The sequence below is a fragment of the Zalophus californianus genome, chromosome 8 (assembly GCF_009762305.2).
Source record: "Zalophus californianus isolate mZalCal1 chromosome 8, mZalCal1.pri.v2, whole genome shotgun sequence".
In the NCBI taxonomy this organism is placed as follows: Eukaryota; Metazoa; Chordata; class Mammalia; order Carnivora; family Otariidae; genus Zalophus; species Zalophus californianus.
The window spans coordinates 83,602,906-83,747,084 of record NC_045602.1 but is presented as its reverse complement, the minus strand read 5'-3'; positions in this window follow the sequence as shown (position 1 = coordinate 83,747,084).

Sequence of the window (144,179 nt, the reverse complement as noted above, 5' to 3'; positions counted from 1 at the left end):
CATTTCCTGGTTTCAATCAGGCTTTAGAAAGCCTTTGGCACCTGAACCAAGGAACGTACAACCCCAAACATTCACCCCCTACTGTGGCTTATTGGAATTTTATCTGCCTAAAGACTGGGCAAGTTTACCTCATTATTTCTCCACTCTCTTATTGGTCACAAAGTTTGTAGCCCTTGATACATCTTTTCATGGAGCCATTAAGTGAAACAGCCAGTAATGAGTATCTTCATAATGACTCATTTAGTTCCTTCCACTGGAAGGGACGCATATTACTTCTGCAACACTTCACCTACTCCATTCAAGAAACCAGCAGCCCTGGTTAGTTGCCATTACAAACTTAACTTCTCTTGAAATCACTGGTGCTACAAAATGTTCTTTTAACCTCCCATAATCTTGAGTTTTTAGATATGCCATATCTTGTCTATTATGAAATCAGTGAAATGGTTTAAGAGATCCCTGTGGTTTTCATACATTTATATTTATCCCAAACTCTTTCAACTGCCAATTGTTCATTAAAATAAAGTAAATTGGAATCATTCATAAGAAATAAAAGCACTTTAACACTACACCATGTCGATCTTACCAGGATATCTTTGTGAAAATAGCACACTTTAAAAGAATTCTAAATTTCTAAATTGATTGTTTAAAGACAAGCTTCCATTTATTCGGAAGTATGCTTACATTTCCTGGTAAATAGAGCCTAAATTACCACTCAGGCCCGGAAGATGGTCAAGACCATTTCACCATCACTGAGCACAAGTTATTCTGTAGAGAAGTGTTTTTGAGCGAACACAATCCAGGAAATACACTTTAAATAATTCAAAGTTGTATTTCTTGGCTTTGTATGTTTTTAATCGATATTAATGAATGATGGGTTTTGTAGTCTTAAAAGAAGTCATTAGATTATTTCACTAGGTAATCACTAAGCGTTAATAATTTAACCTTCTTACTGTACTTGAAATTCTGAGACCAAAACCAGAAGATGTTTGAATTTTTTTTAAAAGAATATTTTAGGCAGTCAACGGAAATTACTCTGGGAATTACAAATTAAATAAAAGCTTCCTAATTTCTGATTTATACATTTAACCAATTCCAAATCCTTTATACCTTTTCAGAATTATAACCACGGTCTCCCTCTTGTTCTCACAGACTCCAAATTCACCTTCTAAATTGCAAACTGAGCATCCACGTTCCCTGTTTAAAGAACCATCTTGACTCTGCATTGTCTACCCAGAAAAGCCCAAACTCTTGCAGCATCTCAGTCTTGTCAACCTTGATTTTTTTTTGAGCATTAGCTCTTTTTTTTCCCTTTGATTCTACAAACATAAAAGTTTACTGCATACCACTTGGAAAATATCAAAAACATAAAGATTAAAACAAAAAACCAACCAAACTTCATACCGAGCAACTTTCAATCCAATAAATACATCTGTCTTTTCGGTGTCCATCCTTTACCTGTAACAATTTCTGCCTGCAATGCCTTCCTCCTACTCAGCCTCTTTGAGACAGACTTTTGTACATTTTAAGATTCAGGTAACAGGTTGGTAATGCTTTCTGTGGCCCCCGATCCCTGGATGTAAAATCTCATCTGTTGTCATTATTTGTTTTAAATACTTGTTACTCCTTCCCTTAGGGTGGTGAGCTACTGTAAGGCAAGCGTGGTCACGCATTTTTATATCCTTGGCACTTAGCATCACGCCTCCATCAAGTAGGTTCAGTGAAACTTACTCATTTTCGATAAATGAATCGTATTCTCCCAGTCATCACAGAGTCCAGTCCACCCACAGCCATCCCTGCCCTGCGTGCCCTGACGGTGAGCAGGGAAAACTGTCTGGTACATAGATGCAGGTGAAAAAGAGCGGCGTGCTTCCCTCCAGCTGTCTCATGTCCCGATCTTGCTACTTATTTCAGGTTTTTCTGACAGAGTTTGAGTTTATAATACTCATCTAGTTATTGCATTATCTGTTTGAAAGAAGATCCTTACTATATGTTAGCTGTCTTTCTGCCATCGGGCCAATGGAAAAACTAGTTGTGCCGCCTGCTTTAAATTTTTACTAAGCCTCGGCTTCTATTTTTTTAAACTAAATTTTAGTAAGTTATCTGCTTACAAACCAGTGTGCCCCAGAAAGCACGTACGCTGCACCTCTTCTCTATACAGCCAGACGTGGCCAGTGCCCACTGCTGTGCCAGCTACAAATCTTCGTACCACCAAGTTGGAAGCTGGCCTATCTCACTTGGGGGTGTTACACTTGTGTTCCCCCGCAAGATTGGCTCCCCGAATTCAAAGAATTCTAGCGAATGAACGATTAGAAAGACATAATTTTAGGTGACAGCCATAGGCCTGCAGGAGAATAATCTGCTATTTGAACGGAACACTTTTTTTAAAAGAAAGATTTTATTTATTTGAGACAGAGAGTGAACACAAGTGGCTGGGGAGGGGATGGTGCAGAGGGAGAGGGGGAAGCAGACTGCCCATGGAGCCAGGAGCCTGATGCAGGGGGAGCTCCGTCCCAGGGCCACGAGATCATGACCTGAGCCGAAGGCAGATGCTGAACCCACTGAGCCAGGCGCCCCTACACTGAACACTTATCATGAGGAATACTATTGTGATGTGATTTGAATGGCAGTGGACTTAAAAAAAAAAAGGGAAGGGGAATCATTTGGGAAGCTTGAGGAAACACTTCTTGAATAGATTGGTTGTTTCAACTCTGCCTTGAAATAGTACCGTGGGCAAATCTTAGAGTGAAAAGGAAAAAAAAAGGTCTTGGGTAATGTGGGATCATTTATGTATCTTTTTACTAATAAATATGTTACAACATATTTTATTATATTATACAACGTATTTTAAGACTCTTACAAGAGTTTTAATGTATATAAGCAAGTTAGCATATAATTTAGTTGATGTGACATATTCTTTCTGGGGCCTCATATTCTTAGTTCTGTAGAGGGATGACACCCATGTGTGTGGTGGAGAAGAGTGTGGGGTAGCAGGGAATGCCACGAGTCAGGAGACCTGGGCGCAGGCACCGTCTCCCGGCCATGACCTATGCAATTTCCTGCAAATCATTCCACTGCTTTGTCCTTCGAATTCTTTGTTGGTGCCATATTTTCCCTGAGGATCCTTCCGGTCTTTACAACTGAATGAGTCTATATCCCAAATGGTTTTTATCGTCTTCCCCTAGCTATGGTTCTTTTTCTTAAGCTAATTTCACGTCTTTCTGTGCATTTCATTCCCGTCCTGAGTTTTTTTGAAAAGGGCCACCTTCGTTGGCGCTTCCAGCTGTGATGGAAGCCTTTGGACCCCCTTGGAGCCTTTGGGTTATGAGGATCCAGTGAGTCCATGAGCTGAAATGCATGATGGGACTCCAGAGAGTCCGGCGAGCACGTGTCTGTTGAAAGGAACCAGGAGCCTTTCTCAAGGCCCTCGACGATGGGGGGGCATCCCCCTGGGTGCCCAGCACAGAGCTTTCCGGGGCCCCTGTCAGTTGGTCGCGTGGTGCCCAGAGATATCCCAGGCAAGCTGTGTGCAGCGTAGGAAGAGCTTTAGGTATGGAACCGATTGTACCTTCAATACAGATGTGCAGAGCCTGGGAATTAGACAGCCTTTGAAAGAGACAAAGGCTATTGTGTACTTACGGCTTATTTTCCTCGAAGAGAAAAACTGAGTAAGCGGTTTCGACACATGGACTAAGGGTGCCTGTGTAACAGCTGCAATGACACAATGGACCCTAATAGCTTTTTCAGGTTTTTTTCATACTCTTTGCACACTGCAAGCCTTCCTCTTTCCCCAGAGGATTTGCTTACAAGCCACTACCCTGGGCAATATTCAGAGCCGGATATTTATCCGTTGAAATGTTAAGAGCCAGGCAACTTCTAAGGGCCCATCCCCTAAAGAAGGTACTTTGTTCTTCACATGGGTTTATTCCTCTGAACTCCAAATGCTACCATTGTATGAGATCACTTTCCAATTTGGTTGATGAAATAATTTGCAACAGTATCAGGTCTCTGGAGCCTGGTTTTGTCCACCCAGATATGTTCCCTGTGAGAGCTACAAAGGTGGGGCCTCGAGCAGGAGTGGCCACGTGGCTGTGATTATGTATGAATTAACACATCAGCATCACGAAACTCCGAGAAAAACACATTTTCCAGGTGTGTATTTGTGGCTCGTAAGTTTGTCAGTGGAATAGATGAAACAGTGACACATTCTCATCTCTCTCTGTGTGTGTGTTTGTTGGTTTGTTTGCTATGTATGGGATCCAGGGCCCTGAAAGACAGGTAGGGATGTGTGTATAGATGTTTATCATTTTTAAATAGAGTGTAAATTGAACATGCCATTTCTCCATCAGCCGTGATTTAAATGCTTGATGTTAGAATGCATTTCTCCACAAGTGATTGTCTTTGCAGCTTTGTTTATGCCGTCTCTCTGCTCTTTGTGCTGGTCGAGGGGGGGGAAAGGTGGGAGGCAGGAGAAGCAATTCCTAGTGTGCAATTAAGAACCACGGCATTCCGATGGCAACTTTCTTCTCCAGCAAATTCTTGTGACAAGCCACAGGAACAGGACATTAAATAGATCCATAACAAAGAGTTAAAAAGACATCAGGTCTTTTTGTTCTTCTATGGCAAAATAGCGACTTCAGCTTGTATTTCAAGATGCATCTTTGCTGTGTTGGTCTTAAGGACTTAAAAGTGAAGTTGAAATCAATCTCAGATGGATTATCTGTGTGATATAAACATGTGGGCATGAAATGTATGGAGAGTACATATGGCAGGCCCATCTGATATAAACAAGTGGGGATGAGAAATATACATCCATGACGTGATTGATTTGTTAACTGGGTATGTAAATGGAGCTGGAGGCCCATTTTCAAGCCTGACCTGCGATAAGCAAATGCATATAAATACACAATAAACCGAGATAACACAAGAATAACATCAATTAAAACAATTATAACAACTTCTAGTCATCATGAGGTATTGTTTCAGTTCCATCTTAAAACAGGAAAAGCTCCCAATTGTTCTTGAATTGACTGGTAACTGATTCCACATTTGTGGAGCCCTGACACAAGAGGGTTTTTGTCCCTCGTTTGTATTCACTGAGGACATATGAGTTCCAAAGCCCCAGAAGGGAAGTTATGTATGGCTCTCTGTTTGCCTGGGGCAGGTTGAAATGGTGCCTACCAATAAGATGCTCCCTTTATTTCGGGATCGCAAATACACAGTTGATATTTCCCTACCAAGCCGAAAGGGCAAAAGTCTAAGTCTTACCAGTTTTAATGACTGTCATGAAGTATACGGGTTAACCAATCTAAAACCCACAATTTATGCTGTAGTAAGTCAATTTGCGTTATTTGGGGGGTATAATTGAAGGGAACAGAATGCACAGTAACATATCTAAATGTACGAAGGCAAAAGAAATACCAGAAATCCATGCTCTCATGACACGAGATGATTCTGTTCACGTGCATGGGTGCATGTTTCGCCCCAAGGAGCAAGGTTATGCCCCATAGCCTGGACCCCCACGTTCGATATTTCCTGTACTTGCTTCTGGGTCTTTGTGCAGACTTTCCTTCTGAGTTAACACTTTCTCCACCATTACTTAAATGGTGGTTAAGGGGTGCCTGTGTAGCTCAGTCATTAAGCGTCTGCCTTCAGCTCAGGTCATGATCCCAGGATCCTGGTGTCGAGCCCCTTGTTGGGCTCCCCGCTCCCTGCTTCTCCTTCACCCACTCCCCCCCACTTGTGTTCCCTCTCTTGCTGTGTCTCTCTCTGTCAAATAAATAAATAAATAAACAAACAAATAAATAAATAAATAAAATCTTAAAAAAAAATAAATGGTGGTTAAAACATCTACTCTATAAAGCATCACTGATTCCCCCAGAAATCTCCTCTGCAGCAGAGACCTCTGCTGTGACTCTCATTACTTGATCTTGTTAATCCCAGGGGACACAGGAGTGTTTCTGGATCTGTCTCCCCAGAGGGGTGCAGACTTTGGCAGAGGAAAGAATCTTTTGTGTCATATCTGACCAGTTTGTCTCCGCATCAGGATAGGATCCACCTAGAAGGTTGTCAGCAATTGCATACTGAATGGCTTATGCCATTTTGGAATCCACAAATCTTTGCTTAGAATTTCAGACATATCTTAGATATCAATAGATTGTCATCATAGCAAAATAGGAAGTATTGCTACTTGGCAACAATGACTATTTATTATAAAAAAAACAGGGCTAATTAATTCTGATTTAGAATCTGCATGTCATCTCTTTCTTTGCCCATCTGGTACAATCTTGACCTCTAGGAGAATATTCTTGACCATGGGACCCAGGGATGTCCGCTGTCCTCTCAGCTTTCCTGGCTCTGTGGCTCTACAAGTCACCTCCCTTTCAACCGTCACTTTCTAGGGTAACCGGCTACAGTTGGTCATCTTCTTTCCCCAGGAGAAAACACATTCATGGATTTTTGACTCAAATGATCTAAGCGGTTGCCTTGAATTCTCATTTACTTTCTTTGTGAAGGCCTGATTGAGTGTCAATGACAAAGCTGTCTTGGGTATAAATCCTCTTACTCATAGTTTTGTTGCATTTGTGAAATAAGGAGCATTGGTATTTAAATTAAGCTTCTATATGAGACATGAATAAGTAATTTCTTTTGAAACCCATAGATATCCCAATGCAACCACATAAGGAGATAGTCTGACTTCTCACTCAGAATCAGATAGCCTTTTGATGCCACTATACTGATCCCCTGGTGTACACCAACCACGATGGTGAGTTGTAAGAAAAGCCCTTCTCCACTGTTTGTATAGATGCTTCAGATCAATACATGTCATAGCAAAGGGAGCCCCAACGGTCTCTTCACTTTTCTGAGTCTGTTTTTCCCTCGACAAAGCAAGGGGCTGGACCAGGGGATGATTGTGAAAGTTCTCTTCTGGCGCTAGAGATGGATATCTCTGCCTACCTGTGTGCAACCACAGGGCTTACAAACACATGCAGATTCTGCTTGGGTGAATATAATTCTTCTATTGGAATGGCACACTTCCTCCCTAGTAGGGAAAGTATGGCTTCAAGGCAATGGGTCCTGAGGTCCCTCACCAAAGATGTTTATTTTAAAAGGCAACATCCATTCAGATTTTGTCAACTGCCATCAAACAAATTGACCAGTTTTAAATGATGCTCAGCCATGGGGTCAGATGTGAGGGCACACATCCTGCTTCAATTCTACCAGCAGGGGAGCTGTAGTTCCTGTGGAATTCTGGAAGTCTGGTGTCACCTCTGTGATGATAGCTGTGGCTGGGTTCGCCTGGAAGCAAAGGTGGGGTCATGTTGAGTTGGGTGAAATATGAACAATTTCATAGGAAGACAGATTGGAAACAAGGCAGGGAGTGTAGGAGATGAAGCTAGACACACGGAGACAGGGCTTAAGGGAGCATACTTCGTTAAGAACCATGTTCTTCCCCCAGAGGTTGGAGAACTGTGGTCAGGTTTCCTTAGCCTGTGGCAGCGTGTGGGATGGATGGACCTAGACACATGCTGCTGGGTACCTGGCCAACGGTCTGGGCTTCAGAATACCTGCAATGGGGGTGGGGGAGGTGGACAGCCTGGGCAAAACGCAAAAGAGAAAAGCGTACCAATGTTACAGATCTCCAGGGAAGTTGGACGGAACTCGAATTTGTGCTGAGAATCACTATGGATAGTCAAAAGGTTTGAAGATTTTATTATGCAAAGCTGAAAAGGGAAAATATGTAATCATTTCTGTGAAAACGTTTGCCCAAACAAGGCTCCTTATTTGGAGTTCCAAGAAGAGTAGAGGATCCTCCCAAACTATCCCTTCATGATACAGAAATCTCTGTGGTCTAACAGAAGAGCAAGATGCAAATATTAAATCAAAGAGATTTAGCCATGAAACTTTACCAGAGACTGCATCTTCAGGTCACCTGGGGTAAAATGAAAAGCATCTCAGCTCTGGGTCTCTGGAAGTGGATGGGAGATGAGGAGTTGTGTGGGAATGATGTACAAGGAAGGACTCGCAGGAGAAACTGTAAGAGGGGGAGCACGGCAGGGCAGGGTACGAAGCCAAGCGAGGGAATTGTTTCAGGCAGTGGCAGCCTCAGTCTGAGCCCAGGGCGGCTCTGGAGTGTCCATTAAACTTGAGAGATGTCCTGACTTGAGGAAGGGAGGGAGCATTCATACCATCACTCTGGTCAGAAGAGTGGGAAGAGAGGTTCTCTGAAGAGAGGCCCAAGGTCCCTGTGCAAGCGTGAGAAGCAAAGTACCCTGGGGAAGGGTGGGGGGTGTGGATGGGGGCTGGCAGCTAGACAAGGGACTCTCACTGGAGCAGGAGAAGTGTCCCCACAAATCTTTCATCAACCAAGATTTGCGTCTAGCCTAGTGGGTACAATTCGGCGTCAGGAGTGTTTCTTTTCTTTTCTTTTTTTTTTTTTTTTTGGTCTCACTTTCTTAGTAGATGTAGGCACTTGAGCAAGGTACTTAAATTTTCTCACACATAAGAGCTCAGTTTTTACTTTTATAAACCAGGAGTAATGTTGCTGCTTTCCTTCTAGGGTAGTTGTGATAGGAAGTGCATACTACGCAGAGCTCAGTGTCTGGTCTTCTAAGTAGGTTAATAGATGTGAACAATAGTGAGAACTGAATTTCTTATGCTTAACTAGTCATCCCTGATGAAGCATTTAACCAGAAAGATGCACACAGTGTGGATAAGAAAACTACAAATAAACTTTGTCCTGATACTTGAGGGCAAACATATACTCAGGCTTTCTGAATTTAGATACCTCAGCTTCTTTTGATCTGAATTATTCGGGGAACCCATTCAAATTTCTGCCTTCATCCTGTTTTGCTTGGAAAATAAAAATGCTGCTGACATTATGATTCTTTCATGACACAAATTATAGAACTTCTCTGGGCCAAACTTTCTCATCTATAAATAAGATAATTTGACAAAATAGTCTCTAAGGTTTCCTCCCAAAGTTTAGTATGATTCTTTTTTTGGGGGGGGGGGCTTGCCATTTTAGAGTGAATTAATCATAGAAAAAAATTTTCTATTCTACAGAAGGTTTCAAACAAACTGCTAACCTTTACAATCCAAAAATATTATGCCAACCTATAAATTAGACTTCAACTAGACTAAGAAGAAAGGAACACGAACTATTTTGTTTAGGTGATTTTTGATGTCTTGTTATTTGGGGTTTTGAAAACAGTGTAAGGTGAGAGAGGAAGGGAGAGTTGTCTTTAAAAGGGCTCAAACAACTGTTATCTTTCTGAAGAAAACTTTCAGATGAGAGAAAAAGTTGCATGCCAAGTTTCGACTGGTGTGGAGAGAATGGTCAAAATGGCGAAACTCTTTACAACAGAGTGTTATTATGTTGAAGACACTCAATGACACTCTTGTATCTTGAGATACAAGATACAAGATATGTGGTCTTTGTATCAAACACAGATTCTGAGTTAGGGAGGCTCTCAGGCTAACATATCTTTATTCCCTTTAAAAGACACTTAAGAATAAATAACAAATGGGGTAATAAGATTAATCATTGAAATCATTCTAGAGAAGTTCAAGAAAATATGTAATTACATGTTAAATTATAATTGTGATGATTACAGAAACTTATTCTTGATCTTACTATAAAACTTAGTATTTTTGTGGTAGTTCATTTTACCTTTAAAAATGTCCACTCATGGAAGGATATGAGATGAATAAGAATGTCTTCATGGATTGAAATGCGAGGCTTGAAAACATGAAGATTAACCATCCATATCTACAGTTAGGATACTAAATGCATATTCTTGCTCTTATAGTAATTACACATATGTTGAGGTATATGTTTTTAAATAAGAAGTTTCAGAATATGAAAAAATTAAAATTATTGTAAAAGCTCAAAATGTGATTGTTTAATAAACTACTCCATAGTTTGCCTTCTTCCACAGTATGTTCCACACACAGCCTAGAGGATCAGTCTTATCTAGGTAAGCAGCCACTTTGATCATGAATATCAACTCTTCCTCCATAGATTCCAGTTAAGATAAGCAAAAAATTACAAAAACCAGATATGGGATGGGGAGGAAATCAATGCTACAGATTAAGGTGGTATTACAAATATTTTTAAAAATTCAAGTTAGGTATTATGCAGCTGGATTGTTTTTGAAGAAGACACTGATGGAAAACTCTCATTTGCCTTTCATGGAAAGAAGTGTGCTTCGACAAGATATAAGTAATGATCCTGTAAGAAATCTAATTGTGACAGTTTGGAGAGGCAAAAGTAGGTGACAAACAGGATGGGGAGTACATTACTCAGAGTCTGTTTTTCCAATTTTGAATAACAACATCTAAAATGAATATCAGGCATGGCTACATCAAGCAGCAGAGCAGTAGGTTTCACAAACATCCTTGATGCTTGGTGGAGTTAGTAGCAGGAACCCAAGGACAGAAATGTGTCTGAAAGTCATTTACTAGCACAATTAAAACAGGATCTATAACTTCAAAATTACTAGAAGAAAGCCGATCAAATAGATCATAGTTCACATTGCCAAAAACAGAAAAATAAAATAAAAGGAAAAAAATAAGAAGAAAACACCATAACAAGAAAAAGGGACCAAGCATATCACTTAATGATAATAGATGAAAATGAGTTAACATATTAATATCAGATGAAACATATTTGAAGGCAAATAAAGAAAAAAAAAGGCAAAACCAAGAGACAGTTTTTCTTTTAAAAATTAAGAATATAATCACCAAAGAAAATAATGTTCATGAAAGTTTACATGCAGAATTACATAGCATCAAACTATATAAAAATGTTAGAAACACAAAGGGCAATTGGCAGAAAATCCATAGAAGTGAAAGATTTTGACATACTTTTATGAATGCTTAACAGATAATAGGCAAAATATTAATGGATATATAAGATCTAGGTCAGGAAACCAATTTGATGTGATTAAATAAATACATTAATTATACTACACATTTTCAATATCTGTGGACAATTTAAATATAATTTTATCATTCACAAAGACAACCTCAAGATAATTCACAAAAAAGAAATTCTCTCATACATTCTCTGACATCAAGAAATAAAACTATAAGTTAATAACAAAAATATAAATAAATACTCATAAAATCATACATTTTTATAACAAAAAAGCACCAAAATAGTGCTTAATAAAGGAATAGGAGGAATTGTGGTTCTGGTGTATTTAATAAATAATTACAATAAAAACTGACCTATATTAAAATATATGGCATGAAGGCATGGTTTTAATTAGACATAAATTTGTAGTATAAATGCTTTTAATATTAACAAGAAAAAATAGAATAATATAATTTAATCATGCATGTTAAGGTCAAAAAAATAAAAGCAAAACAAAAACAAACTAGGAGTAAAAGAGAAAGAATCTGCTACTTTTAGAAAAGCAAATTTGATAAATAAATCTGACCTTTCTTAAAGAAAAATGTTATTTATAACCTCTAGCTAGTCTTTTAAAAAAACATGAGGAAACCCATATTCCCAGAATCACAGGGAATTAAATTTATGAAAAAATATAATGCACTGTTTTATACCAACAATTTTGAAAAATTTAATTAAATGGCCAGTTCTCCCACTGTTTTGAAATACAACTTTTGTGATATACAAAATATTTACATATTTTATGTTTTATTTCTGGAGTTTCATGCCATACCTTTAATCTGCCTGGCTAGTCAACAACCAGCACCATACTGTTTTAATTATTGCAGCTTTTTAAGACATGTAGTGGTAGGTAGGTCAAGTCCTCTTTCATTATTTTGCTATTTCTAAATTTTCTTAGCTATTCTTACCCCTTTTTCACTGTAGAATAACTTTGCTTGGTTACAAATTTCTTTGAAATCATAATAAGTATGTTATTTGGTATCAGAAATATTGTTATTTGCCATTATTTAGTCTTTTAATAAAAATCAGTATGTCCCACCACTCTTTTGTATTTTATCTTAGGTCAGTAAAAGTTTTAGGATTTAAAAAAATAAATATATTTACAAGTTTATTCTTAGGATTTCTTTTGCTACTGTGAATTTTATATTTTCTATTAGCTTTTTTCACTGTAGACAGCCATTTATTTACATATGTTTATATTGTAGCTTGTTGCAGAACTGAAATATCAATTACATTTTTTTCATTGGATTTCTAAGAAGCCAATCAAATGATCAGAATATAAGAAGAAAATCATATTTTCAAAACTTCTACTCCAGGTATGAGCTCCTTTATTTATTTTCTTGTCTTATTGCACTAGCTAGAAGTTTCAGAAAAAATTCAATATTAATAACAGTGATATGCATTCTTGTATTTCTATGACTTTAAGAGGATGTCTTTCTTTTCTTTTTTCTCTTTTAATTTATTTATTTGTCAGATTGAGAGAGAGAGAAAGAGAGCACACAAGCAGGGGGAGTGGCAAGCAGAGGGAGAGGGAGAAGCAGACTCCCTGCTGATGCGGGGTTCAATCCCAGGATCCTGAGATGATGACCTGAGCTGAAGACAAACACTTAACCAACTGAGCCACCCAGGCGTCCCTAAGGGGATGTTTTTCATGTTTTGCTGCAATGTCTGACTTTAATTGTTTTAAGATTTTCTTATTACGTTAGGAGTGCAAACTTTCAATTTCATTTTACTATGATATTTTTAAAAATTGAACTTTGATAGAGCAACCACTAAGGAAACTACTCAAAAACAGAAAATAAATCAAGATGGCATCCTGAGAAATGTACAACTATTCCATGGGAAGGAAAGAAAAGAGAAACACAGGAAAGAAAAACTGGGAAAGCAAACAATAACATTTCAGGCTTAAGGTTTATCCATAATTTCCTTAAAAGTAAATGATCTAAGTACACGAAGTAAAAGATAGAAATTGGTAGAGTAGTTTTTAAGAAGAAAGATCCAACAATATACTGTCTACAAGAAACTCAATTCAAATACAATATATGCAGGTTGAAAATAAAAGAATAAAAAAATGTAGCATGCAAACATTAATTTACTAAAAGCAAGAATGACTGCATTAATAAAACAAAGTGGACTTCAGAGCAAAGACCATTACTAGAGACAAAGATGGACATTATATAATGATAAAAGGATCAAGCCACAAGGCGCATGAGGATCCTAAAAATAGGTATGCACCAATAACATGAAGCCTCAAAATGTGTGAAGCAAAACTTATAGAGCTGAAAGGAGAAATAGAGAAATCAACATTTATAGCTGCAGATTTCAGCACTCTATTCTCAACAATTGATAGAACTAGTAGAGAGAATACCAGCAAGAAACGTAGAAGAATTGAACAACACAATCAATCAAAAGAAAAACATCAAGAATCCATAGAATAAGGGCACCTATCTGGGTCAGTTGGTAGAGAATGCAACTCTTTTTCCCCCCTTAAAATTTTATTTATTTATTTGGCAGAGAAAGACACAATGAGAGAGGAAACACAAGCAGAGGGAATGGGAGAGGGAGAAGCAGGCTTCCTACTGAGCAGGGAGCCCAATGTTGGGGCTTGATCCCAGGACCCTGGGATTATGACCTGAGCTGAAGGCAGATGCTTAACGACTGAGCCACCCAGTCGCCCCTGGGAGTATGCATCTTTTGATCTCAGGGTTTTCAGTTCAAGCCCCATGTTGGGTACACAACATTAAAAAAAGAGGAACCCAAAGAATGTTCAACAAGACAGATCACATCCTAGCACATAAAACAAATCTAAGAAATTTTTTTTTAAAATAATGAAATCATACAGAGTATGTTCTCCGACCACTATGTAATCAAACTGGGAAAGTGAACAGGAAAACCTCCAAACTCTTGGAAATTATAGAACATTCTTCAAATAAACCATGGGCAAAAGAGAAAATGTGAAAGGAAATTAAAAAATATACAGAACTCAATGAAATACAAATAGTTTGAAAATACAACTTATAAGATATGTGGGATACAGTTAAAACAGCACTGAGAGGAAAATTCATAGCACTAACTGCTTACAGTAGAAAACAGGAAAGGTCTCAAATTAATAATCTAAGTTTCTGTATGGAGAAATTAGAAAGCAAAGAGCAAAATAAACGTAGAACAAACAAAAAGAAGAAAATAATAAAATAAAAATAGACATCAATGAAATTAAAACAAAACAACAGATTAAAAAACAATGAAACAAAAAGTGTGTTCTTTCAGGAAATTAAGAAAATTAATAAATCTTTAGCAAGACTGACAAAAATAAAAAGAGAAAAGACAAACATCACTAATATCAGGAAAGAAACAGGATATTACTACAGATTCTTTAGCCATTAAAAGGAACAAAGGGAATACTATATAGTACTTTATGTTCATAATTTCAACAACTTAGAACAATGAACTAATTCTTCAAAACTACAAATTACCAAAACTAGACCAAGATAAAATAGATAACCTGAATAGTCATAAACCATTGTAGAATTTGAATTTGTAGATAAAAATTTTCCAAAGAGAAAATCTAGAAGCCCAGGTGGTTTCAATGGAGAATTGTACCAAACATTTAAAGAAGCAATACCAATTATACACAATCATTTTTGGGAAAGTAGAATAAGAAGGAACATTTTACAACTTATTTATGAGATTAGTATCAATATCTGAAATCAGTACTAGTTAAAAAGAAGACAAAGTAAAAGTACAGACATGTATCTCTCATGGGCTTAGTCATAAAAATCTCCAACAAGACTTTAGCAAATTGAATCCAGAAATGTATAGAATAAATTATATACCAGAACAAATTATACACCATGTACAAGTGGGATTTTTTCCCCAAGTATGCAAGGTTAGTTCAACATTTGAAAATCAATGTAAACCACCATATCAATAAGCTAAAAGGAAAAATGATGTGATTATATCAATTAATGCAGAGAAATCACTTGACAAATTCCAATAATCATTCATAGTGAAAACGCTCAGAAAAATAAGAACAAAGGAAACTTCTCCAGTGCGCGTCTATCATAATACTTAATGGTGAAATACTGAATTCTTCCCCTAAGATCATAAAGAAAAATGTCTGTCTTCATCACTTATATTCAAAATAGTACTGAAAAGTCTTCCACAGCAATAAGAAATAATGAACATGCATATCTAAAAGAAAAAAAAAACTATTCCTATTTGTAGTTGACATTACAATTTTATAATCTACATAGAAAATCCCAGGACATCACAACAATATCTCCTAGAACTAATACATGATTTCAGGGGCACCTGGATGGCTCAGTCTATTAAACATTTGACTCTTGATTTCAGCTCAGGTCATGATCTCATCATGAGATCAAGCCCAGCATAGGCTTCTCGTTGGACATGGAGACTGCTTAAGATTCTCTCCTTTCCTCTGCCCCTCCCCCACTCGTTAACTCCTATATAAATTTAAATGTAGTAAAAGTGTAAAACTTTTAGAAGAAAACACAGGAGAAAATCTTCAGGATCGAGGGCTTGCCAAAGAGTTCTCAGATATGACACCAAAAACACAAATCATAAAAGAAGAAATTGATAAATTGGACTTCATCAAAAATAAAACTTTTGCTCTGCAAAAACCGTGTTAAGATAATGAAAAGACAAGCTACAGACTGGTAGAAAATATTTGCAAACAAACAATCCAATTAGAAAATGGGCAAAAGACATGAATAGACATTTCACAGAAGAGGATACACAGATGGCAAATAAGCACATGAAAAGATGTTCAATATCATTAGCCATTAGGGAAATGCAAATTAAAACCACAAGGAGATATTACTACACACCTAAAAGAATGGGTGAAATAATAAAAAAAAAATAGTGATATCACCAAATGCCAGTGAGGATGCAGAGAAACTGGAAAACTCATACATTGCTAGTGGGAACGTAAAATTAAAATGCATATGACTGTTGATTAGAAAACTAAACATATGCATACCATATGACCCAGCAATGGCACTCTTAAAAAAAAAAAGACATTTTGGGATAAATTGGACGATTTATCCGAGAGAAGGAAAACTTATGTTCACAGAAAAACCTGCACATAAATTTTTATAGCTGCTTTATTCATAGTAACCCCAAACTAGAAACAAATCATAAGTCCTTCAACAGGTGAATGGTTAAAGAAAGCAAAAAAACAAAAAGCAAAATTGTGGTACATCCATACCATGGAATAATGCTCAGCAATGAAATGGCACAAACTACCGATGCGTGTGATAACTCTGATGAATCTCACTGGCATTATGCCGCGTGAAAAAAAACCACTCTCAGAAAGGTCACATACCGTGTGATTCTATTTACATACCATTCTTGCAAATGAAATGACAAAATCATAGAAATAGAGAACAGATTAGTGTTTGCCATGGGAAGTGTCTGTGGCTATTAAAAGGTAGCATAAGGGATCCTTACGGTGGAACTCTTCTGTGTCTTGACTGTGGGAATAGTCGTATGAATCCACACTTGTGATAAAATTCCATAGCATTGTATTTGCACATGAATGAGTGTACATAAAACTGGTGAAATCTGAATAAGGTTAATAGATTTTGTCAATATAAATTTCTTGGTTGTGGTAATGGACTATAATTATGTAAGATGTGACACTGGGAAAACTGGGGATGTTATTTCTGTATTATTATTCTATGTCATTTCATACAACTGTGTGTGAATCTACAATCTCTCAAAATGAAAAATGTTTTTGTGGTAATAATATCATTTTCTCTGTTGATTTAAGATTAATAGAACTCCCATAATGAACCATCCATGACATTCTTGAATAAAGCCCAACTGGGTATGGCAATTTTTCTCTGTACTTCTCGATTTGATTGATTTGGTCTTCTAAAATGGTTTAGGACTTTTTTACATCCATAGGCACAATTGAGATTAAACTGTAGTTTTGTTTTTGAGTGTTGTAAGAGCTTTGAAAATGTAACCAGGAAACTTTCGGTCTTTTCCTCTGCTTTGGTTCAGTTTACATACCATGGAACTTCTTTGAAATTTTTGGAAGAATTCACCCCAACACTATTTAGACCTATAACATTTCATGAAGCTAAATCTTTGAAAATTATTCCAATGTCTTCCATTTTATTGTTATATTCAGTTTGTCAACCTTTTCAGCCAATCTTGTCATTTTTAATTTTCTTAGATTCTTCAATATTTCAAAATGTATTAGCATTGAATTTGTATTGATATTATATTACCATTTTTAGATCTCGTTTATGTAGTCATAGCTCATGTCTCAGATCTGCCTCATCCTAACCCAAACTTATGTATTCTTCTTGTGCTTTCAGTTTTATTTTTCCATGCAACCTTTAAAACCAACTGGAACCATTTTGGTGTAAGGAATCCCATAGAGTTCTAATTAATTACATTGCATATATGTATGTGTATACATATAAAATCTCACGGTCTATCACAATAAATTCCAACTGGATTAAAACATAGAATAGAAAAAAAAGATTGAAGAAATTTGAAAGTCCTGGAGAAAATGTAGTTTATCTGATCTCTGGTTGGAGAAGGCTTTTTTCAACATAAAAGCAAAAAAGAAAAAAAAATTGTTATGTTTAACTGAACCAAAAAGTTAAAAGAAAAATTCTATATATTAATTTATTTTTTTAAAGATTTTATTTATTTGAGAGAGAGAGAAGAGGAGTGGAGGGGAGGGGCAGAAGGAGAGGGAGAAGCAGAAACCCTGCTGAGCAGGGAGCCCGATGGAGGGCTGATCCCAGGACCTGAGTTGAAGGCAGATGTTAACTGACTGAGCCACTCTCGTGGCCCGAAAATTTGTTTTAAAACAAAGTAGACATTTCAATACATGGTGCAGGAACTATGGGATATCCATAACCAACAAGGTGAACTTTGACCTTATTACATGAAAAAATTAACTCATAGGCCTAAAAGCAAAACCTAAAAGTACAATTTCTACAAGAAAGCACAAGACAAAAATCTTTGTGCCTTTGCCTTATATAGAGACATTTTAGATAAAAAAGCAAAATCACTATTCATAAAAGAAAAAAAAACCCTATAAATCTAAACTGGACTTTACCAAAATTAAAAACTTCCTCTCTCCAAATTACACTATTACTGAAGAACAAGGACAAACCACATATTGGAGAAAATATTTTTAAAGCATTTTTCTGAAGAAAGACTTGTAGCTGGAATATAAAGAATTCCCAATGCTCAATAATAAAAAACAACAAACAAAAAATTCAATTAAAAATGGGCAAAATATTTGAATAGACACTTCACCACAGAAGATATATAGATGACAAATAAGCACATGAACAGATGCTCAACATCATTAATGATTAGGGAATGCAAATTAAAACCACAATGAGATACCAGTACATACATATTAGAACGGCTAAAATTAAAATTAAAAACACTGATCATCACATGTGTTGAGGGGGATGCGGAGGAGATAGAACACTCATACCCTGCTGGTAGAAATGAAAAATGGTACCAATGTTTGGACAGTAGTGGCATTCTCTCAAAAAAGTAAATACAGTCCTGCCATGTGATCCAACCATCTAACTGCTAGGTATTTATGAGATAAAACGACACGGGAACGTTAAGTCCATACAAAACCTTGTACACGAATGCTCATCCAGGTTTATTTGTTATAGCCCCAAACTGGAAATGACTGAAATATCATAAGGTGTTTCACAGATAAACAAAATGTAGTATATTCATACCAGGGGATAGTATTCAGCAATAAAAAATAATGAACTCTTGATATATGCAACAATATGGGTGGTCCCCAAATAATGTGGATTCGTGTTATATGTGTAATATTTAAATCATTCCTTCTGGTTGTTATGCTGCGAATACTTCTTAGATTCAACTTCCTAAGTGAACGAAATCAGAATTCCTCAGTTAGAATCCGTGTTTGAACCTGTACAGTTTGGCAATGCTCTACTTCTTATCAAGTTCTTTTTTTCTGATACCACTCTATGCCTCTGAACTACACTCCCCTTTCTGCTGCAAGTCACTCCCTAAATCTATTTTTCTGTCCAGGGACAATTCTACATTTTCTTTCTTAGCAAAGTAAGTATCTTGGTTTTAATGTCCTTCAAAGCAATATCTGTATAAACTCAAGCAGTTAAGAGTTTTTCCACCTGAAGTAACTTTTTGTGTATAAATATAAGTGCATTGCTTTAAGAATCTTGCTTGATTGGTGTTGGTTTATCCCTGTTGCTTCGATCTGCCTCTGTATTATTCTTTATTTGGCAAGCATTCAAAATATTCTTCCTATGTGCCAACCATTGCTCTGGGTTGTACAGATGCATAGTGGCGTAGAACATGGTCATATTTCGGAAGGTCTACTTGGGTTGAGAGAGAAGGGTAACATCAATGTCCAGAAACCTACAAAGAAGATGCACACAGGGGGTTCAGAATAGGCGTAGAGGGTTTCTCATCCTGAAGTGTTCTATTTTCTAACCTTTGAATGCTACAGGCAGTCAACACATGCCATTGGTCAAATATTCAGAAGTTGTTTCATAAATGGAATATAATACACATGGAAATAAAACAATGTATCTGAAATATAATTATTAAATATTAAAATATGTTTCAAAGATAGGACCAAAGCGACTTTAGTCTTTGAAAGTCCCCTATCGTTTTCATTGATTCCCTTGCAACATGGTACCTGGCTGAGATCTGATAAAGGAATTCTTAGATTTCTGGTTCTTGGAGCATGGTAGATTAGACAACGTGAATGCCCTCCTGGTACAAACACCAGAAAAGCTAGCTATAACTTAATGAGGATTCTTTCAATGCAGGTGACCTCTAAAGCGGAAACTCCCCAGGTGCCAGAAATCAAGAACAGTATCCTAAGTGGAGTGAGAACAACATAAGTAAACTGTCTGCATAGAACGCCAAAGAAATAAGAGTTTGTGACCAGAGTTGCAATTCAGACATTTTCAGAGATGGGAGTGTGTACCACCCACGGGCATCACTGAAGAAGGGCTACTTCAGGAATAGAAAAACTGAGCCCTACAGTAAGCAGGAGCAGTGCAGGAGAAAATTTACAAACACACAGATGAAAGCCATATATTGATAAAAGAATCATAAGGAAGACAGGTATTCAGCCTTATTATAAAGCCATAGTGACTAAATCATTGTGGTGCTCACGAGAGAATAAACAAATTGACACCTAACATAGAATCAGGAACTTAGGACCAGATATATATACGTGCATATGCGTGTGCGTGCATGTGTATACACACATGGGAGCAGAGTATAGTGACCTTGTATTAAGCTGGGATGACAAATAATGAGAGCTATAATGCACTTATCAATAAATGGTACAGGCACAACTGAGAGGTGGAGAGATTGAAAAGATTAGATTTTAACCTCACAATATTTTCTTTTTTTAAAAGATTTTTATTTATTTATTTCTTAGAGAGACAGAGAGAGAGAATGAACAGTAGGGAGGGGCAGATGGAGAGATGGGGGGAAGCAGACTCCCTGCTAAGCAGGGAGCCCGATGTGGGACTGGATCCCAGGACTGGAACTCATGACCTGAGCAGAAGTCAGCTGCTTAACTGACTGAGCCACGCATGCACCCCTACCTCACACTATTTTCACCAAAAATATATTATGGATGGCTAAGTGCTTTAAACATAAAAAATAAAGCTAAAAGCTTTAGAAGAAAATACAAGAGACTACCCTTTTGACATGGTGTTTAAGTATTTCTTAAATGACAGTGAGGAAGGACCTACTACAAGATTGGTCTCTACAAGACATTATAAAATAGTAGTTCAAAAGCCAAATTTAAACTAGCTAGATCATCATTAAAAAATTAGCATCCATAATATACGACAAATACCTTCAAGTAAAAAAATATATAAGACTTAAAAATAAGTAGGTAGAGAAAGAAAATTTACTGACAAGAATAAATTGAAAAAAGATGGTGGTGTGATTCAGTGGAAAGAACAAAGCTGCAAAATCAGGCCTCCCTGCAATTAAATGTCATAGTAACTGTGTCACCTCACCAGGACAGAATGGGACATCTAAGCCTGGGTGATTACTTCATCACATTGTTGTGAGGAAAACTATCATCATAATATTTTATTCATTCAACAAACACTTACTTAGCGCGTACCATGGAACAGGACAGAATTACTGTTGTTTCCCTTTATTTTAGAGACGAAGAAACTAAGGTACCAGGAAGCTAAGGAACTTGTCCAAAGTCTGACGACTAGTTAAATGTCAGAATTAGGACTCAAACCCCAACTGCTGACTTGGGCTTCAGAGACTACTCCAACATACCCTCTCTCAATTAAAAAACAATTATGTGTATGTATGTTTGTGTGTGTGTATGTTCTGTGTGTGTATATATGCACATATACGTATATACACATAACATGTACACACATATCTATGTATATAGCAGCAAGATTAGAGCAGGTTTGTGGAATAATTAGGATTTTTTTAAGTTAGAAGATTTGGATATTGGCCCTCGGAAAATGCTGTGTATTTTTAATCTGTGAGATGACTCAAAGTAATTTTGGGGTTGTAGTCCAAAATGATTCTATCAAAAAACATAGGAAAAAAATGTCTTGAAAATATTGTTATCTAATGGGAATCAGTAGGAGTTCAATTCTTAAGAGCAGATTTTTTTTTTGAAGAAAGGAAGTTGGCAATTTGCCTCATTAATTAAGTCGGAAAAAAATTCTCGTGCTGCAACAACCACCAGACCGCATAGTTTTAAGGCTTTTTCTTTTCGGTATAATGAACTAGTGTAGACAAAAATGTTCCTGTATACTAAAGGGTACACGTAAATGCCGGTTCGTGGTAGAGAAGAATAGATTTTCCAGCTCTGTCTTTCTCCCATGTGAGAGCAGGTCCATCTCTCTGATCTACCCCCTCAGACCACAAATGTCTTCAGACACCTGAATTCCTGTCCTCCACCTTCCTCAACCTGGGACCTAATTTTGGGTCTTTGTTTAGACTTTTAATATAACATTTCCATCAATCGTTAAAGCTCACAGATATTTAAGTTTTAGTGGCCTTTACCTTGATTAGTGGGATGATTATCATTTTTCCCCCTCCTGATCAAAGAAATAATAGTGTGAGCTGCTGGAGCCTATTCGCTCTGAAACAGTGCGGAAACATGGCTCGTTCAGGGAACAATGTCTTTGGAAAGTAAATAGAAAATGTCTGGGCCAGGCTTTTCCCTCGATGTAAACATAATCTCTCCCCTTTTCACCCAAGATGCCTGGATGCCAGGGACTTGGTGAACATTCCTGAGGTCACACGTCTCCTGCACGTCTCCATCCCCCTGGCTTCAGGATGAGGCTCTTGCTTGGGTGCAGGGTGCTCTGGGAAGGTGCAGTGGTGAGCTAGAGCGGCTTCTCCATGCTCACGGGAGGAACAGGATGGAAAACTGCTGACAGGAAGGCTGGCTAGAGACGCCGGGTGCTTCAAACTCAAGAGGACAAACCAAATCTGTATTGACAGCTCTCTCTGGAGCAGCTTTCGTTCTTCCTAATGACCTTGCAGGGCCACCGTGAGTGTGCAGATCGTGCCTCCAATGTGTCAACTTCACAGTTTGGGGAGGGCTGTTGGTCTACCAGCTAGCAGGACGTGGGCCATCATTGTATGTCATCTCCCCGCCCCCCTCCCAGGTGTGAGCAGGTGGGGGTAAAAAAATGGGACATAGCACAATTGTTACGAATATGTGTGCTGAGTCAGAAAGTCCTGGGTTTGCACACCCTTCCATCTCTTCTTGTGTGACGTGAGAAAGTTGTCTAACCTCGGCTGTGAAATAAGGGTAAGGGTAACTACCTCTAGTGTTCTCCCATATTGAGTGCCTGGTGCATAGTAAGTGCACGATAATAATAGTTGCCCTGAGTAGACAATTGTAAGAATGTCCTTTCCATGATGACATAAAGCACTCAAAAAAACCCCCATTCCTTTGATTATATATTCTAACATTTTAAAATACAATGTACTAAACTATGAACTTGCTGAAACCGCCATGTGATTAAAAAGGTAATTGGTCATCATCAGGGAATCAAAAAATTGCTAAACATACAGAGCTTGTAAAATTTAAACGTAGTGGTATTGGGAAATCACTAGAGAATACTGAAGAGGTAGCTAGTTATGGAGGATAGGATAGGCTTTATCCATGCAAAGACAATCTAATTCTTAAGTCAGTGTTAGTATTGGGATCCGTAATAATTCACGTTTTCTGGGCAAGTGACATTTATTGTACCTCCCGCCTTTTTTTTTACCCCCACCCCACAAAAAGGTGAGCTTCACAAACGAAGAAATGCTTACTGGGAAGAAAGTAATACAGAAGACCGAGGGTCTGAATAAATCGCCAATTGGGATCAACCAGTTACTTACATTCACAGATACAGTGTCTTGTGGTTAGAGAGAATCCATTATTCATGGGTTATTTATTGGAACAAAGTTTTGGCAGTGCAACCTTTCCTCATAACTGCCCAAATGAACTATTGTGCCATCTTTCCTCCCTAAAAATCACAATGCGAAAGGAAGGCATAGAAGGGACAGGTAAAGGTGAAGCCGATGTTCAACTAACATTTTTGTTTTAAAAGTAAAAAGAGCAGAGATTCCTGTAGCTTGTCTGAAAAGCTGGAGCTTGCAGCTCTCTGCCAACAGCCACAGCTGAAACTGACAAGGTCTGACATCTCCCTTGCTTTTCCTGCTCCCATTTTCTATGAAAATACTGTAGACACTGGATCAGGAAAGACAGTGGAGCCTTAAAATAATCAGTCTTTCAATTTGCCCCGTGTTAGTTTCCATAGGAAACAAAAGTGGGAGCCGTAGCCGGCAGCAAGCAACTGTCTTGTTAGAACCCTCCCTTGTCGATTCAGCTGTGGTTGTTGGCTGAAATCTGAAAGTGGCATTTTTCAAAAGGCCCTTTGGCTTCTGAGTCTATGGAGTTTTCACTTTGGAAAGCAATAAAAATGAATGGAAAGAAGTGAAAATTACTTCCAACACCAAGTTTTCATATACCTTAGGATACCATTTCTCATGCAAAAGGACTTTTCATTTCTCTGCCTTGTAGTTTATGTATGAGAACTGAAACGCATTTTATAAAAGCGAAAAAGATACATCAAAAATGAAACCGTGCATCTTTGGAAGGTTAAATCCTCGATTTTGGATGTGTGCTACCTTAACCGTCAACCTTATCGAGTGAAATTGCTTACATAAACATTCCATTTAGGGAGGTAGCTAGGTTTCCATTGGAACGCCATCCTTGGTTCCTTCATATTTTACAAACACATTCCAAGTTACAGATGCTGGACAGACCGCCACAGAAGAAAAGGAGAGAGCATTTATTAGAAAACACCCCCAGCCATGGAATTAAAAAAAATTTTTTTTTTAATATATTCACTCGGGAGAGAATATGATTCAAAACTTTACAGTTGAACAGGACCTCAAGGACTAATTCTTATACAAGTTTAAAATAAAGAAGCCTCAAAGCCATCATCCTCTTGTGGGGTGATGATTTCATTTGGGGAGAAAGCATTTCACGAACATTCATTGCTCTGAATTATAGCCCAGTGGTGTAGTCATTCTTAGATAAAAGTTTTATGAAAAATCTGTGAGGTTTGATAAATATCACACAAAAGTAACTCTAAATGATGTGTCGGCTTCTCTGCTGTGGTCATCAGATTTATATGTGCCCTTAAGAGGGGAAAAATCCGACTGTATTGTCAGAGGCAGAAAGAGTGGGAAAAGGAGGAAAAGATTGACTGTACATATTTACACAATGTGAGTGGAAAGCAGTGCATCAGATACACGCTTAAACCAAGGAGTAATCCACCAAATCCACCTAAGTACGTTATGTAATACATCTGTGAAAGCTGTGTACTTTCGCTTTCTCTTTGATTTTTCACCTTACAGCAGCAACAATAACAAGACCACAGCAAAAAGACGTGGCTCTGATTCTGCTTTTCACTTCAATGTCAAGGCACACTGTACTTTTTGCATTTAACCTTTTTTATTTTACTTTTGAATATTTATGCCTAAAAAATAATGTTCTTTAAACTTATTTCCCACTCCTATCACCTGGGGGCATTAGTGTTCACAGAGCTTGCTTTTTTTTTTTTTTTAAACCAAAGTAGAGACCATGTTTTTATATATATTTAGATATTTCTCTATTTGATTGCAAAATTTTCAGGCAATTTTTTTTTTTATAGCAAGCAAGGCTTGATGGGGAGCAAAACTAAATATCAGGATAGGCTTGTGTGAAAGATCCTGTAAGTTGGAAGTCAGAGATTTAGAAAGAACAAGACCATTCTGAAGGAAAATTTCTCTGCTTCAGTACATCAGGAGTCTGGTGTTCCTTTCAAGTGATGCTAAACAATTTGTATATAAGTAGGATTGTAATAATGGAAACACTGTTCAGCTTGCCTACTCTTCCTTCATAACTCATTAATGCCTGTGCTATTGGTTCTTTATGGGGCATCCATTAGGAGAGTACACTAATAATAGTTTAATCCCCCTACACCCAATTATATATCCCCCTGAACCAGTGTCTGCCTCCCTTTCTCTCTCTCCCTGTGAATTACGTCTAATAAAATAGAATATGCTAACAGAGAGGATTAAAAAGACAACAAACCTCTCCCTTCCCAACGTTAAAAATTACAAATAGGAACTGTAATGCAACAGAAATAGCCAGAGTAGGCCGGGATGGATAATGATGTAAGGGGGGGGGGTGGCACAGAGTACCAGCCCCTCGGCCCATGTCTTATCATTAATAACATCACACCCGACAAAAGGAAAGACACTGCCCGGTAGAGCAGACCTACATAAACACCCAAGATTTTATTAAACAACCTATTTTAGAACTTAAATCATTAAACGGCATCTCCGTGGGCTCTTCAGAAGGGCCGTCTGTGAGAAATAATGGATTGTCTGCAAACTTTTATCTTCTCTATTGCCACTAGAGTTGTGCTATTTAATTATTAAATTGTGGTATTAATGAAACATGCAATCCTGCAAAGGAAACTACTTTTATCATTGCACATGAAAGGCAAAAATTTAATATACTGAGTACACTGTATACACATTACAAATATATTTGCTTCCACCTTCCAAATAGCGAGCACCCCCATCATCCCCCCTCCCCTCCTTTACAGCTGCTCAATCTGCAAGAATGTGCAGAAGTAATTTATCTGAAATGGCCACTATTGTTCTTGATTCTGATTTGATTCCAAAAAAGCCAAATAATAGAAACCATTTTGAACATCTATTTTGTGCACCTGTTGTGCGGCATTATGATACTCTGCGATTTTCATTTACGTCACATCTCTTGACATGCCTTTGATACACCATGCTGCTTTGCTCAACAAAAATCCAGGATGCTGGAAACCAATGCCATCCGATTTTATTAACAAAATGGCCATGGTAAATGCTACTGCCTGAGAGCTCTGGAAGGAAATGGGTACATCAACCTAGCAGCTCGCCATTTAACTAACAGTAAGTGGATTGAGAATAGCCGAACATCCTGGAGGGACTCAATATACAAGATATTAATACCACTAATGATGGTGCTACTGAGGCAAAACAATAGGACCTCAGTAGTCTTATGTCCCCCCTTGTTCCTTTGGTCTTTGAATGCAATGTGAGGAGAGAATCCGAATAATTTTTTCAACTCCATTCCATGTGTGGGCTGGTTTCTTTGTGGATCAACTCCAGAAGGCATGGGATCCCACATTTGCTGTTTTTCAAGCCTGCAGCATCATCTTCATTTACATTTCAATATTATGGCTCCCACCCTTTCAAATACTTCCTTAGTAGCTTTTTACCTTAGCTTCCCTGGGTAATGACACCACGACCATGTGAACACTCACAGCAACCCAAACGGGTTGGCTGTGATACTTTGTGGGTAAGGGGGCCATAGGCTGCATTGTACTCACAGACACATAGATTTGGAAGTAATGAAATACCCAAGCTGCCTTGGCTGTCTGCCGTGTTTATCAGCACACTCTTCCATGCTGAGTGTGGTTGTGCGCATGCTTCTGTTGCCCAGGTATGTAACTGTGGCCATCTTTACTTATGTCAAACGACCGTAATGCCATTCACCGCATTAGGGTGAAAGTGTCAGGAGTTGGCGTGCTGCATAGGTAGTGTTTGTGAATCGTATAAAGTGACTCCACTCAACAATCTGAAGAAGATGGAAGCTGTCTGACTCACAGAATCATAGCATGAAAAGGGACCTCTAAGGTCAAACCCAGCTCTGTCCTAATGAAGGAATCAATCCCCACTTCAGCATCTTTGACAGATGGTCTTCCAGGTTCTGTGTGAACTTTCCCTTGAAGGGCAAATTCTGCTTAACAAAGCAGTCTGCTCTATTTGTAAACAGCCCTAATTGTTGGATAGTTTTCCTTTACATTGAGCTGAAATCTGGGCCTATCCAAGTAGAACTAGATAACGTGCGCGGAAAAGTCGATGCCAACCAGGGCCCCCTTCGTCCCTGTGGGCTCTCCTCAGTCACATGGGGCCCCAGGCTTGGTTTAACGCTCTGCTGCCATCGTCTTGAAATTCTTCATCATTTTTCACGTCCTAGTGGGCCCCACGAACTATGTAGTCGATCCTGCCCGTTGTGATTTCAGATGAGGGACTGGTAAGCACTCTTACACATCATGCTTTTGGGGGGCTTCTGATGTTATTTTATTTTGCTATCTATCTATCTATCTATCTATCCATCCATCCATCCGTCCATCCATCCATCCATCCATCCATCCATCTAACCATCCATCCATCCATCCATCCATCCATCCATCCATCCATCCATCTAACCATCCATCCATCCATCCATCCATCCATCCATCCATCCATCCATCTAACCATCCATCCATCCATCCATCCGTCCATCCATCCATCCATCCATCCATCTTGTCAGCACAATTATGTAATATTCTTTGGAATATTACATTTCCAAGTGTTTCCTCCCTCATGCCCCTTAATTCAGTGGGGTGCCAGGATGGGTAGGAATACAAACTTGACTAAAGCACAGTATCTGAACTTTAGCCTTAGTAAGCTTCTCTCTCCTTTGCTTTTGAAATACTAACTCAAATCCTCCCTGTCAACCAAAGGAGAAGGACATGTTTTGGCTAAGTTAAGTAGGGTCTAAGCTAACAGGTAGCACCGTCGGAACACTGGGTTTGAATGCTGATTCATGCTTCTTACTGATTCTGTGACTTTGAAAATGACACTTACCTCAAATGCCTTCCTTTCCTCCTCTGGCTTGCCTGCCTCCCAGGGCTGCAGCAGAGCTGGACTGGGAGGGCTGAGATGCCGAGTGAGCCTGGGGCTTTGCTGAACCTAGGCGCAGGGTTTCCCCAGGGGCCCAGCCTAGAACTATGTCCTTTCCATCCCACCCTGTTGCAGAGACCCTCCAGGAACATCTTGGGATTCCCCCATCAGACTATACCCTCACAGTGAATGCAGGCCCAGTGTGTGGTTTTTTGTTTTGTTTTGTTTTGTTTTGTTTTTGGTTTTGCCTGCAGTTCTTCAGGGACCTGTATCATCTGGGGCATATGGAAGGAATTCTGCAAGAAGGTTTCGAGGAAGAGTAAAACTACTAGAACCTTTTGAGATAGTGAGAAAATTGAGCATAAGTCATTATTGTAAGTCCTTATGGTTGGGTCATTTAAAGCATGAGCAGTAAAGCTGGAGCAATAGCAAGAGAGAGATAAAGCACACACGCTCCTGCTCCAGCCAGGACAGTGTGTGTAGTGTGGACGTGGGCACCACACGTGAGTAACTAGGAGAAGCCAGCAGGCCAAGAGTTTGGGATATAAATTATCTCCTGAAAAACAGAATCTAAACACTCTGCTGGTCAATAAAACGAAGAATATTGGGGTATCTTTAATCTCTATTCTCCATAAGGACACATCATTTTTATGAGATGTAAATATTCCACTCTCATTTGAAAGCCTACTTCAACAGGTATGATGGAAAATGCATTAAGGGATCACAATTTGTTAAAATCTATTATTATGGCCGAGTTTATTATTATATGTGAATTTTATTACAACTCTGCTTTTCTACTACCAGTTGGTTAAATAACATTCAGTTATAACTAAATTAAAAACTTTTTTGGTAATAAAAATTGAACATTTCTTAAAAGGTAAGTGAAAGTGCTTTGGAAAGATATTTACATATAAAGTATCATTATCTTAAAAGTAAATTGCAATGTTTGGATCTAAAAAAGAAAAAAATCCATTCCCTAAGTGAACATAAGAAGTGAGTATTTGGAGATTTTAATATTACATATACTGTTTTCAAGGTACATTTGAGTGACTTGGAAAGATTTTCAGGAGAGTCACACTTTTGGAGTGAAAACATTTTGGTGTTTATTTCAGGGGAATAACATTGCTCGGATTCCATATTTTGACCTTAAGATGTCCTAACTGGTGATCTGGGGACTTCTCAGGACAGGAGCACACACATTCCTTGGGAGGCTAGAACCTTCACCACAAAGCAATCCCTTTCATGAAAGCAAATCACTTGCTTCCTTATCCATAAAATGGAGTTTGTCAACTATCAAGGCCTCTTGTCAAGAATGGAAGAGAATAGAGAAAAAAAGTGGGCGTGGTGTTTCTGCACTTCCCCTCTAAGTTGGTATCTTCCTTAGGCTCATGATTTTTCAAAACTGCTGCAGGCCATGGCACCCTAGAAGGAGGCCACAGTCAACAGCACCATTCTCCATGTTGGCTGCAGTCTAGTGATTAGGACACGTTTGGCAATTGTTCAAGAACCTTGAGCTCACAACAGAGGACACAGGTCATTTCCAAATAGCATTCCCATTAAATAAGTGTCACACAGATCTGTTTCAAGCAGCAAGTTGAAGCAATAGATCTCATGTAAGTGTGTGAACTCTGAAACATCTCTTTGTGTATGATCACAAGTTTCTAAAGAAATTGTTTCCCACAAGGGAAAAAGAGATAATTTTTTTGGGGGGGGGATGTTCATTTTATGTGTGAAACCCAGTTGGTAGGAGTGAGATGTTTTCATTGATGTAGACTACAGTGATTTTGTAGTCAAATAAAACATTAAACTTTTAAAGACAGAAAGAATTTACCATGAGGAAGAAATGGGGATCTAGAACAGCATATGTCATATGGAAGATAACAGTTTTAATCTTTTAACCGTCTCCTTTCTTGCACAACAATTATCCGAAGGGAAATTGAAAGAAAAGCATTATAATCTTCTTCTCTTGCCCCAAATTACCTTCTCTGAAGAGCAAGGGATTACCTTGGTAGCCACTGTCTACTGGAAAGGTAAGAGGAACAATGAAAGAAGAGTAAGTCTGTTGACATTCTACTTGGTTCTACAGCAGAGGAGGCTGGCTGTTCTTAATACAGAGTTTCAGGGCACAGTTCTCTCTGCCCTCACCTTCCCATGGTGTTCAGCCTCCCCTGTCACCTCCAGCAAGCAGGGGATGTTCAGTACTGGATGCCTGATTGTGACATTCATGTCTCTGACTCTCACTGTCCATTCAGATCGGCAATTTATATAGAGATATACATAATCTCGTGCCTCACTTCTTTTGTGAAGGCTTTTGTAAAAGCCTGGGCATGTTTACTTAAGCCAGAACAGAGAGACATTCTGGGGGGGGGGGGACTAATCTAATACCACATGGATATAATATTTTTTAAAAATTTTATTATGATTGACAGAACCCTTATCAAAGTGTGTAAAACAAGATTTCATGAAAATCAGAAGATAGAACCACATCTTCTCTGATATATCCATTTCCAGAAATGTTCCCATTCAAGAAAAGAGCCTTTTCTGCAGTGGACCTCCGGGTACTGCCATGCGCTCCAAGGGCACAAAAGGGAATGCCCATTTTTCTCATGCCATTGCTCTTCCCTTCTTTCACCTGAAATCTGGTACAATGCTCAGTAATGGTTAATCCGATCTGTTCTCTCTCAATCTGTAGCTCTGTTTCTCATTTCCCATTCCCTCCATTTCTTTGTCTTTCTACAATGAGAGAACCTATATGCCCACAAGTGTCATGGTAGCCATATTATTAAGATGTCACTGGCCTGCTTGCTCCAATTATTACTTGATTGAAAAGCAGAGTGCCACATGACACAAGATACTGGTTTCTATGAATCTCAGAAAGATGTGAATTTTCTAGGTAGGAAACGAGTATCTTTGGGAAAGTCTTTCTTGCCAACGGAGCTTTCTTTCTTGGGGGGGGGCGTTCTGTGGAAGTGTTAAAAGGACTGTTCGAAGTGAAAAGCAGAAGAGATATTTTTAAAAGATTTCCCCGATCGCTTGGGCATGTTGGGTCTGTGTGGGACAGACGGGGGTCATTTTTCTTCCCTTCTCTCCCCAGGTGATGTGGAAGCTGGAGCCCATAAAGGCAACCAAGGTGAACTCGCTCATTCCACACAACAGGGTAGATCATTCACCACAGGGTGTCCTTGATAGTGCTCTGTCCACTCTAATTTTAAGCATCTAAGCAATGGGAGTCCTACCACTTCCCTTGGAAGATTACCCTACAGTCTAATAGGCCTCAACATTAAGAAGATTTTCAACTGGTAATCAACCTAAATTTCCCTTTTCTTAATTTCATCCCATTACCCCAAACTCTATCCCCTTGTTCCACGTAGCTCCTCACCCTCGTTAGTGTTTACACTCCCCAAATACTAGCAGCTAGCTGGCCAAGAAAAAAAAAAATCTCCTCTCAGTCATTACGTAGCTACCCCTCAAATAGTTACTTCTTGAAAAATATGTCTGTTCCCCTATATACTGTTCTCTTTAAAGGCATTCTTTAATATTAAAAGATTCAAGTATTTTTTAATAAGCAAAAAAAGTGTATACATATAAAACGCAGCAGTCTGTAATGAGCTAGAGGGGAATAAATACATTCTTAATGTGGGCGGGTGGTAATGGTATAGCTAAATTCACCTTCTTTTGCCCTTTACAACAGACACAGAACAAACCATTTTAAAACAATTGGTTGAAGACTTTTTCCTCAAAGCTGTCAATTTCTATACTAGTTTTTTCTTTTATAAGGCCATCCTTGCGTGTTATAGATTAAAAGAGTTTTTCCTGCTCTATGAAAACATTTGCTTGGTAATATATTACCTATCAATAATCATTATTTTAATAAAACCACTGACATCAATATGAATAATTTGTGTTACTGTATAGGGCCATAAAGTATTACAAGGTGGGAGCTATGTAAAAACCAAGCCTTAACTTAGGTCTCATTCATAACACTCACTGTTCTTTTTTATTTTTAGACCACTTTACCAGTTTGATTTACTGGTGAAGTGAAAAGACTATGCTTTAACAGTGAACTTTCAAAGTACTATGTTTCAAAAATCGAGATTTCTATTCCTTTTCCTCCAATGTTTCAAAACTCCCTCCCTGGTCTCTGTTTAGGATATAATTAGATCCCTATAGTAGTGGCTGGGTTCTGCCTCTAACCTTGAATGCTGTGATATTTCTTGATTCTTTTGACTTTTATCTTGAATTTTAAGCTAGTTTTCTGCTTATATTATGCTAACTGATACTTGTCTTACATGAATAAACAAGTCAACAGAACAGAAGGAATATTATATAACTTTTAGAAAGTTATTCTATGGACCATACCCTGGGACACTTAACTCTATAAGATGCATCCTCATGCTGTCAACTGTTGGCATTGTTAAGACATTTATGTGCCTTTCTAGAAAACTTCTGGTGGATATCATGAATATTTGTATCCATTGCCAGATTCAACAACTTTCAGTTTCAGCACATGGATGCAAGTCCAAGACTTAAGTAAGTGTTCACCATTTCTATACTTCCTTCCCTAGGTTACATGGTCCAGTGTCTAGGATGTTTCACTTATCTCCAAGAATTTCTTGTTCCCATATTTGCTGGCAGCATGTAAGTTGAAAAAAAAAAAAAAAACCCAGAAACTCTAGAAAACTTAAGTGGAAGGGGTGAATTCATTAAGATAGCACTGTGACATTTCAAGGCATTAAATGTAAAGACTTGACCAATCAGGTCGGCAGAAGGAGAAGAAAGGTGGCCAGTTTCTAGGTCTTCTGAAATGTGGTGTACAGTTGATGTGTCCTCTGCCCTGTAGACGTTAATGTCACTCAGATCCAACAGCCCTCAGCAAGCGGGCTTCTTGGTTTTAAATTTCATATTCTGGGGAAAGAGAATCTGACTTGATTTGCTCCCCCTTGTTGAGATGAGCCTATGAACTAGGTCAGGGACTTGGATTCAGGATATTTGCGGGGCAGCTAGGGACCCACTCTTGTGCATCAGGGATCCATCCCAGAGATGGAGAAATTGTTGTGAAAAATCCATACATAAATGAAGTCTAATCTTCTGGAGTCAACGTTATATTGCATGGCAGTTACTGAAGATGAATTTGACACATTGCAATCAGTATTTGTTCAACATTACATCCCCCTCTTTTTCTGAGATTGGCATATGAAGTTTCTAATATCTCCTTGGGTTATTGGTGGTAGGCATTTATGTGAAAATCGTGAATCTTTTAAGTGTAGCTGGTTGCAGAATTGGAGTCACAATACAACTTGTACATAAAGTGAAAATATAATTTATTTTCTTTCTTTTGGTTGCAGCTCATCGTGGCTTCTTCCTGAGCCCTCAATCAGTTGTGAGTGAGGGTAAGGGAGAGAAATTAATTAAATGTCCAATCAAGTTTTGAGCTGTCAGGCCTGATCATTTAAGCCGTCTTTCTTAATTGGTGTTCATTCTTCCACTTGGACAAAATGCCCATTCTCTTCTGTATGTGCCCTTTCGTGCTTCTTTCCCCCTAAGGTGACATTCTGCTGTATAGGGAAGGTGGGTGCAATTTATGAATTCTACCAGCCTTGAGAATAAAGTAGGAATTCTCAGATTCACATGGTAGCTTCGTATTTTCTTCTAGCCTTCTCCTTGCTGAGTCGACTGTGTGTCTGGTCTCTAGATGCCTGCTTGCATTCCTGGAAGCAGTACAGGGCTAGTGAACACATGATCCTTCATTTGGGCTTGGACAGAATGATGGAGGGCATGTAACTCCTCCTGGCCACATGACCTCACTTCAGCCCTGTTTCTGCCCAGAGAACTGCTTCCCTTCCATGTCCTCCATCCAGCTCGGGGGCCAGTGCCTCCTGTGGGGCTGTCTTGCCCTGTGACAGCAGCATCTGCCTCTTAGACAATCAGGAGTAGCCAGGGAAGCTCAACCACAGGGCCTCCTTCTGCGTGATCATGTGCCTAGGGCTACTGCCATTTTGGTGTGGGCTTTATAAGAGACATTAGGTCCATTCTTCAGTGTTTTGAGGACGAGCATCATATGGAACATGTCCAGTGCTGTACCTTTAACACTCAGGTCCTGTGTATTCTGGACATTCAAATTTCCTGGACACTTTCAGGAGATAAAAATATTGAGGTCTAAGATTATTTCCATGTGCATGAAAGTCACAGTGCACAGAGATTTTTCTGACCGTACAACTTTTGATTTCATAGGTCAAGTAGCAGTCTTCTCTCCAGTAGTAAATTTAGATTTCAAACTGTTCAGGGACTAATTTACTTGACTCTCTCCCCTAATCTGCTGCACTGTGGGGATTTTCCAAGGCTGCCTAAGTCTTAACAGAAAATCCAAGTGTTCATAGTTCTTGGTGGGGTTTTTAGATCTATAATGGCCTTTAAGATAATCACACACATCTAAATAGAGTATTTTTTTTTCAGATTAAGACCAGTATGGTAAATGGCCTCTCTATTAAATGTAACTATTTTTATAAAAACAACGTGAACTGTTTTATTCCAAATCTAGTAGGATGCTTTGAGAAATAACTCCAAAGGTATTTTTTTCAGTGGTACCTCCCCAGGGCCTAGTGTCTGGATTCTGACTTGTATTCTCTTTATTGTTTCTGGTTTTCGTTTACCACATCTACAGACATGTAAAATAAACTTTCCACACTGGGAAGTTGTTACAGAGTATACATAAATTGAACCTTTTTTCTTATTCTCCTCAGGACCTTTTCAGAGAATGCTCTGCTTTTCCTTCCCCTGTTCCTTTTGATGCTCCTCGAGCTAGATCTTCTTAGAACTCCTGGGTCCTCACCATTTGGGATTCTGTTTAGACCTATTTGAGCCTGTCATGTAATTTATTTCTTTGGACAAACATGCATGCCTTTTCAGGGGATTCACATGCCTGGCAAGACTGTGAGCCCCAGGTGGAGTGCCTGTGGCTTTCAGACCTCTTTCTTTCCTTCATGTGTGATGACTGCTAGGTGGTGCAGAGGCAGGCTGCAGCCAGCGAAGGGGCTTCCTGTTCTTCTCTTCCTGTGTTCAACCGGGATCATTCACTCACTCATTCATTCTCTCAAGAAAGATTCCTTGAGTACCCACTGTTTCCCAAGAGTTAGGAGGGGTAAACAGAAAACAGAAATCTGTCTTTGGCCACAATGTACATTTAGCCTCGGTCAGTGTTCTTTCTCTTAATTGTAGAAGGATCCAGATAATGAGATATGGAAGGTCAGATTGTGGTCATCACAAACATTAGCAAATAAAATATGTATAAGCTCAACTCACATGCCACGCACCATCATTACAGTCATTACCTTCAATATTTTTATCAAATTATTATATTAAGTGCTTGCAGACACACCGAGCTATCATGTTTATGGAACACATGAACTAAAACATGGAGGAAGAGAAACATGGCAGACACCAAAGACAGAGATGCATAGATTTATGTAAGGCAAATATTGGGTCTTCATTGAGGTCATTCCCAAATGACATGATATAATAATTTGTCTCCTGCAGGTGAAATCCAAGATGAACTCATGATTTAATAAAAATATAATAAGGTTGAATGCAAACTTTTGGTATATATGACATGTGTATGATAAACCAAATCATACTGTAGAATTTTGTCTGCTAGATGTATTTATTGATTTTTATCTTCAAAATAAGCTTTGTGACTCTTCTTAATAGCATAATTGCTTCAGTCTCTCTATTCTTCTCTGTATATATGTGTATAAATATATATATACACACATAAGGTAGATATATAGGCCTATGTATTTTTATGGTCACATAGATCCTTCATGAGTACATTGTTTTCCAAAACCAGTGTTTGTGTTGTAATTTTTAAAAAGGTATCTGATCTTGGCTAAATAACTGTATTAAAAAAAAAAAAAAGCCTGTGCAGCAACATAGCAGATTTACTTTTTAAGCAGTCATTTGGCTATCAAAAAGTCCCTATAATGCCAATAAGTGGCCCCTATGAGAACTTGTACAAATTAGACAAAATGCATATCTGGGCTTTTTAATATCATCAACTAACAAGCTCTAAAATAGTCAAGTGGCTCTGTTAGCAAGGGTAGAGCAAAAAGACTACCTATTGGGTAATACCGCAAAGTATCCATCTGTCAGTCCAAATCCTACCAGTGGTGCCCAATACTACCATTTTCCTCTTCCTGGTGTAAGACTGTGCCATCTTTATCAAACAACATCTTATGTTGTTTTCAGGCTACTATTTTTGCCACATCTTCTTTAACTAACTTTTACTTTATTCTTCAACCTGTTGTGTACATGGTAAGTAGGGGAGACCTCAATAAATTACCCAAGCTTTTGAAGAATCTCCTCTCCCGAGGATCTCAGCTAACAGGTACGCAGTGGTGAACTTAAAGATTTTGTGGTCAAAAGAAAATTTATTGTAATGACAAAACTCTCACCCACTGAATTTCAGAAATGACATCAAGAACTCACCACAGACCACTGGGATGGCTGAAACATGGATTTATGGAAGTTAATTTCTCACCTTCTACCAAGTTATGTGACTTATTTTGCTTCTAACTTCTGGGTGGGTGAGTGGATGGGATCCCTATGCTAGTTAGTACTTTTTAAATTATTATTATTCCTCTAAATCCTAGGTGGAATGACTTATGCTGAGCCCAGAGTCAGAGAGCAGTCACTCCCTGCCCTTCTCTTAAGCGATTTATTTTCATTTGCTGTCTATCCCTTCTTTACCAGTTTGCCATAATCTAATTTAGATTATTGATGTAAATCAGGGAAAAACTTCTTTTCCTTATGGGACCATACGAAGGGGTTCAGGGCAATGACAACTCCAAGGAGAAACTGGGCTTGGAAGAAGAGTTCCTGCCACTGTCAGCCTCCCTGGCACTTGACCACTGTATCCAGAGCTGCTTCTGAGAACATCACAGCAGGTTGTCCCCGATTGCCAATACATTCTCTGAAAGGTGGGACAAGTGTAAGAAGAACATTTGCCACAATACAGTTTCTAGCGAGATGATTCCAGATGAAGGTCGTCCCTTTAAAAAGCATCATATTTAGCAGCTCTTCAGCAAACATTACAATGCATTTTATAAAATACACCAAGATGGCAAAATAGTTCAATCCCATTGGAAGAGAGTCTTTATTTTATATTTTCCCCCTTCCTTAAAATGGGCAATTGCTTTTCTGCCAAATAGGCTCAAAAGGGCCATGAAAACTAAAGTCCTTCAAAGCTGTTAAACGCTTCCTCAAATTTACAATAAAATTCAGCATGACAAATCTTCCAGTAAACTCTCTGGAGCATCATCGTGGCACTTAAAACAATTTTTCTTTAAGTTAGTATTTTAGTATTCAACACCTTGAGAAACAGGAAAGGCAAATGTGGGCAAGGAGAGCAAAACAAAACAAAAACCAAAACAGAAAAAAAAAAGCCACTACCAACAAAGACAGTGAAAAAAAAAAATGCAAACAGCCACGCAAGCTATTAAACATATGCCAAAGTAAACAATCGGTGTGGGTTTGCCACGGCTCTGCCCTGCAGGTAGAAGACAGGCAGCACGGGGAGCAAATGGAAGGGGGGAAGAGAAAGACGAATGGAAGGGGAAAGAGAAAGCAGAGTGGAGGTGCCGCGGAGCCCGAGCAGGACGCAGGATGGCCTGATTGTGAGCCTCAAGACACACCATCAGCCATGCAAAACAGGACATACCTTTCTGGCTTGCTGGTTCTGTCGGCTGAGACAAAGCAGTCCTATTCACAGCAGGAGGCCAAATCAAAATGAAATTTTATTTAGTCTGCACTGTCCCCAGATTGGGTTTCAGAATGACTGCTTTAGGAGATAGCATGGATGTGGCTGATGCATGCTTTGCATATGAAACTGCAGTAGGAAAAGAAATCTACATAATCAAAAAAATCTGTGCTCTGTGTATGTGACAAAAACCCTGGACGCCAGTGATTTTACTGCAGAGTGTGTTTGCAGGCAGGCCCTTTTGGGGTGAAACGCATTTCAAAAAAAAATGTCTCATACAATATTAGCAACAAATAGTAAGAAATTTGTAATGCTCGATGAAAATATATAGATTCCTGCTTACAACTCTGCCACATCAAAATCAGTGTGATTTTTCAGTACGTTTATGAATGCATCAAAAATTTGTGGGCGATAACAGATTGAATTTTAAAACATGCATAGATTATTTTGAGGGGCTTATTCTGACAATTAGTATACCTCTGAACCTCCACAAAATAAATGCAAAGCTGAAGTCTGATGCAATAGTGAAATTAACACTGAGAGCCCCTTGGACTTTTCTCTGGGCAGACATTTAACTCATTCATATTTAAAGGCTATTTTTAAAAAACAGGGGAAATACCTTTCAAAATACAGTTTAACTATTGGAAATATTTTTAAAATCAAGAAAAGGGACTATAAAATGTATATAGAATGCACATCAGGGAATCTTTGAAAAAATAATATATGTGTGTGTGTGTGAGTGTGTGTGTGTTTGTGTGTGTGTGCACACACACATACAGATACACTATGTTCTTAATACAGGGTTATCACTGGTCTTGGCCAAGAAAGGGAAGTGCTATGCAAGGTACAGTGAAACAAGGGGGCAGAATAGAGCCTGTTGATAAATATATATTATTTCCCAAAGAAATATTTATCCCAGCTTGATTTTGATAGATCAGTTTCTTGAGGTTGGATGCTGTCAATCATTTTCTTTAAAGAGGACAAAAAAAAAAAACCCAAAAACAAATAAAAAGGAGATTGAAAGAAAGAAAACCTACCTGTATAAAATGGTAGCAAAAAAGACCAGGCAGGTTCTCCCACAGCACAGTGTTCTGAAAAACATGGACAGTCATCATTCTGTTTTACGAAGTATTCCTAAGGACAAGAGGAATATGAAATCTGCCCATTTGAGCTCTGAGGAGGTGGTCTTCAAGCCACAACCCAGAGCAGCACAAAAACTTCTCTCAATAATGAGATACAAATAGCTCAAATAATATGCTGCCACACAGCCCCAGCAGAAATCCCCAACTACGGAACTATGGACCGATCCCCCCCTTAGAGAAACAGTCAAAACTAATTCTGTGATTCAGGTTTGGACCTAATTTCTTAGAAAAGCTTTCCCCTGCTCTGGCTCAGATTGGCGACCTGTCAATAATAATATTTACAAATATAAAGGTCTCTTTAAATTGATAATTTTGCCTTCGGTAAGATGGCATCGTGTTCGGCTGTGCACGCCACCAGCATAATTAAAGCCTAAAATCCAAATAGAGCGAAGCATTTGCTTCTTTACGCTCCAGGACCACCGCATCCAGGTCTCCCCATAACAAGGGCACTGCAGTGGCTCTCTGTTGCTCTCCGGCAAGACCCTCTCTTGCTTTGGTTTTCTATTATATCATAATTATTCAGATAGTTATGAGGCGGGAGTTTTGCCTGCATATTATTTTTAGTGACAAGACACCCCTTTTCTGAGGAATGGAAAGATGTTAATTCTTAACAAATCCTATATCCCCCAAATTCAGTGCACCTGGCATTCACTTTCTACCTAATAAGCATCCGTGAATATGCAAATGTTCAGTGTCTCAGTAACCTCATTAATTTATTCCTCAGGCAATCATAGAATGTGAACCAGTCTTGTGCCACCAGTGCTAGAAACCGTGCCGATCAGGGCGATGAGAATCAACTAAAAGCTCAGGCTGCATATTGAAATACTGTTTCATCTTTATTCCGTCCTTTGGCACTCTAATTCAAACAAAGACTCTTACCTTCCTCTACTTAGCTGACAGCAAAAAGCAAAAGTAGAAAAAAAAAAAATGCCGAGGGAGAGTCATTAAGATCTCCCCCTTCACCACCAAATACAAACCAGAGGTGATTCATGGTTTGAACAAAATCTCCACAGCAAAACAGTTTCCAAACTGCCCAAGTTCTCCGGTTTTGTTATTTATTGGGGGGTGGGCGGGGAGGGGGGGTGGAAGGCGACCTGCTCTCCATCCTGCAATGCAGTTGAATCATCATTCTCTTTGCCCACATTAAAAGCCCTGAATAATGTTTATAAAATGTTAGGGAATCCCGGTAGGTTTCCTATTTAACAAGCCATGTATGACAAATCACAGTGTAATGTACTACGTTCTTAATCTTTAATTAGAATGTGAATATCTGCTAGAGAACGCAGTTAACTTTGACACGTTAAATCTTCTGGTTAAAGTGCCTTACAGGAAGAGCAAAGATGAAACACTGGAACAATCTCCTGCTTCTCTCCATTCACCCAGACAGTTGGGGAAGGATGATAACATCTTGTAATACCTGCTCTGTAGTAATTAATCGCTGTGGTATTTAGGACCATTCAAGTAGACAAATATGACAGAGACAGGGACAATTAGGAACCTTGTTCAAGCTACATTAACTTTTCCAGCTATTACAACACAGCAGCTCAAGTTTGCTTGTAAAAGCTGCAGAGGGATTGCTATGCATTAGCCGTGCGATTATTAATGAAAGAAAAGGAGAATTGTGTTTATTGTAGTTTGAAAATTGCAAATAAATTTCAATTATCTGCTATGTCATTTTGTTAAACATGCATTCTGGAAATGCCTTTGTACTCTAAATCATGAGCTACTTATGGCAAACTAATACCAGAAACCCTCAGGGAGATAGGAAGTCAATATTTTTGTTGAAATGCTTTTTTTTTTTTTTTTTTTTTTTTGGTAAGTGAAACTGGAGATGGGCAAAACCACCTGAATGGGTTTCAGGTAGCAAGCTCTGTGGCATCCTGACATTCATTCGGCCCCACCATTTACCAATAGACCTTGAGTCAGATGTCCCAGGCAGACATCAGGGCAATCAGAACCACACTGTTAAAAGAAACTAGAGAAGCTCTCCTTCCTTTGGGAACAACCTCAAAACAATTATAAGAAATCAATTATGATAAATAAATAACCTCTGCCATCTTGCCATCTCTGTCCCTCCCAATAACAAAGCCAGTTTTTTTTGGGGGGGAGACACCTACAGAGGGGGTTTCTCAGCTGTGGAGGTGATGGAGAGTCAATGTTTCTAGAGAATGGCTCTTGTCTATTCTCTTTCACGAGGACAACTGCCAATCACTTTGAATGGCAAACTTGATCTTGAGAGGCAAAAAAAAAAAAAAAAAAAGAAAGAAAGAAAGAAAGAAAGAAAAAACAACAAGCCACACTTGGGAAGCAGGAATCAACACACCCGTTTCTCTGCTGCCTTTTGTGAAAATATTCATTTCTCAAAGCATTCAGACATGTATATCTAGCACCAAACCTCCCCTCGGCGTCTCCCACCCAAACCCTCCGTCAAGCGCACTTGCAAGGGGCTGACGAGGTATATGTTCGGAGGCCCAGAAAATGTCTCAAGTCTAAACTTCCCATGTACCCCACTCTGTTCCTACTTCCCCAGACCAGCCTGGGCCCCATCGCCACCCAATTTCTTATCCGATTTTACTGGCCATCAGGAACTGAACACGAAAGAATAATTCTGGGATGTCCAGGAGCTGGGGACCTGGTCCAATTGTCTTCTGTGAATCAAAGAAAGCCCAGCTTAGCATGGCACAAATCTGCATCCCCACCCCAGAATCTGTTGTCACACACACACAAAAAAGCCGCTCAGTGCTCAGGAACAATCTTCTCTCTCAGGCGAGCCGCGATGATGTCAGCTTTCTGATTACAAACTGCTTATTTATGCTTCAACAGCTGCCAAGAGGAGCAAATAAGTGGCTAAAAGAGTGTCTAGACCAGGCTTTCAGTCCGCTATTGTCTGGGGGTTGTTACCTGGTTGACAGCGATGGGTCCAGCTGCCTGGTGTGAAAGGGAGCAGGGATGGGGAGTCAGTGATTGACGGAAGGGCCCTCCGGGTCAGCCCCGATGGCCCCATGTCTTTATATTCCCGGCTCCAAAGGGAAAGCTAGGGCCCTGCCTTGAGGTTGGAGGTGAAAGGAAATGTTGGAGGGTAATGAAAAAAATCTTTTGGCCAAATTTGCGATCATGAACACTTCCCCGGGGGGATCGAAGCCAGTCCAAGTGGCCTCTGAGTAGCCAGCAGTGGGCACCTGGAGCAAAGGGAGCGGGCCATTTCTGAGGAAGCTCCCAGGCCCCTGGGGGGCGGGGGGAGGATGCACGGACACACACACGTTCACTTTCTTCCTCTGTTTTTTTTATCTTCTTGTTTTCATTTGGTTCTCTGGTATAGGGTACTTCATCCCCGGCAAATGCATCTGGGGCCACCTTTTAAATTCACCATCCCGAGAGTTCCATGAGGGTTTCAGAAACCTCCCCTTTTTTTAGGACTTTCAATTGAAGACTGACAGAACAAGAAACACTCCAACATTTGGGAAAAACAAGGAGCTTTGCAAGCTGACGTAAATGTCTAATTAGAATTTTCCACCACCACTTGCAACCTTTGAATCTTGCTTTCCCATTTGTTTCCAGCCACGCTCTCCATTTTAACACTTTTCAGGGTAGATTTGAATGTACCAAATCGCTCCCTTCATCCCCGTGTCTCACGATTCACTGCAGTTGATTGGCACCGAACATTTGTGGCTTTCATGCTGCTCCTCCCCTCGCCCCCATTTTATAGTTTGGGGTTCTGGCGAAGAAAAGAATACCGCTCCATATTGATCACCAAGAGGCACTCATTTGAATATAATAATAACAAGAATGAAATATCTGCCTCCATGATGCCCGGCCCCTACTTACTGCTACTCAGATACTTTGTGCCTTCTCGGGGACCGTATAGCATTATTATTTAGACACCACTGTTCCTAGAAGGACAATTAAGAAGTACAGCTCCCAGGGGGCGGCAACTGATGTTTCCCTTTCCACATTTATATTCCTATTTACTTTTTCCCAAGCATTAAAAAAAAAAAAAGATTTCTTCCAAATGTTGGCCGTGATCAGTGATGCAAGGAGTACAAATCTGATGGTTCTGTAGCCTTAAAAATGGTTGCGTTAAAGAAAGAAAAAGATGAAGAGTGAGCTTTCCACTATGTGAAAAATAACATCCATCTAACATCATGGTAATCCCTAGAAGTGCCAGACTTGAATGAAATGCAAGAGAGCACCTGAGGAGTCAAAGCTTAATTTGTGTATACAGTTGGCTTTCTCCATAATATCTGATTCAGACTCTGTAACGAAAATGAAATCACGTTAAATTAACTGTAAAAAATAAGTTGATTTAATTAAGCACAGAAAGACTTAATAGATATAATAAAATGTTAAAAAGTCAAATGATGTGCAGTTACATTTCAGTTAACACTGCTCAACAAATGTACTAAATTTATTCCTTTCAATAATGATGTGTTTTGAACATTTAATTAGATAAATAATGTCTAATCACTTCAGCAAATCTGAACTGGAAGAATCCTTGTCATCAAAGGTGACTCATGCTCGTTACATCTACCTTTTAAGGGAAGGTAAAGCAGCAAACTTCAGCTCTTTTCAAGGAGATGCGCAGAAACGAAGGTAAAGTCTGTCTTTCAAGCCTCATTAAAATTCAGGGTTTGCTAAACAAACTATTATTTACAGTAAGATGAGTGTTATTCGAAATAGACTTCTACTTGTTTGCCTTTTTTTTAAGCATCAGAAACTATAAGCAGCTGATAAGAAAAGGTATTCAGTGTTAGATGTCCTATAATTCATCATAATACTGTTTCCTTTAATAACTACTTTGCTCAAGTGATTGGCATGATTACAAGAAAATTACTTCAAATTATTCATCTCTTATCTTTCCTCTAAGATGTCCTAAGTTGGATGATAGTTAGCATAATGGGGCCCTATTAATTGCTAATGTGGAAAGTCCTTCACAATTTGGATAGAGTTTGTAGCCCAAATAAAGAAAATAGTGCCAAATGCAACCTTACATCATCTGCTCCTTAAGATGGTGCCACCCACTGTCTATTAAATGGAATGTCAAGGACATTTATTTCTTCATTTAGAATTTGCTGCGATGAACCCAGCCTGCATATGAAGAGCAGACTCACAATTAACATCTATATATGCACACACACACACACACACACACACACACACATGCACACGCAAGAGCACATTTGTGCATTGCACGAAGTATCGATGCACTCTGAAATGTGGAAGATGATTAACATAAAATTACCATTTCAAGCTTATGGTGTTAATTCATCCATATATTTCTGGGAAAAAAAATTCTTGGTACAGAAACTTTCCATTTATGATATTGCCTCAAATTATTTGTTTTGAGAAATTTACCTATAAATCTATTTGGTTCATCCCAAGCCATAAAGTAGTATGAAATTCTGTTAAACCCTGACGCTATTTTGAATTTATAGAGAGATCATTGTTAAAAGCATTGTTAAAAACTTCCCTTACTTTGAGGGAGTGCGGCTGCATAAATAGAACCCGAAGTAAACATAAAACTCAGAATTTTTGTTCATATTCATTCCAGTCACCCTGTTTTAAGTTCTTTTTTTTCCCCTATACTATGCTTTCTGGGATATTTTTCTTTTAGCACTGCTTGTTTTTCTATTTTTTAAAAAAATCTTTATTTTTCCTCTGATTATATGAGTTTTTATAAACCAATGCTGATAATCCAGGAGCAGGGAAGGTCAAGTGCAACAATGTTGGCAATGGAAATTTAAAGGTTATTTTGTATGTAAATAACAACACTGGCTTTTTGGGGGTAATTTTATCAGCTTGTTGTTAAGTTTGCGACTTAAAGGATCCTTGGAACTTTTCACCTTTTTAATGTGTACTTAAACATTCTAAGTGGTTTTACTTTGCATTTGTAGTACCTAGAACAAGCATACTCACAGGCAGACAGAGTTCAGCATCAAAATCAGGGAATCACAATCAACATCCACCGAGAGCTAGAAAGGAAAATAATATTACTGGTTATATTTATTGGATGGCAAGTGCTTTACTAAAGCCTTGCTTCTCTATATTTGGTCTCTCCTGCAGCTGTAGTTAGAATGCTCTCTCCCCATCTGCAGAGCCTGCTGACACCTGCTAGGTCAGGACACTCCATCCTGATCACCTGGCCCTTTCCCTACCAGGGAACACAGGAAGAGACCAAAGGCCAACAGCATTTGGCCTAAGGTCAGACTTGTTTTGCTTTGGGGGCCTTCCTCTCACCCTGTATTCCTCTTCACTCACCTTGGCTCTGCCTGTGGTTTGAGAGACCTTTGATATTTCTCACCATAGACTTCATTTTGCCTGCTCTGGCCTTCTAGCAATAGCTGGGATTTTCATCTCTGGGGCTACGTCTTGAGGTCTCTCCCAGGTGTCCTGTCTTGCCACAGTGTTGCTCAGATTTGGGGCTAGAAATGGAAAGTTGTGGGATGTAAAATGGACTTCAGTGTACACATCATGATCAAATATACTATATGGCAAAATGTTGGAGAAATTGTAGTGTAAGACTCAAACATGACTCCCATTATGATTGGTTTGTTCAGATGTCGTCACTTAGGTAGTATTTTTCCAAGAGTTATGGGGGAGCCCAGAAAATGTTTAAAAATATTCATATTGATGGGGCACCTGGGTGGCTCAGACAGTTGGGTGATGGACTCTTGATTGCCACTCTGGTTGTGGCCTTGGGGTTGTGGTCGGGATTGAATGCCCCTTCGGGCTCCATGCTTGGCAGGGTGTCTGCTTCTCTTACTCTCCCTCTCCCTCTCGAAAGTGGATCAATAAGTCTTCAAGAAAATATTCATAACTGAGCTTAAAACACAAACAAGGGAAATAGTCACACATAATTATACCTTCTTGTACATTGGTAAAGCAGACCATGAAACCTATACACAAGTAAAAATATTTTTATCTCCTAATATGCACAATGCATCCTACAATGTAATTTTAATGTGAAAAGGTGTTTTTATTGTCTTCATTCTAGTCATTTGCCTGCTTATTTGTCCATCTGTGTGCCTATACTATAGGATTTTGTACAGTAAAAACTTGGAATTTTATGCTTACTTGCAAGCAATTTAAGACTTCTATTTAAAATTCAGGAAAGTAGTCTTGTTTGGGTTGCCTTTTCATGTGTAAGTTGCATAGTCTGGAACTTGGCCCTTCTCTGGAATAAATTAAGTTCCAAAGTCCAAGCGGGCTTGTGCTCAGTCATGAATGGCCCCAAGCAAATCACTAAGTCACTCTCTACTTCATTTTCTTCCTTTACAAATGATTGTGTCTGACCCAACTTTCTTAGCAAAACTATTTTTAAAACTCACACTTACGAAAGAGTAATGTGCCTTGGAAAAAAGACAGTATGTATTGCTAAAGCTCGCTATTTTAGAACATAAGAATATGAAAAAAATATAGAAGGAAAGAAAAACTGAATTTTATCTATTCTTTGAATGGCCTGATTTAAACTTCTTGGAGTTTCTGTTCATGGTATCCATGGACTAAAAAGAAAATAATAATAATAGGAAGAAAGGAAGGAAAAAAGGTAAGAAGGAAGGGAGGAGGGAAGGAAGGAGGGAAGGAAGGAAGGAGAGAAAGAAAGAAAGAAAGAAAGAAAGAAAGAAAGAAAGAAAGAAAGAAAGAAAGAAAGAAAGAAAGAAAGAAAGAAAGAAAGAAAGAAAGAAAGAAAGAAAGAAAAAGAAAGAAAGAAAAAGAAAGAAAAAGAAAGAAAGAAAGAAAAAGAAAAAGAAAGAAAGACAAAGGAAGAAAGAAAGGAAGAAAGAAAGAAAGAGAAAAGGAAGAAAGCAAGCAGGGTGAACTAGAAGGATTTAGGGACAAAAGACTGGGTTGCTAAACAAAAGCCCCAAAATTCTGTCCTGATAACATATACTTGGTGTTGCTCTTGTATATTCTGTATATTCTTGCCCTGTATATTCTGCTCCAGGAGAGATATACGTGGCACCTGAGCTTTAATTAAAAGCAAAACATAAGGTAACAAAGAGGTGCAAATTAGACTTTTTTAAAAGAATGCAGCTGGTTAAAATATTATGATTTTTATTTCACAAATGGGCAAACCTAAGCAAGGCCACAGGAAAAATATTTGTGCTACCCAAGTCAAGAGTAGGAAAGTAGAATAAACACAGGATAGTTATGACTCCTACAGAATCTACTAAGAGTACTTTGAAATATCCATTTCAAGTTCATGGCATGAAGATGTCTTCAGAAAGCAATGCTAAGTAAGACAGTATCTCAAACTGGACCCGCTCCAGCCACCTCAGCTGGGAAGCTTTGGATCACCACTATGACCCATAGTTATGATTCCACTACTATCTGTCTTCGGGTAGAAGGCATCCAGTGAGATATTGAGCCTTTCTAAGCAAAGAATTCATAGTAAATTCCTCTTAGCGGAGAGGCTACACACTACTTTCATTTTCCAGTGGCACTCCTACTATGGTAACAGGGATGAATAAAAGATCCCCCAATTTTTTTCAATCATAAAGACCCAAAGGGGTTATGACATTGGTATAAAGTTTTATCTCAGTGTTCCTTCTTGACCTGGGAAAACAAGTTTCCCCAAGTCTTCCCTAGGAAAGGAAGAACACCATCATGCGTTAAAAGGAGTCCATTTGTTTCATTTCCAAGAATAAAAAAATGTCGTGCAGATCAAATATTATAATAATTTAGAATTTTTAAATCTGTACATTTTATTATCAAATTTATGCCTCCATTAATTTATTAAATAACACATCTGGATAACCATCTTATAGGTGGTAAATAAGTAATAGGATCTCTGCCTACATTTATTCATTGGGATATAGGACAGTCATTTAACAAAGAGCTATTAAGTTAAATTCAGAATGGGCATGATGGCTAAGCTCCCATCTAACATCATTAGTGATCTGATGTTATAGATTTATGTCTATAGCACACTCATGTACCTGATTTAAACAGTATTATCCAAAATTAGTCAAAATGAGAGATCTGATTTAAACAAAATTTTATCTGTGTTTCTGCCAGTTAGATACAGAGCTATGAATATTTTAAGGGGGCTGGTTACATAAGGTCCGCAAATCAGGGTGGCCAATTTTCACTTATTCATTCAACAGACATATACTGAACACGTATAATTAACAGCCTCTTGTATATTTCTGGGACTAGAAGTGGCACTTCTGATTTTCCCTATTTTCGTGTTGCTCATGTTTGAGAGGTGGACTGTGGCTTCAATAAGTCTTTATGATATAATGTGGTAAGTTAAATCATCTACGGTGTTATGAGATTAGAGAGGAGGGTCCTGAGGTTTGAAGTCAGAAAAGACAGCCTCCTGGTTGGCAAGGGGGAAGAGGGCACTGCAGGCTGAAGTCAAGTACAGAGAGGTTGGCCACCAAAGGGAGAAAGAGCCAGATGTCTTAGACTGGGAAAGCCATCCTCAGAGTGTAGGATGTCTGTTTGTAAGTCATGATCCTGGTTAGGAGACTGGCATCCAAAAGGCTGGGCCCAGTGAAAAGTCTGGGCAGCAAAACTGAGAAAGAATCACATGGGATTTGAGGCAACAAGGAACTAGAATCTGGATAAGAAGTCTAGGTCATGGTTTTGGAGGCACTAACAGGAATAATGCAGACTGATAACACACTAGAGAACTTCATGTGCTGTTATATACAGAACTTTTCCTCACAGAAGCCCTACTTGAACATATTTGTTAGGGTTTGTCTATGTATGGCAATCCCCCTTTCTAGAATGGTGTCCTGGCCCAGGACTACGATGCTGGCTGAAGAAGATCTTACTCCAATACAGATGTAATCCTACAAACTGGATATTTGCTGGTCTCTACTCCTTTACCCTACTGTATGTGGCATTATTGCCTAGACACTTGGGTTGTGCCACACCTACAGAGTGGGCACCCTAACCCTCCAAATCAGATCTACGTTCTTTAAGCCTTTCTGATAAAATTTGGACACCCACCCATGAACATCCTTATAGATAGATCTACATCCTTTTGGCCCTATTAAATCTGCCTCCTCTCCTCTTCCTAAAGCTTCATAAAGGAAACAGGGAAGGAAGATTCCCTGAAGATCAAGAGATTTGGAGATTGGATAAGAAGCATAAAGGCAGATGTCAGAGTCAGGTAGAAGAGATTGTTTGTAGGCAGATAAATGGTAACAGTGATCATTGGCTTCTCTCCAATGACAATTGTGAAGAAACTCTAGCCCCTAAGATACTGTTCTAGGTAAAGATCTGAAAAATAAATAAAAGTTTGAAAAGGCCAAGTGGAGTCCACTGCTCTGAGTTGAAGTTGATCATGGTCTTTTATGACCCAAGATTAAACAAGCATGGCTGGCAGGCTTTGTCTGCATAAGACAGATACCTGCTTTCTGCCTACACTGTTTACTGTCTTAAGAGTGTCAAAAGATTGGGCAGGACAGAAAAGACATTTTTGACAGTGTGATGATTTTAGGGTAACAATATAGCACAAAAGAGAAGAGGTAAGGCAGACAATAATGTGGGATTTCTTCAAGGATCTATGTCTTCATTTCTTTTGGGCAATTTGGTGGCATTGGGGCTGCTGTGTTTCCCATCCAAGTCAGAAAGGAGAGCGCCATTCCCATGTTCATATGTATCAAATGCAGAGTAAGTCTCTTGTGCTATTGGTCATTATCTTTGGTGGTTAATGTAACCAAGTCACATCATCAGAAAGCCATGCTTCATGTGAAGAATATTAAAGAAGTAAGTTTAGTTATTTTGCCAATTTCTTCAAATTATAAGACATTTCAAAATATTTGTTATTTATTTAATATTTATTATTTATTTATTTATACTTGTGAGTTTTAAAAACAGCTATTAAAATGTATAGGCCCAAAGGCATAAACTTCCAGTTATGAGATAAATAAGTTCTATCATGTACAACATGATAACTATAGCTAACAATACTGTTTTATATATTTAAAAGTTGCTGAGAAAGTAGATTTTTTAAAAAAGATTTATTTATTTGAGAGAGAGAGAGAGACAGCCCATGTGCATGCACGTGTGGCAGGGGGAGGGGAAGAGGGAGAGGGAGAGAGAGCCTCCAGCAGGTGGGGCTCGATCTCATGACCCTGAGATCATGACCTCAGCTGAAACCAAGAGTCAAATGCTTAACCGACTGTGCCATCCAGGTGCCCCAAGAGTAAATTTTTAAAAGGCATTATCACCAGGAAAAAAAAAAATTGTGACTATGCGAGATGATAGATGTTAACTAAGCTTACTGTGGTATTTGTTTCAAATATATATATGTATATATATATATATATATATATATATACATATATATATTTGATGTGTGTATATATATAAAATCATGTTGTACACCTTCAATTTACACAATGTTATATGCCAGTTAAACTTCACTAAAACAGAAAAAAGAGAGCAATTAATACAAAACAAATGAAGAAAAAGAAACTAATGGATAATGGTAGTATATTATATATTTCAAAATGTTTTAACATCAAATATTTCTCTTTCCATCCAAATTCAATTTTCATGTTAAAAAGGGCCATCACTGTTGGGTGGGTGTTTGTTTGAATGTATGCTGGGGAGAAGGAGAACATGAAAAATACTTGCTTCTTTGTTATCTGGCTCTATTAGCCTATATTACATTAATGAAAATAATTCAATTTAGTATGCTACCAGGCAGATGTCAAGGTCATAGTGAATATTGCATTAGGTAAAAATGTGTGCCTATAAACTAAAGACACAGGTAGACCGAATGTTGAAGAACAGAACAGGGCTTGCTTGTTTTTTAGTTATCTTTCTTAGGTATTGTTTCTTGGGAGTTTCAACTGGTTAACTTTGCTATGAACATGAAGAAGAAGAAGGAACTTAATTTTAATCTTGTTGGTCTAGCAGAGTATGGTATCCTTTTAGGCCCATGATAACACAGATTGGTCAGTGAATTGCCCAGTGAGAAAGGCCTTCTGGGGAGCTCTGAAATGCTCTGATGTCACTTTTGGTTGATCAGACTTTGCTGGGTGACAGGAATGACAATGGTGGTAGTATGCCTTTAGAAGGAGAAACATCTGGAAATCTCCCAGCTTATATTCCTGCTTATTAGAACCTATATTTTATGATGGAGGTAAATGTTTGGGGATGGATCATGATCATTTTCAGAATTTGCAACAGAGTCGGAAATATGATGTTCCTCCCGACATCACTGTGGGTTTTTTGTTTTATGGTTTTTGTTTTGTTTTGTTTGCGTGTTTGTTTAGACGTTAATTCACAGAATCACATAATGGATCTGAAGGCGGGTTTTTGATAAATGTTATTCCATTGCTCTTTTCCTTGTTTTCTAGTTAGTTCCTCACAATATTTAAGAATTAGCAAAAAGCACGTTATTCTTTGTTCCTATCCTTTCCAGACCACGCTTGCATTGTGGGGTACATCTGATCTGTGCTAGGCACATTTGGAAAGACCCTACACTGTTCATCTTATGTAAAATCTACTTCACTGTCAAGCATGATGCTTTTTGGTACTTGGCCAACTCGCTTTCCCAAACCCCAGTACTAATCAGGTTTCAGTGTAGGGCTCTATGTGCAGAGTGCCCAATGAAGGCTTCCAGCTGAAGCAGCAAACAGGGATTAAAGTCCAGCTCTATTGCACTCTCCAAGCTGTTGGGTCTGGCCCTGGAGGAAGGGTGGCCTCATTCCAATTCACCCAGAGGCTCCCTATAGGCCCATGGTAGCTCCCACCTGAAAGGACATGGTCCTCTACACCCATGCTTTTCAGACTGTAGTCTGGGCCCATTTGGAGGTATAAAATTTTCTATCTATAAAATAGAGAATATCAGAATGCTTCACAGATAGTAAAGCTGTGTTGTTTTGCAAAACTTTCTAATCAGTTTTGATTATATAGGTGTGTCCTGGCTTACTAGATAAAATGTATTTCTTTCTTGAGGTCAAGGTTATAAACATGTGAAAGCCATTGTCTCTATCATCATAGTAAGTGACAGATGAATAATAAATGATGATAATAATGTATCAACATATATATTACAGAATTTTTAAAAGTATGGACACATTAATGTACTTGATCCTCAGAAACTTGAGAAGTCGACGGGGATTACTACCCTTCCTGGATCGTCAGATGAGGAAACAGAGTTTCAGGTGGTCCAGCAATTTGCTGGTAAGTTCCTTCACCAGATCTAGGACCCCGGTAGATGAGAAAGACAGATGGAATTGTACGTCATAAAATTCAACGTTGCATTTGTGAGCAGCCATGGGTTGGTTTAGAAGTTTAACTGGATGTGAGCTTAGTCTTCTCTAGGTGAGACACAGGTCAGATGATTTTCTAAGAGGAAGTGGGGCTACAAGGCAGCAGAATGCTCTAGGTGACAATGTGCAGAGGTAAGTCCAGAGCCAATGAAGGCGGTCAGATCCAAGTCACTCATACCCCTGATATTGGAGCCTGGTGTCCTGTGGATAGAGTGGTCCAGGAGATGATTTGGAAAAGGAAATTTCTACCTAAAGAAAAAGGAATGAGGCCAGAAGTGGGAAAAAGAGAAATAAAATACCATAGAACTTCTTTCATTATGTTGTTGTTGTCTTAGCTTAGTTCCAGGAACATAGTCTCGGGAAATAGAGCTACTATGAATACATCTGGCTCTTTTCCAGTTTTCTGTGGACTGTGGATTGAAATCTTGAGTTTCCTGGTGTTCTAAGTCCACAGAGTACCTTGTATTCTGTTCTGAGGCAGTTTCCTACATGCTCCTATAGTGACCTGAAGAGTTCAGACAGGGCCCCACTCACAGGGAGTCCAGATCGCACCCGAACCACACCCCGGGGAGAGGGAGCGCTGCGACCTTGCCCTGAACCGAGAGAAGAGAAATCTTCGATTAAACTAGTTCTTGCCTGAATTCAATGGAATCACACCTAAATCATGGAAGACCAGAAGGGATCCTTAGAGACAATACTGCACACTCTCCTCATCTTCTAGAGGAAGAAGCAGAGGCTCAAGATCTCACATCTGTGAGTAGAAGCCAGAGCGCCCTCCTTGGGTTTGGCTTCCCCTCTTCATACCTCCCGGTGCTCCTTGATCAGAGGTAAAAATCTCCAGCCTCTCTCAACACTGAACACCCGCTGAAAGGTAGTGTGTGGCACACTCCTTGATGCCTCAGATTAGAGTGTGGCCCCTGGATTAGCACTGCCACCAGCCCAGCAGTGGTGTCCTGGCATCTTTCTGCAGCAAGTTGTCCGGCTGCCCAAACCCACTCGGCTCCAGCCCTGTGCACCTGCCCAGCCTGTCGCATGCTTACTGCCAAGGGCACAGCTTACAGCTGACCCTCCGGCAGAAAAAGGTGCCACGGAGGGGAACTCGCCAGCAGACAGACAAACCACAACCCTCTCTGAGGACTTTAAGAATACCAGGGAGGCCATATTTTATATTTTTGAAATTAATAAATGAATAAACAAGATTTAAAAAACCCTATAATTTTGAGATGGAATTGTATTTCAATCCAGCTAAAAATAATTTAACTTTAAAGAAAGGGTTTCAGGTTACCCCTTGCCATGATCAGCATCATTCTTTCCCAGCAACATGTTAAAAGTCCTTTTTTTTTTTTTTTTGTAATAATTTGAACTTAGTTCTCTATTCTGTTATCATGGGATTAATCTCTTTTTCAGATTGGGGGGAAATTTCAGGGACTTGGGGAAAACATCAGTTCTTACTATTGAGAATATCTGTTTCCCCTCTTTTGCACATTCCTTTAGAATAATTAATTTAGTAATGATTAAGAGAAGAAATAACTAAGTGAAGAAAATAGCACAAAACACTGGCCGTCAAATGCACATTTTACAAAGTATTGAGGTTCCTCCTACGGGTTCTTTGATATGGAATGAGAAGGAGGTTTGCGTCCCTGCTCCGTTAGCTCTTGAACATAGATAAGTGGACTTTCTAATATTATTTTACTCAAACTAAGGTCACTTTTTATTTAATGTTCCAGCATCAAATGAACACTGGCCTCAAGAGATCTAAAAGTCATTTAAAAAATTAATCAACGATTGGTAAAAGAGATACTGCTTTTATTTTAAAAATTATAAGTTTTCTATTATGTCTCCTACAATGATACCTCGTCCCACCCCGGCCCCCCTCCTCCTGGTTGGAAATGAAAGCCCGGGGCCCACCCGTCATGGCGGTGGGCAGGCGGGGGATGCGGAATGCACGCCTGGAGCCTTCACCAAGGATGATAAGCCTGCATGAATTTTACGAGTCTCAGTATCAAGGTTGCCCTCGCCCAAGGGATTTAAGAATAAGGGGGGGGGGGAAAAGAGAAGGCAGATGTATGAATAACTGGCATTGTAAATCTTCACCGTGGCAACCTACAGCTAAAAAAAGTCTGTGATGGGTTCATGACTTAAGAAGAAAGCGACATAGCAGAATGTGAATGGATTTTCTTCAGCTACTTAATACACTGCTTAGAGGAGCTTAAGGGGGTGCCTGTGAGTGTGTGTGCGTGGGGCATGTGTGTGTGGGGGGTGGGGGGGAGAAAGCGTGTGTAAGAGGAGGAGCTCTCTGGAAATTCGTTAGAAGGAATTACTAGTGTTATACAGCTTGCCAGCTTTGGGGGCAAAAAGAATACCGTTTAGCCTCGGAATATAAATGACTGGATTTTGCTTGGGGGGAAGCAAAAGGCCGTGGGGGAGGGGCACAGGATTATGAAGCGAGTAACAATGAGCAAATTGGACCCTCCGCAACACAGCACAAGGTCACGGCGAAAGTCACGGTGTTGGTTGGTGGAGGTGGTTGATAGGAGAAAATGGCTCATGATAAATCGCTTCCCGTTTTGCAAAATCTGGCAGTTAATGAAAATAAGATGCATTTGAGTAGTCTATATGAACACCTGATTTTTTCCTTCTCTCTCTCCCTCTCTCTCTCTCTCCCTGCACACATACACACGCACGCACGCACACGCAGGGCCTGCTGATGTATGAAAGCAAAGCCCTGGCTCTAATTGTGCAATTATAAAACGGAAATGATGCAGGTTTGGCAACACGGGGAAAGAAGGCAGCTCAATAACATTGTTTAATAACAAGCAAATAAAGCTCAGAGGGGAAAGAGGTGACTATTTCTGCTTTAGACTCATTAAGGAGCCTGAAACATATTGTAAAAGAGTGATATTTAATTATGGGCTGGACTGATAACAGAGAGCAGGGCCTCACTGGGAGAAAGAGACCCCGTGCTCCTAGGAGCTCACAGCTCCAAACATCAATTACCATGATTATCTACCCGGTGCTTACAAAATGCACCGGCTCCATGTTCCATCAGCGACCCGTAAACAGGCATTGCTTAGGCAAATTTATGGGCACAGGCAGCCAGGGCCAGGTGGGAAAGCAAGCCTCCCATTGGTGGTTTCCCAGCAAAGGAGGAAAGAAGCAAAGGGAAGAAAAATCTGTCTTCTGCATTGCTGAAAGAACAATTTATTACAGAGCATTTGCAGAAGACAGCATTTGTTGCCCTGGTTTTTGTTGTTGTTGTTGTTGTTGCTGTTGTTGTTTTTGCCTCTGTTGCCTGTCTGAATGAGAAATAGGAGTATATTAACCAAGTCCCGGTTACAGGGGACCACGTGTCATGGTCCCATCAAACTTTTTGGTGCTCTAGAGGCCATGGGTCCAAACCATGAGGAATTAGGAGTGAAATGCCTATCTGTCCCTTTAACGTTAGCTTCAGGGACTGGATAGGACAACCTGTTTGCTGGCTGGCTTACAAGTGGAATTTGGGAGAATTACAAGTGACAAAGGAGGGTAGTGTCCTAGTTTGCATGCATTCAGGGTTATCTTTTTCTTGCGTCGTTCCATTTTCAGTGTGGACTGTGGAGTTCCAAGGTTAAAGAATGGTTGGAGATGGTTGCACCACCAAGTCTGGTCTTCACAACACGTTGAAATACTAAGATGGTGTCTGTCTACCCATTACCAATTCAACTAAAAATCCAGTCTTTTCATGTGCAAATCACTCCAACCACTGGAGGAAATGTTGACAAAATTGCTCAGATATTTTTTGTGTTCTGTGTTTTTACTTATATCTCAAAATAGGAAGTGTCTTCTTACTTCAACCCTGATGGCAGGCACGTACTCGGACACAGATCATTTGAACTTGGTCAAGCCCCTCTGCAACCACCTTCTTGAATGCGATTGTTCATAAGCAATTTATGGTGAATGGCGGGCCCCCAGACCACAGGGCAGAGAGATCAGGATCAGGAGTCTAGGTGGTCAACGGGACAATGCTTGCCTGGCCCTACTCTCTTCCCACCATCTGCCTCTGGAGCTAGAATTTCTTGCGCCTCACAAGTTGATAAGGACTGAGGAATACTACTGGCTGCTAGTGTTCTTGTCAGCCCCATCCTGAAGAACAAAGGAAATTTGGGCTACTTTTTAATTCTACCCTCTCAGCTCATCAACACTTGGTTTACATTAAAATGTAAGAACATTACACTCCACACTCTGCTAATAATCAGAAAGTACTGCTTTGAAGTTTCCCTATTTCTCAGCTACTACCCATGACAGATGTTCGCCAGAGAAAAACTCAGGGGGCATTTTCTTGCAAGCATTTTGGCTGAGAACGGTAACCATTGTGCCACTTAATATTTCAGCAATCTCTGGAGTAATCAGGAAATAGTAGTGACTTATTTATCTCACGTCTTGCTCCTTGCTAGCTCCCCACCAGTCCCGCCACGACCTCTGAAGACACACATTAATTTCACCTCAGTATTCTTATAGCATCAATTAATAAGAACGGACTACGTTTTCAACAAATGCACATGTCCTGATAAATGAGGGTCCTGACTTAATTGCTCTGTAAATTAAGAGCTCACAATAGATAGTGTAAGTAGTGACAACAGAGAAGTTTTAATATTTAAAAACTCATTAAATTTGTGTACTTTTTGAATAATGAAAGTCACAGGACCACTTTAAGGAGCTAATTTAAGTTTCATTCTTAAATGTATATCACAGATGAGGACAAGCCATCTGCCAAAACAGAAAAAGTTGGGCAATTTTCTGAATTACTAAATTGGGTTACTTTTTGAACTGATTGGTAATAGGCTCTGGTTTATTCCTTTCCCTCCCCCTCCCCTTCTTCTTCTTCTTCTTTTCTTTTTTTTTTTTTAATTTTCCAGTGACAATGACTGAATTAAAATGCTGTGGATTGAGGTTGTTATCTGTTTACCCAAAGAGAAAGATACAAAGGCAAAAGGCACGTGCTTGGCTCTACTTTTTTTTTTTTTTTTTTAAATATGAACTGGACTTTTTTCATTTGCATTTGATTAGTATCATTTGAAGTATGTTCTAATTTTTGGGTCTAAATATTTTTTCAGGGAGAAAGTTCTGTTGTTTTTGTTTATGACTTACAGCTGTGTAAAGATCTAAACGCTTAAGTATGTGTCATGATGACAAGGCTGGAAAGGGTCTGTGAAAACCGCAAATCCTGATGATTACAAAAGGGAAGCTCTCTCGAAAGAGTTCACGTCTAAAATCCTGAATAACCACTAAGTACATGGAGTGGAGATTTTTTCCCCTTTAAATCAGAAGTTTGACTCAAAAAGTGATGATTTGCTCTAAGAATGATATATGATTTCCCAGCCCGGTGTTAACAGTTGGAAAGGAGTCTAATCCTAAATTGACAAGGCTTCTGTGTCATCTTTGCACACTTCACATTTCTTGCTCCTCGCGTCCACGTGTCAATGTTAGCATTATCATCGATATTTAGGCAGTGGTGAAGCTGACACTCTCGGTCTGCTCGGTTTTTGGAGTTCACTGGACTTTCTGTAGAAGGCAAACATAAGAAACCCTGTCGGGCATTTCTTGTTGGAAACTTGCGAGCTACGTTTGAAAGAATTATTTCATGTGAACTTGATAATCCTGAAAATAAAAATGAAAAAGGCTGGGGGTGGGGCGTGGGTTTTAATTAAAATAGAACGAACATTGATCGGTCTTCAAACAACGCTGACCATGGAAAAGAGTTGTGTCCAGAAAGGGAGACAATATTCCTAAAGCATTGTTTTCTCGGGGCAAAGCAAGTGAAGTGAATTCTCTAGGATATGGAATGAGACAAAGGGCACATATATTATTCTTTAAACAAGTCCTATTCCCGTTATTGTCTCTGAAAAGAAACAGATGAATGTGGTAGCGATCCCAAGTCTGGGTTCCTGTGCCCCTCTAATGGAAGAAATTGTAAAAATGCGGTGGCAAGTAGGTAAGAAAAGCACACACAAGATACAAAATGTAAAAGATAAACCATTTTTATGCCATCAGTTCATTATCTGAACCCTGCTTAATGTCCCTCTGTCTTAGACTAGGGGTCATCATTCTAGAGTTCTCAACTACAAGAAAACTATTATATTAAAATGCTCTCACAATGAATCCCATGGGATTGGGGAAAGCTATGTTGCAAATGGGATTTTGCACTGTGTGAATTGCCAATCCCAAAAGATCGTGAAATCCTGTGGCTAGGCACAGGTTCTACAATATGTGCATTTGTGAAAAGGGAATGTCATCACTACATAATATTTTTACCTTTGGCAAGATTTTTATAAAATTTCAGAGTATAACACACTCAAAAATACTTCTTTAAGGGTGACAAAATTTAAGTGAAATCTCTCTGGGTGCCATGCCATTATGCATTTATTAATTTGTTTTAATATTGGCTTTGTTTTATTTGTCCTGGAAAATAAATAGAAACTTGAAGTTGCTAGTCCTTTAAAGTCATTAATCTATAGAAAGCAACAGTGTAGCAAAAACTACCACAGGCATCAGAAAGGAAAAGATAAGAAAAAGGAGTAAAATTTAAAAGGATAGATGCCAGGGGAAAAAAAAATGCAGCTAAGAAAATAATGGGAGATCAAAGTATCCTTTCTCTTTTTAGCTTCTGTTTTGGATATGAGCAGATGAGAAGGGTAAAGAAATTGATCCAGAGAGAGAAACACATGCTGGAGAATAACTCAAGACCACAATACACAGAGCCACTTGTCCCAATCGAAATGTCACTTCACATATTAAAGGACAGAGGAAGCACAGAATTGCCCATATTAAATGGTTACTTTGTTACAAAGCGTTCACTAAAAGGAAAATTGGTTAAATCTGACCACATTATAGTTTGCTTTTTCAGAAACCCACTTTCAGAAACCCATTGAAGTCTCTGTTTTGCAACTAACATAATGGGCATGTGGAAATGCGTCTCCATCCACCAGGGGGCAGAACGGAACCCTTTGATTGGCCAGAGATCTTTGGACTTCAACTTCGATTTTGAATAGTTGTGATTTGCATAACCTTTTCACTGTCAGAGATCACTCACTAGGGACGGAGCCATATAGACTTCCCTAAGAACCCCATAATTCGGCTTTGTGCTCTGAACTTCACTTTACCTGTAAACTTACTTTCCGCTAAAGAGATGGAATGACGGTGCTGGGTGTTACGTTTGGTGGTCTTCATAACTTTGTGGATTTGTCTTTTGAGGTACAGGACGCAATGTCCTCAGTGTCTGTAAGACTTGTTGCCACTCTTACAAGAACACAGAAACAGGACTATCAATGCTTTGAACGCCTACCATCTTGTACAGCATGTTTTTCACCAACATCGTTCTCTAAAAAAAGTCAAATTCTTTGTCCCTCTGAAGTCCTCAGAGGGTTTTGTTGCTGTGTTTGTTGTTGGTGGTGTCTACCTCATGTTTTGGTTGGGATGTGAGGAGCTTCTTGGAATGCCCAATGCCCTGGTGGGATATAAAGTCACCTTGTCCGGGGCAGGGTACTCAGTGCTCATGGCCTTTCTCAATGGCAGAATCCAAGAAAGAGTAGCCATTTCAGGAGCAAAACTAACTGTTGGAAATAATTAAAATAACTACAACTGATATACACTCAGGGGAGCCACAAAATGTAGTTTTCTATGCCCGTGCCAAAAGTCTAGCTGAACTGAAATATAATTCCTCAGCATCTGAACAAGTAAAAAACAAAACAAAACAAAACATAAAAATCCAGAAAACAAAAACCTGACTCAGGAATGGTCATTGCAGTTGGTTGTTCTCCACATTTCTGAACAGTTTTCATCTGTTGACCAGCCCTAAATCCTACTTGCCATATGAAATCTGAGGAGAGATCACATTCTTGAATGAATAGATGCGGAATGGATTGTTTAATTAGCACATCTTTACAATTCCAGTTAAGGATTTGGCGCTTAAAGAAAGCTAGAGCAATATTCAGTAGCACAAACACTATAGTACAGAGAGATTTAAAAATAAATCATAATAAGAAACATAAAGCCCATTGAACTCCACTAAAGTGCTAAACCACATGCAGGTAGTCAGTCAAAAAATACAGCCCTTGGAATTTAGTCTAAAAATCTGCCAAGACAGCCATGTCTCTTGCTGAATCACATATGACATCACTGTGATCTTTGCAGAAGAAATAAAATAATAAAACAAATCCAGGTGATGGCAGAACCATCCTTATTTCCTTCAAAAGAAGACATAAAAACATGCTCTTTAGAATGTTGGTGATATTTTCTGCCAGCAGTGGTATCTTGTCTCGAGCTCTGACGCCCTGGGAGTGGACCCCGTATGCATTCATTCATATTCCCTTTGTGGTCCAATATCTGTCCCTTGGAGGCTCTGGTGACAGAGCTGTTCCTTAATGACTTCCCAGGATATGCATGACATTGATTAGGGACATGGACTTGAACACCATGGTAAAATCCGCTGGTGAACACCACGGTCAAATGCATAATAAATAAATCCCCTGATAACATACACATAAGCAAGATGACCAGTAGCTCAATCTTTTCTAAAATTATGTATTTAATAAAACGTTTACTTCATTCAGAGCTTCTCTATATACCATTTTTAATCTCAATTCTGTTGCTTCAATATTCTATCTCTATGAAAATATTTCTATTGCTTTTCTTACTCTTAAAGCTGTCCAGCTTTAAGATTTTGATCAATAGTAATTTTGGTTTTCTTCTAAAAATAACAAAGAGGAGGTTCCAAGAGACCCTGCTTTTATGCCAAAACAAGGCTACCGATTGGGCACTAATAGGCCATTTGGTTTGAGTTGCTTTTCCAGATGGATTGATACTGATTATTTTACTTGTCTCTTAGCTGGTCCTGCCTGTCCTCCCCTCTACTATTTTTCCAACAATGATATGTATCGTGTTGACATTAGGCTCTGGAACAGACTGAAACAGGCCTAGCTTGATAAGAATGTTCATGGCTGGGGCCCCAACAGCCCAGTTCTCTTATTTGAGGATCAAGCCATCCACAGGTGCCATATGTATCTGATCCTCTCCAAAAATATCATACTTTCACTGGGATCTCTATTAGATACTGCCAAATCATAAAGCATCCCATTTCTTAAAGTTATCTATGTTGTCAAAAACTCGTCTGTGGAATTTTGAGAGGTAGTTTCTCTGTGTGGAAGAACACAACAGTCATGTCAAACCAATTATAGTTCCGGGCATCTAATCGCTTGCACATTGAAGCCACTAGAAACTGTCACTGCAAGAGGCAGAAGTAAATCTGGCCTTCAGTGTCCTGTGACTACCATGAGCTCATAGCTCTGTTGCGGACTGACCTCTTCAGTTTTACAGTTCCAGAGGCATTCGTATATTATTTTGGGGTGCTGCTGGCTTGTTGGTGTTGAAATCTTAAGTAGCTTAATATTCCCTGAATGAGACAAAATTGAAGAACCTCAGAAAAGGAAATGTTTCTTTGATCGAAAACACAGATCCAGCTTGAACTCTAGTAATGTAGTTCAACTGTATAATAATAGAACCAAAGGTGATGTTCTGATGAAAGTCAGAAATTTACAAATCACATTCAGATACGGATTTTAGGGACACATCTTGGACTTTTTGACATGAAGGAAAGTGCAGGCACCATTTTAAGCTCTGTGTAAGTTAAAGATAAATGGCCCCAAATTCTATTTTAAGAAGAAAACCTGGTCAGCAAGAGCTCTGAGCATATGAACAACTTAACTATAATTCAGACAATAATAATACTGTCTTAGAATCAAGGAGGTGCTGTTATGAGAAGTTCTTTGCCAATGCTCAGCAGGCTAGGGTATTTTTCTAAATCTAGAAGTCAGATTTTAAAGGCATCTTGAAACTTTTTTCTGAATATCACATGTAACTTCATTTTGCTTTTTCTGAGACTGTGGTGTGTCCAGCAGACTTGCTCAGCGCCCCTCCCTTCCCTGATCACACACTCATAACCAAAGGACTGTGCTTGAAATAACTAGCAGAGAGGCTCAGAAGCGATTATTAAAGTTCTAAACTATTATTTATCTCATCTCTGCTTCTTCACTGTTCATCTTTTGAGTCTCCTGTGTCTTCCTTCAACATAAAATTTCCGAAGAAAACAGTTTGCAGATTATCATCTGTAATTAACTTAAATGCAATGATTCGAGTACTCTCTTTTAATTTCTTTCCGTGGCATGATCAGCGACTCCATTAGTAATCAATATATTTAATAAGTGTGTGTGTGCATAGTTGCTATCACACACGGCATTCTAAGCAACATACCATGCAACTCCGGCCGTTTCCAAATCTTGATTATTTAAACAAAAGCAGATTTTAACTCTGCAAATCTTCACAAAGATTTCCAACAACCCAAGGAAACAAAGCAAAACAAAACAAAAACAAAGACAAATGGTTATTTGGTTTCAGTCTAACACGGGCATCTTTCTGGCCTTAATAATTTCCCTCCGTTGATTTCCCATTAAAAAAGGAGGTGGTGAGACAATCCAACGTGGATATTTATAAAACTTTAGAACCTTGTTTGATCGCATGTTCATCAGTTTATACTGCTTTAATCCATTCGGATCCTGGTGTTATTTATGATACAAAGTGCTCTGTAACTTAGTTTAATTCGGCAGCTGGGGCTGTGAACGCTACCTGCATTTCTCGGGGTCTCCCCCCTGTCGGGAATTTCGTCTTCAGATGCACTGATAAAATGTTGATTGCTTAGAAAACAAAGTTGCAATATTCATCACTTTGTGAGCACCATGACAAATTACAGAGCATTGTTGTTTAAATTAAATGTTAAAGCAGTTTAGTCCAGACATTTATAATGGCGCATGTAATTAGCCCAAACACCGATGAAATATCAACATATTAACTGTTTTAGAAGAAAAAAAAAAACAGAGTAATATTCAAAATACTCCAGTATGAGCACTTGGGCCTTTATACAAATGATGTCACATAGTCTGGGAGGCTTTGTCATGTTCAGTAAATTAGCATGGCCTAACCACAGCAGAAAATTTCCTTGAGCTGCAATAAAGACTAAATGCTTTCAGACTCCCATGATCCTTTGTAGTCATCATTTTAAAGCACTGCCTTAGTGAGCTAAACCTGTAAAGTTTTCTTTTGAGCGGCTGTGAGTTGATTAGATCTATTTCAGCCTCGTAGTGGTAATAGGCTCCTCTCTGCGAAACTGCTTACCCTCTGGTCCCCTGGCAGCTGGAGAGACTGGAATTAATCAGGTCTGCTGGGGACTTCCTCAGCGTCTCTGCAGGCCAGCGACTCTGGAATCATTTACCACAGAATCTGACTGTCAACTCTTTGTCATTTAGGCTTTTGATTACGCTTTCTTTCTCTCTCTCGTTTTCTTTCTTTTTTTTTCCCCAGAAAAAAAATGGAAATAGATGACAGATTATCCTAATGCAGAATTTTACTAGTTACTTATACAGGTATCTGTGATCACCTTTGATCTGTCCTTTAAAACGTAGTGGCATATGCTAAGATATGCGAAGACCTGCTATTAAAATTAACTTTTTTTCTTATTAAGATATATATCCAGCCAAAAGAAAGGCAGACACTCACAGGTGCTTTGTCTTTTGATCTGAAGAAGGATATATTTGGAGATCTCATTTTGAAGGACCTTTATGATTTCCTTCAGCAGCATTCCAGAAAACACTCTGCCTGTGTCTCCAGCTCAAATTTGTCTGTGTTTCAACATGTGCAGAATCACTACTTAACACACAAAGCATATTAGCATTCATGGCAAAACACTTCCAAGTACCCATTGAAATTACAAAGAAACAGATTCAAGTCCACATAAAAATCTATGAGTCTAATTTCGGTATTTGATTTTCTTAGATGCAAATATCTTGATAATTGAGTTGCATGATTTTATGCTTAAAATTCAAAAAAAAAAGCCCATAATGTCATAACAAAAATAAACCACCCAAATCCAAGTACAATTTTACATTAAGAATTTTTATCCAGGGGCAACTTTTTCTTCAATTTAGCAACCAAGAATATTTTCTCTTATTTCAGCATTCTAATTGTTTGACAGGGTATTCTTTCTGAGGGAAACATATACCCAACAGATAGGGTAAAGACATTTAAATATCTTCTCTAGGGTATAACCATAATAATTATATGTAAATGCTGGGACTTAATGTTTCTAAAATTGTGATACATAATATTCTAGGATAAATGTAATCCCCCTAAAAGTATTTTTGCAAACAATATTTTCTTTCACCTAATTGGTATGAAGGCTGTAATGAGTCAAACAGAGAAACACTGTATATTGTAAATGCCAAGATGTAATGAATACATCGGTATCACGTAGCCCATACCAACAAAAGTGTTACTGAAACAGACAACAGACTAAATGTGTTTACCTTCTGACATGAATGTCCTGCTTTCTGTATGAATTTTCAGAGCCCTGCCCCAAGTTTCAACCAAAGGATTGTGAATTATGTAGGGCTTCCGGGCCCTCTATAGAATATAACTTTCTCATTTGTTCTTTTGACACTGTTTATGTCTGGTTGAGCCCCATACAGACATAAATACAGCACAGATTTGAGGGTGCACTGGATATGTATGTTTGGTGGGTGGAGAGTGTGCACCTAAACTTTCTCTCAGGAGGGGAGGGGACGAGCGCTCAATGGCGGACGCCTAGAATAAACAATGCTAAAGGCCCATAGTTGATTTACATTGCTCGGACATTCCGGGCTTATGTAGTTTCGAGAATTACATTATCCTTTTATTTTATTTTTATTTTTTTTAAAGATTTTATTTATGTATTTGACAGAGAGAGACACAGCAAGAGAGGAACCACAAGCAGGGGGAGTGGGAGAGGGAGAAGCAGGCTCCCTGCCAAGCAGGGAGCCCGATGCGGGGCTCGATCCCAGGACTCTGGGATCATGACCTGAGCCGAAGGCAGACGCTTACCCATCTGAGCCACCCAGGTGCCCCTGCATTATCCTTTTAAAATAAAGGGATTCAGGCCTTACTTCAGACCCAGCCAACCGAAACGGGTTGACAGAGCTTTTGCTCCCTGGCCTGCCTTCTTTCTCCCCAGTCTCCTTTCTGCTATCCCTCTCTGTGGTCATGGGCTGGGGCTCCCCGCTCCGGCTGCCACCTCCTTGCTTTCTTCTTTTTGGGCGGGCAGCATGCCCAGGTGCCTCCGGAGGATCTTCACCTATGTTGCTCATTAGCCACCCTTCAGTAGGAAAAACCATGCTGCCGGGATGTTCTCTGCAGCCTCATGGTCCCCATGGGGCCTGGGGACGGTCATTTCTCGGCTGGTCTCAGGTGTCCCAGACATCAGGGCTATAAAGTGTTGCTAGGCTAATTTGGCATTGCCCCTTCCAACAATGCAGCAGGCACTTGGCAAAATTCAACGAGAGAGAGACAAGAGAGAGAGAGGGAGGTTGAGGGAGAGAGAAAGAGAGGGAGAGAGAGAAGCGCACTGCTCACTAATTGAGCTATTTAACAGACTGCAGAGCCACCTGGAAAGCAGCCAATCATTACTCAGTGTCTTAATAGTATAGAGACTCTTGAATCATTCCAAGTAAGAAGTTTCACATATTTGTTTGTTTGTTTTATTTTCGTTTGTCTTTTGGGGTGGTGCGGAAGAGGGGCGGTTGGGAACGGGCATAGAAGGAGGGGGGGTTAAGGGAGGGAAAACTGTGGAGCGTATGTAAATCCGGATACTGAAGTATGAAAAGCCAGCATGTGTGCTCAGACGGGCGAGAAAATAATTCACAATGGAGGAAAAAAAAAAAAGTTGGGAATTTTACCCAATTCTAATTGTCTTTACAAAGTTTCTTTCTTTCTTCCCTTTGAGTGGGTCATCTCCCGCCATAGTGGGATGTTTAGTTCTTTGGTCACTTTCTGAGTGGGCACTGACCTGTCTTGAACTTTCCCTGCCGGGAGGCCCCGTTATTGGGGCTGCGCACTCAGGGCCATGATGGTTTGCTTCGGGAACCGTCCTTGGATTGGGAGGATTTGTTGATTGGCAAGATGGCTGGAGTGGGAAGACTCTGCCAACCCATACCCCTCTTTTCTTTCCGTACTTGGCTCTCCATATCCCTTTTCCTGGAAGCTTCTGGGACGGCTCCCTCTCAATTTTCTCCTTTCAATCCTTTGTATGCACATTTTACAGTGGGTTCACATGACATATATTTCTATTCATTGATTTCTTTTTGAGTCATTGGTGTCTGCTTGATCTTCTTGATCGAATGGAACCCTGCCCTGTGTGGGAATCACATCCTCCAATTCTTTTCATTTTTTTGCTGCCACACTTTCTCTAATACTTCGTGGGCTTGAAAGCATTGATGAAGGTTTGTTTACTGAACTGCTGTGGAGAATGGTAGCTGTCAGATGAAGCTTCCATTTTGTTGAAATCTTGGCCAAGCCGTTAACATTCTCTGCGCCTCATTTTATCAATATTAAGAATAACCGCAATGATGCATTTTCAAATGTTCTATGAAAATTAATGGATAATTAATGGCGACAGTGCAAGATAGTGATTAAGAGGGCTGGCTCTGGAGCCAGGCTGCCTGGTTTGAATCCTGGATCTGTACTGACTAACTGTTCAATAATTATAATGCTCTAAATTTACCATTCAGTGTAAGGCTTAACAGTTATTGAATGTTTATTCTGTGCCAGCCACCGTGACAAGCACTTTATAAGCATTCTTTTGCTACATCACCATGGCACCCCAAAGAAGCAGATAGAGCCATTATTCCCATTTTGCGCCCGAGGAAGGTCAAGTGCTTAACGTAGTGCTTGACATATAGGAGGTACTCGATAATGGTGCAACAAAAGCCATTTGATGAATTCAAAGTTTGCCAAAAGCCGAAATTAAAAGAGAGGCCCCACTCACGTCTCCCTTCTCCAGTCTTCACCGGCTGATTCCCAGGTCTGCGCTGGAGGCAGCAACGCGAGCCTGGTACAATGTATATTCAGCCCTGAGCACAGTTTACAGTGACGGCAGAAATAAACAGAGTGGAGCCTGCCTCGTGTTCTCGCCAACTCCACCTCCCCTGCACACCACATTCCTATCTGAACGGCCCAGCCAAGGGCCCGTAAAAGGGTTTTACCACTGAGATTGGCTTCTCCTCAAACTGTCACAACTATTGCCAAGTGTTGCTGTCAAATAGTGGCACATCTTTTCCCTTTTAGGATTCTGAGATTTTTCTATGGCTTAAAAAAAAAAAGTACATTTGTATCTGTATGTGTTGTTTGTGTTTCTCTGTGTCGTGTGTGTTCTCAGACACTGGAGGTGACTGATGTTTTGGTCTAATTTATAAATGATTATATCAGTAATGGGACTTGTCTGAACACTGAAGACATACTATAGATGTTCCTAGAATTTAGTGAGCACTCAGTGTACCTTAGAAACTCTCAAAAGTATTTCCCATAATTTAGTATTTTTGTTCCACGGCCCACTTGTAAATATTACAATGTTTTTATTTTAAATTTAAAGAACGTTTTTATTTTTATTATTAAAAGTAGATACGATGTCATCTTTTTTATTTCCAGATTGTTTGGTTCAGTTTTCTGAAATTTTTAAGATAGCCGATATAAGACCTTTAAAGATTGAAACCGTTTTAAGACTCAAACTCATTAAGAACAAAAAAACCCAACTCGTTCCCACTTTGATTATTTTAAAAAATTCCCAAGATTCCAAGGTAGTTAGGATGGTCCCGCAATAGTTGAATGGGGCATTCTTGATTACTTATGATATTTTCAAACAAGAACATTTTCTCGAATAATTGTATCTTCCACTTATGGAACACTTATTATTTCATCAAGTCCTAATAAAAGTCAGAAGAAGAGATAAAATCCCCCATTTTACAGATGAGGACAATGAAGCGAAGAGAAAGAGCTCCTTCTGGGCCCCATGGTGGGTGAGGGGCAGAGCCCCGCTTCACCAATGGGATCTGGACTCTGTAACCGTTCCGCCATCTGGCATCCTGGTTTCCCAGTGAAAGCCCAACAGCTCATACCTTGTGTACAAACAAGCCCTGGGGGTCCAATCACCACTTCCAGGCAAAATGCAGGACACTGGTTTAAATCTCAGTTTTAGACAAACGACAAGTAATTTTTCAGTAGTATGTTTAGTAGCGCGCTGCATGCAATATATACTAAAAAATTCTTCATTGCTTTTCTAAAATTCAAATTTCACTGGGTGTCTTGTATTTCTATTTGCTACACTGGCAAACTTAGCCAGAATGTACTCAGAAAGGGAGTATTTAGCAAAGCCAAGGGTCTCCGTCTCTGCCTCTTTGAATCTCTCTCTTGGCATTAAGGGGTCTGAGAGGTTCTTGCTTTCTTTCCTGGTTACTCTCTGGAGCCTGGACTTTTCTTCCCGGCCTGCGCTTGCTTGCTGTGATGAAGCCTCTGGATGCTCCAGATATCAAATACAGCGTCTCTGCAGCTGGAAGCCACAGAAGGCCTGGCCATCGCTGCTGACACCCTTACCTTCCAGAACGCCTGCTCTGGCAGGTGAGGTACCCTGGCTGTCGTGCAAATGATTCTCCTGCCACAGGTGTGGCACTATCAGAGCCCGTGGAGATTTAGTGAGGCTGCCCAGGTGGGTTCTTACTTTGCAGCCCTAGGCTTTGGCCAGGAGTCACTGAGATCTGAGCTGGAGAAGCACTTGAGTTTTTTTTTTTTTATTTAATTTTATTACGTTATGTTAATCACCATACATTACATCATTAGTTTTTGATGTAGTGTTCCATGATTCATTGTTTGTGCATAACACCCAGTGCTCCATGCAGAACGTGCCCTCTTTAATACCCGTCACCAGGCTAACCCATGCCCCCACCCCCCCTCCCCTCTAGAACCCTCAGTTTGTTTTTCAGAGTCCATAGTCTCTCATGGTTCGTCTTCCCCTCCGATTCCCCCCCTTCATTCTTCCCTTCCTGCTATCTTTTTTTTTTTTTTTAACATATAATGTATTATTTGTTTCAGAGGTACAGGTCTGTGATTCATCAGTCTTACACAATTCACAGCACTCACCATAGCGCATACCCTCCCCAATGTCTATCACCCAGCCACCCCATCCCTCCCACCCCCCACCACTCCAGCAACCCTCGGTTTGTTTCCTGAGATTAAGAATTCCTCCTATCAGTGAGGTCATACGATACATGTCTTTCTCTGATTGACTTATTTCGCTCAGCATAATACCCTCCAGTCCCATCCACGTTGTTGCAAAAGGCAAGATTTCATTTTTTTAGAAGCGCTTGAGTATTAAGCACCATGCTCGGCTCAGATGACCCTGTCCTTCCAGCACACGCAGAAGACACCTTCCCACGAGCTTCCCCAGCTTTTGTGTCTGCAACTTCCACCTGCCAGCCCCACAGCTGCACCTGCGCATATCTGCGTGTGGTGAGCCAGGGTGTATGCTCCGTCTGAGTTCCCCTACAGATTGCCCTCGGTTCATTTCAGGGTGCTCTTCCCTACCTTACTGAGCAAGGGCATTGCTTGGTTGGGGAGATCACTTATGATTCTTTGGGATTTTTTTTTTCTTCAAACTAAAAGCTGGATATGACTCTCTGAGGCGCCGACTGTAATTGGCAAATAAAGGAGGCTGCTCAATATAGTGCACAAGGCGACAGGCCCGGTTATAAATTGAACCCTTGCAGTTACCACCTGCGTAACATCAGACAAGTGAAATTACTGGGCGCTCTGAATGCACCCCCATGGGATCAGGATCCCTAGCCGTTCATGAGATTTTGGGATAAAGGACATTCTTGACTTGATCCATACTGTCAGCTATTCCATCAGAGATGATTAAATTCCCGAGAAGCCATAACATCCCTCATTTTGCAATCATGAGACATCCTCTGGTCACAGTCGCACGAAGTCCTGCCTCGGTTTACTTGAGGTAAACCCAAGGCTGGCCATCTCCTGGTGGTGTCCAGGACCATGTCCTGGAATGAGTACCAGTGTGTTGCGTGGGCAAGAACATAGCTGTAGAGGTGGCTCTGGATTCAATCCAAACTATAGACCTTTTGGCAACGCCGTGCCTTTGGGCAACCGCTTTATTTTATTTTATTTTTTAAGATTTTATTTATTTCTTCGAAGGGCAACTTCTGATGCTCAGTTTCCTCACCCGTAAACTCTAAATAATGGTTACTTTGCAAACCCTGTGTGCCAGTCTGTCCTCGAGCTTCAGTCCAAGCAGGGATTAAAGGTGTTCCAATGCTATCATGATCAGGGTTATTATTATTAGCATAGCAATATAGGCATATGGCTGCTTAGGTATACATGAGCAGGTCTTTTATATAGGTTGTTACATTCTTTAGAGCTGCACAGGCCCTGGGTAGCCACGAGCCTCATGTGACTCTTGAGCACTTGAAATGTTATGTGCTGTCTATGTACAGTTCGCACTAGATTTTGAAGGCATAGCAGGAAAATAGTAATTTAAAGTATCTCAACAAATGGTGATCATTTGAAAACACTGGCTGGAATAAAATATAGCATTAAAGTTAATTTCACCCATGCATTTTTACTCCTTTTGAATGCGGCTGCTAGCACATGGAAAATTATAGATGTGGTTCACATGTATGCTTGTGTTATGTTTCCACAGGACTGTGCTGCTCTAGGGAATTCAGGGTTGAGGCCTCAGTGGAGTTCTTTTCATTTCATTGTATTTTTTTTTCCTTTCTCTCTGTATGCTAGAGTGACTTTGTCCTGTACAGTACGTGTGTGTTGTTTTTCTTTAAATTCCTCCCACCCGACTAAACAGAAGAAGTTTAGGCTACCCAGGGTGAGATATGTAGAAGTTACCAAAATAAATGATGAGAAAAGAATTTGACCGATGAAGAGATGTTCAATGTTACTTTGAAATATCTGCAAAGCTCTTAACCAGGCCCAATGGGCATAGAGCTGGACTTATTTTCGGTTCTGATACAGCTAGAAAGTTTTAGTGTAAAAGACAAATGGAAAAATATACCAAACAAGATGATAACACCTGGACATTTGCCGAAATATTTGAAGAGTTTTAGAATTGACTCAGCTACTGAATTTTTTGCAGAAAAAGAATCAAATATAGCGTAGGTATAACTGTGCAATTCCTAATTAAAATAGTCAAGGTCTGCACTTGTGAGCCAAGACCCAATACTTTCCCCAGTTTTATAGAAAAGTGGAAAAAACCCTGAAAATACTTGATATAGACTACACAGTGTAAATAGGTGCTAAAATTTCCCGTTATTTACTAGGAAGGTGAAATTCTGAGGAAGCATTTTTTTTAATATAAACAGGAACACGACCATTATTCTTCTGCTTCACCTCTTTGCTCTATGCAATGCTGTTGAACTTGCCCTTTTAAAGATTAATCAAAGTCTGCATTTACAATTGGCTTAAGACTGTCACTATAATTCTGAGCTCATGTAATGTGAAAGGAATTCATTTGATTAAAACAAAATTAAAACGTGCACAGTCCACAATAGCAGACTCCCGTTGCAGGCTTCTTAGTGCCGTGGCTGGTGTTGAAAGACGTGCAGGGGCGTGGTTTCGAATTAGAGAGGAGATCTTGCCAATTAGTAGATGTCAACGCTAAGTGGTGGTGGCTGGGTATTCTCCTGGAACATCCGATACTCTCTTGATAACCGGGTTTTATTAAGAAGCATGAAAAAAAGGAAAAGTAAAATAGTTTTGAGAAGCCTGGCTCTTTTACTCCCTGACACTCCAGCCCCAAGGAGTGGGTCCAGTTCTGTTATACCTCTCCTTCTTTCTCATTTCCTAGGAGCAGGGGTGGGGGAGGCAGCTCCTCTGAGGTTGGGACAGAGCAGTGGAATAAATATGTCAGAGATATTCTTACATACATGGTTGGTTCTGCCACTTCTTAATAAATAGAGGATGGTGTCTGGCTGTATAAGTTGTATTATTTATCACACGTTGTCAGTTTGGGATCTTAGAGTACATTCCTGCTCAAAATTAAAAGTCTACTCATCATCTTGTTGATGTACTTTGGAAAATCATTAGCACCATTTATCAAATAGTCACAGTTCTCCTTTTGGGCACATGGTAGAATTGCATTTGCTTACCTCCTTAAATTAGGTATTATACAAGGTTCTCCAGAGAAGCAGAACCGAAATGTTTGTGTGTGTGTGTGTGTGTACAACATATACATGTACACACATAAAAAAAATTATTGGAAGGAATTTACTATAAGGAATTGACTCATATGATCATGGGGCCTGACAAGAACCAAGATCTGTAGGCTGAGTCAGTAAGCTCTAGACCTAGGAAATGCTGGTGGTATAGTTCCAATCCTGAAACTAGCAGCTTGGGACCCAGGAAGAGCTGATGTTTCAGTTTGAGTCTGAAGGCAAGAAAAAGCTGATGTTCCAGTCCCAAGGCAATCAGGAGGAATTCTCTCTTACTGAGGAGAAGGCCCCTCTCTGTTCTATTCAGGCCCTCAGGTGATTAGATGAAGCTTACCCACATTAGGGTGAGCAATCCGCTTTACTCAGTCTGCTGATTTAAATATTAATCTTATCCAAAAACACCCTCACAGACACTCTCACGCTAATGTTTAACCAAATATCTGGTGCCCTGTGGCCTAGGCGTGCAAAATTAATCATCACGGTCATGGCCATGCCTCTGCCAATAATTATCTCACTTGGGGAGAGAACTTTTCAGAGCTAGTGTGTGATTTACCACATTCGAGTTTTCATATCTAGGTGATTGTGGAGGAAAATGTCTGTGTGAAGTTTCCATGTGCCTGGATCCTCAGGTGTCTATGATAAGCAAAGCCTCCCTGCTGTCTTTGCATTAGATATATAATGTGTATGAGAAATAAAGTTTTTTTTTTTTTTTTGTATTAGTCCACAAAGATTTGGGAGTTATTTGTCACAGCAGCAAAATATTACTTATTCTGACTAACACAATGTTGTTGTGTAAAACATGAGAAGCCAAGTCAGAAGCTGCTGAATCAGAACTAGAAGATTCAAATCCTCTCTATGTGAGATGCTAAGAGGTACCCAGACTGTACCTAGCATTGTTCCTAGAAGGGCAAGAACATGTGTAGCTCTGGAGTCAAACCCATATACAAGGGAAGTTACAGTCTTTGCAGGACACCTACTTTGACTCTTGACGTATCTTGGCTCACATTTTCTGCCCTTGTTATATTTTCTTTCACTCAAAGTTATTTCTACAATGGACACGGATTTAAGTAGTCTAATTGTCTTCCGGCGATTTGTGTTGCTTTTCAAGGGCTGTATTTGGGGTCATAGTTGCTTCACTGAGTTTCAATAGGAAGTAGTAGACATATCCAGGTGCCTGAATAGAGCAGGTGGGATTCTGATGGGATGAATGTGCTGTGATCTAATGGCCTAAAAAACAGTCAGTGATCCATCTTGGCAAGCAAGCGAGTGGAAGCAATGGTTCCCACCATGGAATCAGAGCACACATTGTTCTTTGCCCAGCACCAGACTGAATGCATCCGGTTAAGTACATATCTGATTGATTATGTGTGGAAATGCCCTAAATCATAATCTCCCCCCCTCTATAAAGCAGTGAAAACAATCACGTGTATATATTTTCAAAGCATCCTTGAGAGAAGGACTTTGGAACCTGCTCACCTGTGTTCTACATTCTCAGGGTGGGCTAACCAGAGATTTGTGGGGGCCCAGATCTAGGTGATGGCTTATTCAAGGCCTGAGTTTAGTGCTGAATTTATCTGCTAGAGGAGCCAAGTGTGTGGTAGAAATCATTCGATCCTTCCATTTGCCAGATTCCTGAGGGAAATCATGTCGTAAAACATCCAAGAACTTTTTACATGGGTGTTGCTCTCTAAATATAAAATCATGGATCCCACACTTGTTAATTGTTCTGAATATTGGCAGTTTAAATGGAAGGTGGTTTTGAGCGAAAACTACCTACTCCAAAATAATTAGTGATCCAACAAGCATTGGCCATGTGGAACTAAATCTGGGAGAATCTCAGGTCTCAAACTGCTACTTAAGTGCCTATGGGCTAAAAGTTGCAAAATTGAATGGGCGAGTAAGTATGGTCATTAAAATTTAAGTAGATGAAAATTGGATAATTGCATACTGCTTTTCATCCTGACACACATTGTATTACAAGTTACTGTGTAGAACCGTCTTCTTGGGAAATAAATAGATAAGATGATTAAAACAGTGACTATTTCTAAATCCTATCAGGGAGAGGAGAGCAATTGAACCACATTCTTTCACTGCTCCATGTAATGCCCAACTCAGGGGCCAACACGCGACAGGCACTCAATAAATATTTGTTGAGTCTATTAATATATGAATGTAAACAAAAATCTTATCTTTCCATTAAAATTGAAGCGAGTACAATGGATGAAATTATTTTAAAATGTAGCCCAGAATCAAACACAAATCATCTCAATTTAGCTCTTAATGAGCATGAAGAGTCCATTGTTGCTATTAGTTTGCAAAATTTGTTTAACGATCATGAGATAGTTGGGAGTATTTGTGGTCTGTTCCCTAGGTTGCATTAATGGAAAAACAATAATATTCTCCATTGCATGCATGTCTTTGGCACTCTTCCTCTGAAGGGCTTGAAATATCATTTTTGGGGTGCATTTTTGGAATGCTAAGGAACATGTCTGGACTATAAAATCCAAATCAGGATTTCCTTTTTAGCTTCAATCTAAAGAAAGTAATTCAACATTTAATATACATGCCTCTCAAATCTTCTAGGGCCTGCAAATGTTGGAGATTGTTGATATAGTATATGCCATTTAATGCTCAATAAGTGCTTTCGGATTAAGAGATTAGTGAAAGGACTCAAAGTAGTAAGTCCATTCAGTTGTGATTGTCTACATGACCTGCAGAAGGTAAGAAAATAAAACCCTCCCATGGCGGGGTGGGTGAAAGATGAGTAATAATAGTGTTTATTTTATTTATTTATTTATTTATTTATTTATTTATTTATTTATTTATTTTTAAAGATTTTATTTATTTATTTGAGAGAGAGAGTGAGTGAGTGAGAGAGAGAGAGAGAGCAGGAGAAGGAGGAGTGTTAGAGGGAGAAGCAGGCTCCCTGCTGAGTGGGGAGCCTGATGCGGGGCTCCATCCCAGGACCCCGGAATCATGACCTGAGCAGGTGCTTAACTGACTGAGCCAGGCACCCCGAGTAATAATAGTGATTAAGAACTTGAAATTCCAATTAAAAAACTAATTCCTCGAAGAGGGAGGAAGATGTGCCAAGGGATTTTTTTTTTTTTGAAAAGAGAATCTCTAGAAATGAATAGGTACATGAAAAGATGCTCAATATCACTCATCATCAGGGAAATGCAAATCAAAACCACAGTGAGACAGCACCTCACACCAGTCAGAATGGCTAGTATCAAAAAGACAAGAAATAACAAGTGCTGGTGAGGACGTGGAGAAAGGGGAACCCTTGTGCACTGTTGGTGGGAATGCACACTGGTGCAGCCACTGTGGAAGACAGGATGGAGGTTCCTCAGAAAGTTAAAAATAGAACTACCCTATGATTCAGCAATTGCACTTCTGGGTATTTACCCAAAGAAAAGAAAAACACCAATTTGAAAAGATATGTGCCCCCCTGTGTTTAATGCAGCCTTATTTACAATAGTCAAGAGATGGACGCAACCCAAGTGTCCATCAACAGATGAATGGATAAAGATGTGGTGTGTATGTATGTATGTATACACATACATATCTATAATGAAATATTACTCAGCCATAAAAAAGAATGAGATCTTGCTATTTTCGACAACATGGATGGACCTAGAGTCTTCTGCTAAGTGAAATAGGTCAGACAGAGAAAGACAAATACCATATGATTTCACTCATATGTGTATTTTAAAAAACAAAACAGACAAAGTAAAAGAGACAAACAAAAAAATAGACTCTTAAATACAGAAAACAAACTGGTGGTTGCCAGAGAGGAGGGGCATGGGAGGATGGGTGAAACAGGTGAAGGGGATTAAGAGTACACTTACAGTGATGAGCACTGAGTAATGCATAGAATTGTTGAATCATTATATTGCACACCTGAAACTAATACAACACTGTATGTTAATTATACTTCAATTAAAAAGAGAGAGAGAGAGAGAGAGAGAGAGAGAGAGTCGCTGGTGTGACCAAAGAATTCTGCCAAAAAGTCGAAGACCTAATGGCCACTTATTCTGGTTCTTGCTCTTTCTGGAACTTTTCCCTTCTTCACCTCTGTGGAGGTCAGTGCTACAGTGAGCTCTGTCCAGGCTTCAGTTTTGCCTTCCTGATGAGGAACCACTAGGGCACCTTTTCCCTGAACAGCACCCCACTGCCCCTCCAGGATTCATGCAGTTGGGGGGTGGCCCGACAATTTCCCTGGGAATAGAATTCAATTCCTGGGCGGATCTCACTTTTCTCCTCTGCTCTTATATGTTCCATGAAGAAGCTTGCCATTATCTACAGTTCTAACTGTTGAGAGGTGGGCCTAAAGGACATATTCTCTGCTATGTTTAAAGTCGCAGATGCCCTATTGGCATTGGGATTAACCTTGTTTCCAGGCTTCCTCATTTCTCCCAGTCAGCATACTGGGGGTAGATCTACTTCTCTTCCTCTGCTGGCGTGGCTTCCAGCTCATTTGATGAATGGGTCAAAACCCTAAAGCAGAGAGCAGTGCCTGGTACAAAGTGCCAGGTGCCGACAGAAGCTGGCTCTCATTATTACAAATGACATCATACGCCAGAGAGTATTTTTTCCCCTACTTTCTCCAAAAAATACTAAAGCTATCTACAAGATGGGCCATATTGCTATCAGCTTAGAGCCTAATAGCACACTTAATATATTTCAAAGCATTTACTCTGTCATATCGTTGTTACCCACAGCACTTCACAAAGGCAACCTTCCTTCATCCAAATTCAACTTCAAGTTTCAGTTATTACCAAGGTCATTGTTAGACATTCATAATGACCCTGGGTCACCAGGAGAAGCATTAATCTAATTCATTATTTCATACCTGGCTGTTATTTATTGACCACTTACTATATGTTAGTACCCAAAGCTAATCTTTACAAGTTTTTAATTGACTCTATTTTGGATGGGGTTGGGAGGCAGCCAGGACTGGGTCTCAGGTGGGACAGGTGACTTCAGCCGACTATCCTCTCCCTTAGTTTATCTATCTGGGGTCCCCTCACTGCATCCTTAGTTCCCAGAATTTTGATATTCAAGTTAAGATAAAAAGCACCCTTCCATTCTGTCTTCGCAGCAATACAGCATGAACAGCTTTGAGTACTCTTCTTAGATTTGGTGGTTATTCCACTGTTTTTCTTCATCCACCCAACAACATTTCTACCTCTCTCTCCTCGACCGTTTGGACTGCTCCTCGGGGGCAGGCCTCCTCACTGTCAACCTTGAAGTTCTGGTACCAACCAACCCGGTGCATCTTTCCCGTGACAACCCCCAGTCATCCTTTGGGTCTCAGCTCGGTATCTCCTCCCTATGGAGATCTTCCCTAAACCCTAAAACTAAAGTAGGGCCCCCTATTGAACACTCTCAGAGCACTCTTTACTTTCTTTTTAAGACATTGTCTAAGACTTGAGGATAAATATTGGCACTGTGAGCACCACTATTCGAGAGCATCTCCCCACTCCAGCAGAGGCTGCAGGAGCAGCGGGGCTGCAATTGCTTTGTCCCTCACTGAATGACTGGCACTGGGCAGAATACACTGCCTTGGAGTGGGGGTCTGAGCAGGGTCCCCGAGGTAGGGAGAAACAGCCTGTGGCTCGAGGGAGGGTCACCAGCAGCTGTGTGAGGGGTCTTCGTGGGAGTGGGGAGTGGGACAGCCATTGTTGGAGCAAGTGCAAAAAGAGCAGGAGAGCTGCTGCTGGAAAGGGGGGGAGGGGAACAGGGTGGAGCCCCATGGGCAGCAGAGCCATGATGATAGCAGTGGCCGAATTTCAGTCCATCAAGCTTTAACTTCATGTCAAGGAACTGCTACTTTCAGATGAATTCCCACACAGTCCCATGCTGTTGTTTATAATCCCCATTTTACAGATGTGGACACTGAGGCAAAAATGGTGGAATGAGGATTGAAAACCAGTGACTCCATCACTTCCCTAACTCTCTCTTGACCGGGGCACCTGGATATGAGTTGTCAGCATTCAGATAGGAGTCAAAGCCCAGGGGGAGGGTAAAATCTCCTAGGAGGATATAGATCGAGAAGACCAAAGGACCGCGTCCGATTCCTGAGGAATTTAAGATTTAGAAATAGGGTGGAGGAGGCACCAGGAAGTGAAGCCACAGAGGAGCGGAGAACAAGAGGAAAACTGGGAGAGGCAGACATAAAGATGCGGAGAGAAGAGAAGCGCTCTGATGGAGTGGTCCCACACGTGTCTCAATAGATAAGTAAGCTGAATACGAAGAAGTGTCCGTCAGCTTTAGGGACATGAAAATCACTAGTGACCTCATGCATCTGATATTTTCAAAATTCATCATACTGAGATGCTTGCAAACATTTACCTTGAGACTTTTATTCTCTAGATTTTGAATTTTAGAGCATATCAAATTCTAAAATGGTAATTACTTAACATACACTGGTATTCTGTTTTCATTTTATCATGCATCCCACTTATAAGCTGAATATACTTATGCACTTAAATAAGATTTTCTTCTGACTAAATTGCCAATCTCCTGAGAAAAATCTGATAAACTAAATTTTAATTAATCTCCGTTATGCTCTTCTCATCTTTCCTCAAATGAATTAATTTTTTTCCCATAGCAACTTAATACCTAGTTCACTTAAACACTAAGTTTTACTTTAGGCCCTTCCTTGTTTCTTACATTTTCTCTGCATTAATTTTTTTCCCCAAAAGGTCACATTTTTAATATAGGTGCTTCTTTCTTAAGATCTGGATGGTGTTCTACTTTTTTCTATTTTTTACATTTAATTAATTCATTGAGGAAATATTTATTAAGCACCTCTAGGTGCTGGGTCTTGGAGCACAAAGATTAAGAAGACACAATTCTTGCCATTAATACTGACAACCAAGTAAAGAGGAGAGATACCCAAGTGGGTAGTTGTAATACAATGGCTAAAACAGAGACACTGGGTCTTAGAGAAGTTTCTAATCCCACCAGAGAAGCTGAGTCTGGGTGTCATGTCTTTGCACTTCTCTTTCTTTCTCTCTTCCTTCCTTCCTTCCTTCCTTCCTTCCTTCCTTCCTTCCTTCCTTTTTTTCTTTCTTTCTTTCTTTCTTTCTTCTTTCTTTATTTCTTAATGCTTTCTTGACCCAGGGCCACTATGTACTCACCCACATCTCCCTGGGGCCAGGTTCCAGACAAATGAGGAAAGCCCCCATATCCAAGAGCCTCGGAAAGTATTCAAGTTAGCCAATGAACAGGGAGCCATGAACCCTAAGTAATCCCCCATCCTGGCCATACACCACTGTCCCCTAAGGCTCCAGCTTGCTGTCCCCCTATCCTTGGGAGCAAGCGCCTGTGTGGCTGTGCCTTCTCCGGTTTGGAGCTCTAAGTAACAAAGAGTTCCATCTTTCATCTAGCTGCATGTCCTTGTGTTGTGTGCCACACCATCCAAAGAACCTTTACATCTTATGAGACATCAGGCTGAATCTTAAATCTTGTCTGGGCATCAGACAGGTAAGGAGGCAAGGGCCAGTAGGGAAGATAGTCCAGGCAAGGAGGAGAGTATGAACAAAAGTGTGATGAGAACTTGGGATATAGGTATGAGCATCACCAGGACAATGGCAGGCAGGGAGACTATTTATGTGAGAGGGGCATAAACCAAGGGAAGAAGCCTGGGAACAGTGACATCTGAAAGGCAGGAAGAGAACTAAAATCCAGGGAGGTGACATCAGAAGGACATTCTGAGAGGTGTGAGATGGCAGCATGGTAAAATTGGATAGAATGAATGAGTCTAAAGTGGACAGTGACTTGCAGTCTCAAAGGCAGGGAAGTAGCCCAGAAAGGTCCATGTCAGGAAGTGTCTGGAGAATTTGGTTGTTGGGAGGCAGTTGGTGGTCTTAGGAAGAGCAGGTTCAGAGTGTGGTTGCTGCACAAGCCCGATTTCAGGGATGTAAAGCATGGGTTGAAGGTAGAAGACCAGAGTCGGTGATGGAGGATTAGTGTAGGGAGAACTTGCAGTCAAGAGGAGAGGAGAGAGTATTTGTTACAAGTGGATGGCAACTCATGACAATGCCTGTCTCCTTCCCCCACCTCTCTCTCTCTCTCTCTCCTGTTTTCCTCCCTCCCTCTCTCCCTCTCTCCCTCCCTCCCTCCCTCTCTTTGTTTCTTAGAGATGTTTGAGAAGATTTACCAAAAGAAGGGCTGGCAGTATAGGAATTGACTTGGAGCCAGAACTGCAGAGGACTTTCTACCTTACAAATGTGTGTGTGTGTGTGTGTGTGTGTACAGTTAAATCTCATTCGTTGAGGATTCCATATTTCTAAATTCACCTACTTGCTAAAATTGATTTGTAACTCCCAAATCAACACTCATGGTGCCTTTACAGTCATTTGAAGACATGGGTGGAATGATGAAAAATTAGAGCCATCCAAGGAGCACATTCCCTACTGAGTGGAACAAAGTGAAGACTCTGCCTTCTGGTTTTAGCCCTCACAATGTCATTGAGTGTCTTTTTCACAGTCTCACTTAATGACACTCTGGGTGTGTGTTTGCTTTTTGTTCAACACATTGTTTATTTTTATTTTATTTTTTAAAATATTTTATTTATTTATTTTATAGAGAGATTGAGCATAAGCAGGGGTTGCTGCAGGCAGAGGGAGAGGGAGAAGCAGGCTCCCCACCGAGCAAGGAGCCTGATGTGGGGCTTGATCCCAGGACCCTGGGTTAAGTGACTGAGCCACCCAGGTGCCCCTGTCATGTAGTTTAAAATGGCTTCTGAGTATAGTATTGAAGTGCTGGGTAAAGTTTTTACACAGATGAACGTGGTGATATGCCTTACAGAGAAAACACGTGTCTTAGCTAGGTTTCATTCAGGCATGAGTTCTAGAGTTGTTGGCTGTGAATTCAAGGGTAATGAACCAACCATTTAAGGGTGTCTTCAAGTTAAACATACTTAAAACAAGGTTAGGTATTGACCAGTTGATAAAAATGGTGTGGCCAGAGACTCATGGGAACCTAACCTTGTATTTCCCCTAGGAGCAATGATTTGGTATTTGCTCATTCACAATTTGCAGCAACTTGGCAGAGCAAAACTATTGCAGATAATGAGAGCTGACTGTACACACACACACACACACACACACACACACACACACGTGAGTATATGTAAACTATATATAGTAAATCATTTCATGACTTATTTAATGGCTCAGGTAGTCCTCATACCATCCCTATGCAGTAGATCCTTCTATTTTCCCCACTGTCTAAATGAGGATGTGGAGACTGAGAGGTTATCAGTTACCTAATGTCACAGACCTGAAAGTAGCCAGACCAGGATGTGAACGTACACAGTGTGGCTCTAGGGTCTGTGTTGTCAGTCACTTTGCCACATGCTTGTTTGTGGATGGGTCTGGAACAGGAAAGGGGCCTAACTAGGGCATTTCATTATCACCTTAGTCATCCGGTGGTACAAAGAGGAAAGACGACTGGCTCGGTGGTATGAGGACAAAAGTGAGGTGCTTACAGGGTGAGATCTCTGTGTTCGATGCATTGTCCAGAAGGAGGCAGAGTGGAGAGCAAGAGCTTGAGCCAAGGGCCAAGAATACTTGTTATTTAAAGGACAAAACTAAACTAAAACCAAACCAAAACAAAAAATGTTTGAGTTGCTACCAAGTACCAGACACTGTTCATAGCCCCAGGGTTATAATGATTGATAAAATGCGGTCCCATTCTCAAGGAACATAGACTATCTTCTATACATAGATACATAGAGTATCAGTCAAACAGTGACAGGCATGCCCTACTTGAGGCTTACCTCGGCTTGCCAGGTGAGAAGCAGCTTCCTGTACGAAAAGCCACCTGAGTTCAGTTAAGAAGGATGAGTAAGATGTGCAACTTTGAGCCTCCTGGAATTTCAAATGCTTCAATTTTGAAATGGGATCAAAATAGTCAAACAGAGATTGTTATGAGAAGCAACTGGGTGAAAGCATTTAGCATGGTGCCTGAGACAGTCAACCCTCATTAGATGACATTCTAGTCATATCCTTTACTAGGTGAAGAGCAGAAAGAAGTATATCTAAGGAGGGTGAGAAACAAAAGGGAAGACACAACATGGTTCACGACTGGGGGGCAGGAAGCAAGCAATGCTTTTGGGGAGGACAGGGGGTGACATGGAGTATGGGGTAGTGACGGGGGCAAAAAGTCACAGTGTCAGATTTTATGGACATCCAGGAAGGATGGATCTTTAAGTGAAATAGGATTCTAAGGCAGAATTTCTGAGTAAATTATAAGTGCAGGCAGTTGATAGTGACTTGTTCACTGTAACTGTGCTAGGTTTTCACAGATTTCCATGACCCACTCCTCCCTCCTCCGTGAAACATTGTTTCCCAATTTAATCTCCTGCTGCTTTTCACTATGTCATCAGATTCAGTTTCAGTCTGGATCCTCAGGGAAAATGAGATGGCCGTATCATCTCTGGACACTCCATTTATTCATTTATCCATTCATGCATTTGTTCATCAGACATTCATTGAGTAACTGCCATGTGCAAAAGACTTTCTTCTCCCTGCTGAGGAATACAGAATGAGTAGACATAAAGGCACTCAGAACCTTGGCAGAGAGAGGAAAATAAGAATAGCACAGCTTTGGAAAGCACTGCCATAGTCATAAGAATAAGCTATTAGAAGAACGTACGTGAGGAACTTGATGGAGGGTCGCGTGTAAGGAAGCCAGTCAATTGGGCATAGGTTTGTGAGTTTAAGAGATTCGTGTTTGACCAATGGGACTGACCTGCTGCTTAGATTCTGGCAATCCTTTTCTGATGTGATAACATCTTACATTTGAGGGCAATAGAATAGAACATGTCCCGTGAGCATATGCGATGCAGAGTTTCTCAACATTTTTTAGGTCACCAACTAGAAGCAGAAGAAGACTTAAGCCTTTTCCATGAAAAGAATAAGCATATATAAGCACAAACATTTGGATATAAGATAAAAGAATCACTGTCTTCCTAAAACGCACTCATGAATTTTGCTTTAAATGATAAAGTTATATGGCATGTTCTGTCTCCTGTGGGACCGGGATAGACTTCATCAAGCCAAGACTTGGTGTTTCAGGAAGGAGTGATGTAGAGGGGAGTTCAAGCCAAGATAGCCATCAATGATCTCCATCCACCTCAGGTCACTAGGACAACTAGTCTCAGAATGATTGGTGCTCTAATTGAAAAATCTTTCTGAGTAATGGAAAGGAAAATTGGATGACCCAATGACTTCCGAGATAGTATAAGCAACCACTGTTGACAAAATAACATGGACTCGCTTGTTTTTATCTGAAGGATTCAGCACATGATTGCTAGGGTAGTGAGTGACTGCTAGTGTGTCTGGGTTGGAAGTGGGACCTTTTTTCTTAGGAGGGATGAGCCAGAGAATGATTCTGAGAAACATCAACTCGATTTTATGTTAATCTATTGACAAGATACAGTCAAAATTCTTTAAGGAAACTGTATCTACAGGCAAAATATTCCATACTTTTTTGAAAATGACTTTATGTTGCAGATGGTAGGAAAGAATAAATTAACCAAAATATCTTTAATGTTCTTTCTATCACTGTGACTAGTAAAATATATTTCAAGCCTTGAATAAAAGAGTTGGTGTGAACGTGGCCTATCGCATGTAACCAATAAGTGTTTCAAGCCCTCATGTCAAGGAATTTTTATGATGGTAAAATGCATTTCTTAAGATAGTGAACATTTACTAGCCCCAACTGCCTTAATAATTGTTGCTGTAAATCTTCTGCCATCTTTCTGGAAGACTAGAGCTGTTATCTAGAGTTTAGAACCAACAGTGATTATATTTACCAAGCAGTTCTGAAAATCAATTCTGAGATTAGGAAACTGGGAAGATTATAGAAATTTAATATGATGCCAACTTATCAATTGCACCGAGTTCAGTAATAAAGGACATATTGGGTGCAAATATATTTATCACAACAAAATTCTATGTGACTTTTATTTAAATCTAATATTTTCCCCAACCTATTTACTCTGGTGAGTAGCAGCTTCAGACTCCAGTATGCATTTGAATCTAAGATGACTGTGTCTTTACTTAGGAAAGGAAAGTCATCTTCAAGAAGAAGCTTTGTCTTTGCAAGTAGAATAATTGACTGAACAGGCATAATGTGATTCACTTTTAAAGTATGTTCCTCTATATGACACTTCAGTAGTAATAGTAACGATCTTTCTTATTTTATGCTCCACTAGGGCATATGTGGCCAATTGTATCGCCAGTGTAAGTCTGGATTACTTTCTATTACTTTCTATTGATAATTTTTAATAACTGAAGACATTTGGAACTAGAAGGCAGTCAGTGGTGCTTGCAACAAAGCAGGGGCAATTAAGATGGGTGAGGGTTTTAAACTCAGCTTTGGTCTGTGCACATCGGGAGAGGCAGAGTCAGCCATTAAAAATATTAAACCATTTGGGTCTGGGGTTAAGGTCTGTGAACTGTTTAATGTCATAATTGCCTGCTGCCTCAATCATCAAACTGAATGAACTTCTAAGTTGAAATGTCATAAACGTTCAGTGTAAAGATTTATATAACCCAGGTATCCGACCTACCACCATGCCATGCCTATGGCAGGAAATGTTTGTTATGTCTTACTCAACCTTTGGGGAAAAAAATAAATAAATCCGGAAATGTGCTTGTTCTGGCAATGATCAAAACATTAAGGACCAATTCTGTTATCTGTATGGTGTGTTCAGAATCCACGAGAAACAGATCCATTCCCTATAAAAAAATAATAATTTAGATCCAAATTTCTTTCATGGATAGGTGTGTGTTTATTAGAACAAATGAAAATGGTTAGTGTCATGTTTTCCCACTGTGCAGTTTGCTAAAACGAGGGAGGAACATTTTTAGTTAGAGTGAATTTTATTTTCTAAAGAAGTACATTTTGTGATTCTCACTTATATTTTGCTTCTCCCTTAAAAAAGAAAAGCTCTGAAATTTCATCATATGTATATTATAAAATGTATGCTACATGTAAAACAATATTTTGTAGTCAGATATTATTTGGAATTTCCCCTTTCTATACAATGTAGGATTATTTTAAAGTCAGTGATTCATTAAACTCATAATAATGGCATACTTGCCCATTATAAAAATTTAAAATTGAACCAACGCCATAGACCCTGTGACAGAAGTTCTCTTGTGAAGTTCTAACAAATTTAACATAATACCAACCTATAAACTGCACTTATCAAATTATCGAAACTGTGGGCATTAAACTCTTAGAAATCTGTAATAAAAAATAAACAAATTAAAATGGGCAAAGACCTGAGTGAACCTTTGACAAAAGAAAATCTATGAGTGGTTAAGGAGTATGTTAAAATATTTTCAGTATCATTTGTTTCCAGGGAAATGCAAATTAAAATGACAGTAGAATATCATTGCAAATCTATTAGTATGGCTAAAATTTAGGGAAAGAAAACCTAGAAATACTAAGAGTTGGTAAGAATGTGGAGCACCTAGAACTCTTATGCGTTGTTGAAGGGAATGTGTATTGAGTGTCTGATGTAAACCAAGCCCCATATTGGGCACTGACAAAAAGGAAGAAGTGTAAGAGAGTGTTCTTGCCCATGAGATTGCTAGTTTGGTGGCGGAGCTGGTCAGGTCGATGATCACTATACTATATAAAGTGTAGGATTTGCAGCAGATGCTACAGAAGCCCATGGGGTGACCCCTCAGCCAAACAGGGTGAGGGATGGAAGAGATAGAGATTTTTAGGTGGCTTATCAGCCTCAGAGCCTGAGTAGTACAAGGGGTGAGTCAGGGAAAAAAGGAAAGGAGGAAGAAGCCTATTATATACAGAACACAAAACACAGAAGTGTTGATCTATGAAAGATTATGGCAGATTTGGGGTACTTGTGGCTTCCAGAGTGAACAACAGTGGGGCAGAAGTAGCAGGCAGGTGACCACATGGAAAGGTAGGAACTACATATTTGAAGCACCAGCTAGAATACTTGGCTTTCATCCTGAAAGCTATAAAAATCCAATAAAGGTTTTAAGTGCCATGATCATATTTGGTTTTTGGAGTGACCACTCTTTCAGCAGCATTGAAAATTACCTGGACACAGGTAAGACCGAAGACAAGGTGGTTAGTTGACTATTAAAAACAACAACAACAACAACAACAACATTTATAATTCACCAGTGATAACCAATATAGAGTTCCCTCCTTTGGTGATCCAGGTCTTGATATCTGATGGCCTCCAACAAATATGTGAGTGAATTTTCTTTAGATGTTTATTTTCCTTCCTGAAGGTTATGCAGTCTGTGATAAAAATGCTGAATACCCTTCCACAATACTGCTGAGAAAAACTCAGGCAGATGATGACATTATTTAGCCAAAAGATGTCACATTAAAAACAATATTTCTTCACAGAGAAACCACCTTCCAGAAGAGACCATCATAAGCCAAGGCTCCAGGCAGCCTGCACATTGCTAGCTCCTTCTTAGCAATTGCAATCTAGCATACCTCAGTGGGCCCTTAACAGAGACTCTCAAACCCACTGGCTGGAGAATAAAAACAATCTGAAGCCTTTCTCTGATAGGATTAAAGGTGGTGTTTGAAGAGTTTGTAGTAACGTAGCTTACTCTGAAAGTGCAACCAAGAAGAGATACCCCACGTGCATGACAAAGACTGTATAGGGTAACTTTGGCTCTACTAGGGTTTGTCAGGAAAACAGCTCATGCCCTGGTGCTTTATTATAGGAGTCTAATACAAAAGCAAATTACGCAGGTGTTGGAAGATCTGAAAATAGGGGTAAGTGAAACAATCCTGAGATTAACAACTGCAGGAAGTGGCTACCACCACAAAGATTTGGAGAGGCCGAGTGAAAGAGGAGGTATGTACCACCAAGGACCATGTGCCAGGTCCTAAGGGTGGGTCCTTGGAAGACAGGCATGTTTTGTGGGAACGGACTTCTGAGAGAGGCAAAGCCACCGCCGGAGAAGCTTCTGAAAACAGAAACAAGGTAGAAATACTATGGCTTCACTTTCCCTCTACCTGCCCAGCTAATATCCTGCCACTTTCATTTGGCTGAAACTAACAGGAAACCAATGAGCAAGGGATTCTGGGAAATGTAGTTTTCAGTAGCCCACTGTGCAACAGAGGAAGAGGAGGGGGCAGGTACCGGAGGGCAGAGAGACAAATAACCTACGCAGTAGTATTAGGTAGGTTTGTTTTGCGGTTGACCTTTGTTCAATTTGCCCGCTTCCAATGAGAAGCCTGCTAAGGTGTCTGCTTCCAATGAGAAGACAATAAACATATTTCGTAGTGAGATCAGAAGGTTTCAGAAGTTTCCCACGGCTATCCTATAATATGATTCAAATTTATTAATGCAGTTCAAACAAGTCATATTTAATTTATTTAGCAGAAAATATGGTTCTGCTCTCCTACTCACAGTAGGTGCACAATAAAGTTTGCTAGAAGACTAATTTAAACATGATCAGGACATAGAGGTCCTCTTAGTGACTTTTTGAAATCTGAAAGATTTAGAGCTCAGTTCTTAAAATTCCTTTATCTACGAACAGAAATGACCTCATTACCAAGGGAGAGATTTAATCTTTGAAAAGGGGGCGCTTAGCAAGGATTTTACGGAAGCAGGAATCTGGATACATCTACCAAGAGGTAAAGGGCTAACAGCAACCCTGAGATATGCTATGATAATTAATGCACAATTGCAAAATTTTGATAAAATAAAAGATTCAAATAATGATAATGAAGAAAAGGAGCAAAGAAAGCGACCATTAGGACCCTCCTACCACTACCTTATTCAATGCATTTTTCTGCAGTCTGCTCTCTGTTGTGTATCATGAGAATAGTGACTGCTTCACTCAGAGGCTCATAGGTTACTGGGTTCAGGGCATTGTGCTTAGCTCTCTCTCCCACCTGATTTTATTTCCTTTGTGCTTATCCCCTCCCCAAATTTGAACTTGCCTACATATTCTCTTTTTGATCTAGCATTCAACTACATGTATGTAATTCTTATTTTGAGTTTGACATTGTGCTGAGACTATGGACCAAAAAATAAACAAATCATCATCATTGCTATCATCATCATCATCATCATCATCATAATCAACAACAAAGCCCCAGTAAACTCAAGGCATGATTCTTAATCTCAGGGAACTGATAGATCTTGATATCCTTTTGTACTTTTTCTAACAATTTCTTCATTTAATAAGCACATATGGATTAGCTGATGACAGCATTCCTTAAAGAGTTACTGCACATGAGGCACTACGTTAAACATTTGCCACACTGTGCTTTTTAAATTATTATTATTTCATCAATGCTATTAGGTGTGTTATATTATCATCATTTGACAGAGGATGCAATAGAAACATAAAGAGGTTATGCTGGCCTGTAGGTGGTGGAGCCAGGATCAAAACTCCAAGAACAGAGGATGGAAAATAGGGTGTGGCGTTCTCATGGCTAATCAGAATGGGCACCCTGATCTATATTGCCCTGGTCTACTAAGTGCCAGGCACTGTGCTAAGAACTAGAACACCAACAGAGCCAGAAACAGCTCTGGAACTTCAAGAGTCATGGTCTAATTCATGAGACTACATACAGAATGCATCCTATGGTGCTACAGATGCTGAGAGATGGGAGATGGTAAAAAGTTGCTTAAGGAAAAATAAAGAAAAGTAGGGTTGGGTTAGTTCTACCTGGGCAGTGGGAGAGACTTGGGGCAAGTGATACTATAGCTAAGTCATGGAGCTTAGCTCCCTGGGCAGGGGTTAGAGGATGATGAGGGAGGGAAGAACATCAAGAGAGCATTAGTAAAGATGGGGTGGGAATCAGGTGGCACTTGAAGAACATAGATCATACAACACACCTAAATGTTGGGTGCCAAAGAAAAAGCAGAGAAATAAACACCAAGGAGATGATGGGGCTCTGATCATGTCACTAAGAAGTGAGGATTTTGACTTGACAGTAATGAGGCAGCATGAAAGGATTTTAAGCAGCTCTTTTTCTTAGAAAGTCCACCAAGTCAATAAGAAAAAGATTGGCACATAGCAACTGTAGATTAGTGATACAGTGAGGACTTGAAATGAGTCAGCGGCAGTGGGAATGCCTATGGAAGATGCTAGGAAAGTAGAAACCATAACACTGTAAATGTACCTAGGACCTGAGAAGAAAAAGAGGAAATAAGGGGAACAAAACAAAACAGAAAAACCCACCTGACTTGACTAATGAAAGAGATTTCAGTACCATTCTCAAAAATAAGAAAATAGGAAAAAAATGGTTTGGGAAATGCTTTTTTTTTTTTTCCATCCTCCTGCCTTTTCTTTTTTTGCCATTTTCCTCCCTTTATTTGTTAAACTTGTATCTCGTTTTCCATTATCTTTGTCCCTCAAGGTCAAACTGGTGAGAAGGTCGTGGTTTATGTCATGTGATTTGAAATTATCAGGGCAAGAATCTTTACCCAAAAATAAATCCAGAGAACCAAATATTCCCTAATTACTTTAAATGGAGTTTTGTTTTGTTTTTACTGTTCACACAATGAATTGGAAAATTAAAAAAAAATAAAAAGGTAGATTCAAAGTCTGTGATGAGTAGATATGGGGTAATCTATGTAAAGGTATAGGTAGGCAACAGGTTTCTGACTTGGATGTCTGGGTGATAGTAATTAGGCTTAACTACTTAGGAAAAACAGTGATTTGGGGGTAAAGATGAGGTTTCTATGCTGAATTTGTCTGCATTTCTACTGGGGAGGTTAGATACTGGGTTGTTCAGCATAGGAGCAAGCTGAGAGCTTAAATGATGGGTGACATCAGCACACAGATGGTCATGGGAGTCAATGTAACACCCAGAAAATTATAAGGAATGAAGAAGGAAGAAGATGAAAGGTCAAACGGTGCACATTATAATGCTCAGAGTCAGGCAGAGAAAGAGGAAGGAGCAGAAAATATTGGGAAGGAAGGTCAGAGAAACAGGAGAACCAAGAGATCTTAGTTTGTTTAAGCCAAGAGAAGGGAAGGAAGAGGTCCATGTCCAGAGGCCAATGTCACTGAAAGAAGACATTGTGTTTGGCTACTAAGGGATCACTACTGACTTTTGACCCAGGGAATTCAGGCGGTTGTTGGGGATGGGAAGTGAACCGCAGTGAGTAATAAGGAAGTTCATGAAATCTGAATATGTGGAAAAGTGTTGCCTCTGCGCAAGCTTGCTTAAAAATCAAACAGAGTAAATGCAGGGGAGTTCTACTCTCCACGAATACACATTGCTATGATCATCGGGGGCAGTGGTAAAAAAGTAGAAGTGTCCGGTGCATCGGGCCGTGGAATTTATGCAATGAAGCTGGGGGCTGAGGATGGGGCGAACCACATCAAAGCTTAGATAGCAAAGCTGATTGTAAATAATTCCATACACTGCCCCACCAAGATCCTAAAATATTTCAGTCTGTCCTAAGAGTTCCAAGACCCAAACCACAAAATAGCCTAAGGACGTAATGGCAATCCGAGGCCACGTACAAATGAAATTAGCCTATGTGCCACTCTATTCCTGCTCCTATTTACTGACCCCACATCTCTCCAGTAACACCAAATCCCTCTAATATCAGTGAAGTAGGTTCCATCTGGGAATGTTTAGATGCTTTAGTGATAGCCTTAGGCTGAGATAGATGGTAATATCTCCCGAAATGAGATTCACTGTCACAGGAAATTCCAACGGCCATGCTTTCATGGGCCCCATATTTTCAAGCTGGAACAAGTATGTGATAACTATGTGAACAAATTAGGCACCTCACCCCAATAATATAGAGAGAGTCAAGATCACATTGGTCGTTGGCCAACCTGAACCTCCACCTTTAGGCATGCTGCTCGGTAGGACTCTCTGGTGAATCACGGTTCATTGTCTTCTGATCTGCTATTAATACAATTTCTGCTGCCCTTTGAGCTTTCAGCTCCACATGTTTAATTCCTCCAAGAAATTCAGTATGTTATCTGAAAGGTCTCTCAATGCCACTGCATCAATGCAAACCAGACTACTCTAAGATGAACAAAGGGAATTTAACTTTCATAAGTTGGTTTTAAAAATGCATTTACTTTGACTGCACTGAAAGAATCTAAAAAAAGATGAAAAGCATCTTTAGCATGCCAAAAACATCTGGTTTCATATTTTCAGACCAAAAGGAAATTGCACGAAGACTAAAATCTTATGTTTTGATTTATATTATTATTGGAGGGCTGAGAAGCTGCCAGTCACCAAGTAAAATTTTATGATGATAAATAAATAAGGAAAACAATCTGACAAAACATGTTGTGGAACAAAGCTGCATTTCAAGTTTAATTAACTGATAACAATGTTTATGATGGAAGAACCGTGCCACCAATTATACAGTTAGTAAAAGTAGGCCCCCAATGAAAAGACAAGCCCGTAAAACCACGGAAAGGGCTCTTCCTCAACATAACATTTCAGCTTATCCAAGCAAAGTTTGGCTTCGTGCAGTAAATCGTGCATCAAGACCGTCACTGAACGCGTGCGTAAGTTGGTCTCTTAGAGGTGGTACCTCAAAGCAGCACATTTTATTTGGAACAATAGTAGGAGGGATGCCTTCCTAATAAGCTGAGTGATGGCGTCTCCTGCAAGTGACAGGCAGAAAAACAGCAGAAATACAGCAGTCAGGAAAGAATTCTGGGGGCGGGGGGTGGTTGGGGGAGGAAGCAAAAAAGAAAAAAGAATGTTTTCATCTTTTTAGTACTATGCTTCTCCCTCCCCACAAAACCTCAGACAAAATTCTGACAAAGTGTTCCCACAAGAAGGCTTTCAGAGAGCCTGCCATCAACAGCGGGGCTGTAGGTAGAAGTGTTCCTTAATGGTGCACAGGAGAACACAGGCCCTTTGCTGTTCTGACTCTTGCATTTAAAAGCATGACTTCTCAGTTGTTGCAATTCAAAGAATTAGGATCAGAGCCATTGTTTGTTCTCAGAGTAAACTTTTTGCTTTCAGTTTGCCATTGAGACTAGCTCTTGCCATGTTTTAACATTTATTATATTTTTAAAGGGGCACTTGGCTTAGCAGATCTTATAAGTTGATTTACACGAACTACTGAAAGAGATAAACCTAGGCTGATACGTATAAGATTTGATGTCCGATCTTCCTCGGCCTTTGGAATGCTGGACTGTTACCAGGTTTAGGAAATACTTAAGTCCCTTGACTCTTGGCCCATTAACCATTCCACTCACACCCCTTCTAGAATCCTTTCAACAGCAATAACTGTCGCTATGCTTCTGGTCTCTCTGACAGTGAGCCCCACACGCAAATAAGATCAGTTAGCACATTAAGCAATGCATTCCAAATATTAGGTGGTTTCCCAATGGAGGCCTAACGGAATTTAAAATACATATATATCTGATATTAAGGGGGATAGTATTCAATCAAATGCTTTTGTTGGTAAAACTCAATATTCTGTAGTCAGACAAAAGGCCCCCAGAATGCAGAACAGTTGTGGAAAATTCCTGGAACTTTGAGCTTAGATACAGTTGCCATCAAAAACACTCTGAAGTGCATTTGTTGATTCAGGAGGAAGCACAAAGCATTTGGAATTTGGGTTTTCCTAGAATCCATTCAAATTTGCGCATGGCAATTTCCTGTGTGATTTCTCTTTTCTTTCCTCCAGTTGTGTCCTCCCATGAGTTAATGTCATGCGATTTCTCTCTTCCTATGAAAATTATTAGCATTCAACTCAATTGTCCGGTCAGCTAATTTTTTTTGTTTCTCTCCTTTAGCTGTGGGGGGCGATTGCCACCCCTTAGAGTAATGAAATGAACTTTTCCATATGCAGTAGGCTGTGTTGGTTCATCTCGTGGCTGTCTGCGAGCATATATGTGTGTGGAAAAGTTAACATCCTGTCTTCAACACTGTTGGGAATTACTACTGGCATGTTTTGACTCATTATCTTGAATCTTAATCAGCTGATGAAAAAAAATTAGTTTCATCAGCTGATGAAGGCTCAGGGTAATGAGTCAAAACATCCTGATAGGGCTTCTCAGCAGCCAGATATGTGACTCGAGCACCTCACCTGACAGAGCTGTCTCTCAGGGCTGTCCAACGAATGATTTATCCAGTCTCTATATTTACCCGATGTAACAACCACAATGCCGCACGAGGTGCGATTGGCAGAACACGAGCTCTATCATCTTCCAGGAGGGTGAATTCAACTTGTCTTATTTTCTCTGTGTTGCCGTAAATACACATAACATGAAACTTATTGCAACCATCCCCACTGTCTACTCCAGGATTTTTTCATCTTTCCAAATTGAAATTCTACCCCATTGGACAGTAACTCCTCATCTTCCCCAGCCCCCAGCCCCTGGCAACCACTTCCTGCTTCCTATTAGTCCAAGTCCCTCACATAAGTGAAATTGTGTACTGTTTGTTTTCTGTCTGGCTTCTTTCACTTAGTACGATGTCCTCAAGGTTTACCCATGTTATAGCCTGTGTCAGGATTTCCTTCAAAAGGCTAAATAATAGTCCGTTCTATGTCTATGTCACATTTTACTTATCTATTCATCCATCGATGGACATGTGGGTTGCTTCCGTCTTTTGGTTGTTGTGAATAACGCTGCTATGAATATGGGCATATAAATATCTAAGACTCTGCTTTCAACTCTTTTGGGCATGTTACCCAGACATGCAATTGCTAAATCCTATTCTATTTTAAAATTTTTTTTAAAGAACTGCATCATTTGACTTTTCACGCAATGGGAGCCACCCAACCTGGGGACCCTCTGAGGGCGTCTGTAAGTCACAGGACCGTCAATGCTTCTGTGACTCATGGGCTTCTCATTAAGGAGAAAAAATCATCCTTGTCACAAAACTGTACTGTTTTGCTATTGTTTTTGCTATTTTGTAACCAGAAAATTTGGTGATGAAAAACCAACTGGTAACTCTCGGTTTTCAAGAACAATAAAAAGGGAGAACCACCTTCACGAAGTTGAAAACCATATGGTGTTCAAAACATTTTCTGAAAGAGTCAGTAATCGGCCCTGTATATGTGCTTGAAGAGGATATACTGAAAAGTAGAATATAAGGGTGTTCCTTTTGCATGCAGCTCAATCAAAGCAGAGACTGAACTGTCCCACCCAATACTGCGTTTGCTCATTATCATTTATGACTGTCACCATTCCTCCCTGCTCCTCATGTTTCTTTCCCAAATTGGCACTTTATTTAGGTCAAATCTCCTTGGTTCAGTAGCACAACCAGAAATGCGCTCAAAAGAAAGATGAAATAAATGAGAACACAGGGGGACTTCACTTACACAGGAGGGAAGTCTCAAGAATAAGCACTGTAAGAAAATAAAAGCAGTTGTCAGTTTGAAGTAAAAAGATACCAGCGCGCGGTCTTAGAGAATTTGAAATGGGAGAATAGAAGGCTGATGATTGGGGGAATGGCCGTCTATAATTTTTTAAAGTTATAAATACTACTTCTGGAATTGTCAACGATAATGTGACATTTGGCAGTAGGGCCAGTGGAATCTTTGAACCTGAGGGACTTTCGGGAGCCCCAGACCCCTTGTGGAGGGGAGGAACCAGACATCTTGCAGTCACATAGCTGTTCTCCACCGAGCTGGAGACAGGAGGTGCTGAGGATTTTTAAAAGCCTGCCCAAAGACCAAATCGATTGCTTTTCAGTCTTAGTATGTGACTGGATTTTTTTTTTTTTTTTTTTTTTGCAGGCTCTTCTCATATGTTGTGCTTCATGCTCCTGCCTAAACAGATCTGCAAATAAGCTTTGACTTTTCCTTTGCTCCTCTAACAGCTTCCAGGTGAGGCACCCAGCCTACAGCTAGATCTTTCAGAATTCTACCCACTGTAGACAGACACCTCATAGTGTCCCATGGTCCATTTTCCACTCTTCCTAATTGACCGTTCTCTTTCTTTCTCTCTGCTGCATTTCGGTGACCTTTGTTTTATATTATTGCATTAATATCTCACTCAAATTTTGTAAGCCCTGCTACTCGTCTTTCTAGGGGGATCACGGTTTGAAACTCACTTATCCTTAACCTTATAGCTCCCAACAAACGTAGTGCTTAGCAGGCATTTGATGAACTGAAAGAGATATTGTAAAAAGAAGTCAGTGAGAAAGACATTGAGAATCGTTACTATCCTCAGAGCTCTAATATGGCATGAGGAAAAAAAAAAACTTCCCCCAGGTTATCTGAATGTATCACTAAATTAGATTTTACAGAGAAAAAAAATTCAATTTTTAAAACAAAGGTTATAAGCTCTACTTGTCGCTGTGTCTTCATGCCATTTATATTCTTTGTAAGTATGATGGTATCTCCAAACCTCTAGAACATATGTGACTTTAGAACCTCCTTCAAGTCTTAAACGTGACCTTCTTGATGGGGCCTTCCCTGAGCACCTGCCAAAAAATACAATCTCAGTCTTTTGACCTCCTTTGCCCTTCCCCCAGCTCATTATTTCTCTCTGTGCACATGGTGCACAGAACCTTATGAACTGTATGGTTCTCTTTTTATTTTATTTTATTTTATTTTATATTTTTGGTTTCATGTTGTTGGCATGAACCTCAAAGTAAATGGTAAGGGGTTTTTTTTTTCTGCTTTGTTTACTGCTATATTCAATCATATATGTTCAATAAGTCTGATTAAATGAAGGAATGAATATGGTTCATTCGTATGTCCTTTATATTTAAAATCCGTTTTAACACAAACTGTGCCTGATTTTTTTTCTGTATAAAATCTTAGAAACGAATCCTCTCTCCATGTCTGAAATATTTTCACTCTTGGACTAGGGAAACTATCTTCTGTTGAGCTACTGTATTCCTTTCTCAAGATCTTTCTATATCCAAGGTATCACTTTTTGGATGCTTGTAAGACCAAGTTAGTTCCTCTCTTCCATCTTTCATTAACATGCAGGTAGCTAATAAATCAAATTTAAATGGGTTTTTGGTGCTTTTAAGGTTCTTCCCCCCCATGACCCCCCTTATTATGCTCTAGACTGTTTCTTAATATCTCAGGCAGACGATCCTCCCGCATGCTTCACCCTCCCACGCCACTCAGCTTTTTTACTTACATATATAATTTCTACTGTCTCAAATACTTTCTCCCGAATTTTTCCCACCAAATTTTGTCTCTCCCTTCCTTCCCAACTGTCAAGAGCCCACGTCAAATGAACAATTTCAGTCCAAAATTAACTGATTGTATTCACTTTGACCATTCCAGTAATGAATTACCTGTGCCAGTCACGCATTCCAAATGAATGTATTGGGAGCCTGTTGGACACCAGGCACTGGTCTAGGTACTGGGAATATACTGGAGAAGCCAAAAAACAAGGTGTCTATCAAACTGAAATTGTGATGAAATTCCAGTTCTTTATTTCTGCCTTCTCACCGGGTGTTAGGGTCTACCCTACAAACGTGCTGTGTGCCATGTACCTGCTGTAAATGCCTAGGTAAGGAACCTGCTCTCAGGTGTGGCTTGAGGTCTCAGTTTCTGGGAGTTGCACTTTCTTTGTTACATGTGTGTCTGTGTGCGTAAAAAATATATTTATTTTTTAACTGAAACACACATACCTTCCTTATTGATATATAAACACATGCTCCCGGACTGTAACCTAGTTCACCTCTCCAGCTCTCTATATTTTCATTTCGCCATGCTCTTAAGCAGTGTGGGACTCTAAGGTTTGGGAGGGGAGTAAATTGCTTCCCAGTCAGAGTGATTGGTCTCTCTACGAGAAGAAATTAATCAAGCGAGAAGCTTTAAAGCAGATGCCAGGTACCACTTTTCACACAGTTTTTTTTTTGGGGGGGGAATGATGTGAAGGCATTTTCATAACTATCCTGTTACTAAGCATGAGGCCGTGCCAACAAGCCTGCAAATGGCATGGTCAACTCAAAACACTCTTAGGTCTTGAATTAAAGCTTGAAATTTAAAGCGTGATAACATGAACAAGGTGCAAAATTCCTGGAGAGAAGATTCAATTAGGGCAGCATCACCTATAACCTCTGAGCGTGCAGTTAGGTGCTCTGGTAACCTTCCCGTAATGCCATGAAGTTCTCCAGGTCTGCTCAGTGTGTGTGTGTGTGTGTGTGTGTGTGTGTGTACAGTCATCAACGTGAACACAAAGCAAATTTTCACCAACATCACTGCCCAGACAATGCTTCTATCTTCTCTTATATGCTAAGGGTATTTTTGAGAAATACAGAATAGAAAAAGTATTGCCTTCTTTGGCCAATCATATGCAGTATCTGGAAGCTTGGAGGCAAGAGGGACATGAATGTGGGGGGCACATTGAATAAACAAATAGCTACAATCAGTTGAATCAACAATCTTAGATAAAGTTGAGATTTTCTTTTCTTTTTAAATTTATTTATTTATTTGAGAGAGTGAGTGTGCACACTCATGAGTGCAGGGGGTAGATGGAGAGAATCTCAAGCAGACTCCCCACTGAGAGGGGTGATCCTGGCAGGGGGCTCCGTCCCCTGACCCTGAGATCATGACCTAAGCCAAAATTAGGAGTCAGATGCTTAACTGACTGAGCCACCCAGGTGCCCCTAAAGTTGAGCTTTTCTTTTTTTTTCTTTTTTTGAAGATTTTTTTATTTATTTGACAGAGAGACACAGAGGGAGAGGGAACACAAGCAGGAGGAGTGGGAGAGGGAGAAACAGGCTTCCCGCTGAGCAGGGAGCCCGATGTGGGACTTGATCCCAGGACCCTGGGACCATGACCTGAGCCGAGGGCAGATGCCAAACGACAGCCACCCAGGCACACTAAAGTTGAGCTTTACAAATTGCGGGAAAAATTAGAGTTCTGGGATTTGCACTAAATTTGCATCACATATAATTCTTGGTTGTTCTGGCCATTGCTACATATAATGGCTCATTCTTCTTTTTTTTTATTATGTTATGTTATTCATCATACATTACATCATTGGGCTTTTATTTTATTTTATTATGTTATGTTAGTCATCTTACATTACATTACTTTTTGATGTAGTAATCCATGATTCACTGTTTGCGTATATCAGCCAGTGCTCCATTCATTATGTGCCCTCCTTAATACCCATCACCAGGCTAACCCTTCCCCCCCCCAAAACCTTCAGTTTATTTCTCAGAGTCCATACTTTCTCATGGTTCGTTCCCACTCCAATTTCCCACCCTTCATTTTTCCCTTCCTACTATCTTCTTCTTCTTTTTTTTTAACAGATAATGTATTACTTGTTTCAGAGGTACAGGTATGTGACTCAACAGTCTTACACAACTCACAGCGCTCACCATAGCACATACCCTCCCCAATGTCTATCACCCAGCCACCCCATCCCTCCCACCCCCCACCATTCAAGCAACCCTCAGTATGTTTCCTGAGATTAAGAAATCCACGTATCAGTGAGATCATATGATACTTGTCTTTCTCTGATTGACTTATTTCACTTAGCACAATACCCTCTAGTTCCATCCACGTTGTTGCAAATGCCAAGATTTCATTTTTTTGAAGGCTGTATAATATTCCATGATGTGTATATACCACATCTTCTTTATCCATTCATCTTTTGATGGACGTCTTGGCTCTTTCCATAGTTTAGATATTGTGGACATTGCTGCTATAAACACTGGGGTGCAGATACCCCTTCGGATCCCTACGTTTGTATCTTTGGGGTAAATACCCAGTAGTGCAATTGCTGGATCGTACAGTAGCTCTATTTTCAACTGTTTGAGGAACCTCCATATTGTTTTCCAGAGGGGTTGCACCAGCTTGCATTCCCACCAACAGTGTAGGAGGGTTCCCCTTTCTCCACATCCTTGCCAAAATCTCATTTCCTGACTTGTTAATTTTAGCCATTCTGACTGATGTGAGGTGGTATCTCATTGAGGTTTTGATTTGGATTTCCCTGATGCCAAGAAATGTTGAGCACTTTTTCATGTGTTTGTTGCCATTTGGATGTCTTCTTTGCAAAAATGTCTGTTCATGTCTTCTGCCCATTTCTTGTTTGGATTATTTGTTCTTTGGGTGTTGAGTTGGATAAGTTCTTTCTAGATTTTGGATACTAGCCCTTTATCTGATATGTCATTTGCAAATATTTTCTCCCATTCTGTCGGTTGTCTTTTGGTTTTGTTGACTGTCTCCTTTGCTGTGCAAAAGCTTTTTATCTCGATGAAGTCCCAGTAGTTCACTTTTGCCCTTGCTTCCCTTGCCTTTGGTGATGTGTTTAGGAAGAAGTTACTGCGGCTGAGGTCGAAGAGGTTGCTGCCTATGTTCTCCTCTAGGATTTTGATAGATTCCTGTATCACATTTAGGTCTTTCAACCATTTTGAATCTATTTTTGTGTGTGGTGTAAGGAAACGGTCCAGTTTCGTTCTTCTGCATGTGGCTCTCCAATTTTGCCAACACCATTTGTTGAAGAGACTCTCTTTTTTCCATTGGACATTCTTTCCAGCTTTGTCGAAGATGAGTTGACCATAGAGTTGAGGGTTCATTTCTGGGCTCTTTATTCTGTTCCATTGATCTATGTGTCTGTTTTTGTGCCAGTACCATACTGTCTTGATGATGACAGCTTTGTAATAGAGCTGGAAGTCCAGAATTGTGATGCCGCCAGCTTGGCTTTTCTTTTTCAACATTCCTCTGTCTATTTTCTGGTTCTATACAAATTTTAGGATTATTTGTTCCATTTCTTTGAAAAAAGTGGATGGTATTTTGATGGGGATTGCATTAAATGTGCAGATTGCTCTAGGTAGCATTGATATCTTCACAATGTTTGTTCTTCCAATCCATGAGCATGGAACATTGTTCCATTTCTTTGTGTCTTCCTCAATTTCTTTCATGAGTATTCTATAGTTTTCTGAGTAGATTATTTGCCTCTTTGGTTAGATTTATTCCTAGGCATCTTACGGTTTTGGGTGCAATTGTAAATGGGATCGACTCCTTAATTTCTCTTTCTTCTGTCTTGTTGGTGTATAGGAATGCCACTGATTTCTGTGCATTAATTTTATATCCTGCCACATTACTGAATTCCTGTATGAGTTCTAGCAGCTTTAGGGTGGAGTCTTTTGGGTTTTCCACATAAAGTATCATATCATCTGCAAACAGTGAGAGTTTGACTTCTTCTTTGCCGATTTGGATGCCTTTGATTTCTTTTTGTTGTCTGATTTCTGTGGCTAGGACTTCTAGTACTATGTTGAATAGCAGTGATGGTAGTGGACATACCTGCCGTGTTCCTGACCTTAGGGAAAGCTCTTAGTTTTTCCCCATTGAGAATGATATTCACTGTGGGTTTTTCATGGAAGGCTTTTATGATATTGAGGTATATACCTTTTATCCCTACACTCTGAAGAGTTTTAATCAAGAAAGGATGCTGTACTTTGTCAAATGCTTTCTCTGCATCTATTGAGAGGATCATATGGTTCTCGTTCTTTCTTTTATTAATGTATTGTATCACATTGATTGATTTGCAGATGTTGAACCAAACTTGCAGCCCAGGAATAAATCCCACTTGGTCATGGTGAATAATACTTTTAATGTACTGTTGGATCCTATTATTATTATATTATATATTATTATATGTATATTATATGTATTTATATGTATATTATATTATTCTAATATTGTTTCATCTTATGGTATCACTTATCTCTGGAATTCTGCCCTCCTGATCCAGTAATTGTTTATCTCTCTTTTTCTCAGCATCTTTACTCTCCATCATTTGGTCTTCTATATCACTAATTCTCTCTTCTGCCTCATTTATCCTAGCAGTTAGAGCCTCCATTTTTGATTGCACCTCATTAATAGCCTTTTTTATTTTGACTTGGTTAGATTTTAGTTCTTTTATTTCTCCAGAAAGTGTTTCTCTAATATCTTCCACGCTTTTTTCAAGCCCAACTCGTATCTTTAAAATCATCATTCTGAACTCTAGTTCCAACATCTTGCTAATGTCCTAATTGATTAGGTCTCTGTTAGTCGGTACTGCCTCTTGTTCTTTTTCTTTGAGGTGAGTTTTTCTGTCTTGTCATTTTGTCCAGAGGAGAATAGATGAATGAGAGAACAAAATGCTAACAGGGTAACAACGATCCCAGAAAAATATACACTAAACAAATTAGAAGAGATCCGAAACCAGGGGGAAAAGAAAGGGAATGAAAGAAAGAAAGAAAAAAAAGAATATGATCAAATTGATCAAATATGATCAGGCTGGTGAATAGATCAGTGCCACACACTAGATTTTGGGTGTATTTTGGTCTATTAGGAGAAACTGCCTCCCAAAATTTTAAAGAAAGAAAAACTTATATATGTACAAAAATAAGGGTAAATATGATGAAGTGTTGGAATATGACTGTAAAGATGAAAATTATAAAAGATTTTATAAAAGGAATCGATATGAAATTAGTTGAGAAAAGAAGAGAAATTAAAAAAAAAAAAAAAAAGGAGAGAATATGATCCAGCAGGACACTAGAACAAAGCCATACACTAGAAATTTAGGGTATATATTGGTCTGTTAGAAGAAACTGTATCTCAAAATTTTAAAGAGAGAACAACTTATATATATACAAAAAATACGTTTAACTACAATGAAGGGATAGAATATGGCTCTAAAAATGTAAAATAGAAAAGATTTTTAAAAAAGGGATTGATAAGATATTGGTTGAAAAAGGGAAAAAGAAAAATTTAAAAGAAATAGAAAAATAAAAAAAGAGCATTTAAAAAATTAACTTTGAAAGACTAAAGAATCATGAGGAAAAAAGCCGTGAATTCTATGTGCAGTATTCCCCTAGCGCTGGAGTTCGGCCGTTCTCATTGATTGGTGAACTTGCTCTTGGTTGGCTGTTCGTGCTGATCTTCTGGGGGAGGGGCCTGTTGCCGTGGTTCCCAAATGTCTTTGCCGGAGGCGGAATTGCCCGCCCTTGTCGGTCCGGGCTAAGTATTCTGCTCAGGTTTGCTCTCGGCAGCTTTTGTTCCCTGCAAGCTTTCTGTACAGCGTTGGAGGACAAGAGTGAAAATGGCGGCCTCCCAATCTCTGCCTGTGAGGAGCTGAGAACTCGGGGCCCCACTCCTCAGTGCGCCCCCAGAGAAAAGCAGTCAGTCACTCCCGTGTCCCCGGTCTCCGGCCGCACTCCGTGCTCACCCGGCCTGTGACCGAGCGTTTCTATCTCTGGCACCCGACCTCGTGTGAAGTCTCCAAACCCAGCAGATCCCTACGGTGAGCTCCTGCGCCGCTCCTCCCGGGGGAGGAAGGGGAGTCTCCCCGGCTCTGCCGATTGTTGGGTCCCTGCTGGAGGAGCAGTGGCCCGACTGGGCCGCGGATCACAGTTTATGGCCACCCCGAGCTGAGAGCCCGCGCCTCGGCTCCGTCTCTGCAGCCAGCTTCCCTGCTCCGATACCTGGGAGCTCTGCCGCACTCAGGCACCCCCGGTCTTTCTGTGACCCCGAGGGTCCTGAGACCACACTGTCCCGTGAGGGTTCCACCCCCCGCTTAGCCACTGGAGCGACGTCCCTCAGTGGAGCCGACTTCTAAAAGGTCCGATTTTGTGCTCCGCGGCTCTAGCACTTGCCAGAAGTGGCCGACGGAGGCCCCCTCCCCCGCCGTCTATCCTCCCGAATATTGCCTCGGATTCACTTCTCCGCACGTCCTACCTTCCAGTAAGCGGTCGCTTCTCTGTTCAGAGAGTTGTTGCTACTCTCCTCTTTGATCTCCTGTTGAGTTCGTAGGTGTTCAGAATGGTTTGATCCCTATCCAGCTGAATTCCTGGGACCAGACGAAATCCAGGTCTCCTACTCCTCTGCCATCTTGCTCCTCCCAGCTCATTCTATTTTTAAAAAAGTAGTTCTAAAATTTGTCTCCTTTTGCCAAATTCAGTCTCTAAAAATCCTATATTTCAATTTAGGAAAGTGACCTTCAGTCTTCAGCAAAGGCCTTTAAAATTTTTACCCTTTTACTGAGGGCGTGGTGGGGGAGAAGCACCACCATGATATATTTTTCCTTTAAACTCTTTTCTTCTGAAGAGAAAGTTCAACTTTGAAACTCTCAGAGGTTATTTTTGACATCATTTCTTTACCCTACCTCCAAGTGATTTTGCTGTATCTGTTATTCTTATTAGATAATGAAAATGGTACATTGCTTCTCATTTTGAACATAAAAAAGGAAAACCAAAAAGAAAATCTATCCATAGATCCTGAAATACTTGGGATGTGACCATAATCTGTTAGTTCAATTAAATTAATAAAGTTAATGATTCTTGATGTTTTTTTAAAGATTTTATTTTTTATTTATTTGAGACAGAGGGAGAGAGCACACATAAGCAGGGGGAAGGGGCAGATGGAGAAGCAGATTCTCCTTTGAGCAGGGAACCCAACACAGGGCTGGATCCCAGGACCTTGACATCATGACCTGAGCCAAAGGCAGATGCTGAACTGGCTGAGCCACCCAGGTGCCCCAAGTTACTGATTCTTCATAAGGTACCACCCAGTGTTGTGTGTTTGAAGAAGTACAGCCCAACCTTAACCTTATCTTCTTTTTCCTTAAAAATATTTGCTAATGCTCCCTCCCAACCCATATACGTGTATGTACGTATATATCCATTAATATACATGGAACATACAAAGAATCAACAGTCTAAGAGCATTTGAGTCTTTTATTTCCTCATAAGATATCATTACTGTTAAGCCTAAAAGATATGTTGAAAGCATGTTTACATACTTTTGGCTCTCCTCCTCCCTATAATTCATTACAATTCAACCCCATTAAAATTTCTACTCACACTTTATGATAATGCAGCCTGGCCCCAATGTTAGCAATATTAATTTTGATTTACGACAGATAAGTTTTGTATTGTGTAAGATGCTGTCAGTCATATCTTCAGCCCTGCTAAAACTTAAGAGCTTCTTTTTAATTAAAATAATCTTTGATGATTCTGCATATATCTCAGCCAATCTAATCTTAGTTTATTGAACACATTGAATAAATATTGATCTCATTCATAAGGCTCTAAGATTTCTAAATCTTTATTGTTTAAATGATTTGAGTTTGAACTTGCACATTTTGGTAAGAACTGATTTAGGACCTCACACCTTGAAGTCCTTCTCTTTAACTTTCATGGTAATTTCTAGCAATACCAAAACCTTCCTCTACACCTAGACAACATTTACTTATCATGCCTTCTTAAGCATAAATTCTGTTTCCTAGGAAATAAACAACTATTAATTTCAAGCAAAGCCTACTTTGCTGCCCATAACTTAATTGAGCAGAAGATAATTTGTCAGCAATACCTACATAGTATTGGCTCTAATATTACAAGGTTTCAAATGCATTCTCCTTTTCATAATTTCTGAAAATTACCAGAGCCATCTATTAATCAGAAACTCCTTATGCAGTGAGTAAGCCCTGTTTACAAGTGAATTTTTGTTGGGAGAACAATCTGCCTGGTAATTGTGCGCACAATCTTTATAATGCTATAAACTAATCACTGAAAATGGGAAGCACAAAAGTCTTTCTAAAACCTTGGGATTTGCCTTAAAAATTTTTTCTTTTACATTGAAATTACATTTTCCCGGATATCAACTTTTTTTTTTACAAAATTTGATATGTATTTTTACAATTCTGGTCATGCACAGGATCCTGGTTTGCAGATGCTTCATTCTCTAATTATATTTTCACATCACATGAATTAATTACTACGATGATGAAATGCCCTGTTGTTTCTACACTACTTCCATTAGCACCATACCTTCACTCTCCTGGTGAACTATTAGAGATCTTTCTGGAAAAATATGCTAACACCCACTTTTATTTCAGAAAATTTTCAAACAGTAGAAATAAGAAAAAGATAAACCTCAAGCAATCATACCTGAAATACTGATCAAGTGAGGATGAGTATAAAATTGTGTGCATCAAACAGTGAAAAGCTTTGCAAGTATGAACATGAAGAGGAATATAGGTGCAAGAGGTTGAATCTAAGAGGAAAGAGGATGGGGCGTGGGTGAAGGGGAGTGGGAGGTACAGGCTTCCAGTTATGGATTAACTAAATTACGGGGATGAAAGGTACAGCACAGGGAATAAAGTCAATAACACTGCAATGGTGTTGTACGGTGACAGATCGGAGCTACCCTCGTGGTCAGCCCAGCATAACATATAGAGGCATTGAATTACCATGTTGTACACCTGAAACTAATGCAACATTGTGCATCAACGATATTCAAATACAATAAACAAGCAGACAAATACATAAAATCAATTACGAAGAGAAGATAAACTCGTAGATTGTCGTGAATAAGTGTTTATGGTTTTCCTTTGCCTTCAAGTTGTTTTTATGAAAAAGTACATTTTTATAGCATCAGAAGACAAAAATAGAACCGTGACGCATTTCAATATTTATATGGAAAACTTCACAATGTTTTTACCATTCAACTATGTTTCTGCTCTGAAAAGTTGGCAGAGGTCTCCGTGCCTGCTGTGTGAGCCTTGTGTCCCCATGGACGCTGTGCTCCTGCCATAGGCAGTAATGTGCAGTTCCCACAAAACGCCATGTTCTGCTCCGGATCTTGACTTCCTGCCCTTACTCACCTAGATGTCAGGCTTTACCACCTCCAGATAATTTTCCTTGGTGCCCCGTCTGCCCAAACCTGGAGGAAGTTGCGCTCAGAAGAGGGAGAGGAGCAAAGGGACTGCTTCCCTCCCAACTCCGTGCTCCCAGAACCACAAATCCAGACTCTGGTGGTGCCCGAGGATGTGGTAACACTTTGAACCAAGAGGACATGTTTAAACTTTTGATCCTGGACTGGACTGGGCTAGGGTTTAATAGAATGACCAGGAAGTTACAGAATCAGAAAAGGAGAATTTGACAGAGCGTGGTTGAAGCAGGGAATGAATGACCCAGTGAGTTGAGAGTCCTCAAGGAACTGGATGCTTATCACATAGTTTGTGTAAATCGTACGTGGGGCTGCATCGGATATGTATTCCAGGAAATCTCAAGAGTATGTGTTCTGTATTGTGAGATGAGGCTGAGGAATTGATATCGTGCTGTGCCTTGGGGCCCTTGGCCCTTGGAGTTTTGGGGCATTAGGTCCAGAGGTAGGCAGTCAGGTTTATGAGAGCCACCTCTATTTGCGAGATATTGTCACTGGTTGGGGGAGGAAGCGAGAAAGTGGACAAGGACAGAAAACCGGGCCCAGGTTCTATAGCTACACATTAGAGAACACGGAACCAGGACTTGGAACCAGGCTTGGATAACTTGCAGGTATAGTTTATTGGTCTTTTCCAGGTAAACAGAATGAAGACTAGCTGTTTTAAAGTTCCCTTACAGGATGAGATTGCATTCGTTGATCTAGTTTGTCTGAGATGAGAGGTGATTTTTGCAGTGCTCCTTTTCAGAGCCTCAGGGAGCCCCAGGGAGCTGCTTGCTGGACTTACGGCATCCGAGGGAGTCTACTGTGTTTAATTTCTGTATTCCTTTTTTTTTTAAGATTTTATTTATTTATTTGACAGAGAGAGTGAGAGAGCACAAGCAGGGGGAACAGTAGAGGGAGAGGGAGAAGCAGGTTTCCCGCCAAGCAGGGAGCCCGATGCAGGGGTCGATCCTGAAACCCTAGGATCATGACCTGAGCCAAAGGCAGTTGCTTAGCCATCTGAGCCACCCAGGCACTCCTAATTTCTATATTTCTAATTTTCAGTTTCCTTTATTTTCTTCCTGACAAAGATTTGGATTTAAAAATATGGAATACATTCCATAAATGAGGGGGAAATTTTCTTAGAAAAATGCAATAGATAATCATGCAGTCCATTGTACTGATCAGGTTCCCAAGCTCCAGAATGACATGAGACTAAACGTCCAATGGTCCAACCCCTATAATAATTTTATGTCCCTCATCTTCATCCTTGATGAATTGCCCGGCCCCAAGCCATCTAGGCACACATACAAACACATGCCCGGGTCGAGTCATCGCCACAAATCTCAGTTGCTAATGCTGAATTGTGTCAGAGTGATTTTTATAACCAGGATCATTGAGAATGACCTATTTTGGGTGAACATTTATATGCATCATAATCATTTTCCATTAAAAAGTTATTACCTGTATTACCTGTTTTGGGAGACTGACTGAGTAATTTCCATATGAGAAAACCAACATTGTATTTTGAGTATGATAATTGGTGCTTGTATAGTTTCTCTCTTCTGCCTCTCCATAGGCTTTCAACCCAAAACTCGGGATCCAAGCAGTGAGCCTACAGGCAGACATTCAAAATCATTTGTTGATTGACAGCCTTCCAAGAACGGACACCTTCATTTGACAATACTGCTTTGTATGATGTTCGTCCTCTCCATCCGGGCACCAAACATTTGCTCTGTTTTTAGCGCGTCCTGGTGTAGGAACACTGCAACACATTCTTGTCCACAAGACTTCCCTCCTCTTAACAGTGGGCACATGTCTTGATTTTGTTTTAAAACGAATACTCCAGGGGCACCTGGGTGACTCAGTCCGTTAGGCCTCTGACTCTTGATTTCAGCTCAGGTCATGATCTCAGGGTAGTGGGATCAAGCCCCACACACATCCCGCTCTGCCCTCAGCGGGGAGTTTGCTTGAGATTCTCTCTCTCCCCCTCTGCCCCTCCCCCTGCTCTCTCTCTCTCAAGTAAATAAATAAATCTTAAAAAGCAAAAACAAAAACAAATACTCCAGGGCACTGGGTCACTTAATTAAATAGGAGTAAGGGCTGTAGTTTTGGGGAGCTCTTGCCTCGGCTTCATTGTGTCCGAGAAGTTTAATCAGGAGGTTCTGATGGATCTGAGATCAGATCAGGGTCTTGGGGAATCTCAAACGAGCCAGGTTTGGTCAGCTGAACTGTGCCTTTTCCCCCACAGGACGCTCATCCCTGGGCCATAGGAACACTTCTGTGTGGGCATTGTCCCCCACACGCTCTGTGCTGTCTTTAACTCATCACTTGTTATAAAAGTGCCTACGCCCTCCCTTTATTTTTTTTTAAAGATTTTATTTATTTGTTCATGAGAGACAGAGGGGGGGAGAGAGAGAGAGAGAAGCAGAGGGAGAAGCAGGCTCCCAAGGAGCAGGGAGCCTGATGTGGGACTCGATCCCAGGACCCTGGGATCATGACCTGAGCGGAAGGCAGACGCTTAACCATCTGAGCCACCCAGGCGCCCTACTCCCTCCCTTTAAAGATGTATTTATTTATTTTGAGAGAGAGAATGAGACAGCACAAGCGGGAGGGGCAGAGGGAGAAGGAGAAAGAATCTCAGGCTGACTCCATGATCAGCACAGAGCCCGACCTGGGGCTCCATCCCACAACTCTGAGATCATGACCCGACCTGAAACCAAGAGTCCCTCGCTCAACGGACTGTGCTACCCAGGCGCCCCTCCCTCCCTTTAAAGAAACCCGGTTACTCCAATTTATTTCACTTGCTCAGGCCCTACGTAATGCCCCTCGCACCTTACAGAGATTGTAATTGCATGCCAGCTCAAAGCGGGCTGGATCTGTGCCTGGGCTGCAGATGGGGGGGCTGGGGACAAAAGTAGGCTTGCGGTGGCTCTTGAAAGGGGCTCTGCATCTCCCACCCCCATCCCCAAAGCCTAACCAGGCAATACCAAAGCACAGAGTGCGGAGAAGTCTACTCTCGCAGAGCATAACTGCTGGCACACAAAGGTCAGTAATTGGCCCGTGGGTTTTGACACAATAAGACGAGGGGGGGGGGGACGGCGGGGGCGGGGGGGGGAAAGATTTCAGATGTGCCACCGCTTCTGGAGCACAGCTGTTGCCCTTGACCCCAAAAGGCAGTCGTTTCGTGGCTGCGCAGATGCGGCTCCGAGCAATGTCAGCAAGGGCCGTCAGCCTGCAAGCTAACCACACCATCTTGGAAAAAAGGATTCTGAGATCCCGCCCTGTTTCCATTACTCAGTGTGTCTCAGCCTGAAGCCCAACCAGCTGGGTTTACTTCTGCTGGGTTTCTTTCGATCAGAGTCATCTCTCCAGGCTTTGAATGTTTCATCCCTAAAGTGTGCCTAATACTAACGTCTGCTCAATATGCTTTGGGGTTGGGGAAAACTACAGAAGAAAGAGGCAAAACCTATGAAAAAAAGAAAGTTGCCTTGAAACTGCTTATATTCAGGTTGGATTTCAAAAATTATGTTCAGGGATCTACATTTGCACGGGATGAAAAGGAAGACAAAAATTGGTTTAACTACAGGATGATGAAGACAAATCTGGGAAGAAACAGGGGGGCGGGGGGGAAGTTGAGGTTGAACTATATATATATTTCCACAACTCTGTTTTATTTTGCTGACTTTATGCATTAGACTAAATGTGTAAGATGAGAAATGACATGGAGGTCTTTTCTTTCTCCCCCCTGCCCCGCTTTTTTTCCCCTAGTATGTTAGTTTGCAGTGCAAAATGGAGGATTCTAAAATGATCAGTTAGATGCCTCTTGACAACAAGATTTCTATGATTTACGAATGATTATAAGATTTTTCAACCACCACGGATGTTACGTTTGTTTTTGGTTTGAGGAAAAGTTTCTGTGAAGTCACAGATAACCAAAAAGTTTACCTATTATAGTAGTTAAAATTTTAAGTTAGGCTAAAAATCAGACGGGCTTCAGTTTTAGATATGACATTTTTGTTTCCAAAATTACTGGTAAGTCTTTTGTTTTACAAACTACCATTGACTTCAGAGAGTTTTCTTTTTAGGGCATAAAACAAAATGATTTCTCAGAGAAATACTACACTTACTAGAGTTTCCAATACACATATAATTTATCTGAATAGGATTCTACCCAAACTGAAATTACTGATGATAAAACAGCTGGACCAATATTATAATAGTTAAATTATGGTTTCATTGAAATCATTGTAAACATAATTTAAATTCACGTACTTGTAGGAATTCAACTGACAACAATCGAAAGACGTATCACATTTTGGTAAACATGAGTTGATTTCTGTGTTCTCTTAAATTATGATAATTATAGCTAGTTTCCTCTGAAGAATATGTTTTCATGTATATTATCCCATTTGTTACCTTAAGATCCCTGTAAGGGACAGATGTAACAGTCTTCAATTTACAGATAAGGAAAGTGGGGTGCAGATGGCCAAATTCGCCTAAAGTAAAGTTGGACTACCATACTGGCTTCCACTGAGACTTTTATGGATTTTGATGTTAAATTCTTTGCTTAAACAGAAGGAAGGGCGTGTAGAATATACAGCAAATGGCAATTGTTACCCAATCCCTACCTTCCTTACTTTCTTCCTTACTTAGGACCTTAGTAAGGTCATCATGTACCAGTCCCCCTGTAAGATGGAGACCAGCCTGAGACATGTTGCTACCCATCTGATAGTATAATTATGGACAGATGAATTCGCAGCAGAACTCCCTTGCTTGTTAAAAACAATCTAACTCAGACTACATGTTGGAACTATCTGACACTTAGGTTTACAATCTTATTCAAAACCTTGTCTGTCTCAATTTAGACAAGAGAAAGGGTAATCTTATTCAGGGATGGCAAAGTTTCAAACTTATATGTCAGCTCCTATGATTGGAAAGGGCTGACCAGAGAGAGTCCTCGTGGAAAGGATTGTGAAGTCGAGTCAGGACTCGAGGTGAAGGTGTTGTGGCCCATTAGGCATACCCTGTGATGGATGGAGGTCTGCTGGGGCAGCAGGCGGGATAGGAGGTAGTGATAGGGATATGTGTCAGTTATAATAAGCTGCTCCAAAACCTAGTGTCTTAAAACAACAACTGTTTATTTGCTTATAATCCTGTATTTAGTTTGGGCTAGCTGAGCAGTTCTGGCCTTCGCCTGGGGTTACCTAATCAACTTTTCTCCACTGGTGTCTGGCCTGAGGCTAATGATTCAAGATGGCTTCACTCACAGACCTGGCAGTTAATTGAAGTTGTTGAATGGAGTAATTTGGTATTTTTCTTGTGGCCCCTTCAGTTGGATAGACTGCTCTTTTTTTTTAAATCCTGGTGGTAGTGTCCCAGGAAACCAAGCCTCATTGTACAAGTGTTTATCGAGCCTTTGCTGGCATCACATTTCCTGATGTCCCATTGGCCAAGGAAAGTCACATGGCCAAGTTCAGAGTCAATGTGGGAGGGAGCTATACAAAGGCATGGATACCGGGCACTATGGGCCACCAGATTCTGTGGTAAAAGGACATCATCACTTTTGCTCTTGCTTTTTTAGGGGCCTTTGTCATGCAATATCTCAGAAAGCTTTATGAAAAGGGAAAACCTCATTATAATGGTTCAGTTTACTGAACACATATTAATTACTAAGTATTTTACAGAGAATACTAAAGCACAAATGTCAAGTTCTGACCTTTTAGGAACTGATGGTATAATGAGGAAGATGATCCATGTACAGAGAACAATAACAACAAAACATACAGCACAGGTAGGTTTTCATGAATATTTTATGAGTTTTATAGACAATGAGTGCTATAGGACTTCATAAGAAGGAATGCCGTCTTTGGGGAAATCAGAGAAAATTTTATGAAGATCGTATGTAAAGAGGGCCTGGAAAGATGGATCAGATAAAGATGAATTTATTTTGTTACAAAAGTAATACATTTTTATTGTATAAAATTTGGAGATAAGGGAAAAACATGTAAAAACCCTTCATTTTTACCATGCTTCTATGCATAAACGCATATATATTTAAAATGTATTTAAGAACAGACTTTTGCTAATAACAAGGCCTTGCAAATATTTTCTACAAAATTAAAAAGTTTTATTACTTTCCACTTAAATGGTTACATTGCCTTCCAACTAATGTTATGTACCATAAATAATTTAATTGTCTATTGATGAATATTTAGGTTATTTATTTCCCTGTCCTAAACAATGCTGCAATAAAAATCACTGTAGGCAATCTTGACTAATGATTTCCTAAGGAGAAATTCCTAAAGGAGAAATCATTAAATCAAAAGGTATATAGATCTATATTAAAACTTTTTAGGGTAATGCACATAATGCCAAATTGCATACTTGGAAAAGCACCAATTTATGGTTTTACTACTTTAAAAAAAAAGATTTTATTTATTTACTTGCGAGAGAGAGAATGAGCGAGAGAACAGGAGTCGGGGCCGGGGGAGGCAGAAGCAGACTCCCTGATGAGCAGGGAGCCCTATGCGGGGCTCTGGGATCTATCCTGGGACTCCAGGATCGTGACCTGAGCTGAAGACAGACGCTTAACCGACGGAGCCACCCAGGTGCCCCAACTCTTACTTAATTTTAACTAGTGCTTATTTAATTACAAAAAAAGAAAAATACTGACCTTTTTCACATACTCTTATTGAAAATTTGCTTATTTTCTGTGCATTAGCTATTCTAAACCTTTATCCATTTCCTTGCTCCTCTTAATCTTTTTTAAGACATGTGAAAGCTCTTTGTATATTAACATTAATAACCATTTGTCTGATATATGCCACAATATTTTGAGGGTTTTTTTATAGTGATTTTCACATATTTAATCTGTATGTTTCTCTCTAACCTTCCTCTTATGGTTTCTGTTTTAGGCGCCATGTACCACTTTCAAAAAGTCTTATCTAAACTTCACATTTATTTCTTTCTAGAAACTTCCATCATTTTTTTTTTATAGTTAAAATTTTATCCATTTGGAATTTATAAACTTTTATTTATTTATTTATTTATTTATTTATTTATTTATGGAAGCAGAGTTGACACACAATGTTACATTAGTTTCAGGTATACAGCATAGTGATTCAACAACCCCATCCATACCTTATGCTGTGCTCACCACGAGTGTAGCTCCCATCGGTCACCATACAATGCTATTCTAGTACATTGACTATATGTCCTATTGTGTACCTTTCATCCCCATGACCTTATTTTGCTGTGTGGTAATTCTCAAGTCTAACCTGTGTGTGTTTGAATGTGTGCATGTGCGCATGCCCACACATACACATGGCTAGGGGATGGATGAGCTCTATTTCTGCTCCCACCCCCCCTCCACGTCACAAGCTCCTGGGAGTGTTTCAGAGCCTAGGTGTTCCCTCTTTCCTGGGCATGGCAGGGAGACCCCACCCTCCCCTCCTGCCTGCTGGCCTCACTCTCTGTGGGTGCCGCTCCATTTTCTCAGACACCAAGGGAAGCTGCAAGGACCTTGTGTTGTGGTTGGTTTCTTTCTGGAGTTCAGGCCTTCAGGGAGGATCTAGAATATTTCTTGGGGAGGATTAGAAATAAAAAATGCTGGTTTGGGGGCACCTGGGTGGCTTGTCAGTTAAGTGTCTGACTCTTGGTTTCAGCCCAGGTCATGATTTCGGGGTCGTGGGATTGAGCCCCACGTAGGGCTCTCTGCTGAGTGAAGAGTCTGCTTGATGATTCTCTCTCTCCTTTCCCTCTGCCCCTTCCCCTGCTTGCTCTCTCTCTCTCAAATAAATAAATGAATCTTAAAAAAAAATACTGGCTTTATCTGTTTCAAAGAGGGTAATCTTGAAATTGTGCCATGCTTCATACTCACCGAGAACCAGCACAGCCTAGTTGATGGGAGGGAGTCAGATTGGGTTCAAGTCCCACCTCTGCTACATGCTAGCTATGTGACCTAGAGCTGGTTATTTAAGTCCCCTAAGCCTCCATTTTCTCATCTATTCGATGAGAACACTGATAAGATCTACCTGGGGCAAACAATACTCTGCCAAGAGCTTCCTCCCAATATCTCCAGCTAAGAGAATCAGATTTTGTTCAGATTTTGAGGAATGAGGTCCTCAGGGACGGTGGGCTCTTTCCCCAGTGTCAGGGGATGAGACTCAATAGGACTAAGCCAATTGTAACAATCCCATTATCCTCTGCCAGGCATTGGTTAAGAAATGAACACATGATTACATTCTGCCTGATAGGGCCTGGGAGAAGTCTGTTGGGGTTTCTGGGAAAAATTTTTTCCCTTTTTATAAAGAAATGAGATATATCTAGAAAAAGCTCTCTTCTTTCTTAATTTTGGAGGTGTTGTCTGAAGGCTGGATGCTTGGGCTATAGCAGCCATCTTGAAACATGAGGGGAAAGCCAAGAGCTGCCCAGAAAAATAGATCCAAAACCTTGATATTATTTTATAAGTGAATTACTAACCTTGGACCTGCCTCATTCAGTATTTTGTTTTCCCAAGGTAATAAAAAGCCTCACGTGCCTGAAAGTCCTCAGTAGATAGGAATTTGTATTATATTGTTACATCATATTACTGTAATTATCACAGTGCACTGAATCTGAGTAACTATCAGGCTCTATCCTCAATGTTCAAGCATACCAGGGACTCAGGTAGGAGAGAAAAAAATGGGGAGATGGATGGATAGACCTGCACAAAACTATTGTAATGTAGGGAATTACAATTTCCAGACAGGACCATTGCTTAGTTGAGGATGCAGTCCCATCATTAAGTATCAAAGAGCAAAGATGAAGCAATGAAGGTGTAAAGTGAGTTATTTTGGTTTAATTCACGGTCCAGGACAGAACCAGTGCCACCACTGCATTCAGACTGGAACCCACTGGAAAGGAGAGAGTTGACAACAGCAGGGTGAAATAAAATGTAACACTGAGTTCAAGATTAACACCCGTTAACAATGCTTAATCTGACAATTTACCCAGTTTTTCAGAAATCATTTTTTCAAGATTCTCGACTACTCAGCCATTAAAAGATCAAAAATTAAAGATTAGGCATCACCCCCTTTTCCAAAAATGCTGTTAGTGTATTTTTCTGTGAAGTGCTATGAGTGATCCACAAACTTCGATAGCAAATTGGCTATTGGTGATGGGGAGGCGGCATGAGTGGAGCTCATTAATTTCTAAATTATTTTGAGACAGGACAAGTTTGGAACTATTGTATATTCAAATTCCTTAAGAGGAGAAGAAAATAAGATGAAAATAACTTTTCCAAAAGAAAAATCTCGGTAGGCATACATTAATGGCTGTGATAGCTGAGCATGTGGTTCAGCATTAGTTGTAGAAGTCAGTGATTGGGGTCCTTCCATGGACACTCCAGTCCATCTTTGACTCTTTCCTGAAGAGACCCTACAAAATAACTCAGGTTTGTTTACTTACCAAATGACACTGTTCCTTCTCACTGCCTCGCTCAGATTTACTGTATTTCTCCATGTAGATCACCAATTCTTGTGTTGTCAGTGTCGTTGATTTTTCCTATTTGGATTACTGTTGCCAGTTTCCTCTCTACAGCAGGTTTCTCAGCACATTGGTGCCTACTGCAGATGATCACAGTTCTTTTGTGCCCACGTATTACTTTGGTGAATTCATTTTGACGCTTACGTCTGTCAGTGGTTTTCTCGGAGTAATGGGTCCATATCTTCCCAAGGCAGCCCACACACCACTATTTGGGGGGTGAATTCTACAGGACAATTTTCCCATTAAGACCACAGCTACTGTCTTCAAGGTTAGAGAGACAGATGAGATGCTTCTCGTTAATTCTGCAATAGAACTTTTTATTTTCTTTCCATCTTTTTCTACCAAACCCTCACAAAGACCTTGGATGCGTTTTAAGCTGGATTTGTTGATTTACGTTTCTGAAAAATGGTTCTGTTTTCTTTGAAGAGATTGTTTGGGAAAGAGTGAGCCTGGAAAAAAGAGGGGTCAGTTAGTAAGCAGTATGTGCAAGGATCGTGATTTAGAAAAGAGATATGGATGGAGCGGAGATGGAGTTTAGAGGTAGGAGAAGCAGAGCTTGTTGATGGATTAGATGCGAGTGTAAGACAGCAAGGAAAGGAAGCTCGAGGAGGTAGGTCTATAGATGTGTCATGTAATGACATGGGAACCCTTACAGAGAAAACAAAGGATCTCTTTTCTTGCCCCAAAGACTAGGATAAGATCTTAATCAAATTAAAACAGAAAAAGGAGGAAGATCAGCTTAAAACAAGTTCATGTGAAAAATGGTATGGATATTTGTTGATCACAATCAAGATAGGCTGGGCTATGCGTAAAAAAAACTAAATATTTTGAAAATATACAAATAAGTCATTCCCTCAAACATCAGTAGCTTAACAGTAAAACAATTAGTTGCTCAAGTGTCAGGTGGCCCCTGTCCATTTTGAACATGAGACATCCAAGGTGGCCACTGGAGTGGAAGAGGGAGATGAGGGGACAACTGTGGCTCTTCATTGCCTTAGTGAGGAATTGACAAGCTTCACTTTCGTTCAGAATCCTTTTGCCAAAACTAGTTGCAACCCCCCAAGTTAACTGAAAAAGAAGGTGGAACATACAAGGGAGCCCATGGAATATTTGAACAGTCTGTCCATTCTAGAAGTGTCAACAATGAGTCAATTAAATCCGAAGGCTGATGCAGTAGACATAGGGACAGGAGCAGGTGGGGTGCAGGATGGCTGAACCCTACATTCATCGTGATGGTGCGGTCCTCCTCTATATAGAAAGAAGACTAATTTGAGCATCCAGGGAACATGCTGAGTTGATGAAGGTTCTTTCACTAAGAGGACTAGGAGGAGAGACATTTAGCATGGAGATTAGGACACTTGGGGATGGAGTACAACTCTCTTCTTCAAATACCTGCAGATGTATTATTCCATCTTACTCCAGAAGTAGCTGGAAGAGTCCATGTAAGTGGAGAAAGGAAACTTCTACTTCCAACTAGAATGTTGTTTCCCAAAGTACAGTGAGCATCCCGTATTCTAAGTCATTCAGACAGCAGCTGGGCCATTATTTGTTAGCAATATTACGAGTGCATTTCTGCGCAGTGAGTGAAGTAAGTGACCTCTGAGTGTATCTGATTCAAGGATTCTCTGAGTCATTTATTTATTGTTGTCTCTATTAACATGTTTAGCATCTCGGATTTGAAACTATGAAGATAGGGGAGGTCAAAGATGGAAAAGGATGGTGACACACATCTTTTCTTCTAACTTTGTTATTTTTTGTTCTCAAAATTGCAATTAGCTCACTTCAATAACTGGGAGTTTGCTCATCCTAGTCTTCATATATGTCTGTTAGAGATCTTGAAGTGCAGTGAGACTAAACTGCTCATTCACTTTACTCAGTCCTACATTGACACTGATGGCATCTGTGTAAAGTATCCTTTTGTATATTTTTAACATCTGTGGCATTGGATGAAGGATACTGTGTGAGATGGGGACACCATTTTCTTTTCTTTTCTTTTTAATTTGAAAGTCTATTTCCTTTGGGCCTCTTTTTTATTTTTTAATCCTGCAAATCTATAGCTATTGCCTTAAGTTAGAAGAGCTCAATTGTTTCATTACATTTCAATCATTTCAACGCCCGAGGTCCATCTTTGTGCATTCTCTCCTCCCTCTCTCCTGTCTTGGAGAAGGAAGCATCCTACCTTTCTCCAAGTCTATGTGCACCACCTGAATTTTGATTTTATTTTTTCCTGCCTCCTGTAGGATTATTCCTTTGATTCCTTGCTTTCTTTCCTCCCATCACTGTCTTTTAACTGGCTTCTTTACCTCTTTGTGGCAGGAGACCAACTTTCATTGACATGTTTAGAGTAAAAACTAAACATCTTTCCTCAACTCTGCTGTTCCCTGGAGGTTCCTCTCTCCCTCTTACACAGCACACGCCAATGCCTGGCCATTCCTTCAAATTACATATGCTCAAAATTTATCTCTTTAATTCCTCCTTCCCTCTTGATCTACCTGGGAGGTATCTCTCTGGCCATCTGACTTGCATTGCCATCATTAATCCAAGTCCCAATTAAGTAACTTGTGCATCATTACAACAGCCTTCTTTCTGCTCTGGTTAGTGGATAACTTCTGACTGTTCTGATCTGTTCTATACATATTTGTCAGATCAATTACCCACCTGTCCCCAAATACGTCTGATTCCATCATTCTCCTGACCAGAACCCAGTTTCCCCAGGAGACTATTGTAAAAAAATTTGAAAGCAACATGGCTGTCTTTGAAGGTTTGACACTCTTCTTCAGCCTCATCTTTAACCACTATCCAAAATGAACCTAATATGGCAGCCATTCCCACAAGACACACCGTACTTAGTCTTCCTGCATTCTTTTTACTTAACCTGCTCTCTCCCCACTCACATTCCCTTGTCCAAATCATACTGACCTTAACAAGCTTTTGTCTGAAAAGCTGCAGCCTCTCTGACCGCCCATATCATTTTGTTTGTATTCAGACATCTTGCCTATTGTCTACGCTTCATGCTCCTCATGGGCAAGGATGATGTCTATTTGTCTGAAATACTTCTAGCCCCTAGAGCAGGACAATGCAATTAGTCGACTAACCAAATAGCTGCTGGATAAGGAAGAGATATGCCCTTCTTTGTCTAATACAACTGGTTTATAAAACCGGGGTATATCTAGATCCTTTAAACTTGTTTTTGTTTCATATACAGTCTTGGATTTTTTTTTTAAAGATTTTATTTATTTATTTGACAGAGAGAGACAGCAAGAGAGGGAACACAAGCAGGGGGAGTGGGAGAGGGAGAAGCAGGCTTCCAGCTGAGCAGGGAGCCCGATGCGGAGCTTGATCCCAGGACCCTGGGATCATGACCGGAGCTGAAGGCAGACGCTTAACGACTGAGCCACCCAGGTGCCCCCAGTCTCAAATTTTTGAATCTGAGAAATTTGTATACCCTTCTTTCTTCCTGCTCTGTTAGTTGTTGGTGGTGGTGGTATCATAGTTGTTATTCTGTAGGAGTGCTTACAATCTTGTGCTATTTGGTGAGGGAGAACATTTTCAGCATGACTTCCCAGGATTTTCAGATATTATCACGAGTGTTTTTGTCATTATTAATGCTTGTTACAACTTTTATTTCCCTAAATGCCAGGGCTTATTTCCTTTTGTCTTTAAGCCTGGAATCCTGCTGTGAGGTTCTTTATTACTTAGAGCCATAAATATGTGGACTTCTACCTCTGGGTTTGGTAATTTAAGTGCAAAGTCGAAGCTGTGATTTTTATACTTCCCTGATAATCTAATGACAGTTGGATTTTTAATGTTAACTAGACGAAGCCAAAAGAATGCTCAGAAATTTGTTCAAAATGTTTAAGCCCCAGACAACAAAGCTCCAGGCTTCTATTTTCAACAAGTCCAGATTATTCTGATAGTAAATATTTCATTTTTCCCCCAACTGGATTAACCCTGTTTGGCATCTCCTATCAATTTGCAGCTTTGCCATCCTCAAAGGTGATTTCTAAGGATTTAAACAAATACTGTAACCATGCTTCTAGTTAACTCTTCTACACCTCTGAGAAGAAATTTGTGAATAAATGTCATTCTCTTTAAAACATGAGAAACAATAGGATCACATTTTTATTGCAACAGCAAAACAAGTTAGATAGCACAACTGAAATCATCTAAGTAGCATGGACTCGTATGCATGGCGGGCCCACGATAGTATTTGTTAAATTCAGTCACTTGACAAATACTAATTCCACCAGTCACAATGTTCAATAAGACTCCTTCCTTCCTTCTATCCTGTGGATTTCACTGTTCACTGGGTGGAGACAGGGAAATAAGGGATCATTTATAAAAGACTCTTCAATAGAGCTTATGCCATAAATACATAATGGGGGGCGTGCCTAACTTTGCTGCCAACTTCATAGAGAAGTAGAAAAATGAAATGAATTTTAAATGATAAATAGGAATTTTTTTAAAAAGTTGGAAAGGGTAGCAAGAAAAAGGTAGTCTTCGAGATAGTAGAGCACATACCAAAGCATAAAGTTGTGAAAATACATGGCACTTTTTTTATTAATTCAGTCAAATTACACACTGGATTGCAAACTGTGCCTAAGAGCCTTAAGTATTTATTTAATTACTTTTATAGGACTAGGATTTTGCAGATGATACAGAAGAGGAGTGGCCTGACAGAGGGAAACAAGGAGGGTGAGTTGCTGTGGGAATTGAGGGAAGCCAGAGCTTCTGTTTAGAGAAATGCAACTGGTTTCCTAAAGTGCAAAATTGGCATGCATACAAGGCAGTGATTATGGAAGACTAGTCCGTTCCTGGGGAGGTCTTGAAAAATAAATTAAAACAGTTTAGAATTTAGAGTCTACTATCACTTGTTCTTAGCCAGGGTGGGCACTGTCTGTGGAGTTCTTAACGAATGCCTCTGATTCGGATTTAGTAGCTCCAGCATAGGGCATCTGCACTTCCAAAAATCCCCAGAAAGACACGTGTCCTATCTCCCAGGCTAGGAACCAGAGGGGTGCCAAGAAGTCATTGTGTGCACCATGCAAACAAGAACCACAGTTTTGTTCCAGGAAAATCATTCTTCACCACAGAGCACTGATTCTCAGCCCCGGCTGCACAGTAGAAACTTCTGGAGACCTTTTCATCACACGGAGACACAAGACCCATTCCAGACTAAATCAGAACCTCCTTTGGTGGAGCCTGAGTGTCTGTATATTTTAAAAGCTCCTCTGGTGATTTTAGTGATGAGAACCATAGAATAGGGTTGGAATAGAATAGAATAGAATAGAATAGAATAGAATAGAATAGAATAGAATAGAATAGAATAGAATAGAATAGAATAGAATAGAATAGAATAGAATAGAATAGGGGTTGACATGTGAAACTGAGAAGCCAGTTCGGGTTGGTTATTGACAGGAAAGCCTAAGTGTCTTAATCAATTTAGGCTTGTGAAGTTACTGTTTAAGGATTATTCACTATGTTTACAAATATGTTAAGATATGATTTTGCTGGAGGCTTTCCACTAAGGGTAAATCCCATTGCCTCCTATAATTGCTTAGACATTAACATCTGTGTTTTGGGGGCACCTGGGTGGCTCAGTTGGTTAAGCGACTGCCTTCGGCTCAGGTCATGATCCCAGGGCCCTGGGATCGAGCCCCGCATCGGGCTCCTTGCTTGGCGGGAAGCCTGCTTCTCCCTCTCCCACTCGCCCTGCTTGTGTTCCCTCTCTCACTCGCTCTCTCTCTCTCTGTCAAATAAATAAATAAACTCTTTAAAAAAAATCTGTGTTTTGTGTCCATTAATCCCACTTTATTGTGTGAATATATGATGGTCTCCCTCCCTGGCATGCCAACTAGAGAAAGTTAAAAAGAATCTGAGATAAATTCTAAGGATCCTGATAAATGAAAATGTAAAACCATAGTAAAATGATAGGTTTCTCTTTATTTCAAAGTTAGAAAATCTGGGGATGGGGAATTAATGTAGAAGAACTAGCATTTGCTATAAGCCCACAATGTTCCAGCCAGTGAAGATGGACTTGTTGCGGGGAATCAGAAAGCAAAGTGTGTGATCAGGGACACAAGGAGTTTCCTTCATAGGACTTTTCACTTATTTCTCTGGCACCGGTGGCTTTTTAAGGGAGCCTGGCTGACACAGAGGTGACCTCTCTTATACCCTATTTCCAATCCCTAATTCTTTTGTTGGAAGAGATAGGATTGTTAAAATGAGACTGGAGGTTCACAGGAAAATGCATGATGTGCCAAGTGGACTTCCTAGCATGTTCCTCTTGTCTGTTGCTCTCATGCTGAGCCAGTTTCAGGAGTAGCTGAATCCAGGGGCACCAAGAGAAGAGTCATCTGTCAAGATTTCTTCTTTTCCTCTGCTACTTTTGGGTAGGAGAAAAGAGTCAAAGAAGAACCCAACATGTCCTGGAGTAATAAGCAATGGTACAATTTGGAGCAGAGGGGACACAAAAGTAGGCAGCAAGACTTAGTGTCATAGTTTCACTAAAGGATCTCTCAGTGAGTTTCTCACCCGGACAATCATTTTCTTCCAAGTGGTGTTGCTCCAGTGAATGCACAGCAATCTCTGGCCTGCCAGAAGGAATCCTACAGTTCTCACTGGACAGTGCTGTAGGTTGTGTTTCCAATGATGGTTGCAATGCCTTTTTAAAAATTTAAGTATGTCCTTTTTAAAATTTAAATTAAACTATTCATTTCAAGATAATTGTAGATTCACTTGCAGTTATAGGAAATATTATAGAAAGGTCCAGGAAACAATTATCCAGTTTCCCTGAAGGCTAACATCTTGCAAAAGTATACTGTAATATCACAGAGTATTGATCTTGATAGTCAAGATACTGAATAGTTCTGTCATGACAAGGATCCTCTGTGTTACTCTTGTATAAACACACCAACTATCCTCTCCTGATGCTGACCCTAGCAATCATTAATCTGTTTACCTTTTTCATAATTGTGTCATTTCAAGGATGTTATATAAATAGAATCACAGTATGTTGCCTTTGGAATTGACCTTTTTATTCAGTATAATTGCCTGAAGAGTCATCCAAGCAGTTCTCTATGTCAATAGTTCACTATGGTATGAATGTCCTCCGTCCCAAATTCATATCTTGAATCCTAGCCCCCCCAAAGTGATGGTATTAGGAGGTGGGGCCTTTGGGAGGTGATTAGATCATAAGGGCAGAGCTTTCATGAATGGGATTAGTGTTGTCCTAAAAGAAGCTCCACAGAGCTCCAGTGCCCTATCCACGATATGAGGACATAAGAAGTTTGTGATCCAGAAGAAAGCCTTCACCTGAGCTTCCTAGCACCCTGATCTTGGACTTCTAGCCTCCAGAACTGTGAGAAATAAATTTTTGTCATTTATAAGCTACTCAGTCTCTGGTATAGTGTTATACAACCCAAGAAGACTAAGATATATCTCTATTTCCTTGCTGAGTAGTATCCCATTTGATGGATGTACCACAGTTCGTTTAATCATTCATCTCTTAAAGGACATATAAATACACCTGCTATGAATATTTGTACACAGGTTTTGTGTGACCATCAATGTTCATTTTTCTAGAATAAATACCCAAATATATAACTGTTGGGTTGCATGGTAATTTAACTGTTTAGTTTCATAAGAAACTACTAAACTGATTGCCAGAGTATCTGCACCAGTTTCTATTTCCACCAGCATTGTGAGGAAACTGGACCCAGTTTCTCTGCGACCTTGTCAGTATTTGATGTGTCACTAGTTTTTATTTTAGCCATTTTGATAGGTATATGGTGATATTTCCTTATAGTTTTAATTTGTATTTTGCAAATGGATAATGAGGTTGAAACTATTTTTATGTGCTTATTTGCCATCTCTACATCCTTTTTTTGGTGAAATATCTGTTCATACCCTTTGTCCGTTTCCTAATTGGATGTTTTTATTGCATTGTAAGACTTCTTTGTGTATTTTAGAGACTAATCCCTTGTCAGATACATGGTTTGCATTGTAAGAGTTCTTTATATATTCTAAATACTGGTCCCTTATCAGATACATGGTTTGCAAATATTTTTTTCAGTAATTTGTCTTTTCATCTTCTTCACAGGGTCTTTTACAACCATTTCTAATTTTGATAAGGTCCAATTTATCATTTTTTAAATTATATTTTTGGTGTCAAGAACTAAAGTCTAAGGACTCTTTGCCCAGCCTTACATCCCCCCAATTTTTTGATACATTTGTCCCTAAAAATTTTATAGGATTGTGTTTTACATTTTTGTTTGAGATGCAGGTTGAATTAATTTTTGTATAGCGTGTAAGTTGTGTGTGGATGTCTCATGTCTAATTACTTCAGCGTCATTTGGTGAAAAGACTATGCTTTATCTATTGACTTACTTTTGCAGCTTTGTTCCATTCTGGATGGAATAATTATGGTAGATCAGAAAGCCAAGTGTATGATGATGGAGTTCCTTTCATATTACATCGTGTTTAGTCTTCTGGTATTAGTTAGACATATTTGTGAGAGTCTTTTTCCAGGTTGCCTGTTCTCTGTTCTGTTCCACTAATCCATGCATTTTTCTTTCTATCAATACCACAAAGTCCTGATTTCTGTAGCTATGTAGTTAACCTTAAGAGAGAGTACAATGACTTCTCCCACTTTCTTCTTTTTTTTTGAGATAGACTTAGCTTTCCTAGAGTTTGCGCCTTCCATATAAATTTTAGAATATGTTTATCTATGTCAACAGAAAAATCTTGTTGGAGTTTTGATGGAAATTGCATTAAACCCATAAATCAATTTGGGAAGAATAAACATCCTTGCCATGTTTACTGTGAGTCTTCCAATCTATGAACACAGCTTGTCTTTCCATTCATTTACGTCTTATTTGATCACTTTCATCAGGACTTTTTATTTTCAGCATACAGACCCTGTACATGTCTTGGGAAGTTTATACCTATGCATTTTATTTCTTCTGGTGTGATTCTAAATTGTATTTTTTTTTTAATTTGGGTTTTAGCATTGCTGCTATATAGAAAATATAATTACTTTTTGTATGTTGAACTTGTAGTCTGTAACTTCATCAAACTTATGAGTTCAAAGAGATTTTTATAGATTCCTTGGATATTTAAAGGAAATCATCATGTCATCTGCAAATAAGGACAGTATTATTTCTTACTTTACAATTATATTTCTTTCATTTATTTTCCTTGCTGTATTAAGGTGGCTAGAATTTGCAATTCTGTATTGAGTAAGAGTGATGAGAAATGGTATTCTTGCCTGTTTCTGATTTTAAGGGGATAGCATTCAATTTTAAGTATATTGGTAGCTGTAGATTTTTTTGCAGCTGTTGTTTATCAGGTTGAGGTGATTCCCTGTAGCATTCTTAATTCGATGAGAGTTTTTATCATGAATGGGTGTTGTATTTTGTCATACGATTTTTGTGCATCACTTAATATGATCATATGCTGTTTCTTTTTCTAGCCTGTTTATATGGTAAATTATATGGATTGATTTCAAATGTTGAGCCAATCTTATATACCTGGAGTAAATCCTACTGAGTCATGGTGTAAAACTGGTTTTCTACCATGTTGGATTTGACTTGCTAATATTTTGTTGTTGTTTTTTCTTGTCTAAGTCTATGAAGACATTGGATTGTAGTTTTTTTGTTTGCTTGTTTGTTTTGTTTTGTTTTGCTGGTCTTTCTAGTTTGGGTATCAAGATAATACTGACCTCATAAAATGAGGTGGAAAGTGTTCCCTCTAGTTCTGTTTTTGGGAAAAATTGTGTAAAATTATATTAATTGTTCTTTAAATATATGGTAGAATTCTCCAGTGAAACCAACTGGGCTTAGAGATTGCTTTCTGGGAGATTTTGAATTATAAATTCAGTTTCCTTAGTAGTTATATAACTATTCAGATTACCTTATTCACCCTTGTTGAGTTTTGGCTCTTTGTGGTTTTTGAGGAATTGGTCTATTTCTTCTGGTTATCAAGTTTGTAAACATAAAGTTGTTCATATTCTTTTATAATTCCTCTAACAGCTGCTATTTGCCATTTAATTCCTAATATTAGTGATTTTTGTTTTCTCTTTTTTTATCTTTATCAGTCTTCTTGGAGTTTTATCAACTCTATTTCTTTTCATAGAACCAAATATCTGTTCCATTGGTCATTTTTACTGTTTTGTTGTTTTTCAATTTCATAAATTTCTGCTTTTATCTTTCTTATGCTCTTCCTTCTGCTTGCTTTGTGTTTACTTTGGTCTTCTTCTTCTAGTTTCCTGAGGCAGGAGCTTAGATTATTGATTGAAAACTTTCCTCTTTTTACAGGAACAATTTACCTATCAGCACTGCTGTAGCTGCATCCCACATATGTCGATATGTCAGATTTCCATCTTCATTCAGTTCTATGCATAGATTATTTGTTTTGAGCTAATTAAGCTTCTGGGCCATTAGCTGTGGTGGGATTCTCCTTTGCTCTTCAGCTCAGCCGCTCCATGTCTCTCGGCTGGAGCTCCCCAGGTGTCTTTCAGCAGAGGAGAGGAATTTCAGGCCAGGGACGGGGAAGGAACAACCCTTCTCCTACCTACTGATTTTAAGCAGGATCTTCAATCATTCCCCTTTGCCTATGCTGCTCAGGTTACCTGGTGTTGTTAATGGGACTCCAGTTCTGTCCTCTGGAGGAATGATCCTACGTAGACTAACTTTTGATGCTAGGTTGGAGATCGGGCTAGGTCAGGCTTATTTTCACTTCTGCTATTGATGGTGGCCCTAAGATGCCCTGCCACCATGTTGTTCCTCTAGTCCTGGGGTCCCTGACATGTTCTGTTCCTCTTTGTGCCTTCGAGAGTTCTCCTTTTGTTGTTTCTTGTTCTATTTCTAGGGATTATAGTTGTACTTTGAAAGGGAAAACCCAGGAAAAAATGAGTCTGTTCTATCTTGTGTGAGCAAGAAGTCAAATAACTTACACAAAGTCTTCATTAATACTTCTTTCTCATGTCCAGTTAGCAGATCAGTTAGTAAAAAGGGCATTTGAGCTGTGTTGTTATCATGGATTTCTATTATCAGTCGATTATCAGGGAATGTGCTACAATAATTCCCTCAGTGAAAGCATGCTCAATGGTTGTTTCGAACCACACAGAATGCTGTGGGATTTCGGGACTGGGATAAAAATCTGCTGCTACCAAAGGAATTTGGAGCTAAAGAGAATGGCAGAGTCCTCTCATCTTAAGTACCCTGCCACCCATAATTGCAGGTCTCACTTTCAAGTTTGAAGGGACAATCTCCATGAGGCAATGTGCCTTAACCACTGCACCACTGTCCTTCACAACAAAGATCTTGATTTTCAGTGTTGCAGTTTTCAAGTTGTTCAGACATTCACCAGGACAGGAATAAACGTTTCATTTTCAAATAATGAAATCACCAAAGAGCCTGGCTTAATAAATGGCATGTCAAATTATAGAACTTGATTCTTTTGTTTTGAACATCTCCTAGTTATGACTGGAACATAGAGGGAATTATTCAGATGATTAAGAATTAGAAAAAGATTACACACCGGGATCTATTTGGGGAAATATCCTGAGTGATTTTGCTTAATTTCGTGCTATATCAATTCGCCAAACCATGCCTCTAACAAGCTCCAATATGAATAAGAATCTATGGTAGGCACACTGGTGACTCCAAGAAAAAAAAAAACAAAACATAAAAATCTCACTTTCAGGCCTCAGCTCTAATTGAAGAGATTTTACTAACATACCTTAAAAAGGGCCTATATACTACAGGACAGTGCATACTTAAGGGTCAGCGATTGGGAAGGAAATGGCTGTAAGGATATAGAAGTCAGAGGGGTCATTGCAGACCGGGTTGATAAGAGAAAGTTTCCAGAAGTCTGTAGACTCAGGACAGGTATGCTTGGGTGAGTGAAGGTGCGTGCCATGAAGAAAGGCACGAGGGTTAATATAGGCAAATGATATATAGAGGCCAGGCTATCAGCCAGTCTTGTGGGAGGAGTGGACTTATTTCAGATGGGAGTTTAGCTGAGGCCAGTTTCTGAAGAGTTGATTTTCGAGCTCAGGAGACCTCTATTTTCTGAGAACCTGGGGACTTTGTGATGTTCTGAACTGAGGAGCAGTCCACAAAGTCCTCAGGTTCTCAGAAAGAAGGCTGGTGTCTGGGGCATGGCCAGGACTGGATGAAGATGGACCTGGAAGGAACCACCTGAAATTTTGAAGAATAAGTTTTTGAAGAATAAATTTACTCTATAAGTGAAAGGATACATTAAAAAGTAAAACACATATCCACCTGGACAAGAGTGAATCTTTTAAAATTATGTTCACTTGTATTCTGTGGTTCGGTGTCAATGTTCACACCGAAATGCCCCTTCCAGTAATACTTTAAGTATGACTCAATTTATCCATGTACAGTTGAAAGTAAGTAATATTAAGGCCAGAATGATAAAATCAGTAGTTTGACTGTGACTTTGCTCTCTGACCCTGCCTGATATTAACCTTTAGAAGTCTTGACTGAATATATGGCATGAAAGAGAAGGGAATCGAAGTTAACACCAAAGTGTCCATTCCAGTTGATTGGGAGAACAATGACAAATGCATTGATTTTAATTTTTAAATCTTACATTCCTCTTATATTCATAAAAAGGGTTCATATCTTCTGCCAGATATCTAAAATAATATAAGTAATGTGCATTATAAATCAAAAAGCATAGATAAAATCTGTTAAGCATGTACTGGCAGTGTGAGAAGAAAAGCAGATAAAGTGATGGATTTGTAGGAGAAATGAGAGCAGATGTTGTGACCCAACAGCGAGGTAATGTCTCTAATGAGCATAAAGATGGCTTTTGATTGAAGTGATCATTACCTTAATACAATTCCCAAATACGAACAATATTGTCCAGTTGTCCGTAGGTTATGACTCCAGTCTGACCTAACAGAGTGAGACAAGTGTGTTAGGTACTGGTAAAAAACTCATATTGAATATCATATGGTGTAATTTAAGAATTTTATTCCTTATTCATTATATCATTGCTCTAGTGATCATTTTCAATCCAATATATAGCCGATATCAATTTTTTGTGTATTCGTATGTAGTGACAGTGATATAAAAATAATAAGGGAGATACTGATAACTCTTTCCTGAATAAAAATATGATCATGAGTGAGTAAATGAACATCTGCTATTTATCTGAGAACCTGATATAGGAAGAGAAGTGAAGCAGAGGAGACAATCTGTGGAAATGACTGTGAAAAGTCACCCCATCTTCAGTCTGGGCTTAAATCAGATCATCCTGCCAGTTTTGCTTGTTGCCTGAAATAATCTTTCATTCTAGCACACAGTTGACAAGAAGCACAAGAGAACAAATGATATGAGAGTAAAATGATAAGCCTCGCCTTCTGGAAATCATATGCGTATCTCATTTAAACTCATTTGAGCCCTGGTAAACTCATTAGACAGAGACCAATGGGCATGAGATTTACATGACGAAGCTCCAGGTAACTGCTCTGTGATTCCCAGGGACAATAAAATCAAGAGTGTGCATTTTTTTTAAATTAGGAGATAATGAGTTGTGAAATCATTATAATAATGTCTTTCTAAGTCAAAGCAGCCAACTTGCTGACATTAAGATTGTGCCATCCATAGTTTAAAATAAGGTGGATGCATTTCCTAAAGCCTACCACTTGGCTATCACATTCATTTGCTTCTTAAAAATGAAGGGTTTATTCCACCTCTTAAAAATAATTACAGACTGAGAAGTTGCTGCTGTGGTCTCCTACCTCCTTTGCTTCTCATCCTCTGGCTGCCCACCACTTCACTGGCAGTCTTACTCATGTGGAGAGGGCCAGGGCTTAAAGGACCAAAACCCAGCAGAGGTTATGGTGTTCTGGGGCAAGAGGGACCCTGAGTGATTCATCCGTGAAGGTGGTGATTCATTCTCTTGTGGTTACCTTTTGGGCAGATTTTAAGGCTCAATTAATACTCAGTGCTCAAATCATGTGTGATCTTTGGTTTACCAACCCCTGACTTTTCTCTTCCTTTCTGTAAAATCTGAGGTTTAGGTATAAAAAAAACCCCAAAAAACAAGAATACACAAAACACAAGAAACAAACAAACAGAAAACCACGGAAAGGAAAATGTGAAGGAAGATCCCAAGTGAAACCTCTTCATCATTCCCAAACCAATCCACAAATACCGAGGTAATGTTTAAAAAAAAAATCATTGATAACAGATTGGACAAACCCATGCTCTGCCGAGCCAACATAGCCCTTAGCTTTCCATGTACCCATTCACCAACCATGGACTGAGCACCATTCCTCTGGTTAGAAATAAAGAAATGACTTCAAAAAGCATAGCTCCTGCTTTCAAGGAGTTAGCTGACTAGTTGCAGAGCAGAGATGGTGTGAAAATAGTAGATATTGTTACAGAATAAAGTGGTGGGGTCAGATCCCAGTGACTACGAAGTGCAAAATCCCAGGAAAGGGCAGAAGAGGTTACTAACTCTTAGAACACTCCGTAATGAGGTTGAATTTCCTGCTGGTCCTTGATCAGAAAATATGGTTTCAATAAAAGGAATGGAAAGAGAAGGGGCAGAAAATTAGCTGAGGGATAGAGGAGCCTGGTTAATATTATGTTTACAGATCTTAGAGTTGAAAGTAATCAGAGCCTGTCGCAGACATGGCTACTGCCTTGTCCCATTAGCCCTTGGTCCACCTGTGAGCTCACCCACAACCTAGGAGCAAAAGTTTGCCATCCCTGAGGGATGGCGTCCCGCCTAAGCCCTTGTGTCTCTCTGCTTATCTGCCCAAGGGCTTTTTGTTTGTTACAGGAGCTTGCTGAGCCCATGGAGAGGACAGTCAGCAAGTGTCTGAAGGTTTCATGCCCCTAGGACAACCCTCAGCCAATCAAGAATGGAAACCAGAGGACAACACCCCGGCTTTTTCACCCCTCATTCTACACAACAGATCCTCAGAAAGTCCCCAGAAGGGAAAGGGGTGGCAGAATAGACAGAATAACGGCCCCAAAGATATCCACAAACTAATTCCGAGAATTTGTGAAATATCACCTTCCATGGCATAAGGGACTTTTCATATGAGATTAAGCTAAGGATCTCGAGGTGGAAAGGTTATCCTGGATTATCTGGGTGGGCCAATGTGATCAAGAGTCCTAGTAAGGGAGAGAGGGAGGCAGGAAGGTCAGAGACAAGAGATTTGAAGTTGTTAAAGTGCTGTTTTTTTTGTTTTGTTTTCTTTTTAAGATTTTTATTTATTTATTTGACAGAGAGAGAGAGAGAGAGCACAAGCAGGCAGAGTGGCAGGCAGATGGAGAGGGAGAAACAGGCTCTCTGCTGAGCAGGGAGCCGAATGCGGGGCTCAATCCCAAGACCCCAGGACCATGACCTGAGCCGAAGGCAGCCACCCAATGGACTGAGCCACTCAGGTGCCCCGTGCTGGTTTTGAAGTTGGAGGTTGGAACGTGAGCTAGGGGTACAGGCTGCCTTCAGAAACCGGAATAGGCAAGGAAACAGATTGTCCTCTGGAGACCCCAGAAAGGAATACAGCCTGGCTGACACCTTGATTTTCCAGGGCCTTGTCACCTTACTCCTGAGTTACCAAAATAACCTAACTGGTGTCCTTGTTCACCATTTATCTCCATCCCAATCCAGCATGCACCAAACTAACAGGTTACTCCTGAAACCCATCACAGAAACCTTGAAAAACTCTTGTGACACTGATGGCACTTAACAGAGTTGACTTTGCCACACAGACCCTGGAGCCCGGCTATTTACTTACTTACTTACTTACTTTATTTATTTATTTATACATTCTGGGGCTCTTGAACTTTCATGTGTAAAAAATTCACTTATGCTCTAGTAAGTATATTAAAAAGTGCATATTTTCAGTCTCTATCAGTTGAGTAGACTATGTTGCCATACCCGATTAGTGACCTTCCTATAGTCAAGCCTTTACATTGTGACTTTGTAACTACTCTTATCAAGAGGTAGTCTACTTTTCATATAGGGAGTAGCTAGTTGTTACAACTTCTGAAGATTCTGATTCTGTAGGTAGATGTAGGGAGAGGCTCTTGACAACTCATTGTGAACAGGTGATTCTGTTTTAAGACAGGCCATAGACCTCACTTGGGCAGCACGATGGGTATTACAGGTCAGTTTGAAAGAAATTAGCCTCAGGGGGAAAGATATAGCCTGTTAAGGTTGCATAGGCCTGACTGTGAGCTTGGAGAACAGTGAGAGCTAAGATTACTAGAATGACCCCTAACTGAGTCGGACCTCACACTGGAGAATGTGCAGGTGCCCGCGCCACACACACCTGGAGGGGCCACTGAACCATTACCCTGGCACAATATCTGTGAGAAGCTATTCTGTTTTAGGAATAAAGATTTAATAGATTTGTATATATGTACTCATATATTTATTGATTTATAGACACCAATATCCATATTCTATTATTTTTTGACATGATAGCCTGTAAGCAAAAGCTTACTTGGAAGCCCAGCATATAAAGCAGATACACGTGGTAGAAGCAGATGGTTGTGTATCTACCCAAGCACTCTGTCTTCCTTTCCCAACACTGCCCCCCTCAAGGCTGCTGAGAGAGCTCTGTGGACCAGAGTTAGAAAATCAATGACCTGCAAGATGAAATTAACATGCCTCAGGCTGGTATGCAAGGCTTCCATAATTTGGTTTTATTGTTCCCGCTATTCATTGCTGCATAAAAACCACCCCAAACTTAGTGGCATAAAACAACCACTCCTTCCTTACGCTCATGGAACCTGTGGGTCAGAAATTAAGATTGCACAACAGGAATGCCACATGTCTGCCACTTTGGATGTCTGGAGCCTCAGTTGGGAAGACTCAAATATCTGTGGCTGGAATCTTCTGGAGGCTTGCTCACCCACATGTCTGGTACCTGGACTGGGATGAATGGGAGCCCCAGTTCATCTGGGAGAGTTGACTAGAGCATTTCCATGTGGTTTCTCTATTTGGCTTGGGCTCTTTTTCATCAAGGTAGCTGGGTTCCAAGATGGAGTGCTGTAATCAGGATTTTGTAGACAGAGAGTGTTTCAAGAAATCTGGACAGAAGCTGCATGAACTTTTATGAAGTAGTCTCAGAGGTCTCCTGTACTTTATTGATCATGGCAGTCCCACAAGTCTGCTCAAGTCCCATGGGAAGGGACACATGTCCCATTATTTGATGGTAGCAGTGTCTATATTACATTGTGGGATGGGGGACATTGACATTGCCACCTTCAGAAAATAAAATCTACCACAGTCCATCCTTTGGCCACAGCCATCCTTACTCATACAAAATGCACAAACACCCCCAAAATCTCATCTCATTACAATGTCAACTCAAGGTCCAGGATCTCATTGACTAGATCAGGTCCAGGTGAAGAGGAAGCTTGCCACACTGATGTCTTTGAGTGCAGTTCCTCAAGATAAGTTCTGCCCCCATGGTGGGGGCATCAGAAGATATCCACAGTGACATTGCAGAAGAGCACAGGGCATGGAAAATGCTATTGTGCCCATCTCTGGAAAATACCACCTGCTATAGTTAGCTTTTCAATCTTCTGTCTGTTCGTTTCTAATGTGAACCTTGCATCTTCTCCTAAAAGTGTCATACTTCCCCAGGTTTCTTTGCCTTTGTACACAAAATTTTTCCCTCCTAAAAAATGGTCTCCAGCTCTTCCCTGCCAATCAAAATCTATTTCCCTCAAGGTCACCAAAATGGAGTGGGGTAAGGGTGGTTAACATGATCAGATTTGCTACCTAAAATATTTTGTTGGCTGGGTGGTATGGAGAATAGATCAGGGTGAGACCTGATGTGGGTACCTTTGAGTAGCTTTGATTGGGGTGTTGGTATTTGGAGGATTAATAGTCCTGAACAAATTCAGGTGTCTCAACATGCAATAGACACTTAGGCCAACCCCACCTTATAACATCTCATATTTCTGTAGCTTTGATTCATCATTAAATCCATTGATGTATCTGGTCATACAAGCATGTTTGTTTTTTCACTGAATCCATATGGATTGAATCCATATGGACGGAATCCAATCCACTGAATCCAATTCTTGAAATTGGAATTTGCATTTGTACAATTTTAAGTGACTAATATATTAGACATAGTGGTTACTATTCAGTTAGTATTGATGAAAGAAAGAATTAAAAAACATACCATCAGGATGACAGAGATGAGAGGAACCCCAGAATTGCACTATATCCTTTGAGATTTGGGTAGTAAAACACCAGCCCAAAGGGATGACCCCTGGGTGGTCATTAGCTGATCACCTTCTGGAAATATCAGAATCCTCAGGGCAGAATCACTGCAGAACATTAGATGACCCCAGGGCAGATGTGTCAGATCATAGTCAAGAAATGGGATATTCAGATATAATTCAGTCAGACATGAACCCTTGCCTGCTCAGATGGTACAACGTTGGACTCTTTTACATGAGATACAATAGCCCTTAATGCTCACATAGTGAGAGAGGAATTGAACCCTGGAACAGTCAAATCAAGACAAATCGCACCAACTCAGTGCTTGTCCTAAACCGGTGTATGCAAGCCCTGAATATACCTATGGCTTCTCCCTTCTCACATCTGTGTCTCAGGGACCCCAGAGTGAGTTGTGGAGCATGGTTTGGATCAACACAGTTGCAGAGAATATTTTTTCTCCACTCTGACTTCCTTAAGCATTTGGGGTATCTTGAACGTAACCTGTGCCAAAAATTGGACAGACCCCAAACTATCAACCTCGCTATCCTTGGCTGGGTGTTCAGTGAACTGTGTGTGAAGGTTTTTCTTTCTTTTTTCTTCTCTTTTTTTTCTTTTCTTCTTTCCCTTTCTCTTTCTTTCTTTCTTTCTTTCTTTCTTTCTTTCTTTCTTTCTTTCTTTTTTCTTTCTTTCTTTTCTTTTCTTTCTTTCCCTTTTCTCTTTTTTTCTTTCTTTTTCTTTTCTTTCTTTCTTTCTTTCTTTCTTTCTTTCTTTCTTTCTTTCTTTTTTCTTTCTTTCTTTCTCTCTCTTCTTTTTTCTTTCTTTCTTTCTTTCTTTCTTTCTTCTTTCTTTCTTTCTTTCTCTTTCCTTCCTTCCTTCCTTCCTTTTCTTTCTTTCTTTGGATGACAGAGGTTCACAAGCCACAGAAAAAGATTTGGAAGTGGTATTTCCAAAAAGGCCACAGATCCTGGCCTTATGGCATTATCTGGGAAAGTGCATATATCCCAGCTTGTTCTTACAAATCACTATCTCCTGCCTGTGAGGTGAAGCCACCCAGACATTTCTAACCATGCCTTAGTGTCCTCTGTGACTATGTCAGTACATGGCTTCAGACATCTTAGAAGTTTAAATGGTAAGGGCTGTTGATGGGTTGGGGGATTATGCTTAGGGATATCCTCTGGGTTTGCAGCATAGATGGAGGGGTACAAGGTATCTTACCTAAGGCTAAGCTCAGAAAAGAGTTGGCCTCTTGCACATCTCCATGTAAACTGGTTTAAATCCAGTGTTTCTCACAATCAATCCTGGTCCACAGCAAGGTGGGACCCTAATCTTCCCCTCCCATGCTCAACCTCTGCACTCAGTTCCAGAGAAAGGAGTTAATGCTACTCCTGACCACAGCCATTGAGGGGGTACTATAGGGTAGGAGACGATGCTCTGTCATGTCATGTTACTTTTATATCCTTGCTTCTGATCATATCAGGAGAGGAGTTGGCACTTTCCTAACCACACATCATAAAAGGTGCACAGTTCAAGGGTCAGGCTCCTTCCTCAGTGAGGACCTTAGTCCTGCTAGATCCCAGCAGCTATTGAGATTGGGATCTGAATGGGCGATGAGGAAGCCACATGCTACCAATCATGTCCACATGAGTTTCCCTCATGTTTGCTGCCCCAGGAGGCTTGGACTGCATGCTACTGGGCAGTATGCAAGACACCAGAGGCTGAAGATGCATTCTCACTGTAGGCAGGTTTACGAAGGCAAACACTTATTAACAGGGAAATCGAGCCCAGGCTCTGAAACCTGGCGGAGCTTCTCACTGCAGGTCATCAGAAGCCCAGTGCTGCCATTGAAACTCTAAGATGCTGTGGAAACCCTGCTGAGCATATCTGGAACCACAGAAAATGTCGCCCCTTTGGTGCAACCTACTGGTTGGCCTGCATCTTTGCTTAATTAATAGAAAGGACTCCTTAAAGTAGCCTGATTGTTCTTTGTGCTGCATTTTTAATGTGTGAGAACCTGACCATGAAACAATAAAACTGATTTCAGTATTTTCCTCTTTGGGGACCTGGTCAACAAATACTTACTGGGCATTAAGCAACCAGTCTGCCATGTAAGCTAGCTGTTTATCGTCTTGCATCACAGTCCAACACCTGAACTGGTTACCATCCTAAATGGCTCCACTCTCTGACTTTCCAGAATGAAGAACATCACGCTCAGTATTAAATACTTATTTTGGCTGTCTTGGCATGTGATAGCACTGAATTCTTCCTGGCTCTGGAAGATATTTTGTGTTGTGCATGCTGGAAGGGCAATGACTTATTTTGTAACCCCTGGGGGACTGCACGTTGAAAGACATGTCCATCCATTAAAACTGTTTTATGTGCAATGATGTAGAGCTGTTCTAGGAGCAAAGAGTGAAACCACAAAGCATTAAATTAGTCTTCGGTTTCACGGGGTCTTACAATTTGATTGAAGAGGCCAAACTTTTATGCAAAAGAGAATTAAACAAAGATAGAAATATTTCCAACAATGTTGGATGGAGAACAAGTGAATCACAGTGATCAGAGATGTTCTATGTTGAAAAGAAGAAAAAGAAATGATTCAGTGTCCCTTAGATGTGAAGAGGTGCACCAGCCAACGTGACATTGAAGCCTTTAATCAAACTATTACAGATTTCCATGTATACTATTAAACAGATATTGACTTTCATGAGGTTATATCAAGATTTATTGGCCCGAGAGGTAAATATTGACTGATAAGATGTTGAGGTCAATAATTACCTCCAGGGACAATAAATCTTTATATTCACAGACACACAAATTCAATAGTCAGTGTGGTTTGTTATATTAAACACAAATTCCAAGTCATTAGAAAAATCTGGAAATTCCTTTTCATAACCATGAATTCTGACAGTTTATAATTCATTTTAAAACAGCATATTTTAAATCAAATCTGATCTAACTCCAGAAGAGAAAGTTGGTTTTATTTTTAATCATGTCCTCATGGAAAAAATCACTTTATATATGTCTTCAGGTTGACTAATACTATTCCAGCAGCTAACCTGGTAATTGCCACATGGTAGGTACTCAATATACATTTAAAAAAATGAAATTAGTCTCACGCAATTTGGCATTTAAATTCTTAATCAACACAAAAGTTGATTAAAAAATATGTTAGATAACAATCATCAATGTTTTAAATTCATTTACTCTTTCATCATAAAAATACTTATTCAGAACTTTTTTAGGGTAAAGGGCATATCAGGTAAAAAGATTTATACCGCTGATGAAATTAGAAAAATTTGGATTATTTATGTTAGTTCTTTACCTGAAATTTATTCAGAAGTTTATTTTATTCAGAAATTAAAATTTCAGTCCTTTTAAGTTTGGCATTAAATTTAATAATGCCTGAAAATACACCACATACCATCATTTCAAAGAGCTAATTTTTATGTAGGTAGTCAATTATTTTGAGAGAATGTATCTAAACATTGATTACATCCAGGTCATTATAGTATTGCCTTATACCAGGGACATAGCAGAGGTAACAGGCAGATAGTTTTGGGCTGGTGTTTGGGATTGCAAGCAAACAAAGGGGGTAATAACAGAGATGAGTACTTTTGCTTCCTCAGAAAAGTAGGACATAGGCACACTTTTTTATATGCATATGATCCGTCCTTTCCACGTACCCTCCAATGTCCACACAGCTGACCACTCCCGCTCCATACACCAACTCCACAGACCCCTGTTGTCAGCTTGCTAACATCCTTTTGTAGCAAGAGATGAAATGGCACTATGCAGCTGTGGTTACGCTGGGCATTGGGCACCACGTGAGAGATTCAAAAGATGTCTCAAAAAAGCACAAAGAATGATCAAAGGATACCCAAATGCCAACCTCCTGGATTAACAACTGTTAATAATGTATCGAGTTTTGCTGTCTTCTTGTAAAGTAATAAGGATTATAGGTAACAATTTAGTTGACTTTCATTGTTGTCTCTCCCTTAAGAGTAATCACTATCATAAATTTGATGGTGCTCCTTCCAGTATATTTTGTATACTTTAAAGCATACACATCCATACAATATTATTTTACTCGGGTGCCTAAAAATTACTTACATTTCTCATAAATATTATATACATTGTTCTGCATTTCTCTTTTTTCACACATTGGGTTTTCTTTTTTTTGATATCTAGTCAAAAAACTTACTAGAATAATTTGTGCATGGGCTGACTCCCTTAAGAGTCTTAGAAACAGATGGGGGAAATAATCCACATTCTACCACTCTCCCTGGTGCAACAAGAATCAGTCCTTAGATCAGAATTTCTTAAACTGACATGCATATGTACTGTGGAAAAAGAGATGGATGGACCTTGGGGAGATATGTCTATGAACTTATTGTGTGTGCATGTGTGCGTGTGCTCATGTGCTTTACAATGTGTATACACATAGAAGTCTATCATTTCTGGGAAAATGCTTCATATTTCCCATCTGATTCTAAAAGGATTCCATAAGTTTCACTTTTGTTGGAACCCCTTGTTAGGAGCCCTAATTAATTGCAGTGCCACGACTGAGGTAAAAGATTTTTGATACTACAAGGATGAAAATAAGAGGTGACATGCCTTATTCCATCCAAGCTGCTATAACAAAACACCAGAGACTCAGTAGTTGATAGACAACTGACATTTATTTCTCATAGACCTGGAGGCTGCAAAGTCCAAGATCAAGGTGTCAGCATGGTCACTGCCCAGTGAGGGCTCTCTTCCTGGCTCACAGCCAATGCATTTTCACTGAGTCCTCACATGGCAGATGGGGCTAGGGCTCTCTCTGGAGCCTCTCTGATAAGGCACTAATCTCACTCACAGGGGGTCCACCCTCAAGACCCAAGTACTTCCCCAAAACCCAGCTCCTCATATTATCATTTTGGGGGTTAGGACTTCAACAGTTGAATATTTGGGGGACATGAACATTCAGACCATTGCACTATGCTAATATCCCCCATGCTGGAAAAGATAGTGTTTTTGAAATCATGAATACACCTTCATTTTTATGTAACTAATTTTATAAGCTACATGTAAACATTTAACCGACAAAATGGAGTAATTAAATCAATGATTACATCTTTGAATTTTAGAATTAAGAAGCATCCATTACTAGAGGCCTAATACAAGGGATTCAGTGCTTACAGAGGTGGCTGATTGAGTGGCCTTTTAATTATTCCTATAAATTATCTAATCCAACCTCTTTATTTTATAGGAAGGGGAAGCTGAGGCCTAGAGAACTGAAGGGATTTATGTATTATCACTTATTTTAGATTCAAGATCATTAAAGTGTCATGAAGAATTTCAAAGCCAGTTTGGTGGAGGAAGTGAAAGAGATACGATCTTTCTATTGAAATTACCTTTGGAAAATTAACTTTCTTGTTATTCTCTGGACCAGTTGGCTTGGGAAAACCTGAAGCTGCGGATCTGGAAGCATGATGCAAAAGTAATCTGTACACACGATAAGCACTTCATTTGTTCAGTTTTCTGGCCATAGACACAGATGCAATCATCTAGTAAGTGTGTTTCAGGATGCATCTGCTGGGAATCTCAGAGGAGACCACAGGTAGAGACGTCCTCATTGGGCCATTATATGCTTTTAGTCCTGGAGAAATGGGGTGTCAGTAAAGATCCTGACTTTGTATTTTTGTTTTTTAATTGCTGAGAAGGAGCTTTGAGAGAGAGAGCGTCTTCCCTCACTCAAATCAAATACCCAGCTACTTTTGGAAAAATAATTTTAGAGATCGGAAGAGTAGGAGAAATTCATCGGGTCTTTTAATTTTAGGTTAAAAAGGAGATAAAAAGGTAGTTGAAAGATAAAAAATAAAAAGAAGTTGAAAACTTTAGCGAGAATCATGTTGATGGTGGTAGACCTATGGTCTTTGCTTCTCCGTACTGCAGAGTTTGGTAGAGCTCCATGTGACTGTTCAGAATGTACACGAATGTCAGTGTTAATTTGTGGGGGTGGAGAAAGAGCTGTACGCACAGTTAAAATGAGATTGTGAGGGTAGAATTCTCAGCTAATGTTTCCAAATTCCCACTTGTAGGAATCCAGCGTCTCAAAGTCTTGATTACTGTGATTAGTAATGGAAGGACTCCAGTTTCCACAACAGAATGACCAGAACTAACAGCAAAGATCGCCAACTTTATTATGGCACTCACTACAGGCATGAGCCTCACTCTTGGATTTTTCTGCCTTACTTTCCTATTTATATTTGCACAGACTCCCCCCCCCTTTTTTAAATTTTTATTGTTATGTTAATCACCACACATTACATTAGTTGTTTTTTTAATTTTTTATTGTTATGTTAATCATCATGTATTACATCATTCGTTTTGGATGTAGTGTTCCATGATTCATTGTTTGTGTATAACACCCAGTGCTCCATGTAGAGCGTGCCCTCTTTAATACCCATCAACAGGCTAACCCATCCCCCCAACCCCCTCCCCTCTAGAACCCTCAGTTTGTTTTTCAGAGTCCATCGTCTCTCATGGTTCCAGACTCCCTTTTTCAAACTTTATTTTTTTTTTCCAAACTTTATCTTTTAGGGCAGTTTTAAACGTACAGAAAAATTACAAGGTTAGTACAGACAGTCGCCATGTCTTCCACATCCAGTTCCCCTGTTATTAAAGTCCTGGCACGTGTGTTATATGTATGGTACATTTGTTACATTTAATGAGGCTGGATTCATGCGTTACTATTAAGCTCAGTAGATACTTTATTTCCATTTCGTTAGTTTTTCCTTTATGTTCTTTTCTGTCCCAGGATCCTATACAGTATACCACATTTCACTTCCTTGTAATGTCTCCGTAGCTCTGCTTGGCTGGGACGGGTTCTCACTTCCCTTGTTATTTTACACCCTTAACAGTTTTGATGGATCCTGGTCAGTTACTTGGTAGACTATTCTTCAACTGGGATTTGTCTGATGTTCTCCTCGTGATTAGACCGAAGGTATGGGTTTGGGGGAGGAAGATCAGGGAGGTAAAGTGTCGTTTACATCACATCAAGGCTATATGCTAACCATACACCGTGACTTACCACCATCGATGTTGACTTGAGCACCTGGCTGGGGGTTCAGCTTTCTCCACTCTAAAGTTACTCTCCTCCCTCCCCTCCCTTTGCATACTGTCCTCTTTGGAAGAAAGTCACCATGTGCCGTCCACACTTAAGGAGTAGGGAGTTAAGCTCCACCTTTCTGAGGGTGGAGAGTCTACTAAATTACATGGAATTCTTCTACAGGGGAAATTTGTCTCTCCTTTTTTATTTATTTATTATTCATGCAAACATTGTTTTTGAGTATCAGTAGGGACTCAATATTTATTTTGTACTTGGGGTTATAATCCAGTCATACTTTATTCTGTGGCTCGGATTGTTCCAGCGTTGGTCATTGGTGTGGGGGAGGTGGTTTTGATTGGCTCCTGTATTCTGTAAGCATACCTTCACCATTGTGGGTTGTTGTTATTGTGCTTCTGAGCATCTTCTTGCTTTCTGGAACTCTAAGTTGCTCCAGGCTCATCTTATATATTTCTTGCTCCAGGCCTGAAGTACTGACTCCCCTTTCATAATTATTTAAAATTTATTATATAGTGTAATTGTGTGTGTGTGTGTGTGAGTGAGTGATTAAAGTCACTGGCTGGATGACTTTCACTTATCTCTTCAGGTTCAATTTCCACCCTTTTTCACCTGCTCTGTATCCAGACAAGCTGGCCTGTATAGCCTGATAAAGATGCCCTTGCGTCTGGCTTACAGCTAGGCCCTGACCATGCGTGGGGGGAGAACAGGGAACACAGGCAGTGAGTCTGGCTATTTATTCCTTCCTTTTTTCTCTGCACTAGGGGCCTCCTGGTGCATGCTTGCTGAGGGTCTCAGCTCACAGCAGGCAGTCCTCTCTACATGGGCTTCTCTGTCTCCAGAATCCCCAGCCTCCCCATGACCCTCCTTTCCAGATTTAGGGGTAAGAAGCCCTGCTGCTAGTCCAGGGCACTGCCCTAAATCTTGCTTTTGTACACAGTCTCTTTATTAAACTTCCTGAATATCCTAATTTCATTGTATCATCTCTTTCCTGCTGGCACATTTCCCAATATCTTTTTGGAATAAGGTAATAGTATGTTGGAGGAGAATAGGAAGAAATGAAGGAAGAAAATAGTGAGGGAGAGAGGATTGGAGTCATAACAAGGGTGCCTGGGAGAGAAGGAAAAAAAAAAGTGATCAGCTCATGCTAACTTGAAGGAAGACACTTGGGTCAATGACAGAGGATAGGTTGCTAACTTACAGTCAATTTATATATTCTTATTCTTCTCACACTAAAGACTCATTTTAGGTCCATGCAATTTTGTTTTAGAATTTGACTTTAAAGCTAATAATTTTAATATGTGGAGTTATTATTAATAACTCTTATGGTATCCTGACAATGTGTTAGACACCGAATTCTCAAGTAGCTTAAGAGCAAACACTTCTTATTAGTACAAAACAACTGTGCAAGTTCCATATTTATGCATTTATGAGGTTTCATATTTTCATATGCATTGCTTTGGATATCTTCTTAATGAAGAAAGAAACCTCATCATAGACAGGTTTTTAGATTTTGCAATAAATATGATGAAACTGTGTTCTCAGGTAAAAAGAATTTTGAATCTCCAAGATGTTTAGCATGCTTGCATTGCATTATAAAATTTCTGATTAATACTGAAATACACACACAGTTAATTACTTATAAGTCTATAGATATATCTTTATTGCATTCTAATGGTGTAGGTAGGCAGATATGTATTACCTAATTCAATTCTCAAAACAATCCATCCTGTTAGAATGTGAGTTTTATAATGAGTAAATTAGCTGGAGAGACTAAGATACTTGCCAGAAAACACACAAAGACAGAAAAATCACACCACTGGGAGTGGAACAGGAGTCTTCTTAAGTATAAACCCGGTGCTCTTAAAATTACACTATTAGTTAATATTAGCATTTACTCTTTTGGGGTAATTAATTTATAAGTATGTGGTACACTAAAATATGAAGTTCATTTCTGTGAAGGTTTCATTTTACACGCACTAAATTTTTAGTTAGTTTTGAAACAACTTTCACTCTCTGTACTGTTTCAAATAAACGAAACCTTTTTTTTCCAAACATCTAAAATAGTCTATTACTGATGCTCACATTTCACTGAATGAGACAGAACAACTTGCTGGAACATGCTTTCATGGTTTTGATTACCATTTGGTGGCAATTAAATTTGTTAATTTTGGTTTTATTTCAGTGAAACAAATGGCCAAAATTATATTTGTGGGAACAAGAAGTAAAAGCATATTTTCTCCTTCCGAAGTTTGAACTGTGGTCGTTTATTTAACCTGATCAAAACTTTTGCCTAGTGAAAGAGAAAGGAGGCACATTGTTTTAATCTGAGGGAAGCAACTAATCTGCATATATTCGCTACAAGAGTTCACACAGAACTAGGAAAATCAGTGTTAAGAGAGACTCTGTCTTGGACAACTCCTTCCCTCTAATTTAAGTAATGATATACTCACAAAGCTGTAACGCAGTTCTTTCTTTCATTCATTCCACAAATGATTTTTGAATCATATAATCCAGCAGAGACTTTCATGTGTCACGTGTTCCACCAGGCTCTGCCATCTTGTACATAAATGCCATGTTCATGTAGTCAGTACTGGTAATTATTGCGTCTGAACACACTTTTCAACCATGTTAAACATTTAAACTGTTCAGGACGGGAAGCTGTGAATGGCTTCCAGGGTCCAAAAGAAATCAAGCTGAGAAGGCCCTTTGAGAGGAGAGGTCTTCCCTGTGACACCATCTATGTGTATTCTAGGAGCCCGGAAATAGGGGGGATGATGACTTTCTCAAAGTCACAGAGCCAAAGCAAGGACCTTTGTCCCTTGACTCCCAGATCTATTCTCCAACAGGATTCTGGTTTGCATGGGATACTGAGGGAGTCATTCATTCATTCATTCATTCATTCATCTGTTGTTTTGCTGGATGAACAAATATTATTTAAGCATCATCTCCAGATGGGCCACTGGGTTAAGGGTTGGGTGTTCATTGCAAACAGAACAGAGTAGACATGCCCCTCACATGGTGGCACTTCTGTTCAGTTACTCACCAGATCTATGGTAAGATACTCACTACTAAGAGAATATTAAGTAGCTCAAATATAATTCATTAAATGAGTAGATTCATCTGTGATTATGGGAGAAACTATAGTAAAATGATCCCTAGAGAACTGAATAGCAAGACATGAGAGAGAATAACAATGTCCAATACTGTGTGAGGAAGGTGTGGAAGGGGCAGCCTGGGTTAGGCTTCTCTGTGG